The following is a 144,179-nucleotide window of genomic DNA, read 5'->3' on the forward strand; positions in this document are numbered from 1 at the left end:
ACCTTCACTTTTTGCATCTAATTTACAATTCCTAAAAACTTTGAGAATGTAATACTTGCTTCCAAATACCATAAAATATTTTATATTGCATGAGTATCCATACCATAGTTCAAAAACTGTTGAATGAGTACCTTTCTTGACTTGCACATGGTTCAAGGTATAGATTTTTGTACTTAAATATTATCCCTAGTATTTCAAAGCAACATTTTTCTCTATCATGAGTGTCCTAGCATAGTCCATTATAGACCAATTCCTCCTTTAAGAAATTCCATTTTGTGGATGGGTCCTAGGAGCAGATGACTATCTTTTGATTCCTCTGTCATTATAGAATATATGAAACACATTAAATTTTAATTCTCCTCCTCTATTAGATCTCAAACATTTAAGAATTTTACATTTTTCCTTCTCAACTCTTGCTAAGTACCATTTAAACATTTGGAAAGTATCAGATTTCTATTTCAAAAACATAACTCTCATCAGTCTAGAATAATCATAAAAGATTAGCATAATATACTTATCTCCTTTGTAGCTTTGTCCTTCAATTGGTCCACACAAGTCATTATTAACAATCTGTAATATTCCTTTAGAGGTATGAGTCTTACTCTTAAAACTTGACTTTGTCATTTTGCCTAGCTGACATTGTTTGTAAATTATATTGTTAGGTTTCTTCAACTTAAGAAAACCTCTAACTCTTTTCATGTTACTAATACTAAGCAAGTTATCAAAATTAACATGAAATAACTTCTTGTGTCATAACCACACATCATCAAATTCTACAACTAAACAAGTAGCATCCTCTATATCAAGGTAGAATAGATTACCTCCAGTTTGATCACCTTTTCCAATTAGTTTTCCATCAGTATCATATATCTTAGAAATTTAGTTCTCAAACTCAACCTTGCAATCTCAATTATCTAGTTTTGACACACTCAAAAAAATATAGTTAAGTCCTTCAACATAATAAGCATTGTTAGTTAAAATCTTTTCTATGAGTTTGGTATAACATTTTCCTTTTATCAAACAGGGTGCATCATTACTAAACCTTACAAAATTTCCATCATAATAATTCAAGGTAATGAACTTACTTTTATCTCCGGTCATGTGATGTGAACACACACTATCAATGATCCATCTATCATTCTTGTTCACATAAGATACTAGTGTAGTTGCCCCATCCTCATCGGATTTATCCTTCATTGCAACATACACCACTTTATCATCATGATCGTCAGATCCATCTTTTGATTCCCTTCATTAATTTAGAAAGACTTCTTTCCTTTGTCCTTGTAAGGTTAAAGCACAAACCTATGCCACCCTTTTACAAAGGAAAAGGCTAACAAAGGTATAAATATTCACCTTAAATGACATAAAACTAGTAGTATTATTTAGAATTTGAAAATAAAGTAAACTAATGAAATTTTTTTAAATAGATGAAGTTTAGGATTATAATTTTTAATAATTATTTGGAATAAGAAATGATATATTTTCCTATTTTTTAATGATAACTTTTTAGTTACTGAAAAACGATGGAAATCGGGGGTCTAGTTCCCACCACAAAACTACAAGGAAATAGACTTATTTCACTTTGATCTCAGATGATTTTATAGATAACATATGTAGCTAGAACAATCAAAATTAAAAAATTTCTTTAGATCTCTATTTTCTCTTTTATAACAATTCAAACTTCAACTTATTCAAATTGATAGTTTTCATCTCCCACCACATTTTTAAAAATAATTCTATTCCAAAAAAAATAAATCTTATAGATTCTAAAAAAGGACTCTCTCCTCTAGAACGTGATATAATTTTTAAAGTTTATTGATTTGATTTAATAATTTTTTCTTTCTCAAGATCAACATCTTCATGAGTGTTAAAATATATACTTGAAACTTTTTTTAATTACAAAATATTATATCTAATTAAAATACTATGAACTCTATATGTGAATATTCTTTACTTTGAGCTCTATAAAATGGTGTTTATGTGTTATATAAAAAATATCATAAAAAATAGTAAGATTTATTGAAACATCAGTTTTCTAAAATAATTGCATTTCTTTAGTAATTGGATACTAACTAGTATAAAACATGCATATAATAGACATTTCTAATTGGAAAAGTGTGAGATTATATATAACTTAGCTAGAATAAATTTATCAAGATCATATGTTTGAACAAAATTGAGTTTTAGATAGAAATACTCAAATTTAGTCATTCTGATAAGTTAGCTTGAAAGGTGACACAACTTTGTACTTTTACCCTATAATCTTTGTTGTCTTCATCTATTCTACTTTTTTACTTGTCTCCACCTCTATATTTCTTCTCCTCTAGATATCTAGTGGCAATATGATCAACCTTATTGCAATTGAAACACATGATAGTTAACTTACCTTTGAACTTTCCTTCACCTCTATGAAATCTCCTTAATAGTAGTGCTTCAAGTTGAACTACATCTTCCTCATCTATATCACTATCACTAGTCACATATTTTACCTTTTTCTTATTCTTCTCATTAGGTTCCTTCAATGACAATTTAGCTTTGAAAGTAGATTCAACATTTCCAAATTTGTAATTATCAAAATTAGATAGCTCAAAAGCAGTGAGCCTACTTACCAAGCCTTCAAGAGTTGGATGATTCACTGACATACATATCAATTCTTGTATTGTAGAAACTCTAATAGCATAAATAGGCAATAGTTTTCTCGAAACATTCCTTACTACATTCTCATAATCTATCTTATTAGTAGATCCTCTTATTGCATTAACAACATCTTTTATCCTAGAGCAACATTGAACAATATTCTAACCTTCTTGCATTCTCATATCGTTGAACTTACCATTAAGAGTTTCAGATTTTGCTCTTGGGACATTTTTTTCACCTCCATAGATAGTGTGTAAAGCATCCCATGTTTTATTTTCACTACCACAACCCTTGATATCATCAAACTCGACATAATTTAGGGTAGGGACAATTTCCAACATTGTCTAGTTGTGTTGTTTCTTCTATTTTAGATCTTTAGTAGTTGGGGATCCAACATGATCAACATGCTCTATGGTGATGGTAGACTGTGCATGATCTCCAAGTCCTCCAAGGTGTAGCTTCATCAAACTTTTCCATGCAAGAAAGTTATCTCTATTAATCTTGGTTACCTATCTTTTTGACATCTTGATCTTTTTGCTTCTAGTACCTTCAAACTAGTCCTCTTTAAGCAGATGGCTCTTATACCAATTGCTAGAATTCTTTAGAATAAGTCAGAAGGGGTGAATTAGTTATCTAAGGTCTAGATGTACAATTAAAAAATTTCACAACTTAGTGAACCCATATCCATAAAACATTTTCATCATGCATGCATCAATTGGATCATACATTCACCTAAAGATGTTGGTTACTGTCAAATCAACTTTGAAGAAATGTAAACATGAAATATAATAGAGTCAATAAAACATTTGACACAATAATTTAACATGAAATCGCAATTTCAAAAAAAATGTTGGAAATATAAGATAGGCTAGGTGATTGAGAGGAGAAGGGTGAATTAGGAACCAATAAAATTAATCTTAATTCACCAATTAATCCTTCATATGTATTATGATCTAATTGCATGCATGAACAATTGAAAGTATTAAAAAAGTCATAACATTTTGACACACAATATGGTAACCTAGAAATCTTCCAAATAGAAAGTAAAACTGGGGTGTGGATGATATTAAAAAGCTTTAGTACTAAAGTATAAAGTTGGCCTATTAAGGCTTACAATGATCACTTCTGATGATTTTCCCTATTAAGAGAAATAAAGATTTCTAGTTCTACCTTGCAAAAGGATTTACAAATATACAGTGAAGTACGCACTTGGTAAAGAGATTTACAAAAGACTGTTAAGTCTACCTTGTGAAAGGATTTAACTATTCCACCTATTAGAATGAATCAGTGGCTAATTTTTGATTTGGAACTTGATTTGCTGAATGAGATTCCTTTGTAATGATCACCTTACTATGATAGATAAATCTTTGCTACTCCTTATATTGTTTGTAGCATTTTACTTCACACTTCTACTTCTTGATAAATTATTCCATACGTGCTTTGGATGCTATACAATGCATTACATATATATGAATCCAATTTATAATTCATCACAGTCAACTACAATACAAATTTTACCAAAATACACAAAGTCAGCCAAACTATAGGTACTTGGGTTGTAAAGACAAACTTAGTGAGGTTATGATACTTCGAAACCATAGTCAACACTCTACATTGTCATGCACTTGGTAGATGTAGAAGCTTGGCTCATACTAATCACTTCCAAGTAGTCTGAACTTGGTCTACACTAGTGACTCGGTGAACACTATGAAACTTGACATATAAATTGAATCACTTGGGTGACATTGCATAGCTTGATCAACACTATCATTGCAAGCTTAGTATAAACTAAATCACTTGGTTAGCACTACATAGCTCAATCAACATTGGATTCATATCATTGAAACTATGAAATCGATAGGCACTTGAGAACTCAGTTTACACTAAAACTCGATAAACGCTATGAACCTTGGTTTATATTGATAATCACCAACTTGGTAGATATTTCTTGGTGAAAATTGAATATTGTTCCTGGAACTCTGTAGAAACTATAGAAATTGGTAGAGCCTGAATTACTTGGTTAACACTATTAACTATACAATAAGCTCAATAGCTACTAACTATCTAAATAAGTGTGTGTGTGACTAATAAACAAACTTGACTATAATATCAACAATCTCCCCCTTTGGCATTAGTGAAAAAAATATTTATCAATCAAAACTAAATTCTCAAAAAGTGCTAAAATAAATTTTAGTCTCCATCCTATGTCTTCAACTCAATAACGTACTTTGTTTTTGGAATTTTTCAAAATTACTTTTGTAAGATATTTTTATCTAAAGATCTATATATGTATATGTATAATATTATGATGCTCCCCAATACACATGTATTCAATATACTTTACAAGTTATATACATCTTCTCATCTTCTTCCCCTTTACAATATGATTTACATGTTACATACATATTCTCCCCCTTTTCGACATAAATGCCAAAGGGGTATGCTACATTGTAATGACAAAATGTGACAAGAAGTTAGAATGTACCTTTAGAATTAGTGGCATTGTCTTGTCTCAATTTTATTGCAACACTTTTCTTGCATGCAATGCCATCTAAAATTTTGCTAATAGTTCCATAATGTGATCTGCAATGGAGAAGTTGTTATCATGGAGGAGATTTTTAGCATGTGCAATGTGTTTCTACAATGCATTCATGTTTTGAAGAATCATGCCTTGTATATTTACAAGTGTGACCCTTATCCTCACTTCTTCCCTTAGCAATTTTTCTTGCATATTATTTAAAAATGTGATATTTTTGTAGTGAATAAAACTATAGCTTGGGTCAAGTGATAACTGGTGTGCACTTGCCTTCAGGTCTTCATCTATCTTAGAATGCTTATCTTTAATTTCTTGTGTGAAGATAGATGTATCATGAAGTTTACCAAATAGAGAAGTGACATTGTTGGCAAAGGTTTCGAATGAGCTAAGAATAGTAGACAAGTCTACTTGATGTATTGCAATCTTTTGTGCTACTAGATCCAATATTTTATTTTCAAATTTCTTCATTGCTCTTTGCTAAAATTTCCCTTGTCCATTCAAATATTCATTGAATTTATGGACCATTTGTGCTCATTGAACCAAAATAGGTTGAGAAGTATCAATCTCAATGTTAAATGCATCTTCAAGAATGTTCTTTGCATCTTCTAGCATTTGAAATTCTCTATTTCTCCCCTCTCTAAGCCATTTTTTCTTAGCTTTCTTCTATAGTAGCTCACCTACTATATGCATTTGATCATGATTTAGGGTAGAGATATCCCAATTTGGGATAACAATATCCTCATCAAGATCAGTGTCTTCTTCCTTATATATGCCTTGGGTAAAAGCACAAACCTGTGTCACCTTTTGTGATATCTTTTGCTATTTTGACTGGAAGACTTTCGGCCAGAACTGTTTTGGCCGAAATGGATATGACCGAACATACGTGGCATTTGCACGTGGCTATGTGGCTCGTATCATTCTGGCTGAAACCTATTCGGCCAAAATAGTTACAGCCGAAACCCCAACCCACAATAAAACCACCGTAAACCTCTAACAGCTACCATTGTCACTGTTGCGGTTTCTGGAGAGCAGGTCAAGTGTTTCGGCCATAACTGGTTAGTGGTTTTTTCCTCTCCATTTTAAAATAGTTTTTAAATGTATTTTTTGATTAATAGATGTTAATTGTACTTAAAGTAGTTGTTTTAGACCTATTTTGTGAGTGAAATACTTAAAATTGTTTATTTTTTAATATGTTTAAATTATTTAAATTATTTTAGATTGTTTTAGAATGGTATTTAAATTAATTTGTTAGAAAAAATGTAGTTAAACATGAGATAAAAATGTAGAAAAGCATTAGTTAAAAGTGTAGAAAAACATTAAGTTAAAATATAGAAAAATATTAGGAAAAACATTAGGTTAAAATATAGAAAAACATTAGGTTAAAATGTCAAAAAAATTAGTTTAAAAATATAGAAAAACATGAGGTAAACATGTAGAAAAACATTAGTAAAAAATGTAGCAAACCTTTAGGGGACATTATTCAATTTCTAACATAACCTAATGGATCTAGAGCTGAAACAATAATATCTTATGGTGAAATTAATTTTGACATTAAATACACCCTCTAACATAACCCTATATTAACTACAATCATAACCCATACCACATTCTAACCATAACATAGGCCCTCTACTAACCGAATGAACCACACTTAGATATTGATGATGATCATTTTAACAACTAGTTATTGTTAGGTAATAATGAGTATTACATTACCAAACAACACATTAAGATCAGTTAAATGTTATGTTTTTAGGTATGTTATCCATGCATCTATGTCTTAAGGGGATAGAGGTGTCGTAATAGGTCATATTATTTTTTATAGGTTCTAATAAGTCTTAATATGTATTATTAGGATATAATAGGTCTTATTAGGTAATGATGATTCTTACATTACCAAATGACACATACCGACCTCATGATACATTTCTAGGTATTTTTATCCATATATATGTTAAGGGGACCTAGGGACTCCTACTAGGTCATTACGTCTATTATAAGTTGTAATAGGTATTCATATGTTTACTAGCACATAATAGGTATTGTCAGGTAATAATGAGTCTTACATTGCCAAACAACACATTAAGATCACTCATGTCAATTGCATTTTTTAGTACGTTATCCATACATGTGTGTCTTAAGGGGACATAGGAGTCATAATAGGTCATACTATTTTTTATAGGTTCTAATAAGTCTTAATATGTATTATTAGGATATAATAGGTCTTATTAGGTAATGATGATTTTTACATTACCAAATGACACATAACGACCTCTTATGATACATTTCTAGGTATTTTTATCCATATATTTGTTAAGGGGACCTAAGGACTCCTACTAGGTCATTACATTTGTTATAGGTTGTAATAGGTATTCATATGTTTACTAGCACATAATAGACTAACCTTACTATCAACCGTAATAAAACTATATCCCATTTATGGTATTAACATTCTTAACTCTAATTCAAACTACTAAATTAAGTCATGAGTTCTAAATTGTAAACTAACATTTGCTAACTAAACTCATTTACTTATCTAGTAACACATTTTTCTATCCCTATGTCCTAACTCTCATCTACACTCCCCATAATCATCAAAGAATTTACATCAAAATCTAGATTTTAGTCAAGAATCATATTTTTTTATTGCATGTGTACATGTGTACACTTAGTTATCATTTAATCAAGATATTTTATTTTATTTTTATTGCATATATATGTACATGTACGAATATTTATTTTTCACATTTGCATGCGCATGTTACAATGTACATTAGATATGGTCTCTAAGATAATTTGTTTTTAAATACATATGTATGTTACCTGATTGAATTTAGCACCATACATTTAATGTTGTGTATTTATATGTACATGTGTTTCAAATTAAATTTAACTTTTAATTATTTTAATTTAAATACACTTGTATGTTTATATTTGTATATATATCCATGTGTAGATCTCTATATATTTATCACTCTTGTAGCTTCACATTCATATCATCATATTTATTTTCATATATACATTATGGCATCCAATTTTTGGGATCGTGCTCCTGCATCCTCAGGGGATGCCAATGTTCGTGGTGGGGGTCAAAGTGTTGAGTCTAGTACAAAACGTAGATCAACCTCCTCCACTCATGATAGACAGTAGTTATTTAGAGATACAGTTGCGAGATTATCTCGTGCTATGCAGGTTTTGGATACCTCACTTTCCTCTTTTACCACCCTCCCTAATAGGGAGAAGGTCACAACAATGCGAGAGGAGTTATTTCGTATGATTCAAACAGTTGAATGATACAACCCTTTTGATGATATGAGCATTGAGACATTTTATTCTTCTTTATCTCACAGTGTGACTGGCATTGTGAAGTACACACAGATTGACACTAAGGTTTCCACTGGCATGGTGAAATCCATGTTTCCATCTTATGCAGATCGTCACAGAGTTAGAGGCTACTCTGTGACAAAGTGTACTGATCCACTCATCACACCATTGATGTATCCTCGTTGGTTAGCTACTCATCATAGATGGCCACAGAAGGATGAGTTCCCGCTATATTTCTGCAAACAATTGTTTGCAAAATTTCATTTACACTATGATGTTGACTATACAGATTATCCAGGGCATGTTGGGTAGGGTCAAGGGAAAATTTCTGATAGATTTAGACCAACGAACACTCCCGCACCTGTTAACAAATGGGCAATGGTGGGTCCAAACCTTTTGGTTATGCTGACAGGTCCATAGATGGCTACTACAGGTGAGAGTGTTCCTGATGAGACAATTAGGACACAGATTTTTTCGAGCATCACCACTGTCGCTACACAGGTACATGAGATTTCTTTTGATTTATTTGGTAGATATATGCTACGGTCTCAAGGTACCACTCCCATAGCTACATCATCTAGCACACCTGTTGATGATGATTATGGAGTTGCAGACATACCTTCTCCTATAGACATTTCTATAGTCTTAGAGGTGGATGCATTGCATCATTTGGCATCATATTTAGCATCTGATCTTTTAGATACATATCAAGCATTATCTAAACTCTCATACATTCCACTTTGTGACATGAGCTCTTAGATTAGACATATTTTTTCATGTACAATAGTCCCAGAGGACTCACAGAGGCAGGAGGACATTCCTACACCTTCTACTGCTCCTACTGCTACACAGGCCCAGGCTATAGCACCAGCCCCAACTACTCAGGACCCTATAGCACCCCCCCCCCCCCCCTACTCATGATCTTAGTGCCATACAACCTGGTCTATTTACTTCCATGCTTTCAAATCAGGGCCGCACTATTGACTTGGATGTTGATACTATTTTTTCATTACATGATTCAGATATTAGTCAGATCGACAAAGCATTACATAATGCTATGGTAAATATCTCTATATGTTTAGATTTAGTTTTATTATAGTAAATAATATGTCTATACATTTAAATTAATGTATATGTGTGTGTTTGTGTATGTGTTATAGGGTTTGAGTGATAGTATGTTACGTTTTGCTGATTTGCAGACACCGACAGATCATACACGTCGTGAGTCCCAGGTATGTTACAATTTTTATATATATATATATATGATTTATATACATGTAGATCTTGATATAATTTGTCTGTACATATAATTAAATGGTTCAAGTTATCATTTGACACAGGGTTTAGATGTAGCTGATTAGATCATATGTGGCCTTTTATTTTATTACACACATGTTATGTCTAGATACATATTTATATGGATAGTTTGATGTTTTATATGTTATTTACATATGCATACATTTTATATCCAGACACTTTGATGTCTTATATTTTATTTTCGGATACATGGTTTATATGGACACTTTGATGTTTTATATGTTATTTCTAGATACATGTTTATATCATGGACACTAAATGATGTTTTATAAGTTATTTCTAGATACATGTTTATATGGATATTTTGATGTTTTATATATCTTATTTCCAAACATTTGATACATGATCTATTTTTATACATTTGATATGGGTACATTATATTCTCAAGATATATGCACATGTATGTTATTGATCTTTTAATGTACACATCTATTTTATTGATCTTTCGATGTCTTCATCTTTTATGTAACTTATGTATGTGTTATGCACATGTTTTTATATGTTATTCATGTTTTCAATATTCAACTTTACATGTATATGTATAGTTATTCATCTTAATGCCTTAATCTAAGTGTAATTAACTATATAATTTTAATGGTCGATGTACATAAAAATATAACATATATTTAATGACATGTCTTAATTAACTGTATAATTAACTATATTTAGTCTAATTATATTTAATGTAGATCATGTATTAACTATATTTAATCTAATTATATTTAATGTCTTAATAATTAACTCTATTTAATGACTTAATTAACTCTATTTAATGACATACTTTCTTAATTAACTATAATTAACAGCATTTAATTAATAAAATATAATGTATGTAATATGTAACATAGTTCATATAACATATACATGTAAGAACATATAAAGAGTATGACCTAAAGAATGCATGTTACAACATTTAATTACTAAAACTTAATACATCCAAGAGCATAATGATTATATAAAAACATAAAGAATGTATCATATAAGAAAATTTAAAGATTATATGTACACAAATACATAACAACATTAACAATCATATGTAAGAAAACATAAACAATGTACATATAAATACATACAAATACTAAAGGGGTCGTCTTAAGGGGAGGTCCTAAGAGACCTAGTCTTAAATGAGATATCAATGTCGAATTTAAATAAAAATAACAATACATGTCTAATTTTTCATATCCAAGACAAATGATCCAATGTACAAAAATTTATAAAACAAATATTCTATCAATATTAAATATGAAAGTATAAGAGCTATACAGGCAGAACTCAACTATAGCTCCACAATAAGTACATAGGTAAACTAGAGCTCCACAAACAATGTATTGTTAGGATCCTCTCTACTTTTTATTATCTCTAGAAGTTTTTCATGTTCTTCAATAGGAAATTTCCACTTTTTATTTCCACGACGTCCTTTTCTTTGTATTGTTTCAAATTGTAATTTGGTTGCTATAACATGGTTACTGTAGTGTAGAACCTTTTCTCTAGGCTTATATTCAATAAATTGAATACCACTATCAATTACCCTTGTTTGTTGATAATATGTTCCTTCAATAACAACTGATCCAATTGGATATGATTGTTCATCAGCATCTATAGTTCATTCTAGCAACTTGTGTTTTGCTTTTGTGCATCTTAAAAGATAATAGTCCACATTTTCTACATTATCTGGTAAGGTTTGAACTGCAAAAATATCTCTTGCATGTATATAAAAAGATAAATATAAATTAATTTTAAAACAAATATACATGTATATTAATTTATATATATGTATATATGCACACAAACCTGCCAAAACTAAATTAGAAATGTGCTCATAATCAACTGAATATACATGATCATGAATGTCAATGTCAATGTCAACATCTTCAAAAGGAGGCTTTCTAACTATCTCCTTCAAATCCCAATGTGAAACATATGCATTTGCAATATTTTCACATGCACTCACTAGATTTTCCTTAATGCAGTCATCACAAAAACATGTTTTCTCTCTTACTTTAATTACTAGAGGTTTATGGTTTCCTGTAGTCATCACTTGATGTAAACTTCTAATTCAAGGAATCATTTGACAATTGTAAGGATTAGATCGATCTATATCTGTTACAAATACAAAAAATAATTGTCATATTTCAAAATAAATATTTAATTAAAAACTCAACTTGATTAAAAAAATACATTAAAAATAAATATAACTTAGCTCACCTTTCACCTCCCAAAAGTAATGCTTACTGTATTCAGTATCTCGAGTAGGAAAATGAACTTTGCACCATTCAACAATTTGATTTGCGCTCTCTATCCTATTTCCTATATGTACATACAATATGCATGTATATATATAGTTTAAAATATATGCTACTAGAGTATTAAACATGCACATTTAAAAAATGCATATATTTACCTGCAAGTTCATGTTGTCGAAGCGCACATTTTATACATGCTCCTACTCCATCATGCTCCCCTTTTCTGTGTCCACTTTCAAAGAAATTCCATAAAAACCTAACATTGGTTCTAGCATGTTGCATTGCTAACCAACTAAATGCTTTTGCAGATTCGAATTGTCCTATGAACATGAAACATGATAAGTATCTAGAATTATCTGTGTACAATCAAATAGAAATAGACATGTCCAAATAAATATAAGTTAAAATAAAGTTAAATAAATTTGTAACTATTTCGTGTATACTAACCTACACATCCATCAGAACAAATCCAGTGCTCTCAAACATTTATTCCATGATTTTTGAGATCTTCAGAGAACATTGCAAAACAATGAGCCACATAACTCCTGTCATGAACTCTATCATCACTAATATAGAAATGAACCTCTTTGATGATGATGCATTCATTTTCATCCAATCTTTCTATCTGATCCACCTCAAATTGTGCATGTCTATAGGTCACTTGCACAAATATTGCAACTTGTTTAGAATGATAATATTGGCTTTGGAGCTCTATATGAGGTGCAAATGTATAATTCTCAGAAAAATCTACAAATGAAAGTATACAACCAGGTGGAAAAAAAAAATTTGAATCACGAAACTGTTTAGCTTGCCATCGTGCACCATGACAATGTTGGATATGTGGATATATCAATGGACGAAACTTGGCCATGAACTCATCATAATGCAATTCACTCTCCTTCAATACAATTTTTCTGGATCCATCTCCTCTATTATTTTGGTATGTCTTATATTCATATCTCATCCATGAGACTGGTGTGGATTCATTAATATTCTCAACTTGCATAATTTCAAAAAATTTGTGTGAATCTGCACAATCTTCACACTGATTTTTGATGCATTGGACTTTGAATTCATCTGAATCTTCTAATTTATCACATAATATGGACCTCACAAATTGTGTTGTACTGCTAGGGATGACCAAATTAGGATCAAGTATTGTCATAACTTTTTTAAATGATTGCAAGTGTAGACCAAATTCAACATGATTTCTACAACAACAAGTTTCACGCATATTTTTTATGCATACAAAGGAAGGAAGTAAACTCTCAAACATTCTCTAACATATTTTGACATTTGAAAATTCTTGTTTCAATGCTTCAAAAAGTTCACTTTGAGTTATATCCATGAAATGTTTTAGATGTTGAATTTTGGCCCCTATTTCTTGATCTTTAATTTGTATAGTATCACGCTTGTTGGAAGAAACACGAGAATGTGTGGTCCAAAATTCAATAACTTGTCTTTTTACTTCTTCAGAAATCTTGTCTTTTCGAGGAACTCTACAAATATTCACCAGTTATTCTCAATGTTATTTTCTAGCATATTTCCCCTCTTGATGTATCTCTAGACAGTTCTAGATATATGCATTACATCAGAAATTGCACGTACCTATTTTCTATGTGTCAATTTTCTACTAGATATAGTAGTCATCAATGCTCTACGTGCATTACTCAAATCACCTCCTCGAATTGTGTTGTCAATTTTGTTATAAGCATTTTGCAAGTTTTCAACTATTTTTTTATTAATATTATGTGCATGGCTTTTCCTGTTATCAACACCCAACAACTCTAAAAAAGGTCTCATATCTTTTCTCCTAAATAACTTGACAAATAATTGTGCCTATCCAAATAAAATTTTATCTTTGAAATATTCATCCCACATGTTCTGACAATGCTTTCTGATAGTGTTATCATTTATCATATCTTTAGATGGAATTTGGTTAAAAAGTAGTTCTTCATCCAAATCCATCAAATTTTTTATGCTTTCTAATTTGTCTCTATCAGTAGAACTGTTAGTTTCTTCCTCTTCATTACTTTCATTTTCTTCATGAATCTCATCATGTTTAGGAATTTCAGTAGGTTGGTTTTGATCATGTTTTGTATGGCCTTTCATTTTGTCATCTCTTTTTCTATTATATTTCCTTGATCTTTTCCTTTTACTACCCATTGAATATTTCAATCTATAGAAAGAAAAATAAATAAATTTAGATTTCACTAAATATTAGCTAATGGTTCAATATATAATACATAAAAATAAAAATAATTAGAGGAGAAAAAAAACACCTTAAAAATATTCGATCCTTTGCAATATTGATTAAATCTCTTGAAGAGTTGTTGAAAATTGCTTCAAAATTAATTGTCTTTTGAAAACCCTCTTCCAATTTTTGCTGCCCTGTATATTTAATTTTTTAAAAAAGAAAAAAAAAATTAATATCAAATAGTTACATTAACCACTAGCGGTTTACTTTGCCGACAGGTGTTTTGGCCCAAACCGTTTCGGTCCGAACTGTTCTGGCTGAAACTGTTTTGGCTGAAATGGTCTACGTGGCAGCCTATGTGGTAGCCAAACAAGAAAAAATTAGAACTTCTGCAAACCTCTCACTTTGAAGGCCAATTTGACCTACTAAATTCAAATTTTTTTTAAAACTAAAAATATACTTTTTTAGTTTTGAGAGTCATGATTATGATCATATAATTTTTTTAAAATTTTGATTATGAATAATATGTTATAATTTGAAAATATTACAAGTAGGTATCTTAAGATTTAGAAGATGTCTATTCAAAAATAAGAAAAAAATAGTAAATCATGTTAAAAAAATAAAAAAAATCTATGCTGCACTAGAGGAGAGAGTCTTCTTCAAGAATATGTAATTTTTTTTTAAAAATATGTATATTTGATGGAAAAAGTTTGACAGGAGAAAAAACTATCTATTTCTGATAACTTTGACTTTGACTAGTTATAACTTTAAAAATATTAGCTGAATTCCAATTTTTCTTTTTTGGTGCACTAGGTATACATGTTAACTCTAACATATTCCAAAATTAAACCAAAATATGAATATTTGCATATATTTGTTTGACGGGAAAAAAACTCTATATTTTTATTATTTTTAAAAGATTAAAAAATACACTTTAAAAATTCCAAAATAAATAAAATTTTCACTCAATTTATTTTTAAAAAATTATAGACATAAACTTCATCCAATTTTACACATTTCATTAGTTTACATCATCTTCAAATTCTAAGCACAAATGCCACTTTTATTTCGTTAAAGTTGAAGACTTTAAATTCTGATATCACTTCTCCTTTATAAAAGGTGACACAGGTTTGTGCTTCTACCCCCTTTCCTAGAAACTTTTGTACTTAGTTGAGGTTTGCTCTCAACTACCTTTGTACTTACAAGCTACATAATTTGAATAGTAACAATAGTGGAAATGGAAGGACTGAAAAAAGAAGTAGATATAGCACTAATTGAAGAAACAGATTGTTGCTAAGTAACCTCAACTGATGAAGGAGGAAGCACTAACTATGTGGTAGATGAAGTGTTGGTCACTTTAGTCAATGAAGTACTAAGATGAATAGGTGCAAAGATTGATTGAGTGCTTAGATTTTTAGTGTTTGACACAATCAACTCAACAATAGATTTCTTTGAGCTTGATGGCTTTAAAGCTTTGCTCAGAGAGTGAGGAAGTGAGGCTATAACCACTACTACAATCTTTTTAGGGTTTAATTCTTCAATTTTTTACATCTTAGGGAGATTATCCTTAGTAGCTTCCTATTCTTGTTCTTCATCATCTATATTATCATCATTAGTTTCTTCTTCATCATCATTGTTATCCATTTCTACCTTTTCATCATCATCATCATCCTTATCATTGACATTAATAAAAAAATCACTCCGCTTATGAAGATTATAGATATTCCTCCATGTATTGGTAGCAATTCTCACCACATGTTCAATGTCTTTAACCAATATCAAGAAAGTGTTAAATTTCAAAGTAATTTTTGCTTCATTCTACTTGGACTCTTTTGCTTCTTTGTCATTAAGACTTGGCATGAGTTGCCTAGGAGTTTGCTCATATATGTCCTTTGTAGTTTATTTGGCTTGTTCCTATCTTAGCTTGATTTTCTCCATTAGTTCATTGGAAATCTATTGTACAAGTTGGTCTAGTGAATATTTTCATTTACCTAGCTTAGACATAACCATGTCTTCAACTTGCTTTCTTTCCTCTGCATTTTTAGTTTCATACCTTAATGATTTAAAGTTTTCCATGCCATCTCTTGCATCAATTTCTTTCAGTTTCTCTCAAAATGTGGGTGGAGGTTGTTTGAAAATCACATCCTTTTCTTCTTCACCTAATTTCAATTTCTTTGTAGATGTTCTTCTTGCAAACACTATAGAAGATGACTTGGTAGGTTTGATTATAATAACCTTACCTTTCTTCTTGTTTGAATCTTCTTCTTCTTCAAATTTTTTTTCATCTACCTCATCTTCTACATAATCTTCTTCTATACCATCTCCTTTACCTCTTGTCAATAGGAGAGTAGAGCTAGTTTATCTCAATTTAGTAATCCTTTTCTTTCTTTTGTTGACAGCCTGAGGAAGTTTTATCTCTACTTCAATTCTTGCTTTAGCTTCATCAAAAGTATCAAAATATGTGGCCTTTGGATCCACAGGTTCATTTTACAATGCCTCAATAATATCTTTGGTGTCATCAATATTAACTTCATAACCTAATGGATTGACCCATACCAGTCTAGGTTTAACTACTTGTATATACACTTTGTCACAATCAACCATAAAACAAATATCATCCTTTTAGTCTTCAACAAATTTCTTCGAGATTCTGAATTTTTTATTCATCTTTTCCTTGAATGCATTAAAGTAGTTTTCCATGACATTGACATAATTTTATCCCATCTTTTCTATGTACTCATTACTTTGATAAAGAATAAACACATCTTTTCTCCATACAACTGTACCTTTTGAGGGTTAAAACTTTTGTACAAACAAAAATTGACAAGTTAAGAGTGAACTAAACTTACAAGAGTTATTCTTCTAAGTTCTGATGCTTTCCATATTTTTGTTGAACTGGTTCAACAACAACTCAGCAAGGTCAAAGGACATGTTGTTCTTCACCACTTTGAAAGCAAGATCCACTACCTCACATGATACACTGTTAAGTCGACTGGAGATATATATTTTGTGTGCAATTACATGAACCCCAAACTTCAGCTCCACATCAGTAACAAACTGATCTTCATGCCTCTTCCATCCCATTCGACAAGGTTTTTCCTCTCCAATTCTACCCAACTTAGGGTTTTGGTAGTTTTCACCTTTCCCAACATTGTGAGCCTTGTGATTCAACGAATAATTTTCTTTGTTATGAGGATTGGTTGATCTGACCATAGATGCCCATTGTGTACATGGCTAATGATAAACCTTATCCATTTTATCTGAAAATCTCAAGTCATGTGAGGAATATAGGTTAAACCCTTGGATTCTAGGTGTTGATGCTCTAGTTTTAACACACCATTCACACACAACTTTTCTAGTGCTTCATCCATTTCTAGGGTTCCAATATCTTGAATATCTTGAATAGAATAATGAAAATGTGATCAAATATCATTTACTAGAAGTACCTTTGATGCAATTTGAGACTGAGCTATTGATGGATCAAGTTCTTACACAATTGCTAGACTCAATTTGAAATTTGGTGCTTTCCGTTTGACTCCTCAAACTAACATTTCAGACCCTTTCTTTGTTTTTCTACTTGAGGATTCCCACTTGGTAGGGTTTATAAAAACATATAAAACTTCAACAATAAATCTCACAGATCACTTGGATGCACAGAAATAGCTCTTCGCATATAGCTCTTGAAATTTCATGGTGAAAAATGAATTTGATTTTTCCTTTTTTAACAAATTCAATTTTCCAATTGCCATTAATGCTTGGTACGTTCACTTGGTTCATGATAGACTATCTTCCACTCATCTTGAATTGATTTCTTAGTAGGAACATTCATGACTTGGTGTCCACATAATAACTTAGTTACTTTCGACCTTGCTCGATAGGGTCTTGCAACATTAACTAGCTTGGTAAGCTCCAAATTTTCTTTAGATGCTCAGTGATCTCTTTGCATCTTGAATGTTTATATGGATCTTTCCTTCGAGCTAACTGGAACTGATGTAAGATGTCTACTTTAGAATCTTAGTTCTAGTTATCCTTGTGAGAGATCAAGTAGAAATGCCCAGACTTGCATCCTCAGAAGATTTTGGAATCCACTTTTGTTTCATCTTCTTTCTGATATTTTCATCCTTGGCCTTCTTTTCATCTTCAATTCTTTCAGTGTTCATATAGTTCTTGGCAAGATGTTCAAGTTTTGTAAAAATAAAACATCTTCTGATGGTGTCTCTTGTCCTCATTTGATGATTTACATAGTTTATTCAAATAAGTCCAAATTCTCCATAGTAATGACATCTGCACCATGTGTTTTAGTCCCAACCAAATATAAATTTAACAATTTGTTCTACTAGATTCAATATCTTGGTTTTTCATTTAGAATATTTGTACCCATGCTTCTTACATTTGTGAAATTTGCCTTCAAATCTTGGTTTCTCTTTGCATTCATTAGTTCTATAACCATGCATATTGCAATTGTAACATTTTCCATTGAATTTAGCTTTACCATTACTACAAAATTTATTTCATGTATGACCTAACATTCCATAGTGATTGCAAGTAGGTCTTTGAGTCTTTTGAGCTCCTTTCTTGGATGATTCACCTTCTTTTGTATATCCATGTCCTACTTTGCCTCTCTACCTATATTGGTTTTTCTCATTCAATTGATTCATGTCTTCTTGAGATTCCATCATCCTCTCATTGGTTCATTTTTTAGTGTTTAGATCATTCTACAATCTTTCATTCTCTGATCTTAGATTCATGATTTCCTCATTTGTATTAGTAAGTTGATCAATGAATTCTATCTATCAAAGGGATAGATGTTGAATTTCATTATTCTTACCTTCTAACTCTCCCTTTATCTTGGTTTTCTCTTCCATGACTTCAAACAATCTTACTAACTGAATTTCTTGTTCTCTTTTTAGCTTTCTTACTTCTTCTTGAAGTGTACCATTCTTTTCTAATAGTTTTCTAATTCCTTCATTAGCTTCATTGAAAATACTTTCTAAATGGATATCTTCAACTATTTCTTCAGTGTAGAGTTTTTCATTCATCTATACTGCAAGATATTTTCTTCTTTTCAAGAATTGTGAGAGTTTCTCCTTTACTTTCTTAGGTTGCCCAATAGCCAATTCCAAATATACATTTTCATTGTCAATAGCCTTATTAGGTCTAAATACCTCCATAGCCTCTGATCTTTGCTCAAGTTATTGAACTTCTTCTTTGAGAACCACAAAGCTCTGATGCCAATTATTGGAATTATAAGACAGGCTAGGTGACTGTGAGGGGAGGGGTGAATTAGGAACTAATAAAATTGAATCTTAATTCTCACCAATTAATCCTTCATATGTATTATAATCTAATTGCATTCATGAAAAATTGAAAGCATTAACAAAATCATAACACTTTGACACACAATATGGTAATAGAGAAACCTTCCAAATAGAAAGTAAAACTAGGGTCGGGATGATACCCAAAAGTTTTAGTACTATAGTATAAAGTTGGCCTATTAAGGCTTACAATGATCACTTCTGATTATCTATCCTGTTAGGAGCAATAAGGACTACTAGGTCTACCTTGCAAAAATATTTACAAACATACAGTGAAGTATGCACTTGCTAAAGAGATTTACAAAGGACTATTAAGTATACCTTGTGAAAGGATTTAACTATTCCACCTATTAGGATGAATCAATGGCTGATCTCTGATCTCCAACTTGATTTGTTGAATGAGATTCCATTGTAATGATAACCTTACTATGATATATAAATCTTTGGTGCTCCTTATACTACTTGTAGCCTTTTACTTCACACTTTTGCTTCTTAATACATTATTCCATATATGCTTTGGATGTGATACAATACATTACATACATACCATCCAATTTACAATTTATCATAGTTGGCTACAATATAAGTTTCAAAAAAATAACAAAGTTGGCCCAACTACAAGTACTTAGGTTCTAAAGACAAACTCAGTGAGGTTCTGATACTCAGCAACCATTGTCAATGCTCGATATTGTTATGCATTCAGTAGATGTAGAAGCTTAGATCATACTAATGACTTCCAAGTAGTTTGAACTTAGTTCACATTGGTGACTTGGTGAACATTGTAAAACTTGACATATAAATTGAATCACTTATTTCACACTACATAGCTCGGTCAAAACTATCACTATGAGCTTGGTATAAATTGAATCACTTGGTTGACACTACATAGCTCAGTCAACACTAGATTCACATCACTAAAACTATGAACTTGGTAAGCACTGGAGAACTCAGTTTGCATTGAGAAACTTTCTAAACACTATGAAGCTTGGTTTACACTGATAATCACAAACTTGGTAGATATTACTTGGTATGAACTGAATAGTATTCCTTGAACTTATTAAAAATTGTAGAACTTGATAGATTCTGAATTACTTGGTTAACAATGTCAACTATGCAATAGGCTTGGTAGCTACTAACTATCTGAATATGCATGTGTGTCACTAATAAAAAAACTTGATTTTAATGTTAGCAAAAACCACTAGTAACATGCTACTCATTCTTAGTCTTTGAAAGAGATGCCCTATGAAAGACCAACCCTATTAAAGGTGAGAATGCACATTTTAAAATGTGACCTAGTTAAAAAAAATTAATCAACCAATTAGGAGTGAGCATTGTTAGAGAACTTTAGATCATTCACTTGGAATGCCACCAAGCTAAATGATTTGCAAATGACTATTAGGTCAACTTTAATCCAAAGAATTTACCCTAGACTGATACAATGATTAGAAAGTAATAGTAGGGCTTGATCTAGTAACAACTTACAACAACACACTTGTTGATTATAGATCTTTGTTTTAGTCCTCAATTCATACTATTAAGCCTTCTTTCTTTCCTTGCCAATGCAGACACTTCTCTCAGGTCACTGAATGAAGAAAATACCCTAGAATCTATGTCTTCCTTATGTTCTTGCACATAACATCTTTTTCTTCTGACTAGCTATCTCTATAAATAGAGAATTAAGTTCTTTCGTCATTCATCCTCCTTTGTCCATTTTAGGGTTAGGTAAGATTAGATAGGATTCAATGAATTTACCCATTAATTCATTTCATTCCCTTCTAGAAACTTCTCCTTCTATCCTCTTTCAATTCACCTCAAAATAGTTCACCATGAATTCTGTGCCACCAACTCATCAAGCTTATCTTCTACACAATTCACACAATCTAGGAAATCAAACTTATCAGCTCATATTCATTGAATTCTTGATCTTTCTCATATTCTTGACACTTGACATTAACTTTCTTCTAATGCTTAACACATACTACATTGCTTAACATCCACTATGAAAACACTTGACATGAACTAAAGTTTACTAGTGCTCAACATCAACCAAACTTTGCTCAGCTTACACTGTATCACTTAGCTTACACTAAAATTGACTTTTCTTAGCTCCAACTAATTTAATGTTTCTTAGGTTACACTAAATTTTCTCTATACCTACTATGCATATTGTTAAGCTTGGTAGACATACATCATTAAACTTTTTCTTCTGAATGTAATCAGTGTATCCATCCTTTGCAATCTTAAGTAGATTATCAATGCACTATAATATCACTATCTTCACTGATCCTTGTACTTATTTTCCATATCTTAAACTTTCCTCTAAGTGCTATTATTACCTCACTTGATCAAATCCTCTTTATCAATCAAACAAATCATAGTACTCAAATCATGTAACCAATTGTCTTACCAGCAAGTACCAAGTTTGACATTAGTTGCAAAAAAATGATTGAAATAGATATACTTGTATCGATCTATTTTAGAAAAATGTGAACCTATACATGTGTACCCCTCCAAAGGGTGTGCACTCCAAGCCCATGCCTCCAAAGGTGCACCTCAACCTAATACAAAACATCAATGTTCAGACAGACATAGGTGTACACATACACATCTGTTCAAGGTTCGCATGTGCACACCTTTGTTCACAACAACCTCACGTAGACCTAAAGGCAACTTAAGTAATCTAAGTTGAAAGTTGTGCACATGCACACCATTTTGTGTTCAACATAAATAAAACATCTAAGGAAAGTTGCACATGTGCACACCTCCCCCAGGTGTGCATATGCCCACCTTTTCAAAACCTTAAGGCACAACGTAATGGTTCACACATGTGCACCTAATTAAGGTGCACATGTGAAAACCCTTTAAATAGAATGATAAATAAATATAAGTCTCCCTTTTGCACTTGCCACACACATGTTGCAGGTGAGAAACTATGCTAAAATGATCTTAAAATGACCATTCAGTGCAGTTAACATACCTATCAAGGTATGCTATTATGCATTCCATAGCTTTTTGGGGAGAATTCACTATTCTAATTGTTTTTGGCTATTGGGAAAGCTTTCTTGTTAGTTTGTGGTTGTTTTGGGTCTTCCAACATGAGATAACTAATGTTTGCTTCCTTGTGTAGATAAAAAAAGGTACCATTAACTTGTTGGGGTTATAGCTTTTGATCTAGAGCATGGAATTAAAAAAAAATTACAACATTGAAAATAAGAATTAAAAATCTAATTTTAGTTTCTAAAATATCAAGCCTTTGGATTCCCAATTTTAGAGATCAATGAAAGTGTCAACTTGAACATTTGAGCACAAGACCTCTAAAAAGGCTAGTAAAAAAATGCCTAGAAAACGTTGTTAAAGAAAGACATGAAAAAGATTCAAAGATTTATTTGTTTTGGATAATTTGGATGACCTAATCATTTATTGGAAAGGATCGGGTAGTTGGAGAGGAGAAAAATAAAGGAATAGACTTGACAGTGCATGAGGATGTGCATAACACAAAGGTGCACAAGTGCACAAATTATCATAACATCTTCATTATTAGTAGCAATAGAGTTCTCACCTAAGCTAGTAACCTTCACCTTCAAAGAAGTCACACATAAGTTTTGATTCATGAATTTGCACTAAGGATAAAAGATAGAGAGATTGGACACATGAACCAAAACAAGTTACTCATCTTATGCAACTATTAATGACAAAGATTCATCACAAGTGCCTTGGGATTTCAGATAGAAGAAGTAGAACGAGTTCAAATCTATGAAAGTCTTTTTCTATAGAGAGGGTATAAATAATCAAAAATGAAAAAATAACTACAAAAGAGTGCTCCTAGACCTCATCTAAGAAAAACCCAAAAACCACTTTTAAAACAGAGAACTTTGATTTTTTGGTGAATTGAGCACCTTGTACAATTCCTGAAAGGTGCACAAGTGTACAATTTGAAGATTTAGTGAATGACTTGTCTCTTAAGGTGACTAGGTGGACATATCTAAAAAATTTAGAGGCCCCTTGAGGTCATGAACATTACCATGCCTTCCTTCTCTTCTATAGCAGCTAAGATCACAATCAAACCAATGAATTTCAAGTTCTAGGGAATGCCCAAGAAGTCACACTTCATGATTTCCATAGGGAAGTGAGGGTAAAGTATGAAGCTTTAGACTGATTAGCTTGTCAAGAAATCACCTCTTCTATTGAAAATTTGAAAGGGAAATATCCATAGTTCATTTTCATTGAAGGTCAACAAGACCAAGATGATGTAAAGTGGAAAATTGTGAAGTTGGAAAAAATTCTAACTCTGGAAAATTGTAAAGTTAAAATGAACAAGACCAAGATGATGTAAAGTGGAAAATTGTGAAGTTGGAAAAAATTCTAACTCTGGAAAATTGTAAAGTTAAAATGAAAAATCTAACTCTAGAAAATTTATATTTAGAAGAATTTTTGGATTTTTGGGTCTTTTCACCAAGGTGCGTAGGTGTTCTTTTTGAAAGTGTACTCTTTGAAGGTGTGCTTTTCTGAGAGGTGCATTGACAATTTTTGAAGAAGAAGTAGTGGGTGAAAAGTTAATTTTTAGTTGCTATTTTAGAGCATTTCATGCACCAGAAACACATTTTGATGATAGTTCAACTCCTAGAAACATTTAGGGCCTATTGTTTTGCTAGCATAGCAATTGAAAATTAGAATAGAAAAATAGAATGGGAATGGAAATGGGGAATGTGAATAGAAAAGGGCAATTCCAATCCTGTTTAGTTCACTTGGAATTTGATTAGGAATATGTTAGTCCATTGCTTGGTTGTACAAAAATGGAATAGGAATAAGGTTAAGTTTTGTATTTTTTTTAAATATTTCCCTTAATTTTTTTTTGTTTTAATTTATTATTGTTATGTTAAAAATTTTAATAATCGTAAAATGGTTAATTTATTTACATTTTATTTTATTCATTAAAGTTAATGAGAAATATAATTTATTTCATTTTTTTACAAAAATAGATATAATAATAAATATGTTATTAATTTGTTTTAAAAAAATATGTTGTAAATTATTATTATTTTTAAATTATAAAAAAAATTGAAAAAATAATATTTAACAATTTTTTTATTTTTAAAAAAAAAATAGATTGGGAATAGGAATGACCTATTCCAATAAACACTATTTTTTGGAATGGACATATGCTCATTTTAGGGGCAAAATTGGAATATATTTTCCTATTCCATATTCTTATTTGGGGTACCAAACAAAGAATACATTTCCTATTCTAATTTTCCTATTCCTATTCGAGCAAACAAACAGGCCCTAAGAGAAGGCCAAGCTTCCATTTTTAGAGCTTCTAGTGACTCTCAGATTCTTGTGCAACTTACTTCTTGTTATCTTCTTCTTCTTTCATTGTTTTATGTCACATAAAGGCTCATGCACCCATTAATTGATATAAACAAGGGTGGAGTCCTACTTAGCACTATTTAGAGATTTACTTTGTATATAATTAGATTTTTTTTATTAGTTTAGAAGCATATGTTTTTTATGAAGAGATTGCTCACTTTCAACACAAATTGAGGAGATGATTTCTTATAAATTCAGGAATGTTGCATGTATTCCATGCTATTATTTTCATGCAATAATATATGTTATCGGTGCTCTCATTCTAAGTGTAGCTATTCTTACAAGAGTGTGTTATTTTTGTGGATTCTTGCTCATGATAATAATGTAGCCAATAGTTTTGTTGTGCTGATTTGTGTGTGCGATCTTTTAGTTCTAGTGTTTATCATGTGTTGATGAATTCCACTGATGTACCAAGTTGGAGAAGAGATCACCGTATTGTTCCTACATAGCTTCTTGTCTCACATGAGTTTACATTCTGTGGCCCTGTGATTTGATGACAAGTGAATCATATTTTGGTTTTTACTAAGTTTCCATTGACGATTGCATGAATGGATTTCAAGAAGCATTGCTCCTATCTTAATTGTATTCCTAGATTATCTTTTTTGATTATTTAACTCACAGACATGTTGTTACCATGGTTTATGTCCATTAGAAATTTCCCTTTCATCTTATTTTATTTTATCTTTCGTTAACTCATCTTTTTTATTTTCTTTATTAACACTTGGTTAAATTAGGAATTCATATAGTTGCATTGTTAAATTGCATTCATTAAAAAATAGAAAATAGAAAAACATCTCTTTTGTGATTAATTTTAAATTAACAAGCAGAATGAACATGTTAGCCAAAATTAGTTCAAACCAACAAAGGCTTCCTTTTGGACAAATACATTTATCTTTAACTAAATAGATTTTAGTAGGTTGCAAGATCGCCCGAAACCTTGGATTTGATCCTAGATTAGCTTTTCAAGAAAGGATTTCGAAAGGATTCCTTTTGTTAAGCATCATGCAAAATGATAGCTAAATAGAAATTTCTCAAAAAAAATGCCATGTCTTTCTTCAATGCCCAAAGTTCACCTTTGAACTTAATTGAACCATTACAAGACTTGCCCAAAAATTGTGAAAAGTTTTTCCCATGGTCCATCAATGGAAATTTACAAACATTAGAAGATCATATTAAAATTTTCAAAGAAATTTGTAATCTGTTGGTATGATTTTTGCAAGATATCTTTCCCCATTTTCTAAAAAAATCAAAATTGGATTTGTCAAGTGGAGACTAGTGTTTTTGTTTTAATATTGCATAATCTTGGTAGCATTTGAATTTTCTTGCCAAAGCCCTAGGTCTTGTTTCCTTTTGAATTTTATCCTAGTGTGAATGTTTATAAAAGGGATAAGAAAATATTCTTTTCCTACCTGCTTTGAGGTCTTTGTTGAGTACTTTTGAAAGGGTTTTATCCTATAGTTAGATATGATTTGAATCTATGGTTGTCGCATACTCGATATAGCAAGATGCTTGAAGATTAGGTGTAGCGAGGTAGCGACAATCAGAGAACTGTGTTGTGATACTAAAAAATACAGTCTAGCACCAAAAAATGTGTGTTAATATGAAGGCATTCTAATCACATGCTATGCTCTAGGCTTGTCAGTATTAAGAAGAATGCACATGAAAAAACTTGCAAATTGTGTCACTAGAGTTCAAGTTTCTCTAACAACTCACTAAGTCACTATTAGAAAATCCATGCGAATTGCTGGTGGCGATATAGCGACTGCCCAAATTTTGCAAAAGGCAGTGTTCTTTTAAAGGTTGATGTGACTGCAAAAATTCTCATGCAGTCTTATAAATAGGCATGACTACCTTTTCTGACACCAATATTAATTTTTGAAGTTTCAATCAATGCATCTTTGTTTTCTATCACCAAAATTGTGAATCTGTTAGAGGTCACTATATTGCTAGCCACAAAATCACCAATTTTCTAGTAGTGATGTAGCGAGGGCCCAGTCATTGCAAAAGACAATGTTCTTTTAAAATAAGGATTGATTTTAAGGATCCCGAGGAAAATATTGTGCCAGCTTTTCTCTTATTTCTATGCAAGTTGTGTCGCTCATAATTTTATTTCCCGGCGCAGGTTTTTGATAGTTACTGGAAAGTCATTGTATCACTAGCTAGATAATTTGTAATTTTGCCAGTAGTGATGTAGCGACTGGTCGAAAGGTTGTGATGTAACAAAAAATCCTCAAAGGTGGGCCCCAATTGAGTGACTTGAAAAAGCTGATCTATGAAGAGTAGATGACATAGTGGCATCCTACTAAGCATCTATAAGCTAAAAATTCTAAATTCGTCAGAATTCACTATATCGCTAGTCGAATAGTTGGTAATTTTTCCAGTAGCGATGTAGCGACCCACCTGAAAGTAACAAACATGGCAAGGCCAAGGACATGAGTTATGCCAAGGGTTTAAAATAATATATATATGTGATTAAATATTAAACCAGCTTAGTGCCAGTGGTAACTTGGACCCACTCCTCATGTATGAAACATATAAAGAATTATGATCATTAGATCAAACATGGATCAATGATGCTCATTAACTCGCTATGAAAAGATGTGCAAAGATTATGTATAGAAAGTTAGCGAATGAGGGAGGAACCATTGTTCTATTAAAGGTTATTTCAAATATCTGACACACGATCAAAGAAAAATCAATGGTTGTCTCATACTCGTTATGGTAATATGCTCAAAAATTATGCAGAGCCAGGTAGAAACTTGATGACATGTGTCCCCAATCATCAATGGGCCCATATTGAAATGCCAGCATTGAAGGAAAGATATAGATGGAGGTAGTTTATTGGTTTGACTACCAATATGCTAAGAAGAAAAGTGAGTCAACCTATTTTTCATTCCAGGATTTTTCAAGGATCAATGGTGCAAATTGAAAAGGAAGTGAGATGCCACTTTGTTTTTCTATTCTGGGCATTTATGATGGATGAAAACTTTGCATGTGGGAGAAATAGAATATAATATAGGAGATTTCATTAGTTCTAGTCCCATGCAAACAAAGATTTCACATTTTCTAAGCACAAGAGCCTATTGATCATATTGTGTTTAGCCTAGTATGAATGTGAACTAATTCTTCATCTATTCGAGAGCAACTACAGAGGTTCAAGGAAAGATAAGTCTGGCAAGACAAGTAAGTACTCATATATAATCTCTATAACTTTCTAGTTCCTATTATTACTACCAAGATTCCTCCAAAGAAATCATTTTCCAGGCAAGTTAATTATATGGATAGGAATGTTCATGAGGATTTGTTAGAATTACTCCGAGCATCCACCACTAAACCTGCACAATTTAAAAAATTGATTTCCTTAAACCCTAGTCTCAAAATTTCTAATGGCTTATATGACAAGGGGAACTGGGTTAGGGATGCAACAACTACCCAAACTAGTCTTGTCTTGTTTAAAAAGTTATTTTTAGAAAGGAATTTGTTTGCCTTGTATGCTAATGTTTGGAATTTTGCTTTGGGAAAGCTAGTAGTTCCAAGTGTTTTCATGGATTATGATTTTCTTGAAGCCATTGCCAAGAATTATGACCAAGCTATTTGGGTGGTGATAAGAAATGATGGTGTGCATCTGATCTCAATTAGTCCTGAAGAAATTAGAAAGGTTTTTCACGTAGAACCATTGTCAGATTACCATGTGCCAATAAATCTGCTAGAATTAGAGAATGAATATAAAGAAAAGAAGGATGTAATTAGGGGAGGTACACTAAGGGCACACATTTGTACAATAGGAACTTTGCTAGTAATTTCTATAGCCTCTAGAGAACCTTTTAAGAAGAGTCTTTTCACCTCTCGGTCTATAGAGATATACAAGACCCTGTGCCATGTTTTTGGTGAAGATGAATAGGATTTCATGCCCATTGGCCTTATGTATTTGATGATTCAAATTGCTTCTTTTAGTGTAGATGTTATCTTTGATTTTTCTTCCTATTTGGCTGAAGAAATTCATACTAGTTTAGTTAGAATTGCAAAAGGGAAGGTGGAGGAAACTTTTGGCCACTATTCTCTATTGATGCATATATTCTTTTCTGAGGGGGTGACATATTTTGGTAATGATATGGAATTGAATAGAGAGGAGAATGGGGAAGCATTGCAAATCCACTTGTGGAGCATAGATATGACTCGAGATGCAAATAATAATAGTTTTGTCAAATTTGATAGGTATTTTGCTTCTAAATTGAGATGTCTCATATTAAGAGACAATCCCAGAATCCCTAAGTTATTAATGGACCTCCTCAAACCTATGGACAAAGCCCATAACCTAAAAGTTTCACACAATTGGGGAGATATCATTCCTTACCTTGTTTCTATGGTTTTCAGAATCTATGGTTTTAAAGGGAGTCCTCATGTCTTGCCTTACCAAGTACCTTTGAAGGTAGGAATGGCTGAAGTTTTGTGCCAATTAGGAGGAGTAGAAGAAATATTTCTGTTGAAAAGGCAACTAGGGTAAATTTTCCCCACTTGTACAGTGGCCCATCTGTTTGTGATTACAAAAGGGGGTTGGATCTTTTTGCATAAAATTTTGGATCAGTATATGATGGTTGTCTCTCATCCCCATTTTTGTGATTCTAAGGGATTTTTTAATCAGACCTTGAGGCATAGAATTAAGCTGGGACAAGTTAAACATGATTCATATTCTCCAAAGGACATTATAAGGAATGAATTCTCATTTCAAGAATAGGAAACTAAGAAGGAAAAATGGAGAGTTTATTCCCGAGTCTTAGAATTCATTCATTGTTTTGATTAGAAATATAGTCCTTTGGATAATGCTAATATAAAGGCTAACAAAATAAATAAGCTCATGAGTAACTTCCTTGAAATAATGGAAGCTATGAATGAGAAGAATTTTTTTTTATTGATTCTTATCCTGATAAGGCCAGAGAAGTCATGAGGAGGTTGGCTTTCACTCCTAATATAGGAGTTGGTAAAATAGTTGTACAAAAGAAGCCTGGTTACACTATAATTCAAAATAAAAGAGCTCCTATAGATAAAGGCAAGCAAATAAGGGGATCCACCAGTATAGCCCTAGAGGAGAGACCTAATGAGTGTAGTCCCAAGAGGTAGAAGGTAATGAAAGAGGACAGGCCTCAAGTTGAGGAATATTCACCCACTCAATCCCCTTTGAGGATTAGAGAAGAATAGCTCATAGGTGAGAAAATTGAGGAGATGGGATCACAAGGAGGTATTTTTATTACTCAAGTAGAATTGGATCAAGTTAACCCTTTACAGCCTCCTCTACCATGTTTGGACCTAACAATAGATGACTATAGAGACAAGGAATTGGACCTTGTGTTAGAATAGGCGAGTCATCAATTTTTGGCTAATGACAATTTTGTGAAATCTAGGGTTTTTCAGCAGTTTGCGTGGAGGGGAAACATGAAAATTTTTGAGGAAAAATGTAAAAGGTTGAAAGCAAAGAATCCAAAAATGGATGAAGCTTCCATCTAGAACCAAACAAAAGAAGAAATGATAAAATAATTTTAGAAAATAAGCCTTGAGGATGGAAGGCAAATAGTGAAGGCATCTAACATTTTATTGTTGCAAAATTGGGATATTGTTGATGCCTTAGTTTTCAGTTCTGTTTCAAATAAACTAACTTTGCAAGATCAAAATAAAGGGGATTTACAAGGCATTGCATTCATTGAAGATCAAGCTACATTGGTCAATTGGTCATTGAGAAGAGGATCTAGAGCCCCATCATCACAACTAGATGAGTATGGATTGATGGGAAGCATAATTGTGATAAGAGTTCCTGATACCTCACATGTGTAGGCAACACATTGGAATGTGAATTCTTCCAAGTTTCTTTTGGCCACTGCTAAGAAAGAGGAATAGGCTATGTTTGAATTACAGTATAAATATGAGGTAGTTGTGGATGCCTACAATAAAGAGGTAAAAAAGAGAATTGAACTTGAGAACATGCTATCGGGAAAACTCACTAGGCCTAGAATAACATACCCTCATCCCCTAGTTGAACCCTTTAAATCCACCCCACTCATAGAAATACCAAATACACCCCAAAGCCCATAGTACTACACTGGTGAGGATTTTGAAGAAGAAAAGTGTAAACTGTGGGCCTTACATGTAGAGTTGGAGGTAAAATCTGAAGATAAATTAAGAAAAGCTCTCACATATTTGGGGGACAAAGTTGAATGGCCACTAATCAATGATCAGTTGGCTAGGGTGATCAGTATCTAGGAAGAGTTGAAAGACAATGACGAGGCTTTAAAGCCTATCATAAATAAATGGGTGAGAAGGGAGAAAGAAATGACATTTTTATGTTTCTCTATCATAAATAATTCTTATGATCAAATTGAAAAAACCTTTGATATTGTTTTTGATCTTCCTAATTTTGACAATAAAAGGATTCATTTACAAAGAATAATAGTAGGCTACTTGAACAAGTACAAGAGCTAAAAATTTAGTTTGTTTCCTCGTGCCCTAGATAAAAGAAATAATTTGAAAAACAAAGATGAATGGGCGAAGGAACTTGATGGCATTTTTTTTTTAAGAATGAATAGAATTGTAAATGAAATAGGGCATGCATGGTGGGCTACCACAATGGAAGAAATGGTGAGGGCCCAAATATTCTTTGATTCTTTAAAATATGAATTTTTTGCTATTGATAATGAGGTTGAGTATGTGTTAAAAAGATAGAGGGATATTTTGCAATTCAATTGGCTAGATGACACATTGTTTGATAAGTGGATGGCAAAAATAGCTCCTGGTGAACAGTTTGATGAAGATGAAATTGATAATGATGAGGTACAAGGTGAGGAGATCCAAATCATTGACACCGTCACTACACCAGGCCAATTGGGATAAGAAGACAAGAATAATTAGTCACTTTTAGTTGCAGGCCCAGGCCCATATGATGCTAATACAACCTTAGAAGAGAAAAAAGTAGAAGTTACTCCCACCATACAGGATAAAGACTATGAAAACCCACAAGTGGAGATTAATGTACAATCATCATAACAAACCTCATCATTGGTTAGCTTGGTGGTTGCATACAAAGAGGGATCAAAATAGTAGCCAAATCAACAACAATAGAGAATGTGATAGAAGTGGACCCACCAAAAGAAATGTTTGATCTAGACATCTACTGTTACCCACACATTTTTCATTTTATGATAGGTGTATGTAATTATCTCTCATAAAGGTCACCTGTCATTTTCTCTTATCCTGAAGCTTGTTGCATCTCGCACTATATAAGTGAGATTCTAGGGCTAGAGAATGGCTTGATTTTCTAATGCTGAAGTGATATACTTAGTTTTTTTTTGGTCCAATATTTGAGCAAGTTTATGATGTAATTTCTCTATTAGTTCCTGAGAATACATGAATATAGAATGATCTCCATGTTTTTTTTCTTAAGGTCATTTTGAGTTTACTGCAAGTGTATACAATTTTTAAAGAAAATGAATACAAATTATGCACTGTCCCCATATCAATTCTTTCTGAAATTTTTCTCCTTTTAGTTACTTGGTCATCTTGATATTGTATGAGTAAAGGCTTGTGCGATTGAATTCAATCCAGTTTGGTTGTATAGATGTTCATCACTACTATTAGTTCAATGGATTAAGTAAATGCTTTGATGAATTTGATAAGGTAGCTACAGTAGTAGGAAGGATTTTTGAATGATGAATTTTGATAAGAATTGCTGATAATATTTTTTGTAAGGCAAAAAATTAGATCAATGCATTTGTGGTAGACTTTGAACCCTAATGGATTAGGCACTGGTCAAATTGATTCAGCTGGAAGAGGACTATGTGATAAATGGTTGTTAAATGCAAAGTTATAATCAATTTTACTTTTATTTCTTGAAGATCTTCAAAGTTGGCCTATACTTGTTTGCATGGAATGTTTTAGCTTCAGTTAGCCACTATTGCTAAGAACACATGCATATCTATAGAAGAATTTTGGTCGGATCTGTTATATGCAATCTGTTTATCAAATTGTCAAGAATTATGTATGTATTTGAGGATGTGAGATGAGAATCAGAGTGAAACTAAAATAATTCTCATACAATGTTTTCTAGTCTTGAAAAATCCCTGGGTATACCCACCCTGGTTTTGCAGAGCCTAAAGAGTAGAAAACCACCCTTGGTTTTCTTGAAGCTGGGTCCAAATTTTTTGCACATATAATTGTAAATAGGAATTGGCTAATCCTTAGATTATGTGAATGATATCATTTTGGTATTGAACATTTTGTTGCTTAGTAGTTTTAAAACACCAACAAAAGGGCAACTCTGTTGGGGAGTTGTCCAGCATGTCTATGAAAAGTACTACAATTTCTTTGGTCCTACTATGTACGTGTGTGTTAGATTATCTAAGTTTTTCACATGGTCATAAGGGGATATTTTAGTTACAAACTTTGAGAATTTAAAAAAAAATCCCAAATGCCATAGTAACACACTGACGTATCCAGTCTTTCCAAGTGTCTTATTTAACAAGAAAGAGTTGCAGTCTTATAATCTCATTGATTGGTCTATCTGTGTCAGATATTTCTTTTTCTATTTGTGTGTTGTTTCCTTGGAGTTAGGAATAATTGTCATTGTGTAATTTCCCAAAAATAGGGTGGTGACTCAGTCAAGGCTTTGAAGCTAGTGCTTTTTTTAACAAAGGGTGAATATGGTTGACAAGAGAAAGAACACAAGAGCTTACATGAGAGCCAATCCTAATGTACCAATGTATATTGATTTACCCCAAGGTGATAGGAAGAACCAAAATAAGAAAACAATAGATCCAAATCCCACCTGGAAACCCAGAGGTAGTGTATCTGTCAATTCCCACTATCAACCAGTATTAGGGAGAGAATCTTCTTCACTTAGTTTTGAATCCAAAACCACAAGACTCTTAGGAGGCATTTTTAGTACCCCAGTACGAGATGAAAGAATATATCAAGATAAAGATATGAGACCAGTATGAAATGCTTTACCAAGGCTAGATCTCATAGCAGATATCAACTATAGGCTAGGAGTTAGGAGTTTTTTTTATGATCCTTTTAATCCCAGAGTACCCCCATACATGGAGCCTAATCTTATAGATTTGGACAATCCTGCTGATTCAAAGGCTACTTCTGTAGACCCTAAAGAAGTGCAATCTAAGATAGGAGTTATTAAGAAATGGGTTGCTAAGGAAGAAGCTAAACACATTCATCCTAAAAAAAGAGAAGGAGCAAGCCACCTTGGATGCCATAATAGAAAGGGATGCTCTGTTGAGACAGATGGCTACCTTGAAGGAGCAGAATAAAAAGTTAGAAGAAAAAACTATGACTCTCCATACTAATGTTTTTGGAGATGTAGATACTTTGAGATCTAAGGTTCAAGAACAAGAAAAGCTCTTAAGCCAAAGACAAGAGCCTCTTATTACCCAAGTCCAAACCTATAAAACTGTTCAAGTAGACCCTATAGAACCCACTATAAAAGCTATAGATAAAGAGAAAGGCAAAGCCATAGGAATCCAAATAAATGAACCTCAAGCTCTACAAAGCAAATCTGTAAACCCTCCCATGTTAAAATTAGATCTAGACCTAGAAAAGGCTAGAAAGGAAAAGGAAGATCTTGAAAAATAACTTGAGAAGGTTGAGAATGATGCTCAAGCCATGAAAACTAGGAGAAAAATAAAATTCATAAAATCTAATTATGCATTGGCTTCATGTCAAAATTTGTCTATCCCATCTATAACTCCTACACTGGCTAGTGGTCCAATAATCTCAACTCAAGGAATATCTCAATCTATCCCTGCCTCATCATCCACCATTAGCACCCAAGTCCCCTTTGTCCAACATCAACAAACTCAAAATGTAGTTCATCTAAACCAAGCTAACATAGCGAGTACTTCAAATGTTCTTGGTTTCTAGAAGAAACCTATATACTTGGAAAAGGGTAGAAAAACATCATTTGCTGGTATCCCTGGTGCTCTACATCCCATATCATTTGATTTAAGAGACAAAGTGGTTAAGTTTTATGAGAATAATGTTGTTACTAGTGAAGAACATTTGACAATTTTTATTGATATGTTAAATGATTATGAAGTTGAACATGAAGATATGTTAATGAAATTGTTTGTGCATTCACTAACTGAGGATGCGAGGGATTGCTTCAGAATGCTACCTGATGATAGTATCACCTTATGGAGTGACTTGGAGAAAGTATTTAAAGAGTACTATGGAGATAATACCAATGCTAGGTTCATGTTGAATGAATTCAATAACATCAAGAGAAACCCAAATGAGTCCACATCTGACTTCAATGTAAGATTCTAGAAAGGTATGTATAGACTATTTCAAGTTATGAGGTTGAATGAGGATGTTTGTCTTACAACATATTTCAATTTTTTTGATAGCAAAATGGCTTATCAATTGAGGGATGAGGATCCCAAAAATTTAAGGGATGTCTATAAAGTTGTAGTAAATATAGAGAATAATAGGAAGGCATCTAGCAAACTAGGTAGGAGGGATGATCCAAAGGTTTTTCATCCCAAGAGAAATAACAAAAGGGAGGGTGATAAAACTCCTATAGGAAAGAAACTAGAAGAACCTACTATAGGCCAAGTTTTGGAATTACTAAAGAAGATGAATCCCACTAGTTTCAATAAGCCAAATTGTTTTTGAGAAAACCCCTATGAATAACAACAGTTTCAATAGGAAACCTAGAATGCAAAATTACCCTTACACCACCCAGTGGAAAGATGGTAAGCCAGTGCCCGACTAGACACAAAATATGAAGGATAAGGGTACCCCAGATCCCTTGCAAAGGAACAGTATAAATATGAATGATGATGTACCATGGTGCATTGTATGTCAATCACCTCATTCTTCTAATTATTGTGTTGTTGCTTAATCATTTGCCTTAGATCAAGGTGTGCAACTTGAAGAAGAAAATGAAGAGAAAAGCCATGATGATATAAGTTGCAATATGGTAAGCATGTTTGATGATTTTATAGATTCTGACTCTAAAAAACCTAAAAATGATATTAGCAGTCAGAGAATTGCTTATCATTTACATCATCAACAAGTGCTTTCAGATGATGAAGGTTATGATGAAAATAAGGTGCATGTTACATCTTCTGATTTAGGTTACACAAGAATGCCCTCCAAAGATGAGATTGATAGAATCACAATAGAAATGATTTCCCAAATCCATAGTAACTATAATTTGAGAAATAGAACAATAAATAATGATTCAAGAAAGTCATCCAGTGTATTCATGAAAGTTATTACCCATAAGATGAATGATGAAAGTAAAAAGGACAATATAGATGTGCCTAAGATCAAAGAAAACAAGGTTAAAGAAACAAAAAAAGTAGTTTTGCAAGGAAAGAAGTCAGGGCCTAATACTATCAAGCAAACAATGGTGCCTTTTTTTCCAAAGACTTCAACTCTACGTATTCTTGTAAAACCCACTATTATTGAACCTATTGATATGATATCCATGTTGTCCCAAATAACTATAAAAGTACCTTTGTCTAAACTTCTTAGAATTCAAGAGCATAAAAACAAGGCTGTATCATGGTTGGGAGGGATAGAAAACAACAATATAGTTATAGAACAAAGTGTTATCCAACAAACCCCATTAGTAGTAGAGGATAGTGGTATCATATCTCAAATTCCCCAAATGTTTTTAGATGATTCCGCAGTGGCATTTGTAGAAGATATTAACCCATTTTTCCTTAGTCTGATCATAAATAGAAAGACCCTAAAAAATTGCATGATAGATTTAGGAGCCTCTAATACCATTATGCTTTTCAAGATAATGGAAGCATTAGGTTTGAAAGTAGACACTAAGCAGAGCAGATGCAAAGGTATGGATGCTAGGGAAGTCCCAATCATAGGCACCATAAATGTTTTACCATTTAAATTAGTTGCATATCCTAAAGTAGAGTTAACCATGTCAGTCCTTTAGTGGATATACCTCCACACTATGGAATGTTGCTCTCTAGAAAATGGAGTGCTGCTATGGGAGGAAGCTTGCAATGTGATTTGACTTATGCAACTTTTCATATCAGAGATAAAGTTGTCAAGGTAAATAGAGAGCCTAGGGTTGGTCACCTTTTAGGGGAGGAAATTTACAGAGACTCAACCTTTTTCTTGGACACTGGTGTCAATGCATTTAGAGTTGAATTGATTATTCAAGAAGTTGAAAATTTTCTTGCTATAATTGAACATGAAGTTGAGTGTTGTACAAACTCACCAGTATATGGACAATGTTTTTTTATGAGGCTAGTTCAAAAGAAGGTTCAGGGGCAGGGGTAGTTTTTGTTTCTCCTGACAAAAATACTTTTAGATACTCATTCGTTTTAAAGTTTTATTGCACAAATAACATAGAAGAGTCCAAGTAACATCATCATTGAGAATAATGGTATTATAGGTATGAGTTTAAGTGAAAATGGATATGGGTAGAATTATGTTTCGGATGAGCCTCCCCAAATCATGGAAGAAAAACCTTTGTAATTTAGTGCAATGGTGTTTAAATCATGTGATAAATCTACATGAGGACAAAATGATGAAGATGACCAAGAGCAGTGTGTGTTCACATTCAATGAAGTGGAAGAGCATGGACACTCAAGTATACATGTTTATTGCAGCAATAATATGAACACAAAAATTTTGAAAACAAGAGAAAAATCTATAATGGAAGATGTCTCTTGATGGTTACATCCCACTCCAGATATGTAAGTTTGTAATACTCCAATTCAATATGAGGATGCAACCAACATTACCTTAATAGTTTAGAAGGAATTACATGTAAAGGATGAGGTTTTGAAAGGTTTTATGGATAACATAATAAGAAATTTGAAGTATCTTGGAGGTCAAAATCCAAACATCCTTTTTCTTCCTAACAATTGTCACCTTCATTAAAGGATTCATTTTGAATTGTAATGTTCTAGTTGCCAAGATGTAGTATCTAATGTGTTAGCATAGATAGAGCAGCCTGCTAAAATTATTGGAGACCTTGAAATTCTTCCAAATTTTGATGTTGTAATAATTGAACCATTCAAAATCCATCCATTTTGGTTCGATTAAGAAGTAAGTTGTACTAATTTCTTGTTAGCTTGGGAGATCGCAATGGACCCAAAGTGTGATTTTGAATAGGCTTCTTTGGGATATGAGGGAGAAAACACATTGATTAATGATATTAATAAATCTAGTAATTTTGAAAGGAAGGCTTATGATTGACTTTTCTAGTCCCAAGGATCTTAAAGGTGACCATTTGTGGTTTAAAGCTAATGATGGTGACAATAAGGACCATAAACACAATGTTTTATCCATTGGCTCTTGTTCTGATAGCTATATTACATCATTGATGCTAGTGTTTCCATGTATGCATGGAGTTGTGTACCATGAGATAAGACAACCAAAAGGAGAAATTACAATGTGTGAGTGTACCCTTATTGTGAGGGAGTCACTAGATAAGATGATATTTCCCATTATCCTTCGTAGTTTGATTATTTTCAATCTGAATATGATGTTAAATATAAGAAAACTTACTTGTGGCTTAATCATGGTCATAGAGAGTTACCAAAACTTCTAATTTTGTGTGATTTGTGCCTAGAATTTGGACAAAGATTTTCCAAATTTTATTTTTCCAAGTACAAAGACAAGTCAACATTTTTTAGGACTATACAGAGTGGTTCATTACTACTGCACATAATGAGAAATCTATTGACAACCACCCCACATTCTTTTTATTCATATTTTTATGTACATATGTTTAAAAATAAATAAATAAATTCTCTTTAGTTAGGTGTTAGTGTTCTTTGAGTCGAGTCTATTTTGTTTGGGTTTTTCTTTTTGCTTCTTTTTCTTTTTTAGTCGTGTCAGTTTGGGTGTTAGGTGCAATCAAGACTTATTCATGGTGCATTTCATTGAGTCCACCCCAACTAGTCTTGATTTTAAGGAAGAGGTATTTCTTTGTCAAAGAATTCATATGAAATTAATTTTTGTACCAACTGAAAAATGGATGTTACTCATAGGTGTAAAGGACTTTTAGTCTTGAAATCAAAATTGTTGATCAATAGTTCTCAACACTTTACAAATTTAAAGATTGACTACCTTAGTATTTTCAAATCAAGATTGATAGCAGCAAAGGGATAGTTCAAACTTACCATTTTAGACTAAAGGATCTTTTCAAAGAACTGCTAAGATTATTTTTGGCATGAGAGTTTCTTAAAGTTCATAAAAATGAATGCAGAGTTTATAAAACTAAAGAAAGAATCTAAGAAATGATACCAATGCCTTGGCCACAAAGTCTAAGTGTGCTCAGGGTACATAAAGAGAATAAAAAGAAAGATGGTGTTAAGAAAGAAAAATTTCAAAAGGCCCAAAAAGGGTAATCTGGCGATAGGGATATGCACTCCAAAATGGCTATCTACTCCCTATACAAATTTCTTCATGGAAGAATAAAATGGAAATGTGTGAGCCCCTTAAAGTAGAATCAAAAGAGATTAAAAATGACCTCAAATGCAAAAATAATAACCTATTAAGAGCCCTTGGAACAAATTCTCTCATCTGGTTAGATAAGTGATTGATAAACAAGTTTTGCAAAGATTCTTGATGAATGGATCAGTGGAGTCAAGGATTGTTTCTAAGTTGTTACAGACTCATGATAGATAGCATCTTGGAATATTAAAGGAAATGAATCCATTGTCCACACATTGACCTTGAAGATTCAAGATTCTAAAGTTTTGACTATCAAGGAATTTGAAATCTTTTTGAAGTGTTTAGAATTTAATTTTTATTTGACACATCTTAGATGAATGCTTGATGATGAAGAAATGCCTTTGTCATTTCTTCCTCTTTGTTCTGGCTATTTGTTGTGCTTTCACATTGCATGCTCCATTTCTCCTAGAAATTGTGGAAACCCTAGTAATTTTTTTTTGTCCCCTAGATCCCTTGCTTAGTGCCTAGGTCATTTTGGGAATCCCTTGGGAGTCTGGGTCTAGCTTTATTTTCTCTACCTGATAAAATCTAGGTTTTAGAATTGGAGAATTTTGGACATTTTTAGGTCATTTAGTGAATGTATGTGCAGTAATGCACTTAGCACACATGTACACCTATCTAAGCTACACAAGTGTGGTAAAGGAACAAGTACACACCCATTTCCTTTGGAGATAATCCGGAGGGTGCACACATTGGCCCTATGACTATATAAGCTTGGGACCCCCCTTCTCCTATCCTTACTTCTCCTAGTGTGCTCCTAATTCCCACACCTCCAGAGGAGCACTCGACCCTACACACACCACCAAAACACATAAGTGTTAAAAGACACCAAAAGTGTGCATGTGTGCACCTATCCAAGGTGTGCATGTGTGCACCTTTTTTCAATCTTTTTGCAACCTAACAATCGAAAGACATCAACACTTAAGGAAAGGTGTGCATGTGCATAGCTCTATAAGGTGCACACATGTACACCTTTTAAAAGAAACCTTAAGGCACAAGTAAGGGTGCAGACATGCACAACCTTATAAAAGGTGTACATGTGCATGGTTCCCCAAGGTGTGCACATGCACACCTTTTATAAGAAACCTTAAGGCACACATAAGAGTACACACATGTCCACCTTGGTGTGCATGTGTGCACCCTTTGCGCAAAACAGGATAAGGGAAGATTTTTCCCCTTTGCACATGAAATGTATAGATGCATGGTTATGCATGTGCACACCTCATCAAGCTACGTAGTTCTGCATGTGCACACCTCATCAAGGTGCCCAAGTGTGTAGGTGTACATGGGTAGTAAAATGGTCATAAAAAAACTATTAAGTGCACCTTGTACAGCTGTAAGGGTGGGCTATTTTTTGATTGTTTTGGGCTAGGTTTTTTCTAAGTTAGGGTTTTTTTGGGGCTTATATTTTTATCTCTTAGAACTAATATCTTCTTTTTTGAAGATAAATTGACATATTCATTATCCAAAGCACAAAAAATATCCATGTTATTGCATGCACAAGGCATCCTTTACTTCTTAGAGTAATAGCTTTTGACGTAGAGCTTGGACATCAAAATTATTTACATTGTTGGAAAGAAGAACTAATAATCTAATTTCAGTCTCTGAAAAAGTGAGCATTTAGCTTCCTAGGTTTAGATACTAATTAACATTTCAACTTAAAATTTTGAGCAAAAGACCTCCAAAAAAGCCAATTAAAAATACCTTAAAAAGCTTGTTAAAAAATGATATCAAAAAGTTTCAAACATTTGATCATTTAGAATAATCTAGATCACCTAGTCTCGGACCGAGAAGGATCGAGCATTCAAAGAAAGAAAAAAATCAAGGAATAAAATTTTTAGTGCACATACCATGAATATATGGTGCATAAAATGAAAGTGCACAAATCATCATAGCTTCTTTATTATAAATAGAAATAGAGATCTCACCTAAGCTGGTAAACTTCACCTTCAAAGGAGTAACATGTGATTTTTGATTCATGAATTTACACTAAAGATCAAAGATATAGAGGTTGGACACATAAACTAGAACAAGTTCCTCATCTTATGAAACTATTCATGATAAGATTCAGCACATGTACTTTGGGAGTTTAGATAAAATAAGTAGAAGGAGTTCAAGTCTATGACAATGTTGTGCTATAAATAGGCCTAAATTAGGATAAATATCAAAGTAAGTACACATGACTGATCTAAAACCCCATTTGAGAAAAACCCAAAAACTATTTTCAAAATTGACAACTTTTTTGGGTGAATTGAGCAACTTGCATAGGTGTGCTATTCACAAAGGTGCACTGATAATTTTGAAGAAGTAACATTGCACCGACTATTAACTACCAGTTCCAAATTTAAACCTTTCCATGCACCGTGAACACATTTTGACTCTGGTTCAATTCTTAGAAACACCCAAAAAAGGTCAAGCTTCCATTTTTAGAGCTTCTAGTGACTCTTAGATCCTCTTGTAGCTTCCTTTTTCTTGTCTACTACTTATTTCTTTTTTTTTAAGTCATATAAAGGTTTTTGCATCTATTAATTGATATAAAAAAGGGTGGAGACCTACTTAGCATCATTTATAGAGACAGTTTGTATATAATTAGATTTATTTTGTTAGTTTTAAGCATATATTTTCTAGAGTGTGTTATTTTTCTGAATACATGTTCATTATAATAATGAACGCAATGCTTTTGTTTTGTTTATTTGATTGTGAAATTTTTTAGTTTTGGTCTTTGCCATGTGTTGACAAGTTTCTTTGATATACTAAGTTGGAGAAGAGATCACCCTATTTTTCCTACATAGCTTCTTGTCTCACATGAGCACACTTTCCATAACCTTGGGATTCAATGAGAAGTGAAACATCTTTCGATTTATACTAAGTTTCCATCGATGATTACATCAGTAGATTTGAGGAAGAACTGCTCATGCTTTCATTGGTTTCCTACTCAATCTTTTCAACAATTTAACATGTAGGCTTGTTGTTACCATGGTTTATGTCCATTAGGAATTTCCCTTTACTGTTATTTTATTTTATCTCTCATTATCTTATCTTTGTTATTTTCTATATCAACCCTTGGTTGAATTAGGAATTCATATAGTTGCATTGTTAGATTGCATTCACTAAAACATAAAAAATACCAAAAACATATTTCTTTTGTGGTTAATTTTGAAATAGCAAGTAGATTTAATATCTTATCTGAAATTGGTTGAAACAAAAAAAGGCCTCCCTATGAACAAATACATTTATCTTCAACTAAGTAGATTCTAGTAGACCACATGATTTCCTAGAATCTTGGAGTTTCCCCCAAATTAGCTTTTCAAGAGAGGAGTCCGAAAGTATTCCCACCTTTAAGCATCGTGCAAAATAACAAGTCACCAAAAGTGTGCATTTTCACACCCATTCTCTTTGGAGATGTGCACATGTGCACCTATGCATGTGTGCACCTCCAAAGGGTGTGCACTCTAAGCCCATGCCACCAAAGGTGCACCTCAACATGACACAACACATTAGTGTTAGGACACCCAAAGGTGCACACATGTGCACCTATTCAAGGGGTGCATGTGTGCACCTTTGTTCAAAAAATCCTAACAAAGTCATAAAGGTAACCTAAGTAATTGATGTTGAAAGATGTTCACATGTGCACCTTTTCAAAACCTTAAGGAAGAAGATAATAGTGTGCACATGCACAGCCCACCTTGGTGCACATGTGCACACCCTTTAAATAGAACACTAAAGAACTCTAAGTCTCCCCTTTTTACTTGCCACATGCACATGTGTAGGTGTGAGACTACACTAAAATGACCTTAAAATAACTATTTGGCACACTTAGTGCACTAGTCAAGGTGCACTCAATGCATTGTTGTGGATTACAGGGCTTTGTTAAGGGAATTGACTATTCTAATTGTTTTTAGATATTGGGCTACATTTTTTGTCATTTTGGGTTTGTTTTGGGCCTTCTAACATGAGATAACTAATTTTTTCTTCTTTGTGCAAATAAAAAAGGCATCCTTAACTTGTCGAGGTCATATTTTTTATGTAGAGCTCAAAATTCAAAATCGTTTACACTGTTGGAAAGAAGAAGTAAAAATCTAATTTTAATCTCTAAAATATTGAGCCCTTGGCTACACAATTTCAGTTATTGATGAAAGTTTCAACCTAAATTTTTGAGCAAAAGACCTCCAAAAAAGCCAGTTATAAAATGACTAGAGAAGTTTGTTAAAAAAAGATATAGAAAAGTTTGAAACTTTTGATCATTTTGGATAATTTGGATCACTAGGTCTCTGACTAGAAAGGATCAGGAAGTCAGAGAGGAGTAAATATTAAGGAACAAACTTCACAGTGCATTATAATGTGCATAACATGAAGGTGCACATGTGCACATAACATGATGATGTGGTGCATAATGTGAAAGTGCATAGATTATCATAACATATTCATTATTAACAAAAATAGAGTTATGATCTAAGCTGGTAACTTTCACCTTCAAAGGAGTTACAGGTAAGTTTTGAGTCATGAATTTTCACTAAAGATCAAAGATACAGAGGTTTGACATATAAACCAGAATAGGATGCTCATCTTATGCAACTATTAATGACAAAGATTCAACATAGGTGCCTTGGGATTTTAGATAGAAGAAGTAGGAGTTCAAAACTATGAAAGTGTTTGGCTATAAAGAGTCTATAAATCATCAAAAATGGAAAAATAGGTACACAAGAGTGCTCCTATACTTTTTCAAAAAGAAACTTAGAAATCATTTTCAAAATGTAAAGCTTGATTTACTAGTGAATTGAGCATCTTGCACAATTCCTTGAAGGTGTGTAGGTACAAAATTTGAAGATTTGGTGAATGAATTGTCTCTTACAATGAGAAAATGTACATATCTAAAACATGTAGAGGCCCTCTAAGGTCTTAAAAATTATTGTGGATTCATTTTCTTCTATAGAAGCTAAGATCACACTTGAACCCATGAATTTCAATGTCCAAGGAATGCCCAAGAAGTCACACTTCATGATTTCCACAAGGAAGTGAGGGTAAATTATAAAGATTTATACTTATTATCTCCTCATGAAATCACCTTTGCTATCCAAAAGTTCAAAGGGAAATATCCACACATCATTTTGGTTGAAGGCCAAGAAGACCCAGATGATGGAAACTGGAAAATTGACACTTAGAAGAACTTTTGTATTTTTGGATCTTGTCACCAAGGTGTGCATGTGCACTTTTTGAAAGTTCACATTTCTAAGGTTCACTTTTCATAGAGGTACACTGACATTTTTTGAAGAAGAAGTAGTGCACCAATAGTTAACTACCAGTTGCTATTTTAGAGCATTCCATGCCCTAGAAACATATTTTGACGGCAGTTCAACTCCCAAAAATTTTCAAAGAAGGCAAAGCTTCCATTTTTAGAGCTTTCAGTGACTCTTAGATCCACATGAAACTTCCTTCTTCTATCATTGTTTTAAGTCCTTTAAAGGCTCATGCACCCATTCATTGATATAAACAAGGGTAGAGTCCTACTTAGCACCATTTACAGAGTTAGCTTATATATAATTAGATTTGTTTTATTAGTTTAGAAGCATATATTTACATGAAGAGATTTCTCACTTTCAACACAAATTGAGGAGATGATTTCAGATGTCGGGCTTGGTTTTTTATCAATTTGGGTTTGTTTTGGGTCTTACAACATGAAATATCAAATGTTAGCTTGTTTGTGCAGATAAAAAAGTCATCCTTATTTTGTCGGGGTCATAACTTTTGGCCTAGAGCTTAGAGTTTGAAACCATTTATAGAATTGGAAAGAAGAACTTAAAATCTAATTTTAGTCTCTAAACTAGTGAGCCTATAGCTTCCCAATTTTGGAGACCAATGAAAGTTTCAACTTGAAATTTTGAGCAAAAGACCTCTAAAAATACCAATTAAAAAATGGCTTGAAAATATTGTTAAATAAAATATGAAAAAGTTTCAAACTTTTGATCATTCTAGATAATCTAGATCACCAGATCCTAGACTGGGAAGGATTAAGCACTCTAAGAGGAGAATAAATCAAGGAATAGACTTCATAGTGCATGAAGATGTGCATAACATGAAGGTGAGCAAGTGCACATAACACAAAGATGTCGCTCACAATGCACAAATGCATAGATTATCATAACATCTTCATTATGAGTACCAATAGAGTTCTCAACTAAGATGGTAACCTTCACCTTCAAAGGAGTCACATGTAAGTTTTGAATCATGAATTTTCACTAAGGATCAAAGATACAAAGATTGGACACGTAAACTAGAACAAGTTGTTCATCTTATGCAACTATAAGTGACAAAGATTCAACACAGAAGCCTTGAGATTTTAGATAGAAGAAGCAGAAGGAGTTCAAATCTATGAAAATGTTGGGCTATCAATAGGCTGGAACCATCAAAAAGATCAAACTAAGTTCACAAGAGTGATCTAAAACCCCATTTGAGTAAAACCCATAAACCATTTTCAAAATTGAGAACTTTTATTTTTTGGTGAATTAAGCACCTTGCACAAATTCCCTAAAAGTGTGCAAGGTGCACAAGTGCACTATTCATAGAGGCAAGGTGAAAATTTTGAATAATTAATAGTGCATTGATAGTTAACTACATGTTCCTAATTTAGAGCTTTCCACGCACCGAAAATAGATTTTGAGAGTAGTTCAACTCCTAGAAACATGTAGTGAAGGTCAAGCTTCCATTTTTAGAACTTCTAGTGACCCTTAGATCATCTTCCAGCTTCCTTCTTCTTATCTCCTACTTCTTTCTTTGATTTTAAGTCATGTAAAGACTCATGCATCCATTAATTGACATAAAGAAGGGTGGAGACCTACTTAGCACCATTTGGAGAGTCTTTTGGTATATAATTATATTTGTTTGATTAGTTTTAAGCATATATTTTCATGAAGAGATCTCTCACTCTTAACACAAACTAAGGAGACAATTTCTTATAAATTTAGGAATGTAACATGTAATACAAGCTATTATTTTGATTCAATAATATATGCTATTGGTGCTCTGATTCTAAGTGTAGTTATTCTTGCCATGGTGTGTTATTTTTTGTGAATTATTGTTCATGATAATAATGGATCCAATATTTTTGTTCCGTTGATTTGATTGTGTGATCTTTTAGTTATGGTGTTTCCCACATGTTGAAAAGTTTTTCTGACATACCAATTTAGAGAAGAAGTCACCCTATTATTCTTACATAGCTTCTTGCCTTGCATGAGCACACTTTCCATGGCCTTGTGATTCGATGAGAAGTGAAACATCTTTCATTTTTTACTAAGTTTCCATCGATGATTGCATCAGTGGATTTGAGGAAGCATTATTCCTATTTTCATTGGTTTCCTACCTGAGATTTTTGAAGATTTAACTTGCAGATGTGTTTTTATCATGGTCTTCCATGCTATTTACTTTCATCTCTTGTTACCTTATCTTCATTATTTTCTTTACTAACACTTGGTTAAATTAGGAAGTCATATATCTACATTGTTAGATTGCATTAATTATAAAAACATAAAATACCAAAAATGTATCTCTTTTGTGATTAATTTTGAAACAACAATAAGATTGAACATCTTATCCAAAATTAGTGAGAATGAGGAAAGGCCTCCCTATACACATTTATCTTCAATGGAGCAAATTCAAGTAGGTCGCAAGATTGCCTGAAACCTTGCAGTTGATCCTAGATCAGCTTTTCAAGAGAGGAGTTTGAAATGATTCCTACTATTAGGCATCATGTAAAACAATAGCTCAAAAATCCCCAACTTTTCCATGGCTTTTAGCATCTTAGGACCCATAATGACAATGTCCTCAACCCTATCCCAGTTGATACGAGTTCAACATTTTGGTCCATAAAGATCCTCAAATGGAGCCATACCCAAAGAAGAATGATAGGAATTGTTATAAGAAAACTCCACCAATGGAAGATGCTCCTCCCATTTGTACTATTGATCCATGTAGTACATCTGTAACAAATCTTCAAGTATTTGATTCACCCACTCAGTCTTCCCATTAGTCTCAGGGTGGTAAGTTGTGCTGAAGTTTAGGTGTGTACCTAAAGTGAATTTCAAGGTTGTCCAAAACCTTGAAGTAATTTAGGTATCCCTATCAAAAATGATGGTTTCTGGAGTACCATGTAGTCTAAATATCTCTTGGACAAAATTTCTTACAAAAATTAGATATCCATCCTTCAGACTTCCAAGAATGAAGTGGGAAACTTTGGTTAATTTTTCTACTATGACCAAGATGACATCACGCTTGCATTGAGTCATGGGTAAACTCTAAACAAATTTCATGATAATAACCTATCATTTATATTGTGACATCTCATATGAGTACAAAAGTCCTGCCAAATGGAGATCTTAGCCTTGACACACTGACATTTCAAACATTGCGCCACATACTCTATCACATCCCATTTGAGTCCTCGCCAAAAGTATAAAGGTCTCAAATCAGTCATCATCTTGCGTTCTCCTAGGTGCCCCAAAAACAAAGTGCCATGCATCTCCTCAAGAAAAAATTTCCACAACCCTTCATAGTTGGGAGCATATATCATGTTCTAGTATTTAAGCACACTATCATTATCAAATTGTGAATCAAAGGCATTAATATCCAAAATTGACATCACCCATTCATAATGTGTATCTCTAGGAAGATACTAGAGAATATACTCTCTCATACGAGTTTGAGATGTAGAAATATTGGTAATGTGTTTTTTGTGACTAAATACATCCACTACACTATTCTCTTTACCTTTAACATACTCTATACCAAAATAATATTCACTAAGGAATTCAACCCATTGCCTCTATCTAGCATTCAGATTACGTTGAGTGAAAATCTATCTCAACCCCATATGATTAGTTTTAAGCTCAAATGTCTTTCCCAATAAGTAATGTCACCACATTTACAAAGCATGTACTATCATAGCCAATTCTAAATCATGTGGAGCATAATTCACTTCATGCAATTTGAGCTTCTTGGACTTGTAGGAAACAACCTTACTATCTTACATCAATACACCCCCAAGCCCATCTCTTGAAACATCTGTAGTGACAACAAAATGTCCATTAGGATCTGGCATAACAAAGATAGGAGTGGTAGTAACCCTTTTCTTAAGCAACTAAAAGGCTTTCTCACATCCTTCTATCCAGTCAAATCTTTTACCCTTGTATTGAAGAGATGTAATTAATGTTGCTATGGTGGAAAATCCCTCAAAAAATTTCCTATAATACCCAGGAAGGTGCATAAAACTCCTAACTTCACTTATGTTCTATAGAGTTGGCCATTTAAGGATGGATTTAATGTTTGCAAGGTCCACTACTATGCCATCAACTGATATAATATGCCCCAAGTAGTGGATCTCTTTCTTATAAAAAGAGCACTTGGAGATTTTACCATGCAACTTTCTCTCTCTCCGATGCTAGAGAACTATGCACAAGTTGTCTTCATGCTCTTCTAAATTCTTGGAGTATAGTAATATGTCATCTATAAATATCTCAATAAATTTATCCAGACAATCTCTAGAAATGTTGTTCATCAAGTTCATGAAAGTGATAATGCACATACCTCATTCTAAATGTTGTCTTAGGTATGTCTTAATCCCAAATCTAAAGTTGGTAATATCCAAATCTAAAATCAACTTTAGAGAACATGGTCACTCCCTTCATTTGATAAAATAATTCATCAATTCTTTAGAGATGATACAAATTCTTTATTATCACCTTGTTTAGCATATGGTAGTCAATGCACAATCTTAAGGTACCATATTTCTTCTTGAAAAAAATTACATGAGCTCCCCATGGTGATACACTAGGTTTAATTGATCATTTATCCAAGAGATCCTATAATTGAGTGTTCGGCTCATATATTTCAGTGGAAGTCATGCGATAGGGGACCTTTAATTGAGGTTCTGCTCCTAGCACAAGATATATGGAAAATAAAACTCCCTCTTAGGGGGTAGTTCATGAAAGTCATATGGAAACATGTCTCTAAATTACTGCAAGATAGGGTGATCCTCTAATTGAGATGGAATCTCTTCCAAATTCTTGACATGAGCAACAAATAACTAGCATCCCTTCTTCTTATCTTTCTTCAATTGTTTATGTGAAATTTGTCTTAGCTCCAAAGGTTGTTTGACACCATTTAGTATCACTAAGTAACCTATGTCATCGAGTCATTCAGTCACCTTATGCTCACAGTTTACTATGGCTTTGTGCTCACTTATCCAGTTAATTTCTAGGATGACATTGTATGAGCCCATAAGTGCTACATATAGGTTAACCTCTGTTCAAAATCTAGGGAGGTCCAAATTATTGGAAAATAAGAATTTCTCTACACTTCATTCGGCCCTGTTATACCATATTCTATAGTCCAAGGTTCAAGCATAAAATGAGCCCTAAAAGGTTTCTTAGCTACTATCTTAAGATTGACTAAGCATTTAGTATCACCAGTATCTATAAGAATAGAAGCATGGTGACCAAAAAGTTTACTAGTCATTTGTATAGGAGTGGCCTAAAAATATGCATTTCTATGATCAACTGTAGCATGAATGTGGTGCTATGGTGAAAAGTCCCTCCTATCAGATCGTTGTGGACACTTAGTGACAAAGTGGTTACCGCCAGATACAAAACATCATATCCTAGGGTCTCTCCTATCATCATTCCTATTCTAATAACCCCTATTTTTTCTATTCCTTCTATTTCTATTTTTGTTATTTCTTTTGTTTTGTTTCTTGTTGTTGCTCCAATTTTCCTTCTTCCTATTCTTGTTAGAATTTTCATGTCCCTTATCCTTCATGTTTCTGATTTGTTGTTTCTTTCCATTTCCCTTTTTTTTGTCATCTTGATAACCCCTATTATCCTTGTATGACCTAGTATCCTTATATTACCTATTTTCTTGGAACTTCTTTTTATAGTTTGGTTGGAGGATTTAGATGAGGAAGCATCCTTTAGTCTCTATTTTGCTTAAGGGCCTTACATAATGCAAACTCTATGGTCTCCAACTCTTGCATTTTGACCTCACTGTAAATATCAGGTCTCAAATCCATCACAAATTATTGGGTTTTGAATAGTTCATCATGCTGGTACTGAGGAACATACTTCACCAAATGACAAAAACATTCATGATGTTGTGTAACTTTCATGTTCCCCTAAACTGTCTTTTATAAATCTAATGATTCCTTGTCATAGAATAGATGAATTAACCATCATTTGCAAAAAAATCTGTAAAAATTCTTCCCAAGTTACCTCTCCACACCAAAATTTATTTTCAGCCATGATGTTTTCCCACCAAGTAGCTACCTCACCCATCAGCTGAAATGTGGTCCAGACTACTCTAGATTTCCTTGTATAGTTCTAATCTAGGAAATACTTCTCCATGCTGGTAATATGTACTTCAACATCTTCCCCAGAAGCTCTACCATGAAACCTAGGTGGAGTAACTTTCTTGAGATCTTTCCTTAAGTCAGTTGTTGTCTGTACTCTGCTAGTATTAATAAGAGCAACTCAACAGTCAACTTCTACCTTCTTCTCTACCTTAGCTGTCCTAAGAGCCTCATCCAATAGCTCATCCTCACATTTCTTCCTTAGTTCCTCCTCTTTCTTACACAAGGCTTCAGAGTGTTGATCTTCATCATGCTTACTTGGCTCATCTTTATAGTGCCTACCTCAAGTCTCATGCTCTAGGTTATCAATATTTAGGCCTTGTTGCTTGAACAAAGCCCCGTGTTGGGTCAACAGTGCCAATATCTTATCAAACCTCTCATTAGGTTCCTCAGCCCATGCATCACTACTAGACCCACCGCTATGGTTATTTTTTCTAGCTATGGTGATAACTCAAACAACTGACACATATAGGGGCACAATTAGCACAGTAGCCTAAAGGCCTAGGGTTTAAACACGACTCTAATACCATATGTAAGAGTCATATCCTAGGAAAGAAATGCCACATCACATATTAATGAAAAATGTGGAATAGAACCAATCAAAAACATAGTTGAATAGTCAAGAACGCATTCATTGTCCATTAAAAATAAAAATTAATACAATTAGTTTATCAAAAAAATCGGCATATCACTAAGGTGCTAATTATTTATCATGAAGATCACATCATATGAACTATCGTGCTGATTTGCAATGTATATACATCACATGTCCATCTTATGCATAAAAAAAAACTTACATTACCAACTTTAAAGTTTACATTATCCCATAATTAGGATTACATCAATTGAATGATACTATACATCATCAAAGAGATGAAGATATAAGACCACATGATAGGATTTGAAACTTGACAAGTGTCTTGAAAGTTTATCTAGTCTCTGAATCCATCAAACCTCATCCATCTACTATCTGAGACAAGAGTATTGCCCAGGCACTTTTAGCTTGCCAAATATGGAGTGTTTACTCACCTAGGATTCTTCTTGCCATAAAGAATACCCTAACAATAGCATGAGAAACCTAGCTTCCTAGAGCAAGATGGATCAAATGGATTTGGTGTAGGCGTGAAACATACTACATGCATCCATCTACCTACCAACCTAATCATGGAATGTGGTAGTGAAAAGAAAATTACACCACACATCTACCCATATGCAGTGAAAGAAATATTGTAACACATCTACCCACATGTACATTTCTTTTACAAGAATAAGCATATCTACACTTCAGCAAGATAAATTAAGCATAGTCACACACATATGCTACATGTCAAATTAACATACTTAAATGCAATAATAAAAATAATAGATTGGCCAACCATTAAATTTTTCAACGATACCGGGAATGAAACAAAATGTAATAAATCTTATTCACAGAATTCTGACAAGCTGAGAGAAGCAAAACATAATGTATCCATCTGCACCCTCCCTTATGCAAAATTACACCCAACCATGAAGGATTTAAAAATTAGCACTTAAACCATGGAAATTATATAACCAATTTCAAAAGTTTCTTGTACATATGCATCATTAGATAGAAGTTTGTTTCTAAATTCACATACGACTAAGGGGAAATTCTATCTAGGAATTTGTAATCAGTTAAAATACAACATCCTATATGTGAGTTTACATTCAACAATCATCTGACATAGTCTATCATGAATTTCATACACAACTAGAAATATATATTTCATCTAGAATTTCATAAACATGAGGTTCAGAACATCTTATCCATGATTTCACTTTCAGCAATCATACAAGAAACTGAAATTCATTGTAATATTCATGAAGGAAAGCTTCTTATCCACATATTAAGTGAACAGTATGCACAACTAGCCAATTCTTATTCAAATATGTGGTGTACAACATGCACAACTTGGTGTCTTGACTAAATTTACCAAATGGTTATGAAGGTATTATATCCTTTATCCATTTATAACCTATGAATTTCATGTTTAAAGAAAGAAGAGTTTGTTTTCACAAAAATGGAGCTATTTTTCCCTATTCCAATCCCTTGTATTGTCATTGTTTTTTAAAATTTATTTTACCTCTACTATTGCTATTTAGGAATGTTTTACATTGTTACTAACATTTCCAAGTAAAAACATTTTTAAATTTTATAAGGGTCATCCTATGCATAAAATTTGGTTCATAACTTACTATTTTGGAGAGGAAGTACAATTTACCAAGTAGCCATGTATGTGTTTGACTCTACAACATTCATCGCTATACTAGGCAACTGTAGAGGATAAGAAACAAAGTGCTAAGGTATATTGGCATTATGTCAAACAATTCATAGCAAATTCTCTTAAGAATTTGGGATGCTTACCTTGACCCTATTTCCCTCTCATGGCTATAACATGCTTGCTATGAAGCCAAGGTTAACATTTTAAGATTCTTTGCAGTTGTAAAACATTATAAAAATAAATGGTAGTTTTCAAGTAGCATCATATGCTACTAGCTGATTGTCCAAAAATAAGAGAATGAATAGATGCTACGAAATGGTTAAATACAACACTAAATTATTGCTTGCTAACATAAATATGATGTGGGAAAAGAAATAAGTCAGAGATGTCCATGCATAGCCAAGCATTTTAAGGAAAAGTTGTAACAAGCGTAAAGTTTAAGTATTTTTGTTATTGCTTAAGGGTTTTTGAAATCTTTCTTCCCAAATCTTCCTAATAACACAAAAGAGGTCAAATGTAACAACAACCAAACATTCCATCAACTAGCCATGATTTGTAGAGAGAGAAAACATAAAAAAAAACCTAGAAATTCATGTGGGATCAATTCTTTCTAGACCAACTATCCTCGAGCTGCCACTTTTTGAGGCTCAGCCCTAAGACTTAGTCTTTGTCTTCCAACCGTCATACTTTTTTTTCCCCAAATCTATTGACCTCCTTTTATCTTATATGCTAAAGTCCTTATAGAATAAGTTTAACACAAGGATTCAAGAGGAACATAGGTTAGTAGACATGATTTTAATCAAGCTAAAAGGATTTCATTATTTCTAACTATAGTGAACTTCTCACCAAATTCTTCCAGTTGTCTACCCACTACCTACAAGTTCCTTCTTTTAACTTGTAACTCCATAATTGACCTAATTTGCATTCTTTTTAAAAAAAAACAAATCCACAAATTATTTTAAAATCAAGATGTACTTATCTAATCATAAGTAGGCCATTACATAGTTTTTACATACTTGCCTCTCTTACCCAATTTGTTTGAAAATAGAAATATAATCATAGCCTAAAGAAAAATGCCTATAATTAGTTGATATAAACATAATTTTAAGAATGGACATTTAAATAATTAAATTTAACCTTTTACCTTAGGAACTTAGATATATTTTTATCCTAACATGTATCTTGTAGAAATTGGCATGACATCAAAAGTATACGTATACTAATCATGTCTAAACTAAGTATTGTGTGGACTACATGGATTATCTAGTTGTCCCCTTTAGAGAGGTTAACCCTCTCTACCTCAACCACACCCTTGCCTTTGACAACCTACAATCACTCAAACACTCACAATTAGATAGAAATCAGTATCCATAAAATAACAACTGAATCAACATCTTAAAAATAACATAAATGTAATAATACATACATTAATATCCTCAATTTCTTCATCATCATATAATTTAACTCATTACATTATCAGCGTAAAATGAAGCCCATTATATCATCATAAAATAACTTAAAACATAATCTTGTTTAACATTAAATAACATAACAAAAACATTTCAATGCATTAATTATTCATTCAAATATTCCTAATTAACACATCATATTATATTAATTAACTTAATCATTAACTAAGTCATGTTTAAACAAGGTTGACTGAGTCAAAATGAACAGGGTAGCCACATAAGCAAAGACAAGGAAAGTCACAAAATGGAATGAGACACACATTCTTTATCTAAGGGCCCATTTGGTTGTGGGAGTAGGAATAGGGGAATATGAATAGCTATTCTGTAATACTTATTCTAGAATAGAAAATGGGGGTACATATTCCTATTCTCTGTTTGGTTCAACCCGAATTTGATGGAGAATTTGCAAACCCAAAAATATATGTTTTCTAAAATAAATAATACTGGAATAGGAATATGTATTCTAATTCCACCTATTTTGATGGAATTGCAAAACCTCATTTTTGGACCAAAATTAAAATGCGTATTCCTACTTTATTTCGTATTCCAATTCTACTTTGGTGCATCCAAACCAAGAATTGAAAATTTTAAGAATTTTCATTTGCCCAATTTCTGAACATCATGAGTTGAGGATTGTTAACACAAAAGTTATAGTGCCTGCTCTTCCAATGCGGCAGCACATTCTTCCTCTGTCAAATATAGATCTCACTCTTCCACCAATTTCAGTGCATGTCTCCTTCTGTTATAAAACTCCCTCTCATTAGCACCATCCCATCTCAAGACTTCCATCTCGAGGGTCTTATTTGCTTATTATGTATTTGCAGGAAGAATGGTTATAGATGGCATTGGCCTACCAAATATCAATTGCAATAACAAAGGAGTTCGCTTAACCCAAAGCTTATGCTGCAGCTCCTCTTTCTCATCTCAATTTAAACATCCCTGACGAATCTGTGCAGTGAAGGATTGTTCGTCTACATTCAAATTCATTTCAAGAAGACGGCCATCCTGTTTTTGCTCTGCAGCTAAATGATTCCTAAGAGCACGCAACTTTTTCCAGTTGTATGGTTTTATGCATCACAATCTTAACGATATTTCGTATTTGCAGGTTACAGAGTTCAGCTGTGGAGGTATTGTTGTTGGCTGGACATTCGACCACAGAGTTGCAGATGCATACTCAGCAAATATGTTTTTCACAAGTTGGGAAAATCTTTCTAGAAAAAATTCATCTGTATTTCCCAATCCAAGCTTTACACTCGAGAGTACCCCACTTATTGCGCTAAAAATGAAAACATGTATGTGAAGCTTACTCCTCAAGAACCCGGCCAAGAAAATTATCCTCACCCACCATCTCTATCAAGTAGAATTTACCACCTAATGCAAAAAACGTCATTGATCTCCAATTTAATGCAAATAAACACGGTAACAAATACACCAAAATAGAGGTTTTTAGTGCTTACTTATTGATGCAGAGAATCCTACAAAGAAACCAAAAAATGGATATATTCTGATTCCTTAAAAATTCATGAAATAAATTTCTCTCTTAGAGGCATTTCATGAGGCAAAATAAAACTCTTTCTAACACTAGTTTACAATGCTTCACCATTCACATGGTTGACTTCTATTGAAGAGTATATTATTCATAACTTTTATTTCTGATAGTTTAGTGCCAAACCATTTGGATTAGTTATTCAAAATTATCCGTTATAAACTATATCCAAATCTGAGAATGATCCAATAAACAAATTATAAATTATGGTCTTTGTACCGAGACCCATTTTTACTGTCATAAACTAGTAACAAAACGTGTAACTCTGCCTAAGGCATCCAATATTTTTCACAATAAAAAATCAAATGATCCCAAACTAATTTTATAATAAGAATTACTGGGTCTAGTTTCCAAATAGATAAGTCATTGAATGTTCCAATTCATAAATCGTTACATGAATGCAAATCTATGCCTACAACTCTATTGAAGATATTCAAAAATTAATTTTCACTAAGAAATGTATAACATCCACAAATCTCAATGAAAATGACTCGAACCAATTGAAAATAAAACTATATTCATATATCTTTCCAATGAATCCATTTAGAGTTCGTAACTATTCCATAGGTGTTGGTACCAAGTGATTCAACATGACTACTGTCAAGGAATCCCAAATCTGCAAACAAACACTTTTACCAAAATGCTCATAACTTATTCATTTATCCACATAATCACTCCAAACCAAAACCAAACAGAAGGATATTCATCTTTCTATCCAAATATATAGAATTTCCATCATTTCCAATCTGTACGTGGTCATATAAAACCTAGAACCAACACAAAACTGAAATATCAATCAAAACCTCAACTTAGAATCATTCCAAATTTATTTCAAATGTAATTTTTTCCTACCATTATGATTTGGTTCAACCATACATAATTTTTTATAGGTTCATTGGTGGTTTACAACTTCCCAACCAACATTTTACATTCTCTTAACCCTTTTTTCACTTTTTGCAATAGTTTTTCATTTTTTGCAATATTATAACTTATAGTTTTGCACTTTCTTCAACTTCCTATTTATTTCCTTTACGCATTACCATTGATTCCATTATATGGAATATCACATAAAAAATAATAGAATTATATTAAATAATTAAAATATTTATAGAGATCATCTCCAGTATCTTTAAGACTAGGTGCTCCTGCACCACTTATCAAATCGATTGATATGCAATAAGAAGATAAAGGAAACTATTATTTCTAAAATAGGAATAGTTATAGATGGCCACCCATGCTTAAGGGAGATTGGGGTTTTTTCTAATTACTTTGGCAATATCATAATCTTGCCATTTTCTTAATCCAATTCTCGTTATGTAGAAAATGAACCACTTTGTTGCAGTGCATGTAATGGGCAGCGTGGAAATGCCCAAGAACTAACCAACTGTTGAACATGATTTTAATGTCTTTGCATAGGTTTCCATCCACATAACATGAGCAAGAAATAATTTATTCAAATTGAAGATTGAACAACTGTTTAAATAACATTAGTTCTCAAAATGATAAAATCAAATACATAGCAATGTATTCCAAAGGCAAAACCGAAAGGGAATGACATCTACAATGTTACAAGAGAGGATGAACATCCTCTAATGCCAAGACCAAATCTCTAATTCACACCTCGAAGCTTTTATCAAATGCAATTCACAATCATCCGATGCTAAACAATGAGGCTCCCACCTCTATTTATACTTTCCCTACCCCCTTCTAGAAGGAAACAAAATATTAATTAATTGCAAGTGCTACATGTTTCCCAATTCCAATAATTAATGCACTCTCTAGAAACTCCTCCCTTGCAATACAATAATTAATTGTGCTTCTAGAAAATTAAATTACTAGAGGCTTCCCCTTTTCCAATAATTAATACACACTCTACAACCTTCTCCCTTGTAATACAATAATTAATTAAATTAATTAAATATAAAGTCATCTTTTAGTTTTTAATTTATTTAATGACTTTATAGAAAATTAATTTAATTTTCTCTTATGCTCCACTTAGCCTTTGGAGAATGTGAAGGCTAAGAACTCCACTTAGTTACCAAAAGATGTGGACATTACAGTCCACCCTCCTTGAAATTTCTTATCCTCAAGCAATCTAGCAATACAATGAATGCCAACCTCCACCTACATCCCAAATGAAGTAGTATGTGACATTCCTATGGACATTAATCTAGCTACAAACTAGCATCATTAGGACAAACCACGTCCTATAGTCTAGCACCCAAAACTTGTGTTGATGATGTAGAAGTTAGAATGTCACCAGAAGGCAATTCCGTAGAAAATCTATGAAATCCATTCTTCCTTTTATCTACCCACATAATATATATTAAACTAGAGTCACCATCATCACCAACATGTATTGAAGAAGATGGAGTGACAAGCGAGCCATATGCACTCATGCCAATAAATGTAGTTGTATCGAAATATATGGACATAGGAACAACAGTAACTGCTGCAACAAAAAACTGAACCGAATCTGTAGTTAATGAAAACTCAAAATCAACATGTGTGCCATCATTAGAACACACATCAACCATTGCATGCATAATACTAAACTCCTCATTGGATGGTTCAACTAACACAGAAGTGGCTGCTGATATGACAGTATCCTCACATTCTCCTAATCCAACTATTGTTGCATTGTCATCCCCTGACAAAGCTTCATATGTGGATTCTTGACTCTACAAACATGGCTCAACACTAGATTGTGAATCAATAATACTGGAGCATAAACCCACATCTATTGACTCTGCTAAAATGCCCACATCACCAACATCATAGCTAGGTGGATCTATATGTGTCTCAATCCCACCTGAGGAATCAACTACCTCTTGCACAAGAGCAACATACAAATAATTAATATTGATGCCCATATATCTATTCATACGTTGCAACATCATATTGATTCACCTATTTTTTTCCTATTGCATCATGTCTATTTGTCTATTCTACTCCTCTAATGTATCTAGTAACCTAAACATTACATTTTCCTGATCTAGACTAGTATTCCTATCATCTCGGTCACCCATACTATTATCTTGTTCAAAAAATATCTCATCTATATCTGTATGACTGGATTGTATGTCCCTCTACAAAAATGAACTATCCTATTTGTTGTACAAGTCTAAACTTCTACTTTACCTTGCTCTGGTATTGCAAAAATTATAAAGCCCTTGTCACATGCTTAAACATAAATGCTAAAGATCTACATAGGATGGTAGGACTTAAAGCTCTGATACCACTATAATGGGCTATCACTATAGTGCACTCTAATAACACTGTAATGGGCACCCCCAAAGGATGATAATAAACCACTCTGATACCATTGTAATGGGCACCCTAGAAATGCCTAAGAACTAACCAATTGCTGAAAATGATTTTAATGTCATTGCAGAGGTTTCAATCCACATAACATGAGTAAGAGGGAATTTATGCAAATTGGAGATTGAATCACTACGAAAATAATATTAGTTCTCAAAATGATAAAATAAAAAACATAGCAATGTATTCCAAAGGCCAAATGCCAAGAGAATCACATCTAGAATGTTACAAGAGAAGATGAACGTCCTCTACTGCCAAGACCAAATATCTAACTCACACATCCAAGCTCTTATAAAATGCTATTCACAATCATTTGATGCTAAAAAATGAGGCTCCCACCTCTATTTATACTTTCATTATCCCCTTCTAGAAGGAAACCAAATATTAATTAATTGCAAGTGCTAGAAGCTTTCGCTTCCAATAATTAATGCACTTTCTAGAAACTCCTTCCTTGCAATACAATAAATAATTGTGCAGCTTCTAGAAAATAAAAGAACTAGAGGCTTCCCTCTTTCCAATGATTAATACACACTCTAGAAGCTTCTCCCTTGTAATACAATAATTAATTAAATATAAAGTCACCTTTTAGTTTTTAATTTATATAATGACTTTATAGGAAATTAATTTAATTTCCTCTTATGCTCCACTTAGCCTTTGGAGAATGTGAAGGCTAAGAACTCCATTTAGTTACCAAAAGATGGGGATATTATAGTGCAACTTTAATTCATGGTGCTATACAAAGCAAAACAAATGGGGAGCAATTTCAGAGCTTAATTGATTTCACAAATACCATAAAGCCAACTCCTATCACATCCAAGATTTACTACAGAGAAGAAAACATGGAGTCATCTGGACCTATAGTTTTTTGTGTCTTCCAAACTATGGTTTCCTTTGTATGAAGTTTATTTTGGATGGGGAAGGCCTAAGTTTGTAATCTACCATTTATCTTTGGACGGTGAAGTAGGATATGTAATGCCAACTCAAAGCCCTACAGGAGATGGTAGTTGGATGGTCTACATGCACCTTCCTTTGGAGAAATTATATGCCATTGAAATTTATCACAATTGCATTCTATTTCCAATCACACAAGATGTTCATTTTCTATTGTACTAAATTCGGGAACACCAAATTCAGTAGTAGTGGTGCAAGAAGAGCCACTAAAGTGTTTAAAATAATTTAAACTTTTTATGTTATTATATGATGCAATCATCTTTAGTGTTGTACTATAATTTATGTTTTTTTTTTTTGGTTTTATTGTATTTTCCTTAGGCAATATAGGCTTACAACCACTTCAACTTAATAAGCGATTAATTTCTTTATTTCAACCAAATAATATGTAAGTAATTTTATTTTTATTTTAATGTTTTAATTTTCTTAATTTTTATATATGAAATCTTTAAGTTTTAGAATCATTAAATTAATTTTTGGTTAATTTCATTGGCTCATTTATAGGAGTCCTATAGGAACAAATTATAAGGAACCACAAGCCTAATAATTTTGGATGGAACTTACAAAACATATAAAACATACCTAATAATTTTTTTACTCCAATTAAAAATCAATACACTAAAAACAATAATAATAATTAAAATAGTAATAATATGATAAGTTAGCAAGTATTTTAAATTATTAATGCTATATATGTATTTTAACAATATGATTTTTTTTCATTAAATATCAAAATATTAACTAAGTAATATTAGGTATTATCAATTAAACTAACTCATTTTACTCTAAAAGAACTATTATAAATCTTTTTATATAAACAAAAATTACTTTTCAAATATTTACATATATATGTATTTTAAATAGAATGATAATTATTCTTAATGTTTTTAATAATTTATTTAAAAATATGAAAATTTTAATACAAGATTAAAAGATTAAATAATTAATGCTAAATATTATCATTAAATTTAATTCAGTTTTTTCTATTATAACCATTAAAATTTTATCTTTACTACTTTATCAAATTAAGCTACTATAACATTAAGGCAAGTACAAGCCATTACTTGACACTTGTTACTGTTCTCATTTTTAAGACAAAAGGCAGAAGGTCTAAATATTTAACACTAATCGATAGAAATGAGGACAAAATATGAGAGAGAGAGAGAGAGAGAGAGAGAGAGAGAGAGAGAGAGAGAGAGAGAGAGAGAGAGAGAGAGAGAGAGAGAGAGAGGTACATATATGAATAAATTACAACAACATTTCCTCTTTGAAACCAATAATCAAACCAAGAAAGACTAGTAGTTACATCTTAACCATTAGATGGAAGAACATTAACCACATTGCAAGAGTGAGAAAATTTGGATAGAAGAAGGATGATACAAGAACCTTAAGAGGAATACATATAAGGAGCATATACACAGACTATAATTAAACAAAAATATAGATAATAACCGATTAGAATTGTATGATTGAACTATCTACCCACATTTTTATGATATATCCACCCCATCCTCACCTACACCATCTCTATCTATCACTAAAAAAAATTGGAAGGACGTGGAACTAGTTTGTTAACCAAACCATTATCAAAAATATTTAGAATCAATTAAATTGGTCAAGACTTGTGCCTAAGTAGTTTGTGCAATGTAAAAAAATTCCTCACCCAAGCTTTCTGTGGAGAAAATCATAACTTATAATTGCCTTATTAAGGATGTTTCCTCATATAGACTCTTCCATCACAAACTAAGATGTGAGCTTTCTTGAGAAGTCATTATATATGATGGCAATGACATAAATTCTTTCAAACTCCTCTCTTGTAAAGTTGATCAAATAACAAACTCCAAAGTTCCCAATGGCTCATTTCTAACTGACTAGATAACTCAATAGAAGATAAATGTTTATGTTCACAAGGAGGCCTTTTTTTTTGTCTTTAAATTTTGCAAAACTTGGAAAAAATGTGGCTACAAACCAATATGTATTCTTTTTAAATTTTTTGATTTTATAATAAATGCAAATTTTCTAACAATGAACCTATATGAATTCATGTTCTAACCACTTAGTGTTTGAAAAGAAAACTACTAAGATAGGGTAAAAAGAAATTTAAAAAAAAATCTAAAACTAAAATTCCCAATGGACATAAGTCATAGTGACTATGCATCTATGAATTAAATTTTCAAAAGGAATAAGAACAAAACCAGTGACATTAAGAGTAGTGCATCCTTAAATATACCAATGCAATCATAGAATGAACTAATGAAAAAAAAAAATTATATTTCACAACTAATCAAATTGTGTAGCCATGGAAAGAATGCACACAGAAGACAAATCTCTATGCAAAACTAGAAGGCAATCCCTTCTCCATTTTGTCAAAATAGAGGAATTATGGTACTAGACATGACAAACACCATAATCTAAAAAATCACATGAGAATTAAAACATAATAAGACTATTGGCTCCATTGCTATTCATGAACATAAAATCCATTAGGGAAACACACATTCCAAAAATAAATTGTATACAAAGAATGAGAGAAACAATAACACAACTTTACTATATCAAAATACTTGTCATGAATACATATTACATTGATGTCTTTATAAGAAACTCTATTCATCATGAAATTTTATAATTTAGGGATTTGTAGATGCAAAAATAATGCTAAAAACACTAATGTTACAAAAACCATATATAAATAGACTCCTAACTAGGTGCTGAGTAGGTTAATGCTCTTAATTTTATTCATTTAATGGTGCATGAGGCTTTTGGTGTAGGTGAACCTTCAAATTGATCCATTTCAAGCACATCTAGAGGATCAAATGAAAAAGGTTAGGTTAGTATTTGGATCTAGAATCCAATATTAGAAATAATTTCCAAATTGTAACGCACGTAGACATTAGGTGTGTTCTAAACCTAGTTGTCTACCTAAGTCATTTTATGGGAAATTTTGAAGTAGAAATATGAAAAATTAAATTATAAGGTTGAATAATGATTATATTATGATCATAAAATTTCTAGGCTCCTAGATAGAGTCTAGGAGTAAAGTTTGGAAGAGTTTGATAACATTTGACAACTTTTTTCAAAAAGTTGTCAAAGTTGTCAATGTTGCATAATGCAACACTTGAATCCCAACATTAACAACCACCTTTATTGGTTGGAACTAATTGGGAATGTAATAAATAAGGTTTAGAAACCTTTCTCAACAAAAAGGAGAAGAATCTAATGTATTTTTTGCATTGAAATCAATAAAAATATGTTGTTTCCTACTAAAACTATCTTAAAACTCAGTTGTACAGAATAGTACTGATTTACATAACAATCTGAAGGATTGAAAAATATGAGTGAATTTCATATGAATTATTTTAAATTTTTTTCAAGTCTTCAAGTTAGACTAGTTAAGAGAAATCCACTTTTTGTGTGCTTTTTGGTCGCAGGGAGGCCCTAACTTGGGTTTCGAGAGAAAATCTCGCTTTCCCTGAGATTCCACCATGGGAAAAATCTAAACCCTAGTGAAAATAAGGGGAGAAGGATATAATATAAGATCTTTTTGTTCTTATACTAGGAGGTAGAAGATGTGGGGAGTAAATACGAAACCCCCTGGATAGGCATCTACATGTGACTATCCACTTTTGGGTTTTTGAGGCAAAAGATGGCCTAAGGCTGGAATAGTAATCTAAGATATTGGATTTAAATGTTTTGGAATGTTCCTGATTTTTTCCAATAAGTTTGGTTGGAAGATGAATTGAATTCCTTGTACTTTCTTTGTAAAAGTGACCTAATTAGCCCTATTAGGCCTAGGAGAGAATTGTAAGCAACTTGAGGTAGGGAATTTTTCAAGGGTCCTAACTTGGTGAGGATTGTTGATTAATGTATTGAAGTGTCTAAAGGTGGTTAATTCTTTTTTTTTTTGGAATTCCAAGAAGGCTTCCTTCATAAAATCCAAGATTTCTCCTTATAGCCCTATGTGGGGGTTTAGGTGTGTAGATTGATTTTCCAAAGCAAATATTGTGGATTTTGTGTTCCAAACCTTTGGTAATTGCATCTTAGAGTTCAAGAAGACCATATTTCATCCTTGAAATATTTGGTGTTGAGTTGCTATCTTGTTATACCATAAGGAGCTATTCTAGGCTTTGAGTTTGATCTATTCTAGGTAGTGTGGGTATTGGGAACCCTTTGTAGAGCCCTATGTTATATTGTTCGAGAGTGGCTTTGTGAAATTATAAGTAACACATTTTTTTGATATAATAAGAGGTCTCTAGTCCACTTTTACAATGACTTTAAATTGACATAGACGATGGAGATAAGAATAAAGAAGACACTAGATGGAACTTGAGCTTATAGAGCTCCTAAAAATGAGAACTCAACCTTCTTCATGTGTTTCTACTAGCTAAACTACCATCAAACTCACAAAAATGTAGTTTTGATGCATGAAATGCCCAAAACCTAAAACTAACAAATAATTATTAGTGCAACTAAAAGTGTTCATAAATCATCACACTCGCACACTTTGGAAAGTTGTAAAACCATGCCCCTTTCAAGAAAAAAAAAATTCCCTTTCCAAAAATTCAAAATTCGGACCTACAAACTTGTGCATCTTTAGAGGATTCGGGATCAAAATTGGAAACATTTTCTTAGATTAAAAAATCTTAGTTTCTAGCATCTAGGTCTTGTTGATCTTCAACCAAAATGATGTCTAGATGGGTTACATTTTAATTTTTGAATGGGTGAAGTTATCTCTTCAAAAAATTTGAAGTCCAAAACATGATACTTATCCTTTAGTTACTCATGAAAACCATGAACCTCATGTAATAATTCTACAAAATAATCTAGTTTGGGGTCCAACTTCCTTACTTTCTCCTTGGCCTTAAATACACACCAAAAATCATGCTTACAAGAAACTACTTAAAAAGATGGTCTAATTTTTTGTATGACTATTTTCATTGGGCATAGGTTGTTAGATAGTAAATTCCATCAAGATAACTATGAGGTTGTGGGGGGTTGAATTATTTATCCAATTAAAACAAATTTTATCAACCTTGTTGAATCTTAAACATCTAATTAATAAGTGCAACAACCGTAGAAAGATCACCATACACAATAACACCAAATTTGTTAACTAGGGAGACCCTTGATCATATGGAAAGTTCTAGTGGGGATGGCACTCATGAAATGAAGTAAAAATAGATAAGTTCCTTGCAAGATGATGGACCTTGTTAGGAGTCAATGAAATGCATTCAGTACATATTAGTGCTTATTAGGAGACTTTGAATCACTATGATGATATTTCAACCATGTTAGGAGTTGTAGAAGATAGATGGACCCACTGTTCAAATAGCTTCAAGGGAAAGATCACCAAAATTAATATCCAACTGACCTTAGTACTATTATTTTCAAAATAATAAGAGTAAACAACTATCCACAACAACCTCTTTCCCAAATACAGTTTCTCTATCAACTCGTCATGCCTTAACCGCACCACAAACTTCTCTTATATCAAGATATTCAATATCAAGTTTTCACACTCACACTACACAAATATAATCACTTAATCACACTTTCATATAGAAACTCCATAAGGAAAAATAATTTTCCTTTATACCAAGTCATAATTTAACTAACTATTGAGTTGGCCTTGAGGCATTCTTGATTTACAATCAATATAGAACCACAATATGATAATACAATACATGTTACATTATATCTTTTCACAATTAGATATTATTATCTACTCACACTCTTAATAATTCTTCATATGCCTAAAATTTTACTCAACCCAATCAACCATACCATCTTTGTTATGTCTTATATCTCTATACAATTGAGCTTAACTAAATTCTATCTCTATTAAGAGATATGTTCAAAAAAATAGTAACTACTTCTTAGGAACTCTACTGTAATGATGTATTCAATAAATTCAAATAATTGTCATCTATATTCTATTGGAAATGATTGAAAAGGTCATGAATGAAGAGTAATGGAACTAGTAAAAGAATGTTCTCAATCATTGTTTTGTCATTGATGTCAAACTTGCTACTTGCAAGAATGACAATTGCTTTAGTGATCCAAATACTATAAGATGGTTGATTGACAAGGAGGTGGCAATCAATAAGATGTAACTAGATGTAAGGATGGACACACTAAGACACATGATGTAAGGATTAGCTAAGTCATTTGTAAAGCCTAACTAAGTTCATTAGAAAGAGCCAAGCAAGCTAGTTAGTACCGAATAGATTCTCAGTTGAAGCTGGGAAAAGTTCAACTTAGTGTATGCTGAGTGATCTTTAGGTGCCAAGCAGTCTTAAGGTGTCAAGTGAAGATCAGGTGCTGAGTAGTAGAAAAGAAATAGGTGTCGAGTAAGTTTTCAAGTTTCGAGTAGGATATAAGCACCGAGTGATATTGAAGTGCTGAGTGATATTGAAGTGTTGAGTGAATTTCAAGAGCCAAGTTTTATAGAATTTCTTCAAGTGCTAAGCATCAGTAAATCAATAATACCGAGTTGCTGCATTATTTAGAAACTTGAAGATTCGTCGGATTTGAGCTGAAATGGTTGTTATCTAGAATTCTATGAATTAGATAAAAGATAAGAATGATGAGCTAGTGGCACATAACACTATGTGAAATGTTTTTGATGAATATAATTGGATTCTAGATGAAGTTTCTAGATAAGAGAAAGATATGGGATAGATACATTGTATCTTACCTAATCTATTGAAACCCTAAAGTTGGAGAGGGAGAATCAAGTGGGAAAGGTATTCCAGATTTCTATTTAATGAATCACAAGGTCACGAAGGAAAAGAGAGTGGGTCAAGATGAAAGTATGAAGTGCTAAAGAAGGTGCTAAGGTGGAAGAGAGCATAGATACTCTTCTTTGGTAGGTAACCATAGATATGATTGCATTGGTATGATGAGTAAAAAGACTCAAGGTGACAAAGATTGAGATGACAAGCTTACAGAGCTACAGTGATTAAAGCCAAGCAAAGGATTGAACTAAAGTGTGATCTGTAATTTGCAAGATATGTTGTAAGTTGAATTAGATCAAAAGCCACTATTGTTACTCTCTAGCAATTGTAACAGTTAGAATAAATCCTATGGACTTAGGTTGGTTTAATAGCCATGTTGTAAATCCTTTAACAGGGTGACATTCCAAGTTCATGTTCTAAAGTCCTTTGACCAGGCCCATTCCTAATAGTATGGTGAAATCCTCTAACAAGGTCACATTTAACAATGTATTGTAGCCTTTAACAGGGTAGGCCTTTAATAGGGCAGACCATCAGAAGTGGTTAAAATCAATTGTCTAGTTATTTTGTGGGTATCATCCCCACTCCAATTTTACCTTCTTATTCATGGAGGGTTTTTGGGTTATCAAATTCTTAGTGTTATGGTGTGATGCATGTTTAATTTTCATGATTGCTTAATGTTCATATGCATGCATGATAATTTCAGTTATGTGCCATTAAGGATTTGTAGAAAAAGTATTATTAGGGCATTTGGAACTTGAATAACTGAATCACCACCACACCCCCCCACCTTTTAGTTATTCTAAAGAATTATAACAATTGGTATTAGAGCATTGCTGCTGACTTAATCTAAAGGGAGTAGAACTAGAAAAAATGAGAATGCCTAAAAGAGAAGTTTCCAAGCTCAACAAAGAAAACTTTGTTTCATAGAAAAGCTTGATGAAGCTAAACCTTGGATCCATAGGAGATTATGCCCAAAATTCAATTGTTACTGAACATGTTAATCCAACGGGTACTCTTACTACATAAGATTTGAAAAACAAATAGGAACACAATCAGACAATGCTGGAAATTGCTTCTGCACTCAACTATGCTAAATTTGATGATATCAAAGGATGTGGCACTACATTCAAAATGTGGAAAGCCCTATCATACATTTATGGAACAAATCAAAATGTCCAAAGAGAAAAAAGAGAAAGTCTCAGAGGAAGGTTTGATGATACGAAAATGGAAGAAAGTGAGAATGTTGTTCAGTATGTTGCTAGAACAAAAGAAGTGGTAATTGCAATAACATGCTTGAGTGGTCAATTAGATGATGATACTGTTAATAGTAAGTTCTTAAGAACCTTTCTCCCTATCTATGCTATTAGAGTATCATCTATACAAGAGCTAATATGCATGCCACAAAAAAATCTAAGTTTTGAAGGTATAGTGGGTAGACTCACTACATTTGAGTTATCTAACTTTGACAACTATAGACCTGAGAATGTTGAATCTGCTTTGAAAGAAAATATCTCAGTGAAAGATGCCAATTAGGTAAAATAAAAGAAGGTAAGAAAGATGAAATATATATCCAGTGACAGTAGCACTGATGAGAAAGATGTGGAACAATTGGAAGCTTTACTAGTTAGAAGATTTCATAGAGGCAAAGGAAAATTCAAAGGTAAATTGCAATGAAGTAGGAAATATTGCTGCAAGGTGTACATAGAAAAAGGAATACAAGGAAGGCAAAAAGTAAAAAAATAGAACAAAAAATGATAAGAGAGATTACAAAGACAAAGGCAAGAAGTGCTATATTGTTGAAGAAGATTCTGATGATAATGATGATGAAGTTGTTTATGTGGCCATGAAGGACCAATCTGATGAAGAAGAGCCTACAACACTAGTAACATGTATGAACAAGAATGATAGATGGATCATGCTCACATCACATGATAGGAGACAAAAGTAAGTTTGTTAACTTTACTCAGTATGATGGAAATAGAGTTAGATTTGGTAATGATGCTCCATGTCAAATCAAAGGAAAAGGTTCCATTAAGCTTACAGAGCAAATCTCATGTGATAATGCATACTATGTTGAATAACTAAACTACAATTTACTAAGTGTCTCGTAGTTAGGCAATGTAGGGTGCAAAGTAGAATGTGGAAATAAAACTGCAAAAATCTATGATACTGATGGTAAATTGATAGGAAAAGGAGATCAAACAAGAAGTAACATATTTTATCTTGATATGGAAAATTCTTCTTGTCTTGTTGCAAAATTTGATGATGTGTGGTTATGGCATAAAAGGCTATGTCATGTCAACTTTGATAATTTGATCAATATCAGTAAAATGAAGAAAGTTAGAGGTTTACCTAAATTGAAAAAACCTGACAATATCATATGAAAACAATGTTAGCTAGGAAAGATGACCAAGTCAAGTTTCAAGAGTAAAAACTATACATCTAAAGAAGTACTTGAGTTAGTCCATAATGACTTATTTGGTCCAATAGAAGTATAGAGTTACAAAGGAGATAAATATATAATGTTATTTTTTGATGACTATTCTAGGATGATGATTGTTATGTTCTTAAAGAAAAAATTTGATGCTTTTCAAATGTTTAAGTGGTATGTGGCTAGAGTTGAAAAAGAAAAAAGAAAGATTTTGAAATGCTTGAGATCAGACAGAGGTGGCAAATTCACATCAAATGAATTTGAGATATTTTGCTATGACAAAGGAATCAAGAGACAAACATTAGCCCCTAGAACTCCCCCACAAAATAGAATTGCTGAGAGAAGAAATAGATATGTGATTGACTATGACAAAACATTAATGATGGAAAAGACTATTGCTCTAAAATATTGGAGAGAAGCTGTAAGTGTGGCTATTCATACACTAAACTGAGTACAAGTCAAGAAAGGTACAAGTGCAACACCTTTTGAATTATGGTATGGTCACTCACCCAATGTAAAATATTTCAAAGTATTTGGTTGCAAATGCTTTATCCTTAAAGATGCTAGAAATGAAAAATTTGATGCAAAAAGTGATGAAAGCATATTCCTTGGTTACTCCACTAGAAGTAAAGCATATAAGTGTTTAAATACTAACATTGACAAAATTGTGGAAAGTGCAAATGTAAACTTTGATGAGCATGCAGATTTTCAAGTTGAAAAACCAAAGAGAATGAATGACTATAGAACCTTTGTGTATTCTTATAAAGGAATGCCTATTGATGAGGGTACTACCAATCAAATTGGGATTCAATAGCAAGTTTCAGTCTCAACCAAGTCACAACCATTGAATGTCGAGGTGCATTTAGAAGCCGAGTTACAGAATGAAGGAAATACTCATTCTGACTCTAAAGTCAGTACACATGACAGAGATATAGAACTACCTGACAATGAAGTGCATAGTGATCGTGAATCTAAAAGATCAAACATGGAAATAAGGACAGAACCAAGATTGTCCAAATATGTGAAGAGGCATCACCCTGCTAAACAAATAATTGGTGAGAAAGATGCAAGACCAATAATAAGGAATAGAATAAGAAATGAATCATGTCTGTTAAGAAAATTTGAACCTAAGATAGTGTATGATGCATTACAAGATGGTGACTAGTATAAAGCTATGTAAGAAGAAATTGATCAAATAAAGAAGAACAAAACCTGGAGTTTGGTTCCAAGAGCAGTTGAGAAGAATGTGATTCGCACCAAGTGGGTATTCAGAAACAAGCTAGATGAGAATGGTGAGATTACTAGAAACAAATCCAAACTAGTATGTAAGGGTTATGCTCAAGAAGAAGGATTAGACTATGGGGAAACATTTGCCCCTCTTGTGAGAATGGAAGGAGTAAGAACTTTACTTGCATATCCTGCATATAAAGGTTTTAAAGTCTATCAAATAGATATAAAGTCTACTTTTCTAAATGGTATATTGGAAGAGGAAGTCTATATTGAACAACTAGAGGGATTTGTTGATGAGAATAATAGGGATATGGTTTTTAAACAACATAAAGCACTCTATGGTCTGAAACAAGCACCTAGAGCATGGTATGCGAGACTTCACAAGTATCTAGTGCAAATAAGATTTGAAAGAACTGATGATAATAGCAACATGTGCATCAAATTAGAAGAAGGTAAGGATATTATTGTATATGAAATATTTGTGGATGACATAGTGTTTGGAGGAAAGGAAGTGCTTTGCAAAAGTTTTGCTGACAAAATGAAACATGAGTTTGAGATGTCTATGTTTGGAGAAATCAATTTTTTTGTTGGTTTGCAAGTACATCAACTAAAACATGGCATATTTATGACACAATCAAAGTACATCAAAGAGATACTTAGAATGTTTGGATTACAAGACTCCAAAACCAGTAAGCACACCAATGGCAACAAGACATAAGCTATCCAAAAATGATGTATCAGCTGAAGTTAATAAAAACTTGTACAGATCCATGATTGGAAAACTACATTATTTTGTACATAGTAGACCAGACATAGCATTAATAGTTGGAATAGTGGCTAGATTCTTTGCTAATCCTAAAGAGAATCATCTCATAGCAGTAAAAAGAATAATGAGGTATCTCAAAAGAATTGATGATTTTGGCCTATATTATAAAAAGAATGAAAAGTTTGAGCTCAATGCATACACAGATGTAGATTGGGGAGGCAACATTGATGATAGGAAAAGCACAAGTAGAGGAGCATTATTTTTAGGTAAAAGATTAGTTACTTGGACTAGCAAGAAGCAAACATGCACATCTCAGTCCACTGTAGAATTAGAATATGTGGTAGTAGTAGTCAATTGCACAAACATTGTGTGGCTCACACATCTATTGAAAAGAATGAAGGAAGAGGTAACCAAACCTGTGATATTGTATTGTGATAATACAAGTGCTATAAACATATCCAAGAATCTAGTAATGCATGCAAAAACCAAGCATATTGCAATCAAGTATCACTATGTCAGAGAATTGGTAGAAGACAAACAAGTGAAGATGGAGTACATTCACACAAAGGAACAAACTATAGATATCTTCACCAAACCATTGCCCAAGGATGCTTATGAATATCTTAGAGGAAAGTTGGGGGTAATGCCCCTAACTCAAGCAGTTTAAAGAAACAAAGAAGCTGCCCTGCATCAACAGGAACAAATCATTGAAATATCAAAAGAATGATGCAGAGGATGATAGCAGTAGCAGGAACTCCAAATCAGTCACAAGCATGGTGACTAAGGGAGACAACATGAGATGCATAGCTTATATTTTGCATGTTAAAGATGCTAGATCTTTGGCCATTATGTCAAAGAGGGACATATATGCAGAAAACTAATCAATACAAACTAAGAGGGAGATATATATGAAAGAGCGAGATTTATGAGAAACTAAAAAGAAAAGATATGGAGATATATTAGATCAGTAGTAAAGGCTAAAAATAGTCAAGAAGGAAGCAAAATATAGCATAAAACAAATATGATTTTGGTGGTAACTAAGTTAATCAAGTGATCAATTTGGTTTGCCATCAATGCCAAAGAGGGAAATTGTTGGAAATGATTGAAAAGCTCATGAATGAAGAGTAATGGAACTGCTAAAAGAATTTTTTCAATCATCATTTTGTCATTGATGTCATACTTGCTACTTTCAAGAATGACAATTGCTTTAGTGATCCAAATACTATAAGATGGTTGATTGATAAGGAGGTGACAATCAATAAGATGTAACTAGAGTACCTAGAGAAAGGTTAAAGTTATGATGTTGTAATGAAGTATAAGGATCATCTAAGCCATTGATGAAATAGTGTATTGTTGACATACTCCAAGACAAAGAGGATGGACACACTAAGACACATGATGTAAGGATTAGCTAAGTCATTTTTAAAGCCTAACTAAGTTCATTAGAAAGAGCCGAGGAAGCTAGTTAGTACCAAATAGATTCTCAGTTTAAGCCAAGCAAAGTTCAACTTAGTGTATGCCTAGTGATCTTCAGGTGCCAAGTAGTCTTCAGGTACTGAGTGAAGATCAGGTGCCAAATAGTAGAAAAGAAATAGGTGTCGAGTAAGTTTTCAAGTGCCGAGAAAGATATAAGTGTCGAATGATATTGAAGTGCCGAGTAAATTTTAAGTGTCGAGTGATATTGAAGTGCAAGTGAATTTCAAGAGCCGAGTTTCACAGAATTTCTTTAGGTGTCGAGTATCAGTAAATCAATAATGTTGAGTTACTGCATTAGTTTGAAAATTGAAGATTCACTAGATCTGAGCTGACATGGTTGTTATCTAGAATTCTGTGAATCAGATAGAAAATAAGAATGATGAGCTGGTGGCATAGAACACTATGTAAAACATTTTTGACAAATATAATTCAATTCTAGATGATGTTTCTAGATAAGAGCAAGATATGGGATAGATACATTGTATCTTACCTAATCTATTGAAACCCTAAAGTTGGAGAGGAAGAATCGAGCAGGAAAGGTATTCTAGATTTCTATTTAAGGAATCATAAGGTCACGAAGCAAAAGAGAGTGGGTCAAGCATGAAAGCATGAAGTGTTGAAGAAGGTACTAAGGTGGAATAGAGCATAGATACTCTACTTTGATAGGTGACCATAAATATGATTGCATTGGTATGATGAGTAAAAATACTCAAGGTGACGAAGCTTGAGATGACAAGCTTACATAGCTACAGTGATTAAAGCCAAGCAAAAGATTGAACTGAAGTGTGATTTGTAATTTGCAAGATATGTTGTAAGTTGAATCAGATCAAAAGCCATTATTGTTACTGTCTAGCAATTGTGACAGTTAGAATAAATCCTATGGACTTAGGTTGGTTTAATAGCCATGTTGTAAATCCTTTAACAGGGTGACATTCCAAGTGAATGTTCTAAAGTCCTTTAACTAGGCCCATTCCTAACAGTATGGTGAAATCCTCTAACAAGGTCACATTTAACAATGTGTTGTAGCCTTTAAGAGGGAAAACCTTTAACAAGGTAGACCACTATTAGAATTGGTTAAAATCAATTGCGTAGTTATTTTGTGGGTATCATCCCCACTCTAGTTTTACCTTCTTATTCCTGGAGGGTTTCTGGGTTATCAAATTCTTAGTGTTATGGTCTGATGCATGTTTCCTTTTCATGATTTCTTAATGTTCATATGCATGCATGTTAATTTCAGTTATGTTCCATTAAGGATTTGTAGAAAAAGTATTATTAGGGCATTTGGACCTTGAATAACTGATTCACCCCCCCACCCCCCTCTTTTTTTTATTCTAAAGAATTATAACATATTCACCATTATGCATGTGCACTTAACTACATAATCATGATACTTTGTAGAACATGTCTTCAACTATGCATAACCTCACCTTCAATTCTCAAATTGTACGTACTCCATTATTTTTTGTTGCTCTGTCAATCTTCTAAGAAATCATTACTATGTTGACATCAATGACAAACATAGTCATGAATACAGAACACAATCATGCTAACAATCTCCCCAACTCTCCAATAGAGCTAAGACACTCACACATAGGAATATCATTAGCATTCATGCTAATAATCTCCCCCTTTGGCACTGATGGCAAGATAGATGAAAAGCATCCAAGTACTATGAATTCCAAATACTCTTCGTCAATTTCTCAACTATACTCTTTCTTTTTAAGTCTTCCTCATCAATAAACTCTAAATCTCATGAACATCAATGTGCTACTCCACCATTGAGTTTCTTCCCATTTTATGTACACTTCTCACAATGTACCATGAGATGTTTTCAAGTACATCCTATCTCCCATTGACATCAATGAAAAAGGCATCATTATGTCAGTTCTTCTACATAAGATCTTCAATAAGCTCAATTTTCTAAAGATAATGTTAAGTACTAATTACCAAGACTCCTTCGTGACCTAGTTGAATCATAGATACTCCTAGATAGAGGAAGCATTGAGCATCTAGTCCAGATAAAAAATAATTCTCTATACTACTAGAGTGATGTAATCTCTACATTAACTACTCAGAAGTGGGCATTGGCATAACCTTAAGCATACCTCTCAAGTACTCAAATGTATCCTTTGGTAAAGGCTTTCTAAATTTATCTTCTATCTACTCCTCTCTATTGAAATAGTCTAATTTTGTCTCTTTCTCTCTCTCTCAAAACTATTGAAAAAAATTATTCAATTGTATATTCTAATTGATGTTACACAAATGATACATTCTAACAGAGGAATGCTAGTAGTAACCAAGCTCACAAGACTCAAGTGTCAGCCAAGCAAAAGTTTAAAAGAAGCCAAGTTCAATGAACAAGTGTTATCTGAGCTAGGTCAGTTATTGAGAGATTCATGTGTTAACCAAGTCAAGTTGGTTGCCAAGGAACTCAGTGGTAACCAAGTGACCCAATTTTAGTGTTAGCTAACCTATATCAAAACAATTTTGTTTATTATTTGGTGTATGCAAGCCAACTTAGTGGATGTTAATTATTTATTCATAAGGGTATTCAAGATGGCTTGACATTAGGTTTCATATATATGAAAGGTTAAGTTGTGGATTGAAATAGGAAAAAGTGGAAGAAGATAAGATGTGAATAAAGAAGGATATCTGATTAAGGGAAAAGCATCCAAGGAGATGCAAAGAATATTCTAATTAGAGAGGATCTATAAGATAAATTTTAACAATGATCTAAATCTATAAACTAGCTACTTCACAAATTAGGTCAATCATTGTTACTCTCTAATAATCGTAGCAGTGATGATATCTCTAAATAGAGTTAACATAAGAGTACTTTTTTGTATCTCCTCTAACATGGTAGAATTTCTATATTTAAGTGTCTTAAAGAAATCTAACAAGACCACTCCTAATAGGGTGATTCAAATCTTTTAATAGGGTCACGCTTAATAGTTTATTTTGTAATGTTTAACAAGGTTGGCTCCTAATCGGGCTCACTTCAAAAGAATGAAAAGTTGTAACTAGTTATATTGGTGGTTCTCCCAAATTGAGTTTCCACATTAAATGTTGGTGTCCCATGTGTTCATGTTATTTTCTTACTACTTTATCTTTTTGCAATTAAGTTACTAAAGGTTAATGCACATTAATATCTCAAGATTTATTTCTTAACCGAGTTATAGTGAATATCTAGTTCTGACCAAGTTGTAGAAGGATTTGAGTTAATAAGAAATTTGTATTGAAATCTAAGGGATTTGGAATTATTTTATTGGTAACTTATTTACCTATCCCCTCTCAGATACTCCTCTTCTATTTCCAACAATTGGTATCAGAGGTATTGGTGGTTGCAAAAAGGTTTCAAGGACCTAAGCTAAAGATCAAGATGTCTTAAAAAAGAGAGATTCCTAAGTTGAACAAAGATAACTTCAAAACATGACAAGAACTCATGAAGTTGCATTTGGGAAACATTAGAGATATAGGCCTATCCTTCTTGGAGAACTAGTATGTGGAACCTGTCGATCCTTTGACTGTGGTTCAAATGGTGGATAAAAAGAATAACAATATAATGATGATTGAAATTGCTTCTTCTCTCAAATATTCAAAATTTGATGAAGTCAAAGGTTGTCCTACTACTCATCAAATGTGGATCTCACAACATAGAATCAACATTCAAAGCCACACCAATTCTTGGTAGAAAGGGAGGAAACTCTAAAGACAAACAATCTAACAATGAAGAAGAAGAAGAATCAAATGATGACCTTTATGCTATTGAAGCCTTTCTTGCAAGAAGGTTACCTAAAGGAAAAAGTAAGTAGAAAGGAAAAATTCCATTGATTTTTTCCTCTTGTGAAGAATTTGGTCACATGGTTACACGGTGTCCAAACAAAGAAAACAAAGATGATAGAAAATTCAACAAGTTCAAGGGAGAGAAAGATTTCAAAAGCTACAAAGACTACAAAGATAAAGGTAATAAATCTTGACCTATATTGCTAAAGATTTTGATAGTGATGATGAAGATGAAATGGTATACATTTCTATTAAAGATGAGTAAAATGATGAGGATAATAAAAATATGACAATTTTTTCTCATGTTAGCAAAAATGACACATGGATAATAGATAGTGGTTGTTCTCATCACAGACTAGTGATAAAACTAAGTTTGAACACTTGGAGCACTATGATGGTTGAAGTGTTAAATTTGGATATAATGAACCATGTTATGTGAAGGGAAAAGGATGCTTTACATTGCCTAAGGAGCTAAAATGTTAAAATTCTTACTAGGTTGATGGATGAAGACAAAATCTTCTAAGTGTGGCACAACTGAACAACATCGGATACAAGGTAGAATTCATGAATGGGAAGGCCAAACTTCTAAATGGTAGAAAGAATTTAAAATGTCTAAAGTTAGATAGAGGAGGATAATTCATCTCTAATGAATTCAATGAATTTTGCAATGAAATAGGAATCAAAAGACATATATCTACACCTAGTACACCTCTCAAAATGACATAGCAAAAAGAATAAATAGATCCATAATGGATTGTATAAGAATACTAATGATAGAGAAAAATGTTGCATCCAATTATTGGAAAGAAGCAATCAACACAACAATTCATAACTTGAATTGAGTTCAACTGAAGAAAGGTACAAATCATACACCTTATAAATTATGGTATGGCTATAAACCTAATGTCTATTATTTCAAAGTATTTGGAAGAAAATATTATATCTTCAAAGAGACAAGGAAAGGAAATTTTAATGCAAAAAGTGATGAACGCATATCTCTAGGCTATTCAAACAAGAGCAAACCATACAAATGTTTGAATCTTGCTAATCACAAGATTATAGAAAGTTTACAAGTAAAAACTAATGAATTTGTAGAAAAGAATGAAGAAAAAAGTAGAAAGGAACCTAAAGACTACACAAATTATGTTTACTTTGAGCTTGATGCTTCACAAAAGGTACAAGTAAATGTGATCGGTTAACAACAGATTGCTCCACCTCGATAGATTGTGCTACTTGAGTCATCTAAGTCTATAGTGAAATCCTAGTTGTAGAGAATGCAAACTGAGTTTAAGAATGTTCAAATTGAGTCCCTAGAAAAGAGGAACCGGAGTCATAGATTATTGAAATCGAGTCTTAAACAATGCGATCTGAGAATATTTTAGAGTTTCAAAGAGCATTTGAGCATTGTAAACCAAGTGAAACATTTCCAAAATCTAGAAGAAAGGAACATGTACTTGCTAGATATGTCAAAAGACATCATCCATCTGAACAAATAATTGGAGATCAGATTGAAGGCTCAATGAAAAGGAACAAAATAGAAGGTACATGTTTTCTTACTAATTTGAACCTAGTTAACATAGGTGTAACAATAGGTTTACAACTTTCCAAATTAAATATTTTCAACAAATATTTTAAATACTTAGTCTATGATAACAAAATACAATCACTATACTACACAATCTACAATCCTAAGAAATACTTCATTTCACCAATCATGCTCATCTCAAACTCCTTAATCTCACTTGCAAATGCTTCACATTCTTCATCATGACCTCTAAAAGTTATATCATCCAAAAACACTTTAACAATTAGTAAACCATTCTCAATATCCTTCAAATATAAATTATTGTCAATGATACCTTTAGTAAATCCCAATTTTTCCAAATACTTGTACAATCTTGCATATCATGCTCGAGGTGCTTGTTTCAATCCATATAATGCTTTCTTGTTCTTGCGAATTATATCTCCTTCTTATATCAAATGAAAATCTTCAAGATGCTCAATATAAACTTCATCCTTAGGTTTTTCATTGGGAAATGTTAAATTGATATCCATCTAATAGACTTTGTATTTATTGTTAGATGCATATCCTAAAAACATTCTAACTGCATCTATTCTAGCTCTAGGTGCAAATGTTTCCTCATAATCTATACTTTCTTGCTATAAATAACATGTACATACCAGTATTGCTTTTTTTTCTTGCAAATTCACCTTGTCCATTCATTGTGTTTCTCAAAACCCACTTAGTTCTAATAACATTCTTGTCCTTAGGTCTAATAACCAATTATTTTGAATATGATCTACTTCTTCTCTCATAGCTTTAATTGTGAAATCATCTTTACTAGCTTCATCAATACTTTTACGATCTACTTGTGAAATAAAACTTATTTCTTCTCTTTGTATCTTACTTCATGTCATTACTCCTTTTTCCTTCATAGCAATAATATGATCAACATGATGATTCTCTATCTTATTCTTATTAGGTATCACTATCTTAACTCTTACTTCAGCTCTAGGTTCACTACTTAGTTCTTCTCTTTGTTCCACAATATGTATTTAATGTTTCAAATATGTGTGGGTCTCATAAAAAAAAACTCAATATTCTCTTGGTTAGGCTTTGAATTAATCTCTTCATTAGTATTATAATAAAGTATTATTTTCTTGAATTCCAAACTTCTCATCAACTTTGACTTTTGTGGTCACAACAATAGTCTTACTTCTATGATGAAAACATCTCTAAACTTTTCTTGTCAATGAATAACTAAGAAACATACCTTCATCTTTTTTTGAATCAAACTTACCAGTATCATATTTTTTCTTAATGTAACACTTACTCCCAAAGATTCTTAAATACTTAACTAAGGGTGCATTTCCAAACCAAAGTTCATAGGGGATCTTACCAGTACCTTGTCCAATATGTACTCTTTCATGGTGTATAATGATGTATTAACTTCTTCTCTATAAAATATATTTGAAACATTATTCTCAAACATCATAGTTCTTATTGTCTCTACTACTAATATTTTTATCCTCTCTTCTATACCATTATCCTCAAGAATTTTTAGGGGCTAAAAACTATCTTTTAGTGTCATTACCTTCGAAAAATTGTTAAACTCATTCCAAGTAACTCTCCATTTGTATAAGATCTTAGATATTTAATCTTCAAACTTGGTTCATATTCAAATCTATTCTTAAAAATCCTAAACTTCACAAATGCTTCACATTTTCTCTAAGAAATTCTACCCATATCATCCTAGTAAAATCATAAAAAAAATAATGAAATACCTTTCTCCATGGAAGACTCAGATTGTCATTTTAGGACTACTCAATTATGTGTGTACTATCTCCAACTTCATTGATGTAGTAAACCTCGTACTTGGAAAATAAAATTTCTTCTATTTTTCCATAACACAATCCATTAATATCATGTTATTAGGCTTCATAATTTAAAGAAAATCTCTAATAGCAAGCATAGTACTGATCTTCATAATATTATCAAAGCTTATGTGCAAAAACTTCTTGTGCAATATGTAACCAACTTTTATCAACTTCACCAACTAAACATGTCATCTTAGTAGGATTCAACTGGAAAACATTACCTCTTATTCCTTGTGGTTGTACCAATCATTTGACCATCCTTATCCTTGATAATACATATCATCTCTATGAATTGCAACTGATATCCCTTGTTAGCTAATTATTCAACATTGAGAAGATTATGTTTTAGACCATCAACAAAATAAAATCATCAGTATTATTTTTCCCATCAAGTGTCATAGATCTTATTCCTTTAATGTGACATGTTACATTGTTTCCAACTCTAATAATTCCTCCATCACAACTATTGAATTCAATGAACTTGTTAATATCTCTAGTCTTATGGTGTGAACAACCACTATCTATAATCCAATTAGATTTCTTCTTTCAAAGGCAGTGTAAGTTTTGGATAAATTTAAGTTTCAATTTCTTAATATTATTTTGTAGAATAATATATTATATTCACAAATATAATAGTCTTTATTATTCTTCACAAGGAAATAATATTAATTATGGTGAGTAACCATTCATATAACTACATTTTAGAAAAAATGCATATAATTATGGACTTTAATTAATATATCTTTCAATATATGAATGAGGGTAAAGAATATTATTTATTTGTTGACATCACTGAGTTGTACATTGAAAGGAAGGAATTTAAAACTGTTTCTATGATATTAAGACTAACTGCAAGAGGCATATAAGTACATGAAAAGACTGATGGAAGTGACTCTCTTATGAGTCATGTCCACCCAATGGCCATGACTCATATGAGAGTCACATACCATCAGGTACTAAACAAATATGATAAGCCCAAAACATAACAAAATATTTAAGAAAGGATTATAAGGATACCATAAATATATATAAATAAATATGACTATATATATATAATGGATATACAAGTTATACACACACAGACAATAACATTAAAAAAATATACACAATATTATTTATATATGAGTTATATATATAACTTTATATTAGCCATAACGACTATAAAAAATTAACACCCCCTCTTGGTTGAGAAGGATAAATACTATTTTATAATCAAAAGTAAAGGACAATCAGTATTTTAAATAACCCAAAGATGACCAACAATTGTTATTTAAGCTCTTAGATTTTAAAATACATAGTATGCATTTATACCAACAACCTGAAGAAATAAACATGATTTTATCTATCCTCTTAGTTGTTAGTCTTCACAAAATGAAAACTTACCTCATACTCAATATACATCAATACAGACAACTCAAAGATAATCAAGTTAATGACATCTAGGCACTTAGTTATAAGTCTCACAAAGTGCAAATTCTCGTGATTTAAGTACAACACTTACACAAAATGAATACTATATTTGTAAATAAGATTATATCCTTATAATAAATTTTTTTTAAAACCATATGAAAGACATTTCTTTGAATAAGATTCAAAAAATAAAAACAATTTTTTATACAACAAATAATATGAATCTCAACTTATTGAGATTTGTATTCAAGAACCATTATTATACCAAGACCTCTAAATGTTTCCACTTGGACAGGGACTTGGTAGGGATTTCAGCAACCTATACTCTATACATATGTAATTAAGCTCAATTACATTCTTCTGAACCATATTTTCCACATAGTGATATGGTAACTCAATGTGTTTGGACCTATTATGAAACACTAGATTTAGAGAGATTTTAATACAACTTTGGCTCTTGTGACTTCTTCATTTTTCTGAACCAAGATATCATTCTTGATCCTAAACTAAAGAAACATCCTAAAATACTCTTGTGTTCCATTGAATCTCCTATCCAATCTGATTTTGTATATCCTCTAAACTTGTGATCTTTATTCTTGTATTCTAGACCATATCTAATAGTTCCACGAAGATATCTTAAACTTTGTTTTGCAGCTACTATGTGAATTTTCTTTAGTTTACTTATGAATTGACTTAGAGAACTTAATATGTAACATTTATCAGCTCTAGTATTTACTAAATACATTAAAGATCCAATAATTTGATTGTAAAGAGTGGGGTTGACATCTTTAGAGTCTTTTTTTGTTTGTTTTAGTTTTAGAATGTTTTTTTCAATGGGTTTCTTCATAGGTTTGATTTCCATCATTCCAAATCTTCTTAATATATCCAATGTATACTTACCTTGATTTAGAAGAATTATATTAGCATGTTTCCATAGTTCTAGTTCCAAGAAGAAATGTAGATGACCTAGGTCTTGCATATCAAATTCAAATGTTAGATCTTGTTTACATTTCTCTATAAGATGTTACTCACCTGTAATCAGCTAGTCATCAACATAGAGAACTAGTATAACCGTATGATTATAATGTATTTTCAAATACAGGTTTCGATTTACAGTATATTTGGACAATCCAAGTTTGATTACATGGTGATCTATTCTTTCATACCAAGCTCTAGGAGCTTGTTTTAAACTATATAGGGATGTCTTTAATTTGTACACATGTGTTTCATTATTATGGACTATAAATACTTTAGGTTTCTCTAGATAGACTTCCTCTTCTATTTGCCCATTTAAGAATGTCTTGACATCCATTTGATTAATTTTCCATCCTTTAGAGACAACAATAGGAATTAGAGTTCTAACTGAAGTATATCTAGCTACTATAGAAAAAGTTTATTCATAATCGATATCTTCCTTTTGAGAGTACACTCTTGCAATAAATCTCGCTTTGAAATTTTTGATACTTCCATCTAAAGTATGTTTAATTGTAATTAACCATTTTGATAACACAACTGATTTATTTTTAGGCCTAGGATCAATATCCAAAACTTCATTCTTAAGAATAGAGTTATATTCTTTAGTGATGACATTTCTCAATTTTTTTTTTCATAGCTTCCTCTGCATTAGAAGGTTCAAATTTTAGATGTCACTCATAAGTGCAACATAATTAGAGAATATGCTAGGCCTTTTTCTTTCTCTAATACATCTAGCAGGGGTGGTAAATTTTTTAGATTCCTTTCACCAAGGTCATGAAATCCTTGTGAATGTCTCACTTAAGTATTAATAACAAACTTTGATAATAAGATAATTAAATAATTTATTAGCTAGATCAAGATATGTTTGAAGAGAATTTAATGACTGTAATAGAAAAGAAGGTGTAAGAAAGAAGGAAATTGTAGGACTAGAAGAAAAGACAAATACAATGACAAAGTGTGAGAATCATTAAGACAATGTATCAAAAGAGATGCAATTTATTAAACCTTTGTATTGTGATAAGGGGATTGATAATAGGTTTATGAACACTGAAAAGAGAGACTGGTTTATAACTAAATTTGGAGCTCTAAAAAATGATAGTAGAATAAAAGATAAATGAAAGAATATATGATAATAATGAACTTACAAAAGTCTGACCTTACTTGTAGCCATAATATTGGCATGACTATGGAAAAAAAGAGGAATTATAATGGAGAAAGTAAAGATCTTGGTAATTGGTGAACACATAACAATTACAAATAGAATCAAATAAGTAAAAAAAAATTAGATTTTTTCAATGAAATCTTAGAGCATAAATATGGAAAATGACAATAAGTATTTATTTAGATGTTATTATAGAAAATAGAAAACATTTGTTAAACTAACCTGTGTATTATTTAATATTTTATTTATTTATTTAGATAAATATAAGTTTACAGAGACTATATAAATTCGCATGATCTAGATATGTTTTAAATATTAACTGTGTAAACTTATTTTTCCATTTCAAGTTAGTCTAATCATGAATTAGTAATATTGATTGTTATTGATGGAGGAAACTTCGTAATTAAGCACGCTCAAGGTGGAATAGTACTTGGGTGGGTGACCTCCCATGAAGTCCTGATGCTTCACCTCTGTGAGCATTGCTGAAATCTAATGAGTGCTAAGTGTTCCTTTTAATCTCATGAGAAATAGATTCATATGTGAATCACTACTCATGATACATGGGTCAGCGAGTTTTACTAAAAAAATACAAAGTTAAATATTGATAGCAATATCACAATATTAATTATTATTTTTAAGATAGATTTAGCTTTTAAAGATTAATTTATAATACTAATTAAACAAATTATTTTTCATATCAAGTTAATTTGTTTAAATGAATTATATTTTTGTTGCATGATATTCTTTAAAAAACAAATTGCAATTCTTTTAGAAAATAAGACATTTTTAATTTTTTAATTTATATATATTTAGCTGTTATTTTTTCCCTATATTTTATAAAAACTTTAGTATATTTATTACCATACTATTTAATTTTTTATTAAAAGTAAGACAAAGTAAAAATACAATATGTTACTATGTTTCCACTTATATAGTTAATTCATGTTTGAATATTTAATAGTTATACAATCATAGCTTTATTTTATTTCACACATGCTTAGTTATTAATTCTAAATAGTTTAACCTTATGTTCACTATAAGCAATTTATAGTTAGTATTCTCTTTATAAGATTTCACTACATATTTTAAAATTTATAATCTAAATTAATCTTTTCATTCTCATTATCAACGATTTTATATATATATATATATATATATATATATATATATATATATATATATATATATATATATATAATTTGCAAGAGTTTCTATATTAGATTATTTAATATTTTTCAGAAACTTTTAAAATCATATAAAAGAGCATTAAGATAAACATAACATATTATATATATATATTGAAGTAATTGATAGCAGCCAACAAGACTCGTGGCTGACCCCAAAGTACAAATGGGCTAAAAACAATAGTTGGAGGTAACCTCCCATTCAACTAACCAATACCAAATTTAAACTTCAAAAAATAGTATATGTCCATAGTTCACTTCACAACTCTACCAGTCTGTAAACTGATATACATAATATAATGTAAAATAAAACAACAACCCTTAAACAAATTGCTACTATAAGTCCCCTTGATTGACATAAACATAAAGACCCCGTGGGATACCAAGTTCATAAGCATAATCATAAATACAACAAAAAATAATCAAAAGAGACAAGGCTAGCAACCCTTTTGAAGCCCATGGTTGTCATCCTTTTCAAGCACATCCTTGTCCCTAGCATCACCTTCCTCCTTTACTAGTTTGTCCAGGATGGTTTTTAATCAATCCTCAATCAGAAACCCATAGATGGATCATGTGGTCTCAATGTCTTTGCCCAGGTCCTTCTCCTCTTTGTTTGCCTACAGAAAATATAGGGTGGTGGCCACAGAGTGCATGACATTGGTGGAGAACTCCACCAAGATTTCGAACCTCTGGTAGAGAGCAGTATGGTTGTCAACCAGGTCCCTCACAAAATTCTCCAGCTTTTCCAGTTTCACCTTGCTATGGCTATGCTTGCTTTTCTTCCCAACACCTTTGCAGGATTCTTTCCTCAGGAGGTAATGTCTTCTCCCCCACTCCTAGCTGGTGTACCCTCGAGAGTGTCAGAGACATGTGAGGAACTATATATATTATCATTCTAAAATACATATATTTATAATTATCTTAAATAATATGATGTAATATTTTTATTTATTTTTCATTCAATATGACAATTAATTTTTTAAAAATTATCAAAAAGTCAAAATCAAAATATATAAATCTAAAATTAAGAAAACTTATTTACTAATAAATAAATACACCTTATTTATTAAATATTTAAATATAATTATTTAAATTACAACGTAAGAGGAAAAAAGAATAACTTATTAAAATTAAAATAAAAGATAAATTATATAATATAACAAATTCATATTTGTTTAACCAAAAAAATCTCAAGTCATTTGCCTCCGTTGACGAAAGAAGTAAAGTTTGATCGGTGATGACCGTCAGGCTTGTGCGCTCCAATTTGAATGTAAACTTAAGGGAGAAAGAAAGAAGAACCCAACTGCTAATTGAAAGTGCAATGCAAAGTTGGACAAGGTTGTAGTTGAACAGTAAATGTTGGAATTGTATGCAGTCAAGACAACTAGTAGAGTATGGTATGTTGTTTAGTTGTACAATTCATACCGTGCACATGCACGTTTGATTCGGAAGCAATTTGTCTGCGGAAATTTTGAATTAAGTACAAGCCCTCTAAAGATTTGAGAAGGAATAATTCGCAACAAAGCTTAACCTGTCTCAACTGTTAATTTGGATATAAAGTAACGTTAAGGCGCTGCATTACTGCAGTATCAAACTCTTGCTTGCGAAATTTTAGCAAATTTAAACATCAGCGACTAGTTGAGAAATACTTTTCTGATATTAGCCGCTGAAATAGACCATGGGAATACACTTCTGCATATTCTTCAACGTAATATTTCTATTAGCCGCCGAAATAAACCATGGGAATATATTTGTGCACATTATTCAACGTAATATTTCTATGACTCGTCTGATTATTGAATTAGACGGTGAATGAATGGAGGCAAAAATGGTAGTAAAAAATTAAGGATCGCCATAGATATTAATCTGTTGGCTTTGAACTACTCTCTTTTCAATTACACACTAGGATCGTTTTGGTTAATGCAATAGAAATAGAAAATTTGGAATAAGTTTTCTATTTTCGATTTAGTTGTTAGTCAATTAGAATAGGGAATATGAATACATATTTTCATTTTGTCTCTAAAATGAGCTTATACCTATTTCAAAATATAGCTTTTATTGGAATATCTATTCCTATTCTCAATATGCATTCCTATTCTCTATTCCTATGTTTAAAGAATGGACATAATACTTTCTGGATTAAAAACCAAGGCTATATGGTTTAACCAATTCAATTTTAACTTGTGATAAAGTGAAGAAACAATCCCTTATAATCCTATATATTATGAAATATCATTGAAGCTTGCATATGTGAAAAAGCCGACTAAAATATTGTTTTGGGACGGCTTCTTTCAACCGCCTCATTTGTGAACATCATGAGTTGAGGATTGTTAACACAGAAGTTATAGTGCCTGCTCTTCCAATGCGGCAGCACAATCTTCCTCTGTCAAGTATAGATCTCACTCTTCCACCAGTTTCAGTGCATGTCTTCCTCTGTTACAAAACTCCCTCTCCTAAGACTTTTGCATCAGCACTATTCCATCTCAAGACTTCTCTCTCGAGGGTCTTGGTTCCTTATTATGTATTAGCGGGAAGAATGGTTATAGATGGCATGGGCCTACCAAATATCAATTGCAATAAAAAAGGAGTTTACTTGACCCAAGCTTATACTGCAGCTCCTCTTTCTCATCTCAATTTATACAACCTTGATGAATCTGTGCAGGGGAGGATTGTTCCTCTACTTTCAAAGCCATTTCAAGAAGATGGCCATCCTGTTTTCTGTGCAGGTAAACGATTCCAAACAGCACGAACCATTTTCCAATTGTATGGCTTTATGCATTACAATCTTAACCATAATTGGTATTAGCAGGTTACAGAGTTCAGCTGTGGAGGTATTGTTGTCGGCTGCACGTTCGACCACAGAGTTGCAAATGCATACTCAGCAAATGTGTTTTTCACAAGTCGGGCAAATCTTTCTAGAAACAATTCATGGGTATCTCCCAATCCAAGCTTTACAGGCTCTGTCTTGTGGCCTCGAGACTGCCCCAATTACTGTGCTGAAATTGATAAAATGTATGTGAAGTTCACTCCTCAAGAACCCGGCCAAGAAAATGATCCTCACCCACCATCTCTATCAAGTAGAATTTACCACCTAGATGCAAAGAACGTCATGGATCTCCAATTTAATGCAAATAAACACGGTAACAAATACACCAAATTAGAGGTTTTCAGTGCTTACTTATGGAAGCTACTAATACGCACCCAGAAGGTAAAGGTGTAATGACCCATATCAATAGGCCACTGGATTGATAAAATGGTGGAGACTAGATGTCGGATATGATATGGTGAAAGTGCAACTCCAACTGAAACTCCAAATCAGCAATTAAGCACAAATGAAAGGACTGAAATATCCTTCCCATAGCTGCAATAATTCAGGCAATCTCTCACACCCTCAAAATTGCATATCAATTGAGAGTTTTCGTTCTCAATGGTCAATTGTGACTATTTGCAGAAACCCTAAGCTCCACAATGCATAAATGCAAAAATCAATAATAAATCTCGATGATAGACAATGAGCCCTCAATGCCTATTTATTCTTTTTTCCTTGATAGGTTGGCCTCCATTTTAAATTTTTTTCCACTTTTTCCAACAACCTCTAGAAGGTTTTTATTTTAATTTATAAAGTTACCTTGTAATATGTTTTTTTTTAATTGATAACTTTATAATTAATTCCTCCAAAAAAATGGAACATTATAGGTCCGCTCCTCCTAAAATTGCTTGGCCTCAAGCAATCTTAATGTTGGATGCTGCAAAATCACTTCTCCCTCGCAAGTAGCATCTTCAATAGGTAAATCTTTCCACTTAACTAGATACTCTTTGATTACTCTCTTGCGAAGCTGCTTCTCTCTACTATCTAGAATGAATTCTGGCACTAAGATCAATTTTCTTTCATCATCCAAGGGAGGTAATACTGCAGAAGGCATCACATTCTAACCCAACGTCTTTTTGAGGCGTGATACATGAAACACATTGTGCACTCAACTATCTGTGGGAAGCTCCAACTCATAAGCCACCTCACCAACTAGTTTGATGATCTTGAATGGTCTATAATTGCGTGGCTTGAGTTTCTCTGTACCACTCTTCTTGAGAGTGGACTGCTTATATGGCTGCAACATGAGGTAAACCATATCATTTACCTCAAAAAATATGCTCAGTCCTCTTCTTGTCTGCATACTATTTTTGTTGGTTCTAAGCTCTAGCAATGTTGTTTTTGAGACTAGCAACTATATCCTTACTTTCCTGTAATAGTTCACCTGCACGGGGTACTCGACTGTCTCCCAACAACAAATCTAAGAAACTATGTGCGTCATAATCGTAAAGTGCCATGAAGGGTGTCATTTGTATAGTCATATGATATGTAGTATTGTAACAATACTCACAGAGATATATCCATTAGCTACGTTAACTCTTAGTCCCTCGAACTCCTCAGTAATGAGTCCATGCCTCTCCACAAATCGTGCATCAATGAAATTATTTGTGGCACCTGTATCCAATAGAGTAATAACCTTTTGTCCTACCAAGACTCCTCGAAATCTGAAAGATCCCTCTCTTTGAATACTAGACAGACGTGCCTCATGTAAATGTATCTCTGGAGCCTCTTTTTTCTCAGCACTATCTACCTCTTGTTCACCCTCTACCTCATTAGGATCCTCATCATGGTGCTCTGAGATGTCTGAATCTGAACCTTCATAATAAGCCCACATCACCCGGTTAGCCTTCCCTTTAGGCTTCATAGGACAATCATGACCAAACTCATAGGGACCTTTGCAAAAGAAGCATAGCTTCTTCCTATGCAAGTCATTAAGTTTTTCCTTATCCCAAGGTGTAGCTAGCTTGTCTTTTGAGTCAGTAACCTTCTCTTTACCCTTGCTGAATTCTCCTTTGTTATCTCTAAATGATGAAGAACCCTTTGAACTAAACTAGTTTCTTGGAGCTGCAAGTTCCATACTACGAGCTTTTTTCATGGCTTCCTGTAATGTGGGAGGATCAAAGGCCTTTACCCACCCCTTGAGTGGTTTAGTTAATCCCTTTGTGAATAAAATGACTAGCCTCTTTTCTGAAATGTCAGGCACCATCATTGCAAACTTCTGGAAGTCATTGATAAATTGTTCTAAGCCTCCTAACTGTTTCAATTGGGCTAACTCTTGGAAATAAACTTCAAGATTTTTCTATCAAACCTTTCTATCAATTTATCCACAAACTCCTGATAAGTGGTTACCTGATTCTGTTGCAATGTGATCATGCCATGTGTCCACCAATCATGTGATGCCCCATCTAAGTGTAAAGTGGCATACTTGAGTGCTTCAATTTTTGTCATAGTCTTTAGAGATAGGAGAGTATCCACCTTATGAATCCAAGCATGAGCAATCATTTTTCCACTACCATCGAATGTGGGTAATACCAACTTGTTGGTGACCTATTGCAACTCACTATGTTTATCTACTTGCTTCTGCCTAGCAGCTCTATAGTTCATGTACCTGTCAAATGCCCATCCATCCTGTACATATTTTGGTAATGAATCCCACTCATTCCTTGCTTGTCGAAGTTCATTTACAATATCTATTACCATAGCATCAGTTGTGCGGGCTGGTGTTTCTTCTCTAAATGTAAGAATGTGGGTCTATCAGCTGTTCCAGACCGTGTCCTATGTTGTGATCCTGCTATGCCTCTGTCATCCTAATCATGATTATTTCTCCTATTTTCCCTAATCAAATGTTGCATCATAACCATCATTGCCTATGTACTTGCCTCTATTGACTGTAGAAGCCTCTCCCGTTGCTGTAAACTCTCATCATCTCGCACACTTCTGGATGGGCTTGGAGAATATCTCTCAGCCATATTCTTAGTTATGCTAGTTCTTTTGTAAACTAAATTAAATGGTGGCTAGGTAACCCTATCAGACTGGTAAGGAACCGCTCTAATACCACTGTGATGACCCGTACCAATAGGCCACTGGATTGATCAAATGGTGGGGACTAGATGTTGAAGATGATATGGTGAAAGTGCAACTCCAACTGAAACTCCAAATCAACAATTAAGCACATATGAAAGACCGAAATATCCTTTCCACAGCTGCAATAATTCAAGTGATCTCTCACACCCTTAAAATTGTGTACCAATTGAGAGTCTTTTGTTCTCAATGGCCAATTGTGACTATTTGCAGAAACCCTAGGCTCCACAACACACATAAGCAAAAATCAATAATAAATCTCGATGATAGACAATGAGCCCTGAATGTCTATTTATTCTTTTTTCCTTGATAGGTCGGCCTCCCTTTTTAATTTTTCTCCACTTCTTCCAGCAATCTCTAGAAGGTTTTTTTATTTAATTTATAAAATTACGTTGTAATATATATTTTTTTAATTGATAACTTTATAATTAATTCCTCAAAAAAAAATTGTAGATGGCCGCCCATGCTTAAGGGAAATCGGTGTTCCTGCTAATTACTTTGGCAATGTCATAATCTTGCCATTTGCTGAATCCAATTCTCGTTATGTAGAAAACGAACCACTTTGTTGTAGAGCAGGTTTAATTCATGGTGCTATACAAAGTACAACTAATGGGGAGCACTTTCAAAGCTTAATTGATTTCGTGGAGACCATAAAGCCAACTCCTGTCACATCCAAGCGTTACTGCAGAGAAGAAAACGTGGAGTGATATGGACCTGCAGTTTTGGTGTCTTCGGCACTGCGGTTTCCTTTGTATGAGGTTGATTTTGGATGGGGAAGGCATAAGTTTGCAAGCTACCATTTCCCTTTGTACGGTGAAGCAGGACATGTAATGCCAACTCCAAGCCCTGCAGGAGACGGTATTTGGATTGTCTACATGCACCTTCCTTCGAAGCAATTATATGCCATCAAATCTGATCCCAATCGCATTTTGTTTCCAATCTCACAAGAATTCTTACATTTGGCTTAGAAATGTCTTGCAAGCCTAGTTAACCTTGTATGGGTTCGTAACATTGTAGCTATAATTAATATAGGAGGGAATTTTAAGGAAGTACTATTCTAATATTTTCATGCAATTAATAAAAATATAAAGCATGTTAGATAATTTGTTTATTCCAATTCATAATCAATATGCTAAATATAATAATAGTTTTTTATAATAATTACAAATTCTAATTTAATATTGAATATTGTCAATCATAATCAATAATTTTATTTTAGAAATATAAGTTGTATAGTACTAGATATATAGTTTATAATAATATTTTCTAAGTATTTTAAATTGTCACATTTTACTATTTTGTATATTATAAATTTAGTATAAGAAATAATTTAGATTATATAATAGTTGTATATTATATTATTGTTCAAATATAATAGTAATATATTACCTAATTATTATCATATATTATAAATTTATAGAATTAATTATTAAATGTAAATTGTGTGTGTGTGTGTGTGTGTATATATATATAGTTTTATGGTATATAGTTATACATTTTAATAATAATTTATAATTTATAAATTGTGTATACAAATTTTAATTTCATATTAATTTTCAAATATAACTATAGTATATTATTTAACTGTTAACATATATTACAATTCACAAATTGTGTATTGGAATTGTAGTAAAAAAATCTAAAATATGACAATAATATGATAATTTTGCAACTATTTTAAATTATAAATATTACACAAGTATTTTAAAAATATGATAAATCTTTTAAATTTTTTTAGTTTTTCTATATAAAAGTTTCAACTTAAGATATGAAAATGTTAATTAAATATTAAAATATTAATTAAATAATTTTAGGTATTATCAATTAAACTAACTAATTTTATACTAAAATAACTATTATAAATATTTTTATTTTTAAAAAATTACATTTCAAATATTTACATTTATATGTATTTTAAATAAAAATGATAATTATTTTAAATGTTTTTTGAAAATTTATTTAAAAGTTTCATCTAAAAATATGAAAATTGTAATCAAAGATAAAAAAATTATTATTTAATATGAAATATTATCATTAAATTTAATTCAGTTTTTTTAATATAACCATTAATTTTTTTATCTTTACTATTTTATCAAATTAAACTACTATAACTTTAAGGCAACACTTATTATTGTTTTTCATTTTTTAGACAAAAAACACAAGGTCTAAATATTTAACATTAATCTATAGAAATGAGAACAAAATATGAGAAAGAGATTAAAAAAGAGAGGGATAGAGACAACTAAGATGTAAGAGCAAGATGTAACATTAAGCACATTGTAGGAAAAATAAAACTAGGATAGAAAAAAGAGGATACAAAAAAATTAAGAGGAATACATATAGGGAGCAAATAAAGAGACTATAACTCAACAAAAATATAGACAATAGTAGAGTATAATGGTACGATTGAAGTATCTATCCAAAAATTTATGATAAATCCACCTCTTGTTCACTTGCAACATCTTTATCTTCCACTAAGATACTTGGAAGTACGTGGAACTAGTTTGTTACCAAAAAAATTATCAAAAAATCAAGAATCAATTACATTGGCTAGGACTTGTGCCTAACTAGTTTGTGCAATGTAGAAAAAATTTGTCAAATGTGTGCAAGTGTCTTGGCTACAATAGCCAATTCTATTTCAAAGAAGTGACAATTTCCATTAACAAACCAATTTTTATAGCATCATGAGACTTGACATATTCAAGCTTCTTTCAACAGTAGGAAGTAGGGAATAACATCTTCACCCAAGCTTTCCATGTAACAAATCATAACTTCCAATTTCCTTATTAAGAATGTTGCTTGATATGGACTCTTCATTGACAAACTAAGATGTGAGCTTTGTTTAGAAGTCATTCTATATGATGAAAATGACATAAATTCTTGCAAAATCCTATGTTGAAAAGTTTACCAAATAACAAACTCCAAGGTTCAATGACATAAATTCTTGCAAACTCCTATGTTGAAAAGTTTACCAAATAACAAACTCCAAGGTTCTGGATGGCTCTTTTTCAATTGACTGGGTAACCCAATTGAAGATAAATCTTTATGTTCACAAGGAGGCCTTTAGTAGTATATTGAAATTTTATAGAACTTGAAAAAAATGTGACCAAAAATGAATATGTACTTTTTATTTTATTTTATGATTTTATAATGAATACAATTTTTCTAACAATGCATGTATATGAATTCATGTTCTAACTAAGTGTTTGAAATTAAAATTATTGAGATAGGATAACAATAAATTAAAGCCAGATTTGAAAAATGAAATTTATAATAGATAAAAGTCATAGTAACTATGCATCTACAAATTAAATTTTTAGAAAGATCAAGAAGGAAACCAATTTAATTAAGATTAGTGCATCCTTAACTCCACCAATGCAATCATCAAAGGAACTAATAAAAGTTGAATGATATTTTACAATTCATCAAATTGCACAGCCACAAAAATTATGTACACATGAGACAAATCTCTATGCAATACTAGAAGCTGATCGTTTCTTCATTTTGTCACAATACAAGCATTATGATGCTAAATATGACAAACACCAAAAACTAAAAAATTGTATGAGCATTAAAAAACTATAAGACTATTGGCTCCATTTCTATCGATGAACATAAAATTCATTAAGCAAATAGACATTCCAACAATAAACTATACACAAAGAATGAGAGCACCAATAACATAACTTTATTGTATAAAAATATTGATCTTGAATAAATATTACATCTCTATATTTATAAGAAACCCTATTCATCATGCAATTTTTCAATCTATGATTTTTTGCAAACAAAAAGCATACTAAAAACCAATTTTATGAAAACTAGGTATAAACAATATCCTAACTAGGTGCTAAGTAGGCTTGTGCTCTTGATTTTCTTCATTCAATGGTGCATGACCTTTTAAAATTACTTTAAATTGACATAGATGAGGGAGATAAGAATGAAGAAGACTCTAGATGAAACTTGAGCTTCTAAAAATGAGAACTTGACCTTCTCAATGTATTTCTGTCAATTATCTAATGTCCAAAACTCCCAATTAAACTTTTTAGTGCTTAACACAACTCATAAACATAATTTCTTATCATGTATCTTGCATGCATCCATTGTATCATTCAAAACTTAAACTTTTTGATTACTGTCCTAGGTCAAAATCACTTTTTAGAAATGTAAATATGAAACATAATACAATCATTCACACATGACACTAGGATTTTATGTTGAAACCCAATTTGGGAAAAACCACTAGTAACATGCTACTATGTATCACTCTGCTAAAGTGATGCCCTATGAAAGGCCAACCCTATTAAAGGTTACAATACACATTGCTAAATGTGACCTCATTGAAGGATTTCAATCACCATATTAGAAGTGAGCCCTAGTAACTGAATTTAGGTTATTCCATTAGAATTCCACCTAGTTAAAGGATTTACAAATGACTGTTAGGTCAACCTTAATCCAAAGGATTTTACCTAAATTGATACAATTATTAGAGAATAATAGTAAGGCTTGATATGATAAAAAAATACAACTCATTTTACAAATTATAGATCTTTGTTTAGTCCTCTATTCTTCTTGGCTTCATTCACTTCAGTTTTGATAGCTTGTTCACCCTTCAAGCATTCATCCTCTTAAGTCTTCTTACTTTGCAAGCCAATTGCAGACTCTATAGTTCAGCCTTCATATGAAGCAATACCCTAGAATCCTTGTCTACCTTGGGCTTTTCACACATTGCCAACTATCTCCTCTTGCTCTAACATTTGCTTCATGCCTTGTATCCCCTTACCAAGAGAATTTAGATCTTTTTCCACTTCATCTCAATCATCCATTCTATGGTTAGATAGGATTCATTATATCTAACCATCTTTCTATTTTTCTCCCTCTAGAATCTTCCTTTACAATCCTCCTTGAATTTAATTGAAAATGGTTTACCTTGAATTGTGTGCCACCATCTCATCGAGCGTATCTTCCATTGGTTCACATAATCCAAGAAATCAACCTTGTCAGCTTAGATTTATCTAATTAATGATCTTTCTCATAATGTTGTTATTCAGCATTAACTTAACTTTTGATGCTCGACACATACAATATTGCTTGTCATCCACTAGTAATTTACTTGTTACACGCTAAAGTTTACTGATGCTCGACACCAACTAAACTTTACTTGGCTTACACTACATTCATTTGGCATACATTGAAACTTGACTTTTCTCAGCTCCAACTAACTTTCTGCTTAGCTCTCACTAACTTTTCTTGGCACCTACTATGCACTTGGTCAAGCTTGTTAGACTTAGTTCTTCCTACTTTTTCTTCTAGCCTTAAACAATGTATCTATTCTTTGCAACCTCAAATAGATAATTAGTACACTGTACATCACTTTCTTAATAGATCTTTGTAATCCTTTTACATATCATAACTCAACCTTTTCTCTAGGTTCTCTTGTTATCACATTTGATCAAATCCTCTTCATCACCCAAACAAATTATAGTAAAATCAACTAAGTAGTTGTCTTACAAGAAGGTAGCAAGTTTTACATTAGTGAAAAAATAATGATTGAAACACATTCTCATACTTTGTGTCAATCTTCTCTCAAAAATCTCTCTCTTTGGAATTGATGGAAAACCAATACCAGCAACAATACCAAAAAGAAAATAATTCTTTGTATTGAAATATTTCCCTTTATCAACAGTTTCAATCTTCTATAGGCTACAAAGCTTTGTTCAGATCAAAAAATAATAATTCTTCCTTATGAATCCCTTCAGCTATCATCGAACTTTATTTTGATCACCCTCTCTTTCTAATATTCAGGTTTCTATCTTGAAGTGCTTCTCCTTCTAATTTGGCTATCATTACTATCTTCACCTTTCTTCCTCTATTATTTCTCACTTTGTTTGGTATCCATTACAATCTCCCTCAAAGTAAAATCTCCCTCAAAGTACACTCTCCCTTAAAGTATTTCTCTCTCTTTAATAGTAACACCAAAGACTTGTCATCTCAACATGTAGATGTTTACAATTTTAGGTTCTCACTCTATCACCTAACTTGTGACTGATCCTCTTTTCTAAATCTTGATTACTTTAGGTAGCTCCTAAAGTAAACTCCACTGCATCAATGTGTACCATATGTCATTCATCTTAGTTCATGCAGGGCATAGTTCAAACTTCTTAAACAACTTTGGATAGGGGTATCACCCCTAGTTTACCTCTTAGATACTCATGAGCATCCTTAGGTAAATATTTTGTGAATATATCAACAATTAATCCTTTGGTATTCACATGTTCCATCTTTACTTCTTTGTCTTGAACCAGCTCTCTCAAGTAATGGTACTTCATATCTATATATTTTGTCTTTGTGTGCTTCATAGGGTTCTTAGATATATTTATTACACTCATGTTGTCATAGTAAAGTATAACATGTTCTATGATCTCCTCCTTCATTCCTTTGAGTAGTTTTTTGATACATACAATATTTGTACAATTTATTACAGTAACAACATATTAAGCTTCAATAGTAGATTGATATATGTAGTTTTGTTTCTTACTACTCCAAGTAACTAGTATTTTCCCTAAGAAAAATGCTCCACAACTAGTGTTTTTTCTATCATTAATATTTCCATCCCAATCAACATCTGCATATGCTCTCAATCCAAATTTCTCATTTTTCTTGTAGTATAGACCAAAGTCCTCTAGTCCTTTTAGATGTCTCATTATTCTCTTGACAACCATCAAATGATTCTCCTTAGGATTAGCAAAGAATTGTACAAAAATCCCAACACCTAATGCAATTTAAGGTCTGCTATGCAATCCATATTACAATTTTCCAATCATTTACCTGTACAAAGTTTGGTTCAAATGAACAGAATCATCATTCTTTGAACATTTGTGTCCTATGACTAGAGGTGTGTTGACACGATTTGAATCTTCTAATACAAAAAATTTCAATATATCCTTCACATACTTAGACTGAGTGATGTAAATACCATATTGCATTTTATATACTTGCAAGGAAACAAAGAAATTTTTCTCAAAACGTGGACATCTCAAATTCTTTGTTCATTTGATCGACAAATATCTTACAAAGCACATTTTATCCTCCAAATATGATATCAAAAATTTCAGCTAGTAAAATACCTTTACCACCTTTGGTCTTCAGGAATAAATTATTGTTGTCATCAGTTCTCTCAAAACCAATCTTCACAAGATAAGGATGAAGTCTTTCATACCATGCTCTAGGTTCTTGCTTTAAACCATATAAATCTTTGTACAATCTACATACCATGTTCTTTATGTTAGCATTAACAAATCCTTTAGGTTGTTTAATATAAACCTATTCCTCTAATATACCATTCAGAAATGAAGATTTCACATTCATTTGGTAAACTTTGAAACCTTTGTATGTAGAGTAAGCAGGCAGAGTTCTTACTCCTATTCTAGCATTAGGGTCAAATGTTTCTCCATAGTCTATTCTTTCTTCTTGAGTATGCCCTTTGCAAACCATTTTCATCTAACTTATTTCCAGATACCTACTTGGTATGAATAACATTCTTTCTCTTTGGTGTAGGTACAAGTGACCATGTTTTGTTCTTCTCTATATTCTCAATCTCTTCTCTCATGGCCTTACTTTAGTCATCATTCTCTAGTGCATCCCTAACTATTTTAGGTTCATTCATGTTCACCAGACATGTATCATTTATTAATTTATTTCTTGTTATAGGTCTAGCCTCTTTACCTACAATAATTTGTGTTGGAGGGTGATGTCTTGTGATATACTTTGACAATCTTGGTTCTACTATGTTTTCTTCAATAGGTATTTCTACTTTAGAATCACTATTTTCTTCTCTATTAAGTATCTCAACATCTTTTTCATGTGTATTGATCTCATTATCAAAATATATCTCTACTTCATTCATCAACTCAACTCATGACTATAACTTGGTACCTAAATGTGACTTGACAGTCATAAAGACTTGGTGTTGTTGATTTGCAACTTGATTCACAACAACATCCTCAATCATGACATCATAGAAGTATACAAAAGATTTTTAATCTTCAGCTTATTTTGCAAGTTTAGCTTTATGTACATCTATATATTCATCAAATTTCACATTTTCACTTTCCACAACTTTTTCAGTGTTAGAATTTAAACATTTATAAGCTTTGCTCCTTGCAGAATAGCCCAAGAATATACCTTCTTCTCTTTTAGGATCAAATTTTCCATTTCTTTTGTCCTTATGAATACAATGCTTGCTTCCAGATAGTTTAAAATATTTTACATTGGGTTAGTATCCATACCATAATTCAAAAGGTATTGAATGTGTATCTTAATTGACTTGTACATGGTTCAGGGTATAGACAACTATACTTACAACCTCTCTCTAGTATTTCAAAGAAACATTCTTCTCCATCATTAGTATTGTAGCATAGTCCATAATAAATTTGCTTCTCCTTTTAGCAATCTCATTTTTTGGAGGGGTTCTAGGTGCAAAAGTTTGTCTTTTGATACCTCTCTCATTACAAAACATCTCAAACTCATTTGACGTAAATTCTCCACCTCTGTCAAATCTTTGACATTTCAGGGTTTTGTCGGTTTTATTTTCTACTCTAGCCAAGTACCACTTAAACATTTGAAATGCATTATATTTTTTCTTCAAAAAAATAACTAGCATCATCTTAGAATAGTCATCAACAAATAGGATAATGTACTTGTCACCTTTATACCTTTGCACATTGTTTGGTCCACATAAATCAGTATGAACTAACTCAAGAATTCCTTTTGAAGTCAAAATCTTACTTTTAAAACTTGATTTAGTCATCTTTCCTAATTAAAAATGTTTACATATTACATTCTTTTGTTTCTTCAATTTTGGCAAACCTCTCACTCTCTTCATCTTACTGACACTGACCAAATTATCAAACTTGACATGACATAGCCTTTTGTGCCATAGCCACAAATCATCAAATTGTACCACTAGAAAAGTAGCAACATTCATTCAAGATAAACTAGATTACCTCTAGTCTGATCAACATTTCAAATTAGATGTCTATTAGCATCATAAATCTTGGCTTTTGTATTTCCAAACTCAACCTTACAACCAACACTATTCAATTGTGATACACTCAAAAAATTGTAATTTAGTCCTTCCACATAATAAGTATTATAAAAAATGATCGTATGTTTCAACTTAACTGATCCTTTTTCTTTGATAGGACATCGTGCATTATTCCCAAGTGTAACACTATTTCCATCATAGTGCACAAGGGAATCGAACTTACTTTTATCTCCAATCATGTGATTGAAACATCTACTATCAATGATCCATCTATCACTCTTATTCACATAAGATACAAGTGCACTTGCCTCATATTCATCAAATTCATCCTTCATAGAAACATAGACAACTTTATCTTCATGATCATAAGATTCTTCATTTGATTATTCTTCAGTAATATAGAAGGACTTCTTTCCTTTATCTTTGTAATCATTGTTGTTCTCATCTCTTTTTCTTCTAAATTTGTCTCCACTTCTATCATTCTTCTTCTCCACACATCTAGCCACAATGTTTCCAACTTCATTTAAATTAAAACATATGATAGGCATCTTATCTTTGTACTTTTCTTTTCCTCCATGAAATCTCCTAGCAGTAGTGCTTCAAGATGATCAACACCTTCCTCATCTATATAACTATCACTAGAAACATGTTTGCTCTTTTACCTTTTCGTCTCATCAAGTTTTTGAAGTGACAACTTATCTTTAAAAGAAGACTCAACATTCTCAAATTTGAATTTATCATAATTGGAGAGTTAAAGGTATTAAGCCTACCTACCAAACCTTGAAGGGTCCTATTAGTGCCAAGTATACATCTTAGTTCTTGCATGGAAAAAAATCTAATAGAATAGATTGGTAGAAGTGTCCTCAACATCTTTCTTAATACAGTGTCATCATCAATCTTACTAGTAGATCCTCTTATAGCATTTACAACTTCTTTTATTCTAAAATAATATTGAACAATTTTCTCATCTTCTTCCATTCTCATATCATTAAACTTACCTCTAAGACTTTTAGATTTGGATCTTAAAACATTTTTGTCTCCTTCATAGATGTTTTGAAGAGCATCCAACATCTTCTTTGTAGTGTCACAATCCTTGATGTTATTGAATTCTGAGTAACTTAGGGTAGATGTAATCTCCAACATTGTCTAATTGTGATCTTTCTTCTTTTTTAGATCTTCAGTAGTGAGGGCTACAATAAGGTCAACACATTCAATAGAAATTGCAGTATGTGCATGATCTATAAGTCCTCCTAGAGATTGGAACATCCACTATCAATGACCCATCTATCACTCCAATTCACATAAGATAGAAGTGCATTTGCCTCATCTTCATCAGATTCATCATTCATGGCAACATAAACAACTGCATCCTCATGATCATTAGATTCTTGATTGGATTCTTCTTTAGCAATGTAGCAAGACTATTTTCCTTTGTCTTTGTAATCATTTTTGTTCTCATCTCTTTTGCTTTTGAATTTGTCTCCACTTATATTGTTCTTCTTCTCTAGATCCTCTAATAGAATTTACACCATCTCTTATTCTGAAACAATATTGAACAATTTTCTCACCTTCTTCCATTCTCATATCATCAAACTTACCTCTGAGCCTTTTAGATTTGGCTCTCAAAACATTTTTGTCTCCTCCATAGATAGTTTGAAGAACATCCCACATCTTCTTTGCAGTGTCACAATTGTTAATGTCATCGAACTCTAAGTAACTTAGGGTAGATGCAATCTCCAACATTGCCTAATTGTGTTCTTTCTTTCTTTTTAGATCTTTAGCAGTAAGGGCTCTAGTAGGGTCAACATGTTCAAAAGAAATGGTAGTCTATGCATGATCTCCAAGTCCTCCTAGGTCTTACTTCATCAAACTTTTCCATTCAAGAATGTTCTCCTTGTTAAGCTTGGGTATATCTCTCTTAGGCATTTGTATCTTTGACTTATAGTACCTTGAAACTATTTCTCATAAGCAACCAATGCTCTAATACCAATTGTTGGAATAGTTTATAATAATTAAGGTGGGGGAGGGTGAATCAATTATCCAAGGGTGGTGAATTAGTTATCCAAGGTCCAAAAATTCTAATTAAACTTTTCATTTCTTAACACAACTCATACATACAATTCTTTATTTTGTATCTTGCATGCATCCATCATATCATTGACAACATAAACTTGTTGATTACTATCCTCAATCAAAATCACTTTGCAAAAATGTAAACATGACACATAACAATATCATTTACACATATGACAGTAGGATTTTATGGGGAAATCCAATTTGGAAAAAACCACCAGTAACATGCTACTAATTCTCTCTCTTTGGAAGTGATGTCCTATGAAAGGCCAACCCTGTTAAAGGTTATAATATGCACTGTTAAATGTGAATTGGTTAAAGGATTTCAATCACCATATTAGGAGCGAGCCTTGTTAGAGGATTTTAGGCCATTCCATTAGAAATCCACCTAGTTAAAGTGTTTACAAATGATGTTAGGTCAACCTTAATCCAAAGGATTTTACCTAAACTAATACAATTATTAGAGAGTAATAGTAAGGTTTCATTTATTAACAAAATAAAACTCACTTTGTAGATTACAGATCTCTATTTAGTTCTCCATTCTTCTTGGCTTCATTCACTTCAGCTCTGACAACTTTTTCACCCTTCAAGCATTCTTCCTCTTAAGTCTTCTTACTTTGCATGCCAAATGTAGACTCTATAGTTCAGCCTCTATATGAATCAATACCCTAGACTCCTTGTCTACCTTCAGTTTTCACACATAGCCAACTATCTCCTCTTGCTCTAACCTTTGCTTCATGCCTTGTATACCCTTATAAAGAGAATTTAGAACTTTTTCCTCTTCATCGCAATCGTCCATTCAAGGGTTAGATAGGATTCATCGAGTCTAACTATCTTTCTATTTTCTCTCCCTCTAAAAACTTCCTTTACAATCCTACTTGAATTCAACTCAAAATGGTTTATTTTGAGTTCTGTGCAACCAACTCATGAAGATTATCTTCCACATGGTTTACACAATCCAACAAATTAACCTTGTCAACTCAGATTTATCAAATTCATGATCTTTCTCATAATGTTGTCACTTGGTATTACCTTAACTTTTGATGCTTGACACATTCTGTATTGCTTGACATCCACTAGTAATTCACTCCACACACACTAAAGTTTATGGATGCTTGGTACCAAATAAAATTTACTCATATTAAACTACATTCACTCAACATTCACTAAAACTTTACTTTTCTCAAATCTAGTTGACTTTCTACTTGGCCTGCACTTACTTTTCTTGGCACCTACTATGCACTTGGTCAAGCTTGGTAGACTCAATTCTTCTTACTTTTTCTTCTAGCCTTAATCAATGTATCTATCCTTCTCAGCCTCAAGTAGATAATTAATACACTATATCATTACTCTCTTAACTAAACTTTGAATGCCTTTTATATATCATAACTCAACCTTTCCTCTAGGTGCTCTTGTTATCACATTTATTCAAATCATCTTCATCCATCAAAAAAATGATAGTACTCAAATAAACTAAGAAGTTGTCTCACTAGTAGGTAGCAAGTTTGACATCAGTGAAAAAACAATGATTGAAACACATTATCATACTTTGTATAAATCTTTTCTCAAAAGAAACGCCCAAAAACTAAAACTAACAACTAATTGTAAGTGAAACTCAAAGTGTTCAAAAACCATCACACAAACGCACCTTAGGAAGTTGCAAACCTGTGCATCTTTCTAGAAAAAATTTATTCATTTTCCAAAAATTCAAAATGCGGACCTATAGACCTATGCATCTTCAGAGAACTCAGGATCAAAATTGGTAACATTTTCTCAAAGTCCAAAATCTTACTTTCCAACATTTGGGTCATGTTGATCTTCAACCAAAATGATGTCTAGATGGGTTTCTTTGAATATTTGAATGGGAAAAGTGATCTCTTGGAAAATTTTCAATCTAAAACTTTATACTTACCCATGAATTCCTTGTGAAAAATCATGAACCTCCTATCATACTTCTACAAAATGATCCAATTTACAATTGAACTTCCTAAATGTCTCATCTATCTTAAATAGACACCAAAAATCATCATTAATGGACACAACTTCAAAATATGGTCAAATTTTTGGTATAACTATTTCTGTTGCCAATAAGTTGTTAGAAATTAAATTCCATCAAGATAACTGAGGGGGAGGGAATTAATTAGTTATCCAATTAAAAAAAGTATTATTAACCTTTTTTAATTTGAAACATAGTAACAATAATTGTAATAACTATAAAATCATCACCATATACAATAACACTAGATTTTTTAACTAAGGAAACCCTTGATTGAAGGGAAATCCATGATATGGATGGTACCCATAAAATGACATACTAATATATAAGTTCCTTATATGATGATGGACCCTTTTAGGAGTCAATGAAATGCATTTAGTACATATCTATCCCTATTAGTAGACTTTGAATTACTATGAGGAGATTCCAACCCTATTAGGAGTCTTGAGAATCCTTTTAGGAGTTGTGGAAGATAGAAGGACCCACTTTTCAAATAGCTTCAGGGGAAAGATCACCAAACCCACTATCCAACTGACCTTCGTACTATCATTTACAAAATAATATAAGTAAAAAACTTTCCACAATAACCTCTTTGCCAAATACAATATCTCATTTAGCTCATTATGTTCCTTAATCACACCACACATATCTCTAATCTCAAGATATTCAATATTAGGTTCAGTTGATCTAACATCCAAGTTATATCTTCAAACATAATGTCCTTGTTATGTCTTCTACCTTTGTACAACTACACTTAAATAGATTCTATCTCTATTAGAAGATATATTAAAAAAATAGCGACCACTTCTAAAGAACTCTACGATAATGATGTCTTTAATTAATCTAAAATAATTGTCATATATATTCATCTTTTCTCATGCACACTAAATTACATACTCAGGATACTCTATAGAAAACATCTTCAACTACACATAACCTCACCTTCCATCCTCAAACTAGGCAACTTCAATCTCTTTCTGTTGCTCTATCAATCTTCTTAAAACTCATTTGTAGGTTGACATCAATGGCAAATAGATTTATCTTGGTATAACACACAATAATGCTAACAAACTCCCCAATTCTCAAACAATGCTAGCATACTCCTGTATAGGAATATCATCACCATTCATGCTAACAATCTCCCCCTTTTGCATTGATGGAAAGAAAGATGAAAAACATCCAAGTTACATGAACACCAAATACTCTTTTTCAACTTCTCAACTACACTCTTTCTTTTTAAATCCTCTTAATCAATCAATTTTGAATCTCAGTGAGTTTCTTCCCATTTTATGTAAGCTTCTTGTAATGTTCCATGAGATATTTTTCATGTATTCTCTCCTATTGACATCAATGACAAAGGCATCATCATGCCAATTTTTCTACATAAGATCTTCAATAAGCTCAATTTTTTAAGCGCACTATTAAATCCTAATTACTAAAACTCCTTGACGACCAAGTTCAATCACATATTCTCCCACATAGAGTAAGCATAGAGCATCTACTCTAGATAAAAAAGAATGCTCTATACCACTAGATTGATTCAATCTCTACATCAACTAATTAGAAGTAGTTAGGGGCATAGCCTTAAGCATATCTCTCAAGTGCTCAAATATATCCTTTGTCGAAGACTTTTTAAATTTATCTACTATCTGCTCCTTTCTACTGATATACTCCAATCTAGACTCTTTCTCTACAACACTCTCTCTCAAAGCATGATCTTAATAGATATGTGCTTTATCTTTGAATCTAAAATATGATTCTTAGAGATACTCATAGTACTTATGTTATCACAATGTATGGTAATAGGCTCTATAAATTCAACTCCAATGTATTTCAACATTTTCTTCATCCACATGATATGATTGTAATTATTTCTTACACTTTTCTTCTATCATTCTCTATGAAATGAAATCTCATTTCTTACTTTGCCAAGAAACCAATCATCCTCTAAGAAACATGCTCCACTACTTGTACACTTTCTATCATCCATACTACCTAACCAATGCAAATTAGTATATGCATATAAGGTAAAAAATCATTTGACCTATCATACCATAACCAAAAATCATATGCACCCTTCAAATATCTTAATATCCTACCTACTACTACATAATGTGAGTCCTTAGGATCAACATAAAATCTTGCCACAATGCTAACTACATTAGCTATATCCTATCTTGTACATGAGTTAAATATTATAAACCTCCAATCATAGATCTATATTTCTTTTGTTTAGCAATAGGTGTCTCATCTATAATTGACAACTTGTGGCTAGTTACCATAGGTGTACACCAATAGGTTTACAAATTTCCAAATCAAATATTTTCTACAAATCTTTTAAATACATACTCTATGATAAGAAAATACCATCATTGTTTTATCTAATCTAAAATCCTTAGAAATATTTCATCTCACCAATCATGCTAATCTCAAACTCCTTCATTTCACTAGAAAATGCTTCACTTGCTTCATGATCAACTCTAAAGATTTAGTCATCCAAAAAGACTCTAACAATTAGTAAAACTATGTCAATCTCCTTCAAATACAAGTTACTATCTACAACACCTTTACAAAATCCCAAATTTTCCCAATACTTGTCCAATCTCAGATACCATGCTCTAGGTACTTGTTTCAATCCATATATTGCTTTCTTCAACTTGTGAACCATATTTCCTTCTTCTTGTTGGAAATATGAGGTAGGAAAGGTTACTAAGAAGGGAGGGGTCAAGTAGGAACCAATAAAACTTCAACTTATTTCATCAATTAATCCTTCATATAATATTCTTATCTAATTGCATGCATTAAAGAATAAAAGTAGTAAAATATTCATAACACTTTGACACAAGATATGGAGACCTAAAAGCCTTTGAAATAGAAAGAAAAATTGGGGTGAAGATGATACCCACATGCTTTAGTACTGCGGTATAAAGTGGGCTAGTTAAGACATATAGTTGATCATTTTAGATGATCTTCCCTATTAGGAGCAATAAGGACTTCTAGGTCCACCTTGTTAAAGGATTTACAAAACATACAATGAAGTATGCACTTGGTAAAGATATTTTACAAAGACTATGAAGTCTACCCTATTAAAGGATTTAGTTGATACACTTGATAGGATGAACTAGTGGCTGATCACTGATCTACAACTTTGATTTTTTGGTTGAGATTCTTTTGAAATGTGAAGACCACCTTACTGTGATAGATGAATCTTTCTTGTCCCTTATACTACTTGTAGCCTTGTCAATTCACACTTCTTCTCATTATATTTTCTTCATACATAAATATTTGGATATGATACAATTCATTACATATATACCAATCCAAATTACAATTCATCAAAGTCAGATACAACATATATTTGTATTAAGATCACAAAGTCAACCCAACTACTAATACATGGGTTCTAATGACAAACTCAGTGAGATTCTGATACCCAACAACCATTGTTAACACTTGGCATCATCATGCACTTGGTAGATGTAGAAGCTCAGTTCATACTAATGACTTCTAAGTAGCTTGAACTTGGCCAAAACTTGTGTGACTTGGTGACCACTATGAAAATTTACATATAAACTGAATCACTTAGTTGACACTTCATGGCTCAGTCAACACTAACACTGCAACCTTGGTATAAACTAACTAACACTATGAGCTTGGTAGACACTAGACAACACAGTTGACACTGTGCAACTTAGGTAATATTGTGAAGCTCAGTTAGCACTGTCATTGATCAACTCAATAGATACTACTTGGTGTAAACTAAATGTAGATTCTAAAACTTGGTAGGAATTGTAGAACTCAGTAACAACTATATTACATGTTAGATATTGTATATAGACTGCTTGGCTTGGTAGTAGCTTAACTAATTTACTAAGTGTGAGTCACTAATAAACAAACTTGATCTTAATGTCAACAATTCTATCAAAGGAAAACTTCCTCCTCAAGTTCTCCACTGAGAAATGTTGATTTGACATCCATCTGATACACTTTGTATTTTATTTTAGCCACATATGCCTAAAAAATTCTAATTGCACTTATTCTAGCAATAGGTGCAAGTGTTTGCTCATAATCTATACCTTCTTACTATAAATAACCTGTACATACTAGTATATCTTTATTTCTTATAACTTCACCTTGTTTATTCATCTTATTTCTCAAATCCCATGTAGTTCCAATAACATTCTTGTCCTTAGATCTAGAAACCAATTCTCATGTATGATTCTTTTCAATCTAATCATATTCTTCTCCCATAAATTTAGTTGAAAAATAATATTCACTAGCTTCATTAATAATTTTAGGTTCTACCAGTGAAATCAAACACATTTATTTTCTTTGTACCTTGTTTCTTATCATTACTCCTTTGTCTTTCCTACCAATAATCTTGCCAACATGACGATTCTTTATCATATTCTTATTGTTGCTCTCTCAACTCTTACTTTTTCTCTAGGTTCACTCCTTGGTTCTTCTCTCTATTCCACAATATGTATTTTATTTTTTAAATATTTTTAGTTTGTTGGAATAAGTATATGGAAAACAAGATACTGAGGGGTAGTCGGGGGGGGGGGGGTGGGATGAATCAGGATCTTAAACTTTTAGCTTTGAAACCAATAACATAAATCCACACCTAATTCATCTCATAGATCTATCATTAAAACTAAAATGCTGAAACATAAATGAAATACATCACATCCATAAAGAGTTTAACACATAACACAATGATTTAGTTACCTAGAAATGCTTCAAGATGTAAGTAAAACTAGGGTGGAGATAAAGCCCATAAATCTTCACTATTGCAAGAAAAGAGTTAACTTGTTAGGGTTATGATGTTTGATCATAAGTTATTATTTACTAAGTGAGGGGTCTATCTTTTTAGAATCTTAAGAAACTATTAGGTCTCACCTTGTTAAATAATTATACACTCACAATGAACTAAGAACTTTACTAGGAGGTTTACATAGGTCTGTTAGGACCACTCTGTTAAGAGATTTACCTTGTCTCAATTAACAATAACTAATTCAATACCTGACCCTCAAGTTTCTATGCAAGCTAATATTTTGTCTCCTCTTTGCTATATCTCTTTTCTATTCTCCTAATTTGATAACTCTATTCAGTCATTCACTACTCTGATTTCTCTCTATCTACTCTACTTTCAAACTTCCCCTTCACTCCTTCACATGTGCATAAAGATATAATTTTTATTCTATCTTCCTCCTTCTTCATAAACACACATACATGATTCTAGGGTTAAAATCCTCCTTAAATAAGGCTCTACATCTTTATCAATGACTTCTACTTCATCATCTTTTATCATTTCTATTACATTTGCTATTTGGTTGAATTACACGTCTTGGGAGCATTACGTTTTTCAATGACATGTGATCAACTTGTGAGCTATCTCTTCAAACATAAAATATCATAGTAAAGTTGGACAAAATAGTTTACACATGTGTTTGTGCCATTACTAAATAGTTGGAAATCACTATAATGCTCGATATAAGTATTGTAGGCTCAACTTAAAACTAAATAACTCAGTCACAATGATGACCTTGTAACCTTGCCTAGTAAATGACTAAGTATTTGGAAACTTGTAGACAACATAGGCTTAGAGATCAACAATATCCCCATTTAATATTAGTGGAAAAAATAATTTTTCATGAAGAAAATAATCGTGTCTGTAAAAAATGAATACTCCCCCTAAGACTATAATATGATCCTATAAGATTTGATATCTTCTTTGATCTACACATTGTAAATCCTTAATTTATTCTTCTATATCCCCTTTTAATTCTTTGATATCCCCTTATTATTTCATATACCCCTTTTTTTTTGTCACTAATAAAACTTGGGGTCATAGGGCTAACTGATACTTATCAAAGAAATCTTGATGACTTGGCATAATATTAACATAGCCTTTATTCCATTTGTCCTATATTTTTTCCAAAATTTGAAATTAAATATTTATCTTGACAACTAGATCAATGAATGCTGTAAGATGTGAAAATTGTGTTTCCTTCTTCAAAATGTCTTTAGCAAAATAGACCACCTTTTGAATAATTTCTATATGTGGCACTAACTGAAGTTGAATCAATGTCAACTTGTGCCTAATCTCTGTATCTTTAGCTGTAAGCTTGGCTAACTTCTTTTGATTGAATGTCAATTCACTATAAGAGGATGAGCTTGAACTTGAATTCTTACCCAATGTTATACCATTTTCTCTTTTGTCTACATGCATTAGCTCTAATGAGCATGTTGTATCTAATGTAAAGAATTCTATATCACACAATTTTAAGTATAAAGAATTGATGGTTGTCAAAATTGTTTCCATTTTAGTGATTTCTATAGAAAGTTCAACTTGTCTCTATACAAGTTCTTGTGAGACTTTCTGGAGAACTTTATGCTCTATTCTTCTCTCAGACCATTGTAATAATTTTCCATTGATGTTAATTTCTTCTGTCTAAATCTTATCAACTAGATGTATTAGCTGATCCAAAATTGCATGCTAATTGTTCACATCTACAATTCCAAATGCATCTCTAGATATATTTCACATTATGAAGTTCCTATCTTCTCTTCTGCTCTCTTCTTAGTTATTCTTGTTTTTCCTTATGGACCAATAAGGTTTGAAGCTTTTGCATTTGCTCCTATCTAAAATTATTCAAATCACACATAGGTAATGTAATTACCTCATCATGGCTCAATAACTCATCATGTTCTTCAACTATATGAGTCAAATCCTAAGATTATGAGGGTGTATTAGTAGGTAGTAATAATTGCAATTGTTTTACCTTTTTACTTGATCTTGACTTTAGCTATTGCACTTGTTTAGAAATCACATGTTGCATAGGTATCAAATCTATTGGTTCTATAGCCTTCACACTTAGCAATTGAATAAGGTCTTGAGTAGCCTCTTTCTCTTTCTATGTGATCTCATCCTCTATCAATTTAGTGCATGAGTCTTTATCAAATTTTTTTTCCTTTTACAAAATCAACATACAAGTTAATGGTGTATATACAATTAAAACCTTAGCAAGTTGTTTGAAATTTGTATCCTCTACAAAAAATGTGAGATTAACATCAGTAGTCTTCTTATTTTCAAGATTTTAATATCAACTATCTATAAAAAATTGGTTTACTACAGAGTTTTCATGAATCATTCATTAGGCTTTGAATTTCCTCTTCTATTAGTATATTTGGATTAGGTGTAGGGGTGTTGGTATCATCTTTAATTGTAATAGTCTCTTTCTGTTCACACCTACTGATAAGTTGCCAAATCTCCTTGGCTAGCTTGGCCATTTCTTGTTTGTATTCATCTTTGAATTGTACGACATCTTGTCCTTCCCGAAATTCCATAGACAGAGTAAGCACTCTGAATGTTTCCTTCCATATCCTAATACTATCATGAATGCAACTGAGCATAACCTTAATGCATTCAACTTTAAAAAAAATAAAAAACCCTAGGGCACGTGTAAGCCATTTCTCAACAACAATCTTATATTATTCCTTCAGGTTTCCATCAACACATATCTTCTCATAAGTTTTTCTAATCTCAAAATCTCTAATTTCTCCAAATTTGCATTGATGACATGATCATAAATCTTAAATGGTTCAGACTGTTAGCCAAATTGATGATAAAGCTCTAATATCATCAATAGTATCTTTAATATTAACTTAATATTTGAAGTTGAGTGGAGGAATTTGATCATTCCTAATGATTTGGGCAACTCTATCCTTCATCATTTCACTTTAAGATGTCGTTTTGAACTAGGATTTTAAACAAAACATTGAAAAATGTCTTCATTGAATATTTAACATGGCACTAAGAATTATACTTACTTCGTTCCATAAATTTTTTGTTAAATTGTTGTGATGCTTTTTCTCTATTCGCTAAACTTGCTTTGATCTCCTTGAAATATTCTCGTAAGCTCTTTGATTGCTTGGTTAGTGCAAATGAATTACCAAATTTGATAAATACCTTCAATCTTTTATTTAGGCCTACAATTATTCTTTTTGTACTTAGTTTGTGTATGACAGCTAGGTTAGTGTTCATTTAGCTCAACCAAGGTTACTTACTTGGTCATAAACAATTCATTCTATCACTTTGTTACCTTCCTTGATCACTTGGTCTATACTACAAATCTTGGTCAATATAGACTCTACCACTGATGCTTGATAATTTATTATTTTCTTTTTATAAAGGTTCTTAATGCATCTTTACTTATGAAGATATGAACCTTTATCACTTTTATGCTAGGAACTGATGTAAAATATAACATTGAGTATATAGTTCCTACATAGCTTCTTTAGTATGATGTGGTGTGATCACATGATTCATTAGATTGGGTGATCATAGTTTCCTCTTCTCTACTACTTCTAGTCTTACTATATGTATCCATGTTTTCTTTCCTTTAGCTTTTTGATTTCCATTTCTTGGTTTTAGTGCTAGTGCTATGGTTTTGCAATTTTTACTAAAGTGTGCAACTTTCAGACAACTAAAACATACTACCTCTCTGGAATGTGTGCATATTATCCACAATAGTGAAAATTGTACCTCATATTGTAATCCTAATTGTAGGAATTGCGTTTCCTTGATATATGAGTTTGTTTTTAAGGTAACCAGTTTGACTTTTTCTTGAGTTTGCACTCATGGGCTTTATGTACATACTATTGACAATTATAGCAATGACCTTGGAATTTAGATTTTTTTTTGGTTTAGTCATTATGCTTTGATCTACATTTATGTTCTTGGCATCCTTCTTTCTTACAATTAAAACAATTACCACTTGGTTTACGTTTTGGAACTTGCTTACCATTTTTGCTGCTACAAATGTTGTCTATGTGACCAATTTTTCTACAGTAATGACATGTAGGTTCGCCTTTGGATTTTTCATTCCTTTGTTCTCCACTTTTGGATGATTTTATTTCTTTAGTAGATGAAGATTTCTTCTTGTATCTAAGTCTAGAGGTGTCTTTTGTTCTAGGTGACTTCATCATGTCTTCAAAGTGCTTGATTTCTTCATTTGGTTTCTTTAATCTCTCCATGAGTTCCTTTTCATGCCTTAATTTAGATTTCAATTTTTAATTTTGTTGTCTTAGATTTGTGAACCCCAAATCTTTTTTATTTGCTTCCTAATTTGCAATTAATAACTAATTTATCATGTCCAGCTATTTATTTGTAATCTTTTATATTTTAAATGAAACTTCTTCAAGTTTTCTATCTATCTATCTTTTTTCTCCTTCAACCATGAGCTTTTCTTCCACAGCTTTCTTCTATTGTTCAATTTCTTCACAAAGTGTAACTATTTGAATTTCTTTTTCTATCTTGAGATCTTTTTCTTCTTTTCCTAGGGCAGTATTATTCTCTAGCAATTTTTTCAATGCTTCATTATTGCTACAACTATATCCACTATTCAAAAACCCTTCTCTGTCAACTTCTTAGTATTCAGTTTCATTTAGCTAAATAGCTAAGTCTCTTCTTCTTTTTAAGGTTTTACTTAACTCCTCTTTTGTTGCTTCTAATTATTGCAATATGATCTGGATTTCAATCATATGATTCTAAATGATCTTGTACACTTCCATCTCCATGACCTTATCCTCTCAAGATGTTAGGATTCCTAACAAGAGAATTGAGCTATGATACCAATTGTCAGAACAAGTATATGGGAAAAAAATATTGAGGTGGGTGGGGGGTCAATAAGGATCTTAAACTTTTAGCTTCAAAATTGATAACATAAATCCACACCCAATTCATCTCATAGATCTATCATTGAAACTGAAATGCTAAAACATAAATGAAATAAATCACATCCATAAATAGTTCAACACATAACACAATGATTAGGTTACCAAGAAGCACTTCAAGATGAAGATAAAACTCGGGTGGGAATGAAACCCACAAATCTTAACTATTGTAACAATAAAGTTAACCTTTTAGGTTTACAATGTTTGATCATAAGATTTGATCTACCTTATGAGGGTTCTTCCCTATTAAAATCTTAACAAACTATTAGGCCTCACATTTTTAAAGGATTTTATACTCACAATGAAGTAAGGAATCTATTAGGAGATTTACATAGGTCTGTTAGGACCACTCTATTAAGAGATTTACCCTATCTCAATTAATAATAATTGATTTAGTAATAGAACCTCAATTTTCTCTACAAGATAATCTTGGGTCTCCTCTTTGATGTATCTGTGATCTAATATCCTAATTTGATAACTTTGTTCAATCCTTAACTACTCTGATTTCTCTCTATCTTCTCTACTTTCAGACTTCGCCTTCACTCCTTCACAGGTACATAAGGATACATATTCTTCTCTCTTCATCCTTCTTCATAATCACACATGCATGATTCTAGGGTTAGAATCCTCCTGAAATAGATGTTATGTGAAGGTTCTAGATCTTGATTGATGACTTACACTTCATTCTATTCTATTTCCATCTCATTTTATGATTGGGTGAATCACATGACTTTGGATCACTACCTTTTTCAATGATGCATTATCGACTCCTTAGCTAGCTCTTCAAATATTAAACATCATAGAAACTTTAGCCAAAATGGTTTACATATGTGTTTATGCAATTAAAAACTTATATGTCAAAACTAAACTACTCAACACTTCAATTCTCTAACACTTGGTCATATAAACATATTGATGTTGTTACTTAGCTTCTATATACATATTTTCTTAGCTCTTGATAACTTGTCAATATACTTGATCTCTACTATATCGCTTAACTCGTTCATCTTCTTGGTCACTACTCAATACTTGACAATCACTCTCCTACTCGGTATAAGTGTTGTATGCTTGGCCTTTACTAGATAACTTGGTTGCAGTGATGAACTTGTAACCTTTCCTGATATATGACTAAGTGTTTGGACACTAATAGGAAACATAGGCTTAGAGATCGACACGAGTCTCATAAAAAAAATCAATAGCCTCTTGGGTAGTCTTTTTATTAATCTCTTCATCAGTATTATAATAAAGTATTATTTATTGACTTCCATACATCTCATCAAATTTAACTTTTGTGCTCTTAAAAATACTTTTAGTTCTATGATTGAAACTTCTGTAAACTTTTCTTTTCAATGAATAACCAAGAGACATACCTTCATCATTTTTTGGGTAAAAATTATCAATATCATCCTCTATCTTAATGTAAAACTTAGTCCCAAAGATTGTTAAATACTGAACTGAGGGTACATGTCCAAACCAAACCTCATAAGGGGTCTTACTAGTACCTTGTTTTATATGTACTCTTTACATGGTGTATAATGTTGTATTAACTTCTCTCTAGAATCTGTTTGAATTATTATTCTCAAACATCATAGGTGTTATTGTCTCTGTTACTAATATTTTTATCCTCTCCAGTATACCATTCTACAGATTCATTTTTTGGGGCTAAAAACTATCTTTTAGTGTCATTCACTTCACAAAAACTATTAAATTCATTCAAAGTAACTCTAGATTTCTATTAGACTCTAGACATTTAATGTTAAAACCCTATTCATTTTCAACTCTATTCTTAAACACCTTAAACTTGTCAAAAGCTTCACATTTCTCCCTAAGAAATGCTACCTACGTCATCCTAGTAAAATCATCAATGAAAATAATGAAATACCTTTCTCCATAGAAGGCACTTATCTTTGTAGGACTACTTAGATCTGTGTGTACTATCTCCAACTTCACTAATGTAGTAAACTTATTACTTGCAAAATAACTTTTCTTCCATTTTTCCATAACACAATCTTTTCATACCATGTTAGTAGGCTTCACAATTTTAGGAAAATCTCTAAAAACAAGTGTAGTACTTATCTTCACAATATTATCAAATTTAATTTGTAAAAACCTTGTATACCATATGTAACCAACTTTAATCAACTTTAGAAACTAAACATGTCATCTCAATAGGATTGAACTAAAATAAATCACCTCTTGTTCCATGTTCATGTACCAATCATTTTACCATCTTTAATATTTATCCTTGATAATACATCTTATCTTTGTGAATTACAGATAATGTCCCTTGTCAACTAATTATTAAAGACTTAGAAGATTATGTTTCAAACCATCAACGACATAAACATCAAAGTGTCAGTTTTCCCATCAAGTGTAAGAGATCTTGTCCCTTTAATGTGATATGCCACATTGTTTCCAACTCTAAAAATTCTTGCATGACAACTAGTGAATTCAAAGAGCTTGTTGATACCTCTAGTCATATAGAGCAAACAATAGCTATGTATAATCTAAATAGATTTCTTTCTTTCAACTTGTTAAACTAATAATTCTTGTTCTTTAACTTCCTCCTTTTCATCACTTTCATTATGACTTTCACTCAAAAATATTTCCATTCTAGCTTCCAAATCTTCATCATTTGCATTGAGGCATTCTATAAGCTTCCTAGGCTTGAAATTCCATCTATACTTCCTTACTCTCTTAGGGAACTTAGAAGTATAATGACCATATTCATTGTTTAGCTGTAAAATGGAAGCATTTTGATAAGACTTTGGACTTTCACTATATGGGAAACTAAGCCATTCAATTGCAATGATAAATGGAAAGAAGGGAATTTCCAAATATGATTCCACTTTTAACCCAAACTAGATTAGCTAGGACCCAAAAGAAGAAGGGCACTAATAGTAAATCTAGATTATATAGTGAACACAATACAAGGACATGTGCTCTTTGGCCATTTGATAGCATAGCATGAATGTGAAATTGAACTAATTTCTTAGGATATATAAATCTAGATTCTATGTGAATACAATTATACCATTTAAGATGAAAATATAGGATAACAATATGAAGTAAAATGAATTATGAGAGACATGCCTTAAAATACATAGAGGAAGATGTATCTATTCTTAAGAACTTTTAGATTTGAATCTTTTCAAGACTTCTGACAGTGAATCTCTGAATAAAATGACAAAACTAAAAAAAACCCACTAAAGGACTAGGTCAACTTAGGAAGATATCTTTTGACTTGATTGATGTAGTTTGTGAATCTGAAACTAATGATGCTAAAAATATTGCAAACTATAGATTCAAGATCTATAACCCTTTTCACTCCCAACCTATAAATCAACACATAAAAGAAAGGTTTGTGGTCAATGTTTGATGAGGGTTTTCCTTGGTCAATCCCTAGGTTAAGGAAATAAATGTAAATATAAATGACTATAAATAACAAGATAAATGTTAGGAATCTCCTTGGCCATGTGTATGTAATGTGGTTGTATTGTATATTTTGAATTAGTAATGTAGGGTATTTGCACTCTTTCCAATGGATCTACAATAATTCCATCATAGTGCCATAGATATCAATATGCATCAATGAACAAGAACATGAATATCTCAATGTCGATCTTCTCCCTTGATGAACAATAATACACTAGATCTTGAAGAGGAAATCAGTAAAAAGGATTATTCAATGCTAGATATAAATCTCCTTTTCTTAAATGCTTAAAAAGGGCTTCAATGCTTGAACTCCTTGAATGCAAAATGCAAAAAGCTTCACTAGAGAGAAATTGAGCTACTTTACTAAATACTCACCTTCTGACTTCTTATTATAATCTACAAGTGAGATGACACCATCTTTATTGCTACCAATATCCTCATTCCTACCAATCCAATTTTTAAAACCCTCCATCTTGATAATACAATCTAAGAGTTGCCTCAACCCCCCATGTTCAACTTACTGCCTTGCACACCTACCTCCTCACTGTACTCATTATATAAAAACTAGGGGGATTCTATAGGTGAAGACTTTATTTCCTCCACAAGCCCATGTTCCATACTAAGAGTTCTCACAACTAACCTTAAATTGGTCAGCCTCAGATTGACTTCAATGGTAATTTATTATGGCAAGGTGCCATCAAAAAAAGTTTCTATTGATTACTTACAAAATACACTCCTCCATATATTAGAAAAGGGTCTCAAGGGTAGATTAATACACACTAAAAGAGTCATTCCAATGTGTTCACCACATTCTATTTTTGAACCACAAGATGAATTTACTACTTACACACACTAGGTACCATAGTGAAAAATATTTTGAAGAATCTTACTACCCCATAGATCCATCTCTACATGAAGAGTAACATACTTGGATTGTTCCTCACAATTTCATACCTACACATACTAGGTACCATAATGCTTGAATTATATTTGAGAATCCTACCACCCACAAAATCCCTCTATTCATCAAATATCACATCCATGAATTTTTCCTCACACTTTCCCACCCTATGACCATAGATATGATAAGTATTGAACACGTTCTTTGGCATTTCTACCAAAACCCTTTTCTTTCATTATTCTAGCTTAGAGGATAGTTTAATCATTCCCAAATTTTGTGTTTCCATATGAATCATAATACACACTCTGATTGTGTGTTGAGGGTTTAATAATCTCTCCTTATCTAGCTACAAGAATATTCCTATCTAGTTTGCAATGACTTTTATAATTTACACATCTTTGTATGCAAGGTGTAACTAAGAAAATTGAATTAAAAAATGGAAACAAATGATCATCAAATTACAAAGAAACAAAATTATAAAAGCATGGTTCGATACAAATTCCTAAGCCTTTGATAACCTAGTTCTTAATATTTTATATTTAGTCTCTAACTTTAGAGGTTTCAAAAAAAACATAAAATATCTATACCCCCTTATTAGCATAGAAAATTTTTCAAACCTTAACAAGGCATCCTTGAACATATCTTGCAAAAGAATTGGTTTATCACATAACTTAAAAAAATTGCAAAATAGGGATCTAGATCTAAGATCATGTAATTGATCAACCAGTTGTGCTTCCACTAACACAACCTCAATGCTCTTAGTTTTCATCTAGGAATTTAGGGATTGTGCTTCCTAGACCTTAGTGTCCTATAAATCCTAATTTATATGAATATCTTCTAGATTATCCAATCTTGGATTGAAGGGAGCATGCCCAAGTATCCCCACAATTTTCTTAGCATCTAGTTATTTCCCACTACCAATCTCTTCAATAAAAAAAATTGTCTCTACCTATGGCATCTTTAATACTTTCTTCATGAAGCCCTAGTCTATTTCCATCTACCAGTTTATCCAAAGAGGCCAACTAAGTTCTATCATCAAGACAAATATCATATGGCAAGTTTAGTTTTTAAAATTTCTTACCCTATTTGTCAATCCCCTGCTTCCTACTCCTTGTTGGTTAAACTATTGACCTCCCATTGAAGATGGATTTTGGATTAAAGATGACAAAATTGGGGCTAACCCAAAATAGAATGAAAATGAAAGTTATAAATAAGAAAAGATTCATTACCATAAGATTAAACAACCCCTTCCTTAATATCAAAAACCCTCAAACTAAAGTGTTTTTAAAACTATTACTACTAATGACTACAAAATTGTCCACATTATACATATAACTCGCCCAATAATTCATAGTGGCCATTAAAAAAGTTTGGTAAATATTAATTGAAAAATCCCCATGTGAAAAAAAACTTTATATATCATATCAAAACTAAAAAATGAAAACATAATAGCATGAGTTAACTTTCCTTTCTTTGATTCCTTGAGTTCTCCAAGAGCGGGTGAAGCTAGTTGCCTCCTATGAAACCTTATAGGGAACGGGTAATCTCCATATCAAATTAACATCCTTGTCAAATTTAGATAAAGGGTAAAGGGTAAAGGGTAGTATCTATCATATGTATCACTTGTATGGATAAATTAGCAACCTAGTAAAATTTATCTTTCAAGTCCTTGTTCTTCTTAATTGGGATGGTGATGGATTCCTCCAACTTAGCAATGTCTAGGTTATCCTAAGATTTGTCATATCTTCCCATTGTTCTAATATCCTTCTATATATCACTTCCCACCATTTTCTTACCTTTATATTCATCACCTCCCATAGGGACCCCATGTTGAATCTGACTACCCTAATTAATGACCCTAACAAGTGAAGTAACAACCTTGAATCTAGAGTATTGGTCTCCATTTTAATAGTGCTAGAAACTCGAGAGGGCATAGGGCTATCTGGTTCCAAACTCCCACCCCAACACCTCTCCCATTACTTACTCATTCTTACCCTCCCTACTAGTATTCTTCACTTCATGTTTCCCACAATTACTCCTGGTGGATTTCCTTTTAGGTCAATGACCGGTCTTGTTCCCATAATAAGTTGATTTAGAATTATCAATATTTTCTTATCCAAGAGTGGCCAAGGGATTATTTTCTCTCTATAATTTTATTGACCTATTAATACCTTTCCTAGAAATATTAATAGTTCTTACAACATCTAGAATCTCAAAATTTTCCACTTTTATCTTCCTAGCAGTTTTTGTGGGCTCCCTATCACTCTATTTTTTTGTGGATGTGGATGAAGTTTGGGCCACTTCAATAATTTTGAAGGGATATGAGCTTTAGCTTAGGATATATAGATGAAGGCATTTATAAAGGTTTTATAGGTGAAAAATAAGACTTGGTGATACACAGTATAGTTTTTATCCTCCTTTCTCTTCTATTGGATGTTCCATACACAATCTTCCATTTCGTACAACAAGTAAGGAAAGGAGATACATTTACTATTGAAAAAGTGGTTAAGGATGAGAAAATAATCATAGTAATACACTTAACTCTATCTTCCAAGGATATATACCTTATTATAATATAATAGACCATGTCCCATGATTTAGGTGACTTCTTGCAAGGAAAACCACTATGAAAATAAACTAAGGATTCATTGGGTCAGAAGAATTTTAGTAGGATCCTCACATCTACAACCCTCAATTGCTTCCTCTATGTTTTTCCCACCAAAGTGATGTTAGTATCATTCAAAATCAGGTCCTTGGTGACCTCAAAGGATATTCCATTAATTCTTACCCTATAGTTCTTCCAAGAATTTAGGAAATACGAAGTCATCTTCTCAAAATATCCCTCAATACTCTCCATAAATAGAATTAACCCAACTTCCTTAAAATACATTTATGTCACCTTTTAATTCCTAATAACCTCTTTAATTCTAGGTGGTTTAATCTACACAATCACGTCTTCCATGGATTCGTCTTTACCAAGATCAATAGTCAAGTCATCCAAACCCTCCTTCAACTCCAATACCATACCACTCACAAACTTTACAAATATGTATAGAGAAAGTAGAACCAAGCCTTTTCTCACTTGAAAATATGACATAAAAAAATTGAAACCTATAACATTAAAAAAACACTTGGGTTTTCCATATATTAAGTTAGAATAAAGTTTATTCCTTTTCTTCTAGGTCATTATCTTTCTGTAGCCTTCCCATTAAAACTATCTTCAAAATTTATAAAGTCTCATCCTTTGGGACTACAAAAACTCACCCCAAATCTTGTATTAGGTACCATACCTTTGGTTTTAATATCAAGTCATAATTTAGGTTTTAAATAGAAAGGTGGACTTACCTAGATTTATCAGGTCCAAATACCATGTTAAAGTTAGTTACATAATTACCAAGCTTGTTGTACCATTTAATATGGATGTGGGTCAAGTTGAGTTAACCATTTTTAAAATATCCATCAAGTGGCAAGAAATAATGGAAAATACTACCATAATACATTTAGTGAAACAATTCATCATTACTTGAAAGGGATTTATTTTTGAGAAAGTGATATATAAAGGCCACTTGAAGGTCTTTCTTTCTTTCCCAAACTTATACAATAATGACCTTGAGTTCATACCATACCAGGCTATCTACCACTTGATTCCCTTCCCTAAATGCATTTTGTATTTTTAGTTCATAAAATCTATTTTAAATATTGTGTGCATCCCTTATGATGGATGTGACATCATGTTTACTCCTTCAATAGCCTCAATAACCAATAATGAACCCCCCTCAATAATCAAATTTTGAATTCCCATATTACATGCTATCTCCAATAACCAGAAGATCCCTAGAGCTTATGACTCATTTCTCAAGACTTTACCACATTTTCTTGAGTACCCCTTCATATAGACTCCTTGTTGATTTACAATAACTCCCCTAGTAGTAGCTCCACTACTTCTTGAACTATCAAAGTTCTCTTTCAACTAGTTCAAGTAGGGGGGGATGGTTTCTACTTGGTCTCCAATCTTCTTTGGGGCCTTAAATTATCCACTCTTCATTGAAATATGAAATATCTCATATTTTTTTCCCAACATCTATCCACTATGTGGGGGGAGCAGTTAGTTTCAATTTTAATATTAGAGCATACTTTCAATTAAATCCATTGTTATTTAAGACACAAAATTAGGAGGGGAATTTTTCTCTCTTAAAATATAGTTCATTCTCTCTTTCCATATGTTGCAAAAAGCATAGTGTGGGATGGATTTATATATCTTTCTGATTAGTGGATGGTGGGATGGGTATCTCTAGCCAAGGATAAATTGAGGATCAATTTTTTTAGCACTGAAGAGATCCCCAGTTGAAAAAACATTTTCTACTAGATCTACATTTGAAAGAGAGTATTGAATTAAAAAGTGGGAAATATTCTCTTCTTCCTATAACATAACACACACCTAGTTCCCATTTGAAAGCCATGCATTTTGATGTTATCAGTTATGAGGATTTTATTGTGCATAACAAACCATGAGAAGAAATTAATTTTGTTTACATAGAATAAAAAAGAGATTGGTCTTTGCAAATTACTAAAAAGTTAAATAGATATTTGGTTTTTTAAACTAGAAACTAAACAATATTTCATTTGATTCAACCATCATACCTTTTATAGCATCAAGTCAGTTTTGAATTCAACTAGATCTAATTAAAGTACAAATTGATCGTTACCAACAAACATTTTTCAAATTTGAAAGAATGTGGTTCAACATCAAAATTTCCTATCACTCACAAAACAATGGTGGGTAACTTAACTAGAACTATGTGCTACTAGTAATGGTTGTACTAGACAAGATATTATTTTTTCTACCTTCATTCATTTCGGCATCTTTTTGGTTAGAATGAGTGTATTTTTCCTTTGTGATTCAAATGTCTTTAAGTATCTTCTTTAGAAAATTCTCTACCTTTGTCATGGATGCCTTAGAAATCTATAATTGTTTAGCCTCTCCTAATCTTTCTTCTATAGTCCCACAACTATCACTATCTTCATCAATGTCTCCCTTCAAATTTTCCTTAGCATAATCATGTGTTTATGCATCTATAATCACATATCATAAGGGATTAGAAAACATAACTCTTGAAACAACTACATCTATACAAGTCTTGTAAATTTCTACCATAAAACACATATATTATTTATACCTCTCTACAAGTTAGGTGTGTATTCTCACACTCTCACTCATCTTAATCTAAAAATGTTTAATCATATTTTTTATGTTATTGTTTATGCAATCTTTGGATATCTTTTGGTAATAATAGCTAATTGATCCCATGGTGCACTTGTCTAATTCCAATCCGATACTAGCATAGTAGGAAATCTCTTCATGACATGAAATAATTGGTATGTTGTCGATACAAACACAAATGTAGCATACTTTTTCTTCTTTATTCCCTCATGATTATCAAAGAATTTTTCTTTTATAATCTCACATAGGTTGACTTATATTCTCTCAACACACATCTTATATGTTGCATTAATTAAGCTTGTTGAGACTTCATCTATGCTAGCTCTAGAACTCATCTTGTAAGATAGGATCCTTTTAATCAATCTCACATAATATTTCTTTATGAAACTTGACACCATGCCTCTTCAATTCAATTTAGTCTTTTATTTTATCCACAATTTTCTTTACATTTTTTGAATTGATAGGTATCATGCCTTTGTTACTTAGACCTATCACCTCATGAATTAGCTGACTAGTTATCTCAATGACTCAATCTCCTATCCAAAAACTTATTATCATGAAATTTTATGAAGATAATTATCTCACAATATTCATTAACTAATTCATAGTAGAATATGGATAGGGGAATCTTTAATATCCCTAGGTGCTCAAATTCATTCCTAAAGCTCATTTCTTGCCTATACATACTATCACATTTATGTGAAATGGCTGGATCTCCTAAGGTTTCAAATTTTTAATGTATATAAGACCTTACATCCTCCACAACCAATACTCCATCTAGAATTTGTAAGAATTCCCTAGTAGGGTCATCTCCCAAATGTGCAATTGAATTATTCTTAAACTTATACTTTAGTTTTCCACTATATCATGCCATAAAAAAGGATCCATTTCCTTAAATTTAAAATGACTTCATAGTTCAACCTTAACAATGTAAATAAATAGACCAATTTCATTAAATTAGAGCTTAGCATTAATTTTCCTTAATTTTCTTCTCAAACACTTGAATTCACCTTTAATATTCTCCCAAATTTCCTCCACAAGTTTTTCTACACAAAAAAAATTGAATGGTTGTTTATTATTTCTATTTCAATTCTTATATCTATAACAAATTTTATATTCATTAATTTTTTTATGTATTCTCAACTCAAAAATATAATTCTATTTTGATTATAGTAAATTTCTTTCTCATGTTCACTTATGACATCAAATTTTTATGCGCTCTTAACTGTAGCTTCTACATATTATTTCCATACTTCTCCCAAGTGTGCAAAACTTAATGTCACCATTTTAAGGTCTATTTAATTCTCAAATGTATTATCCCATATTTCTCTAATGAATTGAATGTTTAAGTTGATATGGTTTTCTCAAATACTACTAATGACTTCAATTTTTCTCTAAAGTATCACTTGTCTTATATACCCATACTTCAATTCTTGTAAGTTTCTTTACTTTAAAAATTATTTTGTCGAGTCTTTCAATTTTATTTTATTTTATATTTATTTTTCCTTCTTTTATTTCGATCAAAACTATAGAGACTAAATAGTTTTGATCAAAACTATATAGGATAAAAAGTTAGACTAAATAGTTTTGATAGAAACTATTTAGTTTCTATCAAAACCAAATACAAATAGTTTATATCGAAACTAGAAAACTAGATGTCTTTTGCAAATTCTATAATAATTTATGTTTCTTTATGGCTTCTAGGCTCAATTACTAGCCTCAGATGGAGCATTAATGTCATATCATTTTACATGATAGAAGTACTCTGAATGAACTTTCTAATAACTATGAATTTTCTCTATTTTGAATTTTCTAAATGTAAATTTTTGCATGTGAATAAAAAAAAGGTTCGTTATGACAAATAATCCTCTATATTGGATTCTATTAGATAATTCTTTTTATAAAAATAACTAAGGTCTCTGTGTTTGAGTCCTCTTTCAATCAAAAAAAGAAAATTTGAAATCGGGTAAATATAGCACAAGTTTCATGTGTCAAAAGCCATGTATGTCCAAATTCATGTTAGGAAAACTTGAAAGTCTAATAAAATATGAAATACTAAGGATAAAGACATCAGATCACCTCCATGGTTTTGGTATGGATGTTCAAAAACTAAATTTGAAAGAATCACATTGATATCTGTGGTAGAAAAAAAGTTATGTGTGTCAAAAACAATGTCACTTTTTAAAAATTAGGTTTTTGATAACAAACCCTTTTTTGTGGGAGAAAAAATAATTCAATCAAACCAAGTTCAATTTTTTTAAAAAATATATTTGGATTCTACACAAAAAAATCCTAAAAGACTCTAATTTACTTTATCTTCAAATTCCTAACTGTTAAATGGAAATTTTCATCCAAAAGTGAAAGTTTCCTTGAAAATTCATAGTTTAGTGTCAGTTTAGGCTAAAAAAGATTAACCCCACTGTTGCAGGTTCAACCTTAGAGGAATTGAAGTTAAAAAAATGTATTAATTTCATCAAAAAATGAAATATATCAAAAGAAGAATAAAACATTGGAATAAGCATACGTTCAAAATTGTCTTTTATCAAAAGGAAATAGTAGAAAAAAATTTGAAATATAATTATGAATGAATCATACTAAATGAGATTAATCTTGACACTTATAAGCATAAAAAATAAATACAAATTGAATGAGATGAATTATAGATTGATATTACATTTACTAAATTATTTGTAGGTTGAAGTAGAGGTCCATATATCAAAATCATTAATTACAATATTGTAAACTAATTTCGATAAATGAAGATAATTTGAAACCCATTGCATAATATGAAAAGTCATAATCATTCACTTGATAAAAGAATTTAGGAATATTATTTAATGTTAATTTATTCTATAAAAGAAAAATTAAAATTATTTAAAAATAATTTATGTGAAAACCATTAACTACTTCATTTAAAAATAAGTGGTATAAATTTTGTTTCAATGAATAAGATATGTGAAATATTAAAAAGTTAATAGTAAAAGTTAAATTCATTGATTCAAAGGTGTCAATGCCATGTAAAAAAATACAAAAATAATGACATACAAATTTAAAAAAATAACAAAAGAATGTAATCAATAAGAATTTATAGTTTTGTTCAATACCTAGAAAGAGTAACACTTTTAAGCAACATCCAATTCTCTAAGAAATGATCTCCTTACAAAATCTAGAGAAGATATATAATTAGTATTAATATATTTTTCTATCATATAATAATAATAAAATAAAAGTGTTAGTATGCATTTATTATTAAGAAAGTACTAAGCGAGAAGATGAGATATTGAGCTAAACCAAAGAGACAGAATATTTTTTGGTATTCACTCTAAAGGATCATTTTCAAATTTATTGAAAAATTAAAAAGAATTTATCTATAAACTACAAGACATTAATATTAATTTAGGATAGATAATCTAGCTTAATGAGGAAATATCAACACTCATTGTTTTGCACTATCATTTTAGCCTTTCCTTTCTCATCTTGAAACATGAGCTCATCAATCTATTAAGAATCAATCACCACTATTACTCATTCTAGTTCCTCTTAATCTTGATCATCCACTCATTTATGAATTCTTTAAAAGGATGATCTCTCCTAACTCTTTCTTTCATTCTTACCTTGTGTTATTTTTATTTTATCCCCTTGTCATTATTTATTGAGCATCTTACATCATCACCTATCATAGCTTTGTTAATTCATTTCTATTATTTTGCATAAAGAGTCTAGCTTAATTAGAATAGCATAGTAATCCATCATCCATGTTGGATTACTTGTTACTTGTATTCTTTAATTTCATTTATCAAATTCTTTTCTCAATCTTCCATACATTTAAAGAGATATTATGATGCTTGAAGGATTCATTTCTTGTCATTATTTTGAAACTTCAATTCCATATTGCACCTTGTAGAGTGATCTTTCCTCTTTGGTTCATTTGAGAGTTATTAGATGACTATATATTTGCTCTGTACATGGTATGACTATGAAACCATAAGCTATAATTTGGGGATTCAATTCCATTGGATTTCTTAAATATAAGGGTTTATATAATTGACCAAATTTTAATCACTTTCAAGTGCATGTTTTTCTCTTTTTATCTATGAATGATACTTTAGGAATCCATGTGGAAAGATGGCCATCTATTTATGTATGTATATACATGTATATATGTGTATATGTATACATATGCGTGTGTGTGTATCCATATATATATATATATATATATATATATATATATATATGTATATATGTATATGTATATATGTATATATATACATATATATATATGTATATATGTATATGTATATATGTATATGTATACATATATATATATGTATATATATGTATATATACATATACATATATACATATATATATGTATATATATGTATGTATATATATATATATACATATATATATGTATATATATATGTATGTATGTATGTATGTATACACACACACACACACACGGGATTAGGGAGGAATGAGAAGGGGATAAGGAATCACTGAAACACTATTCTTAACATTATTGAACCATAACAATAACTTCAATCACTAAATTTGTAAAAGAGAATGATGTAGGATAAATAACATGAACACCATCATAACACCATGATTTTATATCAAGGAAAACTTAATAAAGGGAGAAACCATGGTGGTGATGTGATGAGGGCACAACCAAGGACAAAATTAACACAACACGAAAAGGAGAATTTCATTATTAAAAAATGATATACTATTACATTTAGTACAGCTAAAATGGACTCAACTACATTACCTATGGGCTCACTATATTATCCAATTTTGGGGAAATACCCTTCTCATAGTACCTTGTCCCAAACTCCACAAAAATGTCTTTACAATGCAAGAAATGACCTTAAATAACCCTAATTAGGTTTAGGGTTAGGAATACATTTTATAATATGTCATTTGGCATTGACCACAAAAGATGAAGGTTCTAGAAGACATGTAAGAAGCCAAAGGAGAATTAGAAGAATCCAAAAATGGTAATCCAACTTTTGTGAGGTGTAACTTTTGATTCAAAACTTTGATTAACAAACCATTTATATTTTTGGAGATTCTAGACACTTTATAGCCCTATCAAATAGCCTAGTTGGTCCACCATTTTTTGGGCCCATTCAAGGTCATTTCATGCCTCAAATCTAACTTTGAAGTAATCTTAGGGGTTCTCTAGGCAACTTAAAAGTACAATAACTTTCAAACCGTAAAGCCTTTTGAAAAAAATTATTTTTTGGTGTGCTTGAAATTACAAGTAAAATTATTCCTCCAACTTACACCCTCTATCTCATTATAATTATGTCTCAATTACACAATAACCTATTTTCTACATTAACACATATCTTGAGGTTCTAAAAATTACTAACCAATAATCTAATAGTGTAATGATGAGAGCTGGAATCTCTATTTCATCCAAATGGGTTTCCTTAAATATAAATGTACATTAAACATAAACTAAAACTAACCATATTTGTGATAGATATAGGATTTCCCTTACACCACTTGATGCTCCTAGATAAGACACCTAAGCTAAAATGAAAGGTGACCCTATCACTTTGCATTTAGTTGAGGAAAATTCAAATAGGAAACCTCCATCTTGCTTAACTAGGTCAAATCTTCTACTGATTGTCCCTTCCACTTCAATAGGTACTTCTCATAGTACATGTTTCTAGTGCTCTGACCCAAATGACTATTTAGAATTTCTTAAATCTCCTCCTGCTTTGAAGTAGGAATGGGACACAGTTCTAGTATCAACTCCTCCTTTGTAACATCTTCATGATATTATGTTAAGCCTACAATAATGAAAACATGGTAAATATGGATCCCATATGGTACCTCCACTTCATATGCATTCCTTGAATCATGTCTCTTCAAAATATTATAGGGACCAATTTTATACATCCTCTCCTTGTTGTAGGTGCCCAGTGGAAGTTTTTCCTTCCTCAAGTACACCATAACCAAATCCCCAACTTGGAACTCCTTATGTCTCCCTTTTTGATTTTATCTATCCTTATATTGCAGGTTCATCTTGGTAATAAGTGCATGTACCTCCTCATGTAGTGTCTTGACATGTTCAACAAAGTCTTTTTCCTTAGCACCAATCATTTCTCCTTGCTCTAGTTTCCTCAACACTACTATAGTCCTTGGACTATTCCTATACATAATTTGGAATGGTGACCTACAAGTACTCCTATTCATAGAATTATTTTAAGAAAATTCTTCTTGTGGCAGAATCAAATTCCATTCCTTGGGATTATCTCCTATTAAACAATTTATGAAATTGCCCAAACTTCTATTTAGCATTTTTGTTTGTCCATCCATCTATGGATGACGTGCAGAACTAAACTTCAAATATATCTTCAACTTATTCTATCCTCCATAAATACCTAATAAATTTAGTATCTCTATGAAAAACAATACATTTTGGGAAACCATGTAGTCTCCCCACCTCTTTGAAAAAAATATCTATCATATACATTGCATCATGAGTCTTGTAGCATTGAATGAAATCCACCATTTTGGAGAACCTATCTACCACCACAAATATTGAATCATTACCCATTTGTATCCTTGGAGACTGAAGAAAAAATCAATTCTAGCATTACCACACATTTGGTGCTCCTAATAGTCACTTAACCTTTATTCTAGGTATTATAAAACTTAGTAGAGAGGATAAAGTTGTGGCCTTTCATCACATGGATATATGTGTATAACCCTTAACAAAATATCCCCAAATTTCTTTATTCTACTCTAGCTCTTTTCAATGTCTTGTGACAACATATTTTGGAGGCCTTAAATGGTGTTCTTCTTCTCAAAAGTATGGTTGGTATCCTCAAGTCCCATTTCAAGGTTGACAATACTTTTCTCTTCAACTTTGCTCAACATGGAAACTTTCTCCAACAATTGAAGAATATGGGTGTTGTAGGGTAACTAAATAGCCAAAGTAACCATATCATAAATATTTCTCTCAATCTTTGCACCATACATAACCATATATTTTTCACTATTACCATTATCAATATGAAAAATATAATTAATAATGATGACTTGCATCACATATAACCTTGCCTTACCAAATATCACTTCCATAAATACTTCACATTGGAACTATTAACAAGCTTGGGAAATAAAAATTTTGGATTTGGGGGGTGATATGCATAATGAAGCCTTATTATTAAAATAATAGGGAGTGTACTTTTTAGATTCACAAGCCAAAAAGTAAAATTAAGAAAATTCTAAAGATTGGCGCTCAACAAGGGGTTGTTTGTATTATTCCTTGCATTAAGTTTGGTAATACCTTCCTTTTGAATTAAATTCTTTATAGTCCACTTTTCATTCTACTTCTCTCCCCCTATCTTACCATATACCTTGATATTTTTTATTAACATTTGAAACAATTTTTCTTAACTCCCATGTGCATTCAATCTAATTTGCCATTTTCCAATCCTCAACTGGCCAAATAATCAATCACATTGTTTCCTTCTCTCCTCATGTGATAATAATAACTTAATCAAATGATAAGAGACATCTTCTACAATCTACAATAACTAGAGCAATAATCCAAGTTAAGTTGACTTTGTTTAGAAGGGTATCAATTATAATATTCTAGTCTCTCTCCAACTCAATATCATCAAAATCAAAATCTTGCAATTTAATTATTCCAAACAACATTGTTATAGCCTCAACATGGTTATTAGACTATATTCTCAACAACTTAGCAAAGTTGATGATAGCATTACCTTTCCAATCTTCAATAATACCTCCAACTCTAGCGACATCCAAATCTCCTTTAGAACATCCATCCACATTTTATTTTATCCATCCCTTCTTTGATGGTTTCCAGATCTTTTATGAATTGATATCAATCAAACTCTAGTTTATATTCTAGTTTTGTTTTATCCTTAGGTCTAAAAATCCTAGAAACTTGAGACTATTGGGGAAACTAGCACAATTTATACTTCTCTGATTATTATTTTAATAATGTTGAAGGTAGAGGTAGCCTTCATCTTCTTGTCTCTAAATATCATGTTGTTTCTTTATGTCCAAATACATCAATCCATAATAGGAAGAATTATTTCCCAAGTGTTATTTGAGATTAGGTAGCAGAAAGGGGAGACAAGTGAGTGTGTCATTAGCTCAATAACTATTTTGGGGAACACCAGAGAGAGATGACATTCCTTGAGCACCAGATTCCAAAGCCCAGTAGAGTAAGGGTAGTGTAATAATATATTATTGATAGTTTTAGCATCTTTATCACAAAGAATACATCTTTTAGCTAACTTCAATCTAGGTTTAGAGAGATTATCAAGCATAAGGATTATGAAATGGGCCACTACCCACCAGAAGAAGTTAACTTTAGGCAAAAAATTAAAACTTGAAATATTCTTCCAGAGTTTTTCTCCCACCATGGAAATCCTCTAGGAATCTGTAGGCTGAAATAAAACATAAGATGGAATTATTGTTATATCTCCAAATTCATTTTTCTTCTTGGAACTTATTAAATAATCTAGGATCATGAAGCATATCCCTTAGATTAATGAATGCATCTATGCTTATATGTAAGATTCTTCCAGCATCTCTTTGTTCTTTCCATAACTTAATTAAGTCCTTCCAACTTGCACAACCATTTTAACATTCTAGATAGTTTTCCACTTTCTCTCCCATAGTTATCTTTAACGAGTCAATCAAACCTTGACTATTGATTATCACCTTTATGGACACCTCATCCTTCAATATCTCTCCCTAGAACAAGGCTTTTTTGCAATTTCCAATTTCTATTCTACAACCTCTTTTAATAATTCCTTTCATTTTCTAGATGTTCTTCCATAGAACAAAGCTCTCATTAGCTTTATTCCTACTTAGATATAAATAGGCAGGAGCATAAGGTAAGACTTTATCTCTTATCATTTTTGTCCTTTCCTTAACTTCTTCTAATGTTAACCATCCCAATTTAGAGACCTAAGCTTTATTCATGCTTTTAAATCTCCCAACTTTGAGGCCTCACTTCTCATTGGGTCTACACACTTGATTGCAATTAACAAGAGCCATATTTCTATTTTCCTTTGCTCTACAATAGAGGAATATTTTTTGGATTTTCTATAGGGAATCTACCACCTTAGCTAGCATTAAGGAGAAGGACATAAAGTACACATGTATACTTTGGAGACAAGCTTTAAGGAGTAGAAGCTTACCCCCAAAACATAAAATTTTTCCTTTCCATCCTACCTATTTCTTTTGGAACTTTTCAATCACACTATTCTAGTATAGGTGACAAGGTTTCCCAAGATAGAAAAGGAGGCCAAGATACATTGGATGTGGCATTCTAGATCAGAATAAATAGAAAGTGTAATGTCATGCATAGTATTGAAAAAGAAATTAATTTTTCTTTTTTGGAAGTTGATATATTGTCCACATAACTTGGCATGGTTGGCTAAATGGGATTTCCAAGCCCTAGCCTTAGATAAAATAGCTTCACCAAAAACCATGGTATTGTCCACAAATTGTTGATGAGTAGAAGGGAGGTATTTGAGGTAGCTTTGACACCATAAATATAATTATAGAGACTATGTTTTGTTTAGGTTCCTACTTAGGAATTCAACCAAAATTATAAAAAGATAAAGAGAAATAGGATCTCCTTTGCTGAGTTCAATTCCCCTAGTAAAAAATGTCAAAGGGCATCCATTAACTAAAATTGCATAACTCGTGGTAGTGACATAGTTCATAATCATCTTGTGGAACTTTCTAGAGAAACCAAATTTGGCTAGCATATTATCCAGGAAAGACCACTTCATTTTGTCATACACTTTGGAAATGTCAAGCTTAAGGACACTAGAAGGTCTACATCCATAATGTTCCTCCCTCCAAAAAAAACATATTTTATTTTTAGAAATTGATTTATCCAGGATCACTTTCAATATGCTCACTAAAACTTTTTAAATAAAAAGGCTTATGGGATGGATTTCTTCTATACAAAGGGGGTCAATGTTTTTAGGAATAAGAATAATGTAGATTCAGTTAGTCTTCACTACCATTATTCCCATTCTTAAGAGATGGCATGGACTTTTAACACATCTTTAGCCACAAGATCCAAATACTCATGAAAGAATGATTGAGGGTACCCATTAGGACCTAGAGACATGAATCCTTGTAAGGAGAAGGTAACACTTTTAACTTTCTACATATCATACTTTTTTAGAAATCAAAACATTGTCCTTGTGAGAAATAAGCATAGAAATACAACCTAACAAATCAAAATTTATGTAATTGAGTATTTATATGTTGGTATCTCTAAGTCTTATTGTCTATTAGTTCAAAATACTTTTTCATATATAAGACAAAGTTCGTCGGTCATCACTACAACCAAGCTACTCTATATAGGTTGATTCATGTAAAGAATATAAATAATCATGTATATGCCATGCTTTATATGAGTCAAGTACCTTTTAAGTCACCAAGTATTTGTAGTACAAGCCATGCCTAGTGGTTGTTGAGAAGATAGAGAAGACTAGTGTCAAGTTATATAGAAGGATTCAAGTATAGTTAAGGATGAAAAATAATAGAAAGAATAGCTATGACTGAGAATTAGAAATAGTAAGTGTCGAGTAACATAGAGAGAACGTAAAATTCTAGAATGATACAAACTTTTAGGTTAATCATTTTAAGCTGACTTGGACATGAAATGTAATGATCATAGAGATTGTTATAGAGGTTGTTACACATTTTGATGTAGATCACATATCCCTATGAGGATAGAACAACCAATTAGATGAAGAGGCAAAAAGGGAAGCATTTATAAGACTCTAAATACATCTTTAAATAGGTAGATCTAAACCTTATTTTCCATAATTAGAGTGAAAAATCATAGAAGATAATGTGAAGTATGTGAAGGAAGAAAAGTATTGTGTGAAGGAGTTAAGTTTTGGATGCTCCATGTGAAATCTGTGAAGAATAGTGTTTAGAGACCTAATGAAGTAGTGAAGGACTCATGAAAGCTATATGAGATTGGAGATCAAATTAGAGAATGGAATGAGAAGATCCATAGTGAGAAATTATAAGTACAGATAGAAGGATCAGGTACTAAGTCATTTTCATTAGATTGAATTAGGAAAAATCTCCTAACAGAGTCATTACTTCATTATAATTATAAAATTCTTTAATCAAGATGAAACCCAACAATCTTAAACACCTTTAGCAAGGTAGACCCCTCATAGGGTAGATCGTTAAAAGTAGTCAAAATTGTAACCTATTAGGTTAACTTTATTACTATAGTAGTGAAGACTTGCGGGTCATCCCCACCCTAGCTTTACCTTTAGCTTGAAGATTTTCTAGGTCACCAAACCTTTTTTATTATGTGTTTAAATTTCATGGATGTGATTCGTAGTTAGATTTATTTCAAGATTTGATTTATGTTATGAATAAACTAGATATGAGATGGTCAATATGGTGAATGCATTAAAGTTGTATTGAAGGATAAAAAATTCATAGATCCTGACTCAACCCCCTCCTCTTAGTATCTTAGTGTACTAGTTAAACTTCCAAAAATTGGTATCAAAGAAGTAATTCCCTTGAAGGAAGTCTAACATCTTGAGAGTTTACATCTTGGAGATGGAGGATTACAAATTAGGAAACGTTATTGGAAATCAAGTGATTGACATCTAACTCATATTATTGGTAGGATTTTAATAAATAAATGACTATGTGACTAAAAAAATTAGTCACAGGACTAAAAATTCTAGTCACTTCACTAAAAGTGATCAAATTCTATTAATTTTTTGTAATTCATAAGTATACATGACTAAAGAAATGGCTAATTTGGTCATCAAATAAAATCATAAGATTAGACAACTTGATAAGTGACTAAATATCTAATCAAATAAATGACTAATTTATTGGTCACTAATAATTAGTCACCCATACAAATGACTAGATGAATTATCAATTTTTGTAAAATTATATAAATACATTCTTTAAAAAATTTATAAATTTTATTACTCATCGATAAATTTTTCTCGTATCAATACATTATTAATAATTAACTTCCTCAAATGTCATCTCAACTGAAATTGAACTAGAAATGAGCTCAAAATCACTTCAATATGTACTTAAACTCCTAAAAATCTATGTATAAATTCTTGATGAAAATAAAAAACCTGCATGGACTCAAAAGAAATCTCTAATTATATGTATATCAAAAAATAATTATGAGTTAAGTAATTTATAATTTTAACATATAATTATTATTAATCACATTAATGTCATACAATAACTTATATCCTTATAAAATATAAGATTACTTTATTATCATTACACTTAATATACTTTATTATTTAGTAAATGGTGACAATCACTATTTTTTTAATATTTTTTCTTGATAGCTAATATTTTATTTTGATTGGAGCTATAGATGAGTAAAGCTACATATTTGGAAGTTCCTCATCCCTAAATCATATACCATAGTCATGTGAGAAAAAAAATTATTTAGGACACTGAGCTTAAGGGGCACAACCAACACACTCATAATGTGGGTCCAATACTAGGTCCACAAGAATTTCTAGCCCCACAATGATCTTGAGAGTTGAACGCCTTTATCCCCTTCTCCATCAGTGTGAATGTCATTCGGAATGAACAACATAATATCCATAGATCCTAGTAGTGCACCAATCCATCAACATTAATATTGTCCTTATCTCCACAAGCATGAAACATGAGATGGGCCCAACCAATATTAAATTTTTTTTTCTTAAAATTTAAAATATAAATATTTAATATTTAAATTAATAAATGTAATTGACAATAGTAGGTGAAAGGTTATAGTATTATTTATTCATTATTCTTTTAAAAAAATTATAATATATTACTACTAAGATATGATTATATTGTTATGATTAACTATGTTCTTATTATTAAAAAATAATAATTTAATATTTCTGCTAAAGTAAAAAAATATTAATATGTTAAATCAAATTTTAAAATTGAAGGAATAAATAAACATGAGATAATTGAAGGAAAAAATATATCTATCTTGAGAAAATTATATCAAGATAAAAAAAATATAAAATTAAGGTAAATAAAATAAATATGAGAATTATATAAAGAAAGCATCTAATGTTAAATTAATTAAATATAATTGACAAGTATTAAAAACTAAAAATTAAATAAAAATGACAATATATTTATATTAAGAAAAAACTAAAATCTAAAATTAATTAAATTTACTTGATAAAAAATAAATACATTAGATTTTAAATTGTAATACATAATCATCATCTTAACAGACAACTAAATAAGAAGGTATGTATATGCTCAAATTCATTCCCTCTATTAATCAAACCAAATGAGAGAATCAATCATTCATAAAATAAAACTTTTCAGCAAAAAATCATTGCCATTGTAATGTATAGGCATTTTGTAACCATTTGACAAAATAAAATGAAATCAATAACATCTCATCTCGAAGGCATAATATCAATCTAGTGACCTTATATGCCAAATCCAAAAAGGATGTTTCCCTACCTCTTCAAGGTATAAACAATGTCTATGCCTGTTATGGTCTTCCTCCAAGTATGCTATGTGTATGTGATGACATCTCAAATAGAATTCTTGAGAACTATCTATAAGGCACATTTAGTATCTTTGTGAATGAGGTAGCTGATATGCTTCATGACTCCTTTCCTCGCATAGCTGGCAAATGTCAGGCTTCATGATGCCCAATATGTTAACACATAGCACCTTATTGTGCTTCATTGTGCCTCCCTTACCCAAACCCTTCCATCCCTTTCGTTGATTAAACCTTTTGACCACTCTCTTTTATCTACTCAAGGAAATGATTTTTACAAAGATTGTCATCTAGAAAGCATTGAAGTTTGTAGAGAATTTAATGATCTTATTCATAAATAAAAAGGAAAGGATTTTAAATTTTTATTCTTCTCATTATATTTTTGTTACATTTTCTAAAGCACTCAAAGTGTGTTGGGGCATAATTTCAATAGTTTAGGCTTTGTAGAGTCATGTTGGCTTAGTATATTTGGAGAGAGATAGATGATAAATGGTTGAAGTGGTTCAATTTACTTATCTCTTGGTAGTAGATTAATGGAAGACTTCAAGGAAATGAAGGACAAATAGGTGTTTCCTTTCCTTAATCATTTTTTCTTATCAAATCTTGAAAATACCTTTATGTTTTGTTTGGAATAGCAGAGCATTGATAAAATAAGGTAAATGCAAAAACCCAGCCTAGTTAGTCTCACTATAAACAGAAATTGAGTCAAGTATCCTTTCAAGATTTATATTGAGCATATAAAGATAATGGTTTACTACAATACTTCCAAAAATTGGCAAAAATATATGGTCCAAAAAAATTCCCAAATAATATTAAGAAATTTGTAGATTTTTTGAATTGTTTTTTTTGTGCAAAGCAGCTTTCTTATGATTAAATTTGATAGTGTATCTATTACAGACGATCTTCAAAAAAGAGTAACACACTTCTTACATGTATATATGAATGCACTCCAAGAAAAATGTATCAAGAAGAAACAAATCAAGCTCTCCCTTATTATTGGAATGGTGGTGCTGGCAGAAGTTTGACCGTAACCCCATTACACTATAATACACATATAGATACCTTATAAAAATTATACATAGCACCTACTTATGGAGAATTGTAGTTTCTATTAGAAGAATCAAACTATGTAGTTATTAATGTCAGAAATATAACAAGCATACATAATATAGGACCACCCAATCCACAAATTTTGGCAGGTAAGTAGTATGTATATTCTTAGAAGGACAACATGATTACAATCTATAGCACAATAGTTGAAGGATCCTATGTAATCACTATGATATAATACTAATCAATATTTAGTTTGAGTTCCTTTAATAGAGAACACTTGTATTATATCATCATAAGTGGGTTTGATGTAGCAGGGATATAGTCAAAAGCTTGAATGCAACTATTGTTGCATGTTATACCATAAGAAAGATGCAGTTTACTTGTAAGTAAGTTAAAAGGCATTTCTTCAAGCTTTTTTAGGTATTAAGTGCACTTATGTAAGTATATGAGATGATTGTTAAATTGATTTTGGTAGTTAAATTGGTTTTGACAATCTGGAAGGCTTATGATATGGATGGTCAGAGGGAAAAGAGCAATAGTTACCTTGATCTTTTTGCTCTTTCACTTCTATTGTTGTTAGAAAATTTAATTACCATTTTGTCCATTCCTAGTTTCTTCTTAGTCTTAGACCATTATAATTCATAATAATTCTTCTCACTGCCATTCTCAAAATTAGAAGGTGGAAAAAGCATTCCACTCCACCATTAAAAAATACAATCCCAACCAAGCCAAATGGAAGGATTAATAAGATGGAAATCCCAAATATAAATACAATTATGAGTGTTATGTAAATATTTAAATTAAATTTATCAAATAAGTACTATGCAATAATATTATATATGGTAAGTTCTACTCCAAAATAGCATCCATAGGAAAGGGGTAGGATCCAAACCATATAGTTCTTGATGAGATTCCAAACAACCTACACAATATTTTAGAATTATGCTATGGTATTGATATTATTCATGTAACATAGAACACTTTAAAATTGAGACTTTAGTAGAAAAACCATGTCAAAACTATAATGGTCATGTTTACTTTATCTTTTCTTTCATCATGATATAGCTCTACAAATTGAGAACAAAGCAGGAAACAAAAAAAACCCACAATACATTTATAACCTATTCCCACCTTTTATTTTTAGTGAAATAACCATTTACCATTTATTCTTATTTTTTATTCGTTGAGAATTTTCTATTTTAGTTGTACTTCTTTAGAGCTAAATCAAGGAAATCAAACTTCTCATAAAATCCATGCATCAATCTTTTGAATTCTAGTCTTGTATTTCATTCATATTTTTTTTATATTTATCTTGTGCTCTTATTAAATGTACTAGGAACCAAAGATATAATAGCCCATACATATTAAGCTTGTCTAATCTCTTCCACATAATTTGAAGTAGGCATTATTTATAAGAGAGATCTCTTGTGGCCTTTATAGAGGAGAGGCAAGCATCTCAAAAGTTAATGGATGAAGATTGTTGTGGTTTCACAATGCACACCCCATTTTGAGTCACAAAATGAGGACCCCCTAGTATATGTTTTAGTTTTCTAGACACCTAGTCTAGGATTTGAGTCTTTTTTAGGGTCTTACCCAGTGTTTAAGTCTAGTCTGGCTCATTGTTTGAAAAACACAATTGATAGAAATTGGAGGTTTTTGGGGAAGAGTGAATTTTGATGTTGAGGTGCACACTAGCACACCTAGCACACGTTCAAGGTGCGCAAGGTGTGCTAATGTTTTGTTCTTCAAAAGTGTAAATTAGGGTTTTTAGGTGTTTTAATAAGTTTTTATGTTCTGGGTCATTTTTTTGTCACAATTAGGATTTGTTTAAGGTTTTATTTTCAGATTTCCACAATAATTTTTTCTTATTTGTGTAGATAAAAATGGCATCCTTAACTTGTTGGGGTCATACATTTTGACCTAGAGCTCAAAATTCAAAATTGTTTACACTGTTTGAAAAAATTAAAAATTTAATTTTAGTCACTAAAACAACAAGCCTTTGACTACTCAATTTTAGGGACTAATGGAAGTTTTAGCTTGAAATTTTAAGTAGAAGACCTCTAAAAAAGCCAATTAAAAATGCCTATAAAATCTTGTCAAAAATATATATAAAAAAAAGTTTCAAACATTTGATTGTTCTGGATAATATGGATCACCTCATCTGTGATCATGAAGGATTAGGTAGATGGAGAGAAGGGAAAAATCAAGCAATTTTTACTAAAGATCAAATATATAGCTATTGGACTCATGAACCAAAACATGTTTCTCAGGTTATGTAACTATTAATGACAAGATTCGACACATATTCCTTGGGATTTCAGATAGAAGAACCAGGAATTCAAATGTATCAAAGTGTTTGGCTATAAAGAGGGTATAAATCATCAAAGGAGGTAAAATAATTACACTAGAGTGCTCCCAGACCTCATCTAAGAAAAACAAAGAAATCATTTTCAAAACTAAGAACTTTGATTTTTTGGTGAATTGAGCTTCTGAGCTTTTGAGGTGCACTTCTTGTGAATGTTTTTGGCTATAAAAAGGTTATAAATCATCAAAAATGGGAAAAATAAGTACACAAGAGTGCTCCCAAACCTTTTCCAAGAAAATTTGAAAAACTATTTTCAAAATTGAGAACTTTGATTTTTTGGCAAATTGAGCTTCCAAGCTTCTGAGGTCTGCTTCTTCCAAAAGTTTTTGATTATAAAGAAGGTATAAATCATCTTAAAGGGAAAAAATAAGTAGATTATATTTCTCCTAGAACTCATCTAAGAAAAACCAAAAAACTATTCCTTGATTTTTTGGCAAATTGAGCTTTAGAGGTGCGTCAGGTGTGTAGGTGTGCTAGGTGTGCTAGCTACGCTGCTTCCAAGGTTTTCTTCTTCAAAAGTGCATCAAATTTTCTTGAAGAATTTAGAGGTGCACTTATAGTTAACTACCAATTCTAAATTTAGATCTTTCCATGCACCAAAAATGCATTATGATCACAGTTTAACTCCTACAAACATCCAAAGAAGGTTGAGCTTCTATTTTTGGCACCTCCAAAGAATCCTACATCATCTAATCGATTTCTTCTTCTTATTTTCTCATGGTTTCTTTGTTTTAAGACATGTAAAGGCTCATTCATTGATTTAATGATATAAATAGGGATGGAGTCCTACTAAGCAGTAGTTAGAGAGTTAGTTTGTACATAAATAGATTATTTTTATTAGTTTAGAAGCATATGTTTGCATAGAAGATAATTGCTACTCTCAAAAAAAATTGAGGAGAAGATTTCTTATAAATTAAGGAATGCAATATGTATTCCAGGTGGTTATTTTGATACAATAATATATCCTATTGGTTCTCTCTTTTAGAGTGTACTTATTCTTTCCTGAGTGTGTTATATTTTGTAATGTATGTTTATGGAGTGTAATGGAGCAAATAGTTTTATTGTGATATTTTGATTGATTGATCTTTTAATTTTGATGTTTGCTACATGTTTACAAATTTTGCTAATGTACTTATTACAAGAAGATATCACCCTTTTGTTCCTACATAGCTTCTTGGTCTCACATGAGTGCACTTTATGTGGTCTTACAATCTGATGAAAAGTGAAACATCTTGTAGTTATTAAATTCCCATTGACGATTACATCAATGGAATTAAGGAAGGGCTACTCCTATTTTCATTGGTTACCTACCAATTTTTTCAAAGGCTTAACTCATAGACATGTTGTTTTTATGGCTTATGTCTATTAGGGATTTACTTTTCAAGTCATTTGCTTAAACTTCTTGTTAACCTATCTTCATTATTTTCTTTGCTAACCCTTGGTTTAATTAGGAATTCATATAGTTGCATTGATAGATTCCATTCATTTAAAAATATAAAATACCAAAATATATATCTCTTTTTGTGGTAAATTTTGAATCAAGCAAATTGGTCATTTTATCAGAAATCGGTCAGAACTAGCTAAGGCCTCCTTGTGAACACTGATATTTATCTTGTACTAAGAGGATTCCAATAGGTCATAAGATCACTTGGAACCTTGGAGTTGATCCTAGATTATCTTTTCAAGAGATGAGTTTGAAAGGATTCATGTCATTAAGCATCATGCAAAATGATAGCTCAACAAGGATGATGAGAGAAGGGATGGAGAGCTAGGAGTGAAAGTATTGTGCTAGGTGGGGGGCTCAATGGACATAGGGATTTTATATGATCTATTAACTATTTTTAATTCCCAAAGGTAAGTTATATATGTAACAAATTGTAAAGATTATAGTTCTCAAACAGTTACAATATTTCAAAGCCTATTAAGTTCATCATACAATCATACTCCTCAGCTACACTATTTATTTTATTTTTTTTCCATTTAATGCTTAAGGGTTACTAGTAATTTACATTTTGTCACTTTTTGTATGTAAAACATGCCAATAACATTATTTCCTCTACTATATGAGCTATCAATATTTATATATTAGTTCTCTACAATATACTGATGCATTGTAACTTTACTTTTGTTAACCATGTAGTTTACCTTGTACCAACCATTTTAATAGATAATTTTTAGTATTCATTATGTTTTCCCTATGTTAATCATTTTCTTGTTTATCCATGCAGGGTTCTATATAGCGGTCATATTATTGTTCTTAGTTAAGCCAATAAAATTCTTTTCTACTCCAATAATAGCAATGTCTTTATTCTATCGATGTAAGTCACAACTTTCACATTAGTCCATGTTTAATTTTTATTATTAAATGACATAAAATATAATATTCATCATAATACATATAAATAAAAAAAGAACTTAAATAGAGGCTCTCATCTAATCTTAGTCATCAGTGTGGCTACCTTGGTCATTATGGACCACTAGAGTCTCCTCAAAAGTCGGATTCTCCTCTAGTTGGATCCATGCATCCCCTTTAGCTGGAGCATTACCCTGATTGGAGTCTCTATTGATCTACAAACCATTAATCATTTTTTTCAAATCCTCCACTTTAGTGTGGCCTAGAAAGATTTGAAACTCTCCAATGTAATTCACAGCTTGAAATTGATCTTTGTTTATCATCAAGCTACCTTCCTACACTAGCATCCTGAACTCACTCCTTGTAATGTGAAGAACAAATGAAACTTGTGATATGATATTAAAATGTGTCTATTTAGTCTTAAACTTAGTAAGCTTCCTTCTCTTAGCTTGAAAGATTTCTCTATTCCTATCCTTCCAAAGAGTCCATAAAACCTCAACTGTAAGTGCAAACCAAAAGTTATTAAGTTTAGAATCAAAATTTTCCACATAGCCTACAAGAATTTCACTCCAAGAGATACTACACATGCAATTCCAAAGATAAGGGGAACCAAGAAAAATAGCCCAAATCTTATGGGTATATACACACTCAAATCATAAATGCTCAAAAGACTCAACAACATTACAAAGACTACAAGAAATAGGAGAAAGACCAGTAGAAGAGAGCACTTGACCAATAGCCAATTTCTTAATCCACAGCAGCCACTTAAAGAAAATTTTCTTGGGTTTGGCTTTACCTTTCCAAAAATACTCAAAAAAGAAAGACCAATTAGAAAAGGGGTTAATCTACCCCCAACACTAGGACACCCAAGCAATAAGAGATGAATCATTCTTCATACAAAGATACAAACCCTTGGTAGTCATATAAGCCAACAAACTACCATCAGACCATTTAACCTTATCCAAGAAAGCATTAGAATCAATAATTTCACATGGGTTATTGGAATTAATAGATTTCTCAATTAGTGTATAAGTCTTCTTCTGAGAATCAAGAATATTAAATTTGACTTTAATCTTCTCCCACACCTAGTTGTCCACCCTCCAAGGTGTCATGTATCAAAGAGACCCCCTTTAAATTCCATACCTTTGCAGAACAACTCTATGTAATGTAACTTTGTCTTTCTTTTAGTTGCTTAAGTTCTAATTGTACTATCAGCCACCAAATTTTGTAATTGTATATGCAATGGGGGTGTGAACAGTTATGTTAATTCCTAGACTCTACTCTATACAAGTAATTATTTCTAAACTATCTTAATAGAAAATATATTCACACTATAATACATGTCATTGACTACAAAAATACTCAACAGAATGAATGTCATCATGACATCAAGTTTAAAGGTGTTCTTCGAGCATTGATAGTATTATGAGCATGTTGAATGATGCAACATTATCCATATTATATAGTATATATATGTCCTTGTTTCCTCTTCTTTAACATGAATCAATATGTTATAATATGTATGTTGCAACTCTAAAGGATATGTTATATCGGTACATGAATCAATATGTTATGATTCATGATTAAAAAAATAA

The 144,179-nt window shown here is 31.9% G+C and overlaps 2 pseudogenes; both read left to right on the forward strand.

The window, feature by feature from the left end:
• The first annotated feature begins 8,920 nt into the window (after positions 1–8,920).
• LOC149546628 (coniferyl alcohol acyltransferase-like) lies at positions 8,921–60,519 on the forward strand (annotated as a pseudogene).
• A 25,071-nt stretch (positions 60,520–85,590) lies between these two features.
• On the forward strand, positions 85,591–91,804 carry LOC149546629 (coniferyl alcohol acyltransferase-like; annotated as a pseudogene).
• Positions 91,805–144,179: the final 52,375 nt, after the last annotated feature.

This window comes from Cupressus sempervirens, chromosome 7 (genome assembly GCF_028749045.1).
Source record: "Cupressus sempervirens isolate cs-2001-9-10 chromosome 7, ASM2874904v1, whole genome shotgun sequence".
Lineage (NCBI taxonomy): Eukaryota > Viridiplantae > Streptophyta > Pinopsida > Cupressales > Cupressaceae > Cupressus > Cupressus sempervirens.